The 122,119-nt window shown below is 40.7% G+C and overlaps 2 protein-coding genes across 9 annotated transcripts; one reads left to right on the forward strand and one right to left on the reverse strand.

Moving 5' to 3' along the window:
• Positions 1-4,830: 4,830 nt before the first annotated feature.
• Positions 4,831-22,306, forward strand: MLH1 (mutL homolog 1). 4 transcript variants are annotated; one of them, XM_051612836.1, is made up of 19 exons: positions 4,838-5,105; positions 6,113-6,203; positions 6,339-6,437; positions 7,501-7,574; positions 7,892-7,964; positions 8,994-9,085; positions 10,150-10,192; positions 10,790-10,878; positions 12,485-12,597; positions 13,224-13,317; positions 14,268-14,421; positions 15,147-15,505; positions 16,305-16,453; positions 18,208-18,316; positions 19,128-19,191; positions 19,713-19,877; positions 20,865-20,957; positions 21,339-21,452; positions 21,947-22,306. In XM_051612836.1, the coding sequence occupies exons 1-19, from the start codon at positions 4,999-5,001 to the stop codon at positions 22,112-22,114; spliced, it is 2,250 nt and encodes a 749-aa protein (XP_051468796.1). In that variant the 5' UTR covers positions 4,838-4,998; the 3' UTR covers positions 22,115-22,306. The 4 variants fall into 4 exon arrangements, with proteins under 4 accessions (XP_051468799.1, XP_051468798.1, XP_051468797.1 ...); XM_051612839.1 differs by lacking the exon at positions 21,339-21,452 and having other exon boundaries at positions 4,831-5,105; positions 20,846-20,957; positions 21,947-22,121; XM_051612838.1 differs by lacking the exon at positions 21,947-22,306 and having other exon boundaries at positions 4,833-5,105; positions 20,846-20,957; positions 21,339-21,440.
• Positions 22,307-24,263: 1,957 nt separating this feature from the next.
• Positions 24,264-72,774, reverse strand: STARD3NL (STARD3 N-terminal like). Of its 5 annotated transcripts, XM_051612840.1 has the most exons (10): positions 72,698-72,766; positions 68,278-68,339; positions 36,795-37,094; positions 33,937-34,014; positions 32,138-32,215; positions 30,400-30,453; positions 30,180-30,297; positions 28,517-28,615; positions 25,581-25,650; positions 24,264-24,750 (listed from the first exon to the last, which is right to left on the reverse strand). In XM_051612840.1, exons 3-9 carry the CDS (start codon positions 37,017-37,019, stop codon positions 25,598-25,600), a joined length of 705 nt encoding a protein of 234 aa, XP_051468800.1. In that variant the 5' UTR covers positions 37,020-37,094; positions 68,278-68,339; positions 72,698-72,766; the 3' UTR covers positions 24,264-24,750; positions 25,581-25,597. The 5 variants fall into 5 exon arrangements, with proteins under 5 accessions (XP_051468800.1, XP_051468801.1, XP_051468803.1 ...); XM_051612841.1 differs by lacking the exon at positions 68,278-68,339 and having other exon boundaries at positions 72,698-72,774; XM_051612843.1 differs by lacking the exon at positions 32,138-32,215.
• Between the last annotated feature and the right edge of the window lie 49,345 nt (positions 72,775-122,119).

Genomic DNA, 122,119 nt, shown 5'->3' on the forward strand with positions numbered 1-122,119 from the left:
TGAAAAGTGTCTTGAGTTATATATGGGATAATTTGATTTCACTGGAACACAAGTCTGATGTTTTTTTTTCTCTCTTGGGGTGGGGATTTCTGTATTGGGGTTTTATAGGTGGGCACTGCATTAACTTGAAGCAGCTCCCTCTCTGCAAATTGCTTTAGCAGTATATCAGTAGTAGAAGTGCTATTGGTTTTGGTATTTATAGAGAGCCAATCACTGCAGCACAAATTTTGTGTTAATGTTTCATGCTGTATCCTAAAGCTGCATGAAATTCCACTGCAAGATGAGTAGGTCTATTCAGCAACGGCAAGGGTTGAAAGAAGTGCCTGCACACTCTGGGCGCTTGTCAAGACGAGCTGAAAAGAAGTAGAGGTCTGTGAATCAAGGTTATGTGGTTTGCATTCTTTCAGTTATCTCTTTCTAGCCAACTGGAGACAATCTTAAGAAACTGTCATAAACTCTGCTGTTGTTTGGCAGGAAAAACTGTAAGAAGGGTGAAGGATACCATTTTCCATTAACATGCACATCAAGGGAAATTATTTAAGGGAAACTGAGAAGACATTTCCAGAGACTGGAATATCACCCATGTGCTGTTTCTTGCAAGCAATTTTATAAAAGTACTAGTGTAGAAAACAAATAAACAAAAAACCTGTTACTTACTGGAATGCTGCTCAACTTGCTTCTCTTAAAAAAAAAACACAAAAAAACCAAAAAAAAAAACAAACCCCAAAAAACCAAGCAACGCCCCCTCCCCAACAAAACAATCAGGCTTTTTTGCTCAAGCAATCCTCATCTTTTAACCTCCTGTTCTGCTTCAGCTGCAGTCTAAATCCCTAATAATTTTAACCTTCTAAATTGATTTAATCACTTTGCAGTCCTTTCTCCAGTGTAGCAGCTCTCTGCCTTTTTATAGCTTTGCCCCATGGTACAGGATGTAGTCTTGGGTTCTTGTTCTGTAAAGGAGAAGACAGTGTTGTGCCAACCAGGATTTACTTGTTTCTCCTATGCTACAATCCCATGCTCCAATTCTTTCTTAAACATAATTCGCTATTTCTTAATACTCTCTTCTTATTGCTTAAGACAAATAAAGCAATGCTGACCTTCAATGTATCACTAACAAATTACAAATAAGTTAAAAAATGTTTTCTGGGCTTCTTGATACATTTGAATAGGAATAGTAAGTAGAAGTTGCAGATAATAAGTGGGTAAGACTTGAAAATGAAAAACAATATAGTAGATTACGATTATCAGACCCAAGACTAGACAGATATTTGCATTTAAAAAAAAAACAAAACAAAAAAACCAAAATGAAAACAAAATAGGTTTTCTAACAAAAATCAAAGAATTCAAACTCAATATTGCTTACTGGTACTTGGGCGAGCTCTTCTCAGCAGTGAGAAAGATTTTGGTAAGATTACACTTCTTCCACTGCACTATTATTTTCATTTTAATGAAATGGTTCTCTTTGTCTCCAGGGGAAAAACTACATTGCTCTTGTGACTGTGGTGCTGTTTCAGTTTTGTGTTTTTCTAAGAAACTAATTCTTGCTTTCTTAGCATTCATTGCTAAATATATCAGCTTCCCGGTTTGGGATCTTAAAAGGCTTTAAGATCACAACAGGCTTGTTACATTCATTCTTCATCAATTCTGTTGCCCTGACACCACTTCTGAGCCTTGGCATCAAAATACACTGGTTAAACCTTCCTAAATTATTAACAATGAAATACAGATAATTTGATTTTTTTATTTGCTCTGAGAAAAACAAATGCATTCATTCTTTATCCTCTTAGTAAAAAATAAATAAAAAATAAGGCAGCTAGAAATCAAAGAGGTATTTTACCATGACACTTATGTCTCAGTCAGGCTTCTCTGGTAAACTATTTTTAGTGATTGATTTGTGAGCGTTGTTTCCCTTCTATAATGGATTGTCACAGAAAATAAAAGTTTTAAACTTGTCTGTATTGGAGCACAGCTGGTAGGGTACAAACAGGCAGGGCTGACCTCCAGTTGGGCCAGTTGTGATGCAAATATGAAAAAGTCTTCTGATGGCTACTTGCAGCCAAACAGAGGAACAGGCTTACTCACATCCTCTTCAGTATGAAAACTGGGAGTTTGGCACAGACCACACAAGATTTTAAAGCTTCATGCAAGCAACATGCAGTAAAATGGACTGCATCTGTATGACACAAACTGTAACATGGGTATAAATAATAAAAGGTAGGTATTTTCCTCCTGGCTGGTCTAGCGCAGATACGACAGTGCACAGCTGTCAGCAACAACACGGACCAGGAAGAGTCTGAGTTCTCTCTCAGATTGTGCACCAAGATCCAGCAGATGCCTTTTGCTTTCCCACTTCAGTTCCCAGCTGCTCTGTTTAAGGCTTGTGGCAGGCTGCCCAAGGCCACCGAAACCAAATTCCTCCCCTAGGTTCAGATCCTGGAGCAGAGCCAGGTTAATCTGCTCTGACGCTCAGTGCTTCCCAGGCTCCTGATGCTCCCCAGGTTGATGCATGGTCTAGGTTGGTCGATCACCCTCTCTTTTTATTAACCCTTTGCCACCTGCCCTGCTCATGCTGACAGGGGGGCTTGTGCCAAGGTCCCCAACCTTTTCCTGTGAAGCAAAGCAGAAGTGCCCCCTGGCCCAGGTAGTCATCTCTGCAGCCAGAAGGTTTAGGAAGCCACGGCCAGGGAGATGGCCAGGCAGGACCACTGGCCTCTGGCCAAGTAGCTTTGCCAAGGACAAGAAGAGGGGAACCTGAAGTCAGCCCCAAAAGTGGCTTTGTGGAGATCTGTCATGTCTGGGGGCACTGCGGGCACTTGACTGTATGGACAGAAATTGGACACTGTGGCACTTCACAGCAACCATCCTGGACAGTGCTGAGGTCAAAACTGTCCTCGCAAGGCAAAGCACCTTATAGTGAGGTACCACCAATCCATGTTTCACACACTTACTCCTTGACCAAAAAAAGGGTTTTGCTTCATGCTTCACACATTCCTTGCCGTACCTTTATCTTCTTCATGCCCTTGGACAGGGCACACCACAGGCATGGCCATGGCTCTTGTTTAAAGTGACATCAGTGAAGATGTACTTCTCAGGATGTTCTTTTTTTTTCCTTGTGCAAAGTGAAAACTGCTTTATTGGTTTCTGCCAATGTTGTATGATTCAAACCATGAAGTCAGGCACTTAGGAAGAGGGTGAGAAGTTGCTGAAGTTACATTACCTTAGATGAAGAGGTGCCAATTGAATATCTTCAACTGGAATGATTTCTGTTGCTCAGAATTGCAGCTACAAGCAACACATCAATGACACAACTGTACTGTGGTGTTTTACAGTGATGCACCCACTACACCACCCAGACAAAACACCGGAGTGACACTGCCCTCCTGGCAGAGCTTTTCCTTCTCTGAAGCTCCCTTTGCAGCTTTCCTCAGAGAAGTCGTGCTTTCTGTGCTGAGGGAAATGCTGTGAAGAGCACTTTTGCACCAGGAGGTGTGGGTCACGTACTATCCCAGGGCCATCTCCTGTAAGAAACAAAGAGATAAGAGTGCAAATAATCTTAAGTGACTTTTGATGCTGTGAACCTCGAGTTGTACAGCATTGCTCAGGCCTCCAGTGCACATGCAGCACGCCAGGCAGACCCCGTCCTTACAAAGGGCTACCTCATTTTGGTCATTCAAGATGCTGTAGGATTTTCTTGCATGAAAACAACTCCGTTCATAATTTCTACTGTCAAACAGAAAGGATGTTCCCATGAGAGAGTTTCTTGCTGCATTTTCTAGATCAGGGCAAGGCCAGGCAGGCAGTGTGGCTGCTGGTACGGAAGGGGAGCTCCTCCAGTAGGGTCAGCTGGGGTTGTCCTGCACAGAAAGGTGTGTGCAGCACAACACAGGCCCGAAGGCCACACTGGGTGTGCAGCCGCTTAACTCTGACATGGCCCACTAACTCCTTTGCATGCAAGGATCTCCGAGCCAGGACCACTGCAAGAGCCAGCAGGTTTCACTGCACGGCGGCCTCGGTCCCAGCCCCTGCTGCAGCCAGGGGAGAGGCCTCTTGTCTCTTGCTGTGCTCCAGCAACCAGACCCAGCGTTAACGCGTGGGGATGGACGTGCCAGCAGGGGAAGCCAGAGCTCTGCGGGACAAGTGTCTCACAGAATCCGAGGGGTTGGAAGGGACCTGGAAAGACCATCCAGTCCAACCCCCCTGCCAGAGCAGGGTCACCCAGAGCACATCACACAGGAACGTGTTCATGCAGGGTTTGAATGTCTCCAGCGAAGGAGGCTCCACAGCCTCTCTGGGCAGCCTGTCCCAGGGCTCTGTCACCCTCACAGCAAAGAAGTGTTTTCTGGTGTTTACGTGCAGCTGCCCGCGTTCCAGTTCGCACCCCCCGCATTGTCTCCAAAGCCCGGAAGACCCCGAAGCTCACAACCCGCTGCCAGGTTTCAGCCACGGCCAGGCCACAATTACCCGCTTCGCATCATCCGAGCGACTCTGGAGCCTGGCGCGCCCCGCACCGGGATGCACGCACCCCTCAGGTGCGCCCCGGAAAGCATCTCGTGACGGGAGGCCCGCACGCCGCGGCTGCGGGAGGCGCCCCGGGTGCGGGAGGCACCGCGGCTGCGCCCATGCCGCTCCCGCCTGACCCCGCCGCCGGGCGGCGCCGCATCCCGCCCCGCCCCGCCCCGCCCCCGAGCCTCCGCAGCCAATCGCAGCGGAGTCCCGCTGCTTCCCCCCTCCCCCCCCCCGCCCCCGCGTGATGGGCACTGGCGGCGCCCAATAGGAGAGCCGCTCGCGCCCGGCGGGGCAGGGGGCGGGAGCGGCTGTTTGGCGCGAGCCGCCGGGGCGGGCCCGCGCGGCCTTGTCTGGCTCCCCCGGCCCCCCCAGGGCCCCGCGGGTGCGGCCGCCCCCGCAGCCCGGCCCCCCGCCCCGGGCCCCTCGCCCCGGGCCCCCCGCTCCCCTCTCCCCTTGGGCGGCTGCCCGAGGCGGGCCCCGGTCCCGCCGCTGATGGCGGGCGTGATCCGGCGGCTGGACGAGGCCGTGGTGAACCGCATCGCGGCCGGCGAGGTGATCCAGAGGCCGGCCAACGCCATCAAGGAGATGATAGAGAACTGGTAACGCGGGGCCGGCCGCGCAGGGGGGCTGGGGGCGGCTCCGGGGCAGCCGCGAGGGGTCAACGTGAAAGCGCGGGGGCTGGGGGGGGAGTCAAACCGTGTGTGCCCGAGTGGCGCAGCTCCGTCCCAAAGGGCCGCCTGCGGTTGTGCTCGGGTTCGCTCTGTCTGGCGAGGAGCGGCTGAGGGAGCTGGGGTTGTTGAGCCTCGAGACAAGGAGGCTGAGGGGAGACCGTGTCACCCTGCCGTGCTGGCCCCTTCTCTCAAGTAACAGGTGATAACGACGAGAGGACGTGGCCTCAAGTTGCGCCAGCGCAAATTCAGATTGGATTTTAGGAAAAAAAAAAAAAAGTTCTTCGCTGCCAGGGTTGTCAGGCGCTGGGACAGGCTGCCCAGGGAAGCGGTGGAGCTGCCGTTCCTGGAGGTATCTGAGAAAATATGTGGATGTGGTGCTGAGGGACGTGGTTCAGTGGTGGGCTTGGCCGTGTGCTAGGTGAGCGGTTGGGCCTGGTGATCTTAAAGGTCTTCCCCAACCAAAACGATTCTGTGATTCTATGTTTGATAAGTTTATGAAGTCTTTAACTTTCAGTGTCAAGTTGATAAGTCAGTTATTTGTTTTGAAGGTGAAGCCTGTCTGGGATTAAAGTTGCTGCCTTTAGTCAGCGTGGTGAGCTGTGTCAGCTGTGTGAAAGCAAGCACCTCAGGCTGCCTTAGGTTTCATTAAGGGGGAGAGAAGGTCTGTGTCTCAGACTGAGCACCTTCTTATTTTTTAAATTTCTTTAAGTTCTTAATAATTTTTGTGGATGGTGATTTAGAATAATACATCACTAGTTAGAAGAAGAAGGAAGGAGACATTAAAATGTATCTGAAACTGAATGAACTGCAGTATTAGTCTCAAGTAGAAACAAACCTATCACTCATGTGAGAAAAGTAAATTTTTGAATCAAAGTAATGTAGTGCTTTATTCTCTAGAATTGCTGTTCTCAAGAATGCTTTCTTGGTTTCTGCAGTTTGGATGCTAAATCTACGAGTATCCAGGTAGTTGTTAAAGAAGGTGGTCTGAAGCTTATCCAGGTCCAAGATAATGGCTGCGGTATCAGAGTGAGTAAAAAAAGTTTCCAGCTGTATGCTGATGTGTAATACTACTTCTTAAAATCTATTTCAGTTTCTAAATGTTTCTGATCTTGAAAAAAACGTGGAAAAAGAAAGTGACTATTACTTGTCCCTTTCCCACAGAAAGAAGATCTGGACATTGTATGCGAGAGGTTTACTACAAGTAAACTGCAAAAATTTGAAGACTTGGCTAGTATTTCTACCTATGGCTTCAGGGGTGAGGTAGGGTCTTCATCAAGGTTTTGAAACTTTTTGTAGCTTGTTGTTAGCCTGTTGTAGTGGGGTTTACCCACTGTCCTTTTCCCCATAGTCTATACAAGATGTTTTCTGAGAGGTTTTCTGTTTTCTGAGGAGGTCAGCCATGTGAATATAGTTCAAAATATGTTTCTATGTCTTTCAAGATTAGATTAATACCTAGGGAGTCATGTATGTTCTTTTTGCTTCCTGGAGTAAGATTTTTGGTTTTTTTTCAAAGTAAAGCAAGTCCTGTCTTCTCAAATGCTGCTTTGGGAACCTATGGGTAAAAGACAATGAAATATTTTAGTGGAAGCTAAATCTCCGATGTCAGACATTTGTCTAAATACAATACTTTAAATGTTTGTCTTCCCTTGCTTTTGCTGTTAATCAAACCTAGTATCTCTGGTCCCTCAGATACACTAGTTCTCTAAATTCTCATAGGCTGTATTTAAACCTGCCTAGAAAGAGCAGTCCATGCCTTGTTCTGCATTCCCGTCCAGATGGGACAAAAAGATACATGTTGCCTGTGCTCAGATACACTGTTCAGGGTCTCTCAGGACCCAGGAAGTCCTCTCCTCAGCAGTGTGTGTTGGCACATTGAGCTTCCAGGAGAAACATTGTAACTTTCCAGGAAAACATAGTAACCTAACATTGCAATATCACCTACACTCAGGGGAAGAACTTGGGCAGGGATGAGAAAGCAATGGCTAAAACCTTCCTGCTGTTTTTTGTTAACATGAGAGAAAGAAAAGGGCACAGCTGCAATCACTTGGAAAATTTTTTAGCTATGCTACATGGTTATCTGCTTGCATTGTCAGAGGTAATGAAATGTTAGAGAAGTCAAAAGAAGGTTCTGGATAAATGTCAGTGTTATTGATACTACATTTTTAAAAATCTTTACTGAGCTGCAATTTTCTTGTAAGGTCTTTTGTTAATTACTTACAAGTGGTATATCAAATTGTAGTGATACTGTTTAAAGAGTGGACACTGCTTCAGCAATCAATGGTTTCCAGAGCAAGGTTTACAAAGATGCTGTCTCTTTTCCTAGGCGTTGGCTAGCATCAGTCATGTTGCCCATGTCACAGTAACATCTAAAACAGCTGATGCAAAGTGTGCATACAGGTATGCTCCCTGTTGTCCAAGTGACTTCTGCTGCATGTAATAATGAACAGATGTATTTAATTATCTTTTTGGTGTGCTTATTAAAGAATAGGGTGGGGCATGTGTTTCTAGGGTAGCTACAAAAAACACTAAGAATGTAAGAAAACATAGTTTGAGTGATTTTTTTAAATTTTTTTTTTTTAATTTTTAATTTCTAATTGTAAAGGTAAGCTTTTAGCTAAACCATATCTATGAAAAATATTGGGGAAAAGAGAATCTTAAAAGGAATTCTACTTCAGCAGCCAGTGTAGGGTAAACTCTTTTTATTTTCTGTCTAGAGCTACTTACAGTGATGGAAAAATTAAGGCTGCTCCAAAACCCTGTGCTGGCAACCAAGGAACTCAGATCACGGTAGGTTTCTGTGCCTGTTCTCTCTTGTCTGCTTTGTTCCCTGGTCCCCTTCTCTGTTCTCTGGTCCTGATGCTTGTACCAGGTATTGGTATGTCTTACATTGTAAGGTACATTACAGTATCACCTTGTAGAATATTTTCCAGATTATATTGTTGTGTGGTGTTTTGTTTTGCTTTCCCAGCAACATAAAATTCACCAGATCCTCTTTTTAAAAAATTTTTTATTCCCCTTTTCCTTATGAGAGATAGCATAGGCATATGCTATAAAAAATATTTCATCATCCTTCTGGACTGCTGAAAGCTTCAATGGACAGTTAGGGCTACTAGAAGCAAGAAGCTCAGAATATGGAGAAGTGGAAAGATGAGGGCTGGAAGCTGTGGAACTGCTGTTTGTCTTTAACTAATATATTTCTTACATCTACCAAGCTTTGAGTGTGGGTTTGGATTAGGATTGGAATTAGGATTATGAAGAATAATGGATGGGAAGGAGTCTGCATCTATGTGGAACATACAACCAAGGAGCTTCTCATGTCAATATTTAGGATAATGTACCTTTAAAAAGAAGCTGAGCTTTATATTTCTGTCTTTCTTACTATAGGAGAGGAAGGATTTGCATATTGTTTAAATAAACAATGGAAATTAACAACTTCAACTGTTGTTTTAACATCATTAATAGCTGTGTTTGCAGCAACTGTTTTAACATTTATTTGCATTTCATGAAAATCCAGTGTAATCAGGGAATCCATTGTTATCTGCAATGGAAAGCATATCACTTTCACTGCAAAGTGAGTTGTGGAGTTGTTATTGGTAAAAATAGTGATGTACCTGAAAACAGAAATTTCTCTGGAGTTGCCTTGGTTTAGATGAACTTAAGCAGCTAAGGAATAAAATGAATGTTGATCCTTCACAAATTAAAATGTCTTCAGAAAAATGTGTAGTATCTGTCTATTAAGAGGATGGATGTAGATTAATTACATGGTGAGAATTTTTTTTTTTAAATTATTTTAAATTGTGATCTTTTTCTCTGCAGGTTGAAGATCTTTTTTACAATGTAAATACAAGGAGGAAAGCTTTAAAAAATCCCAATGAAGAATATGCAAAAATACTTGAAGTTGTTAGCAGGTAAACTGAAATAGGAGGCTTAAATTTTTTCTGCTGCTGTCAAGTACTTTTCCAGAGAGCCTGGCATGTGTGTGTGTGGTGTCACTTTTGTTGCTCTTTTGAGGGTTTTTAACTATTTGTTAGTATACTGTGTCAGATAACAGTCCAGAAAGTCCAGAGGAGAAACACTGTAGTCTGTCTGTGACCATTATGAGAGAATTCCAACCAAAAAAATGGTGATAGACTTGAAGGAGTGAACTCTCAATGAACTTGGGCTGGATAGAATACAAGTAAAAACTGACTTCAGTTTGGCCTGAAGACTTCAGCCAGGAGACTGACTGGGAGATGAAAGACCAGGTTCTGCTGTTCCATGGAACAGGCTGATCTGAAGTCCTGCTGAGTTATGGGTTTCCAACTCATTGGGGTTTTTTTCCAGTAGGATTTTACATCTTTTAATTTTGCTTTTTTTTCCTCTTGAATTTTTGCGTTACTGTCCCAGTCACAGCAATCTAACCTCTGCACTTTTACGTTTCTCATCTTGCAAGGTTCTACTGTATGTTCTTTCCCATAACTTAGCAACTTCTCCAGAAGTTTGAGCCAGGGTTATGCAGCTGCAGTGTATCAGAACTTGGCCCTTGGGTGACAGACAGCTGAGCCATGCGGGCAGGGGAAGTTAGAAGGGCAAGCCAGCCATTTTTCACATCCTTCTCCATAGCAGCTGAGACTTGATTCTGTTACACTGAGAAGGTTTTACTGTTCTTCTAGTTAAACCTGTGCAATTAAACTGAACTAACCAGGTCTATAGAAGTCGATCAGTTTTGTTGTTGTTGTTGTGTTGGGTGTTTTTGTTTGTTTTGAGAAATAAGCTAAGCTGATCCTTGAATTTCATATGGTTACAGACAAATTATAAATAGAATACATTTATTTTTATAGCTTTTTAGTCTAAAAAAGCTCAATTTGGCTCAAACCACAATATGGTGTAATAGGAAATGAAATTGTTTGCCCGTTTGTAGTCACTTTTCAGCCCTCAGGGAAAGTAACCTTAGTTTTCACATCCTGCAGTCTTATGTTTACCTGTTTTTCAGGTATGCCATCCATAACTCAGGCATCAGCTTTTCAGTTAAAAAGGTACGCAAAAATTCTTTATAACTTCAATATGTGTATATAAAATAATGTGTATATATGAAAATGCCAGAAAATCTTCTCTGCATCTTTTGCAATGGGAATAATGTATAGAGCCTTCCTTTGTACTGAGATGTTAACTTGTATGTTGATGCAGTTTGGATAGAAAACACCTTAGTTAAAAACAAACAAGAGAAGAATATATTTGTCAGGAATTTGGAGTTTTCTGTGTGGCCAAAGTGTTATTTTATTTCAGCTTTGAGCTGTTTCACCTTCTTTTGAGAATCTGGTTACTAGTATCTCTAAGAAAGAGGATGGGGTGGAACACCTTCATTCTGTGGCATTCTGGAGAATTATTTACTGAAGTGCTTATGTTTCTCACTTTCCAAGAAGGAGTTACTAGCCTGACTGGGTCTGATGTGACCTAGCAAATCTTGTAACCCTGTGCCATTTATCGTCTGTTGCTTTTCAGAACACAAATGTGTAAATAATACAAAACATTATAATGATTGTATGTCTTCTGCGTTTGTGTTGGAAATGTTAAGTTTAATGTGTTTCTAAAACTTCAGCCAGAACTGTAAATCTCATTTCTACTCTCTTTAGCAAGGTGATACTGTGTCAGATGTTAGGACCTTATCAAATGCTTCAACAGTGGATAACATTAGGTCAATCTTTGGAAATGCTGTTAGCAGGTATGTTGATGTCAAGTTTCCTTTTGATATGAAGTTTTCTAGTGAATCTCCTTCTCTCTTTTTTAAAGTACATGGGTTGCTTTTCCTGCTTCTTTCAAGGTGTATTATAGAGGAGTGTTGCAAAAAGAGTTCCCTTGTCTTGCAGAATGTGACTTTTTTTTTTTTGTTACTATATCAATGGAAAGAGGGAAGTTGCAAAGTTGTTCTTCTAATGCATGAAGAGGAAACCACCTGCTTGTAACTTTCTGTGTGCTCATTTAAAAAGAGCAAACTGTACTTGTGTACTCTACAAGTTCTCAGTCTAATCTCACACCATGAAAGTCTTACACTTCTTACCACAGTCTATCTGATAAACTTTGAAGTCTCAAATTTGTTTTTCTGAAATCTTATGGTTTAATATTTTGACAAAACCTACATCAGCTGAAGCTGAGTAATCCAGGCAGAAGAATTGAAAACACATAAAACTAATAATCCTCTGAAAATTTATCTGCCACTATAGGAAAAAATTCTCTTTTTATAAGACATTCTGGTGTAAAGAATTAATTGAAGTAAGTTGTGGAATGGGTTTGTCCCATGAATACTTGGGTGTCAATTGGATTCAGTTATACATTGAAATAAAATCACACTTCACATATAAGGAATTTAACTTTTAGCACTTGTAAACATCTTTAAGAAACACAGCAAAATAGAGAGGCTGTTTAGTGATAAAGTTTGCAGTGCTGTTTGTATTTCTTGGTTATGTTTTTTTTTTGCATACTACTAATGCTTATTTAATGCAGTTTTTCCTTTGTGCAGTTCTGAATAAATTGTCCATTTTAACTTAAATATTTTGATTGGGTGATTTAAAGTGAAACTTTTATCCAATTTAAGATGTTTAGTCTAGCTTGTAGTTTTGACTTGAAAATGAATACGAATAAAAATGTCACTCTATTTATATTGAGGTTGAATCGGAAATAAGTAGCCCATAGGCCATTTCCATGTTAACTTTAGAAGTTGGCATAATGCCTTGCCAACTGCCCTGGTTGCCTTCCAAATACCAAAGTGGATTTCCTTAGCTAATGAATAATAAAAAATTATAAAAAATGTTATGAAAGTTGCTAATGCTAAGAGCTGTATGCATGAGCAAGAAAAAGGTGTTCACATTTTTATGACTTCTTAACAGCCCACCAATAAATATTAGGCTGGTAAAAGTGGACAAAGTAGTTCAAGAAAAGGAATATTCTTCCCTAGCTGCTGACAATTTTCAAGTGTCCTTCTCTATCTCTGTCAATGACTTACATGGTGAAATGCATATTTGAATTGTCAGTAGATGGTTATAATATTGTGGATACTGTGATATCTGTTAAAAAGATACTGTGGATAGTTTTACAGACTGCAATTATACTGTGTGACTATTTTACGTTTAGTTAGGAAGGTGAAACAATGCAGTTCAGGTTAAATAACTTTTGTGACTCAGCAATGACTGTTTGAACTCTCAGATAATTCCAATGTTTTCATTAACTGTCATATAAATAGCATATAGAACAATATGTCACTATGCTGTTTGAAATCTGTATCAACAGGAAAAAATATTTTGTGTGTGTGTTTCTGTCAAACCCATCAATAGGGAACTGATAGAAGTGGGTTGTGAAGATGCAGGTCTGGCCTTTAAAATGAAAGGCTACATCACAAATGCAAACTACTCCGTGAAGAAATGTGCATTTTTACTCTTCATAAATCGTAAGTTAAAAAAAACCCCAGCAGGTTGTACAGTCTTATGTTTCTTTTATAATAATGAGAACAAAACTTTCTGAAGAACCACAAAATGTAGGAACGTTCTTAAAAACATTGAAGAATAAGCATTACAGTGAATTGTAGAGCTTAAGGTGTTTTTCTATTTGTAATGTGCATCAAGTTTTGCACTCTTAATAGTGGAAAACTGCAAAGACTGGGCCTAAAGAGACAAAAGCTCATGAAGTATTGATGTTATGATTGTGTCCTACCAGCTTATGTAGCGTGGTCTCTCCATTCTGTAGCAACATAGGCATGGGATGCAACAAACCTTGAGCGCATGAAATAATGAAAAGGCAGTCTGGTTATTTAAGTATTTGGGGGGGCGGCAATACTTCTAAATACAAAACATAGTAAGAAGATTCTGCCTATTCCTGGTTTTATGTGAAGAATAAATAGGTCTCAGGAGAAAATGGGTGTAACAGATGCCATACAAAGCATGAAGATATTGGCCTGAAGGAGCAGTTGGACGCTGCGCAGTGTGTGTGTTTCAGTGTGTGTGTGTGCGTACGTGTGTTTCAGTGTGTGTGTGTCAGTGGGGCTGCTTGAAAACAGCACTTTGCTCTGTGTTTCAGATCGATTGGTAGAGTCGGCTGCTTTGCGGAAAGCCATAGAAACTGTGTATGCTGCTTATCTGCCAAAAAGCACACATCCTTTTCTATACTTAAGGTAAAGTAATAGGAAGAAGTAGCCTTTTCATACTATCTGGTAGGATCTAGCTTGGGTCAGTGGGTTTAGAGAGACATTTGTGTTTCTGATAGCAGAGTTAAGCATTGCACTGACGTACTTACCTGCCAGAAAGGAAATAATTCCATGATATTAAAGAAATCTTAAGAAGACTGGCCTTATTTTCAGAAGCAGTGAGTGTCTATAATTTCAGCTTAAGTCCTTTCATATTATAGATGCTCTTCACTTAGGATAATGAATTGTGCTGAGAATACAGCAGAGCATTTAGGACCATTCAGATCATTTATTCCAAATACATTAACAATTTACCTTGCTGGGATTGGTATTTAACAATTACTGTTCTTGGTAGGCTAATGCAATAAAAAGAAGTGAATTGCATTCTGCTTCTAGGAAACTAATAATTTTTTATAGATCAATTAATAGCTAAAGCTGAACAGAAACAGTCCTTTAAAAATTGGAGAATGTGACATAGAATGGAAAAACTGGCTTTGTAACTGGTAAGCAATTGGATCTTGCCATTCAACAGTGAAACTTATTGATACTCAGTGCTTCCTAACAATAAAGTTCTCCCATTGCAGCATTGCATTGAATGCTTGCTTGGGATCGTTGCAAAATGACAGGGGGCAGAAGTCGTAAACGCGGGAGACACTGCAAGTAGAAGTTATTTCTAAAAACTGTTTTGTAGTAGTACAATGGTTTAAGATCATGGATGTAAGCTGATTATAGTGAGTTTTGAATCGAGTCCTTCAGAGTAATTATTCTCAGTATGCTACAGTCAGATTTGTTTGGTTTGACTTTAGCAGGTTTCAGGGCCCTTTTGGCTTCTTTGCATGGAGTAGCAGTCTCAAGTCTGACAAATTCCATACAGAACCAATTTGCACCCTCTCCATAGGAAGTTTTTAGGTTAATTTCTTTTTAAAAATGTTTTCCAGCCTGGAAATAGCCCCCCAGAATGTAGATGTGAATGTGCACCCTACAAAACACGAGGTCCATTTCCTTCATGAAGACAGTATTCTTGAATGTGTGCAACAACATGTAGAGAGCAAGTTATTGGGCTCCAATTCTTCAAGGATGTACTTCACTCAGGTGAGAACACATGCTTCAAGTGGCCACAGCTCTGTAGTATTTTAACTGTTGTGTATATGTTTAATCAGTTCAATAGTACAATTTATGCAGTGGTTGATAATTACATTGGTAGCTTGAGAGCTTTGCTCAGTTTCAGGGATAAAATTGCCTTCATATACTTAAGTTAACAATGCGGCAGTGAACTTGCTGGAGAAAAAGTGCATGAAAATATTTCGCATACCTTCCTGTCAAGTATCTGTTGAAGTTTTTTTTTATTTTACAAGTATGTTAGTCTTAACATGTGGTAAGTTGTTTTTATTATGCCTTGGTGAATGTGAAATGCAAGCGACTGAGGAAATTGATTGACTCTTGTCTTTCACAACACTTAGAATTTAATCTAAATGAAAAAAGTCAGGAAAAATATTTCCTAATCTCTCATTATATAGAGCATAATATAAGAATGATAATAGTTTAAAAAACATTTTCCATGTGCTTTTTTACATTAAAGACTTATTCTGAGGCAAGGGAATGCTAACTAATGATTTCACTGACTGCCAAGATGATGGCATTCATGCTATGTGTACAGCAAGTGCAAAGCTAGCAGCATGTTTAAGAAGTTGACATGCTGTTTGTGGGGCTTGGAAGTTACTTGCCTCTGAGCAGTAAGATGCTGTGAGAAACGTGGCTGATCTTTGTGGGTTTTGTTATTGAATCTCTTCTCCTTACTTCCCCATGCCTGAACAAAGACATTGCTTCCGGGGGCCGATTGTTCTTCCAGTGAAGTTGTAAAATCAGCAGCAAACTCTTCTGCGGTTGCCAAAGGAACCAGTGATAAAGTTTATGCACATCAGATGGTCCGCACTGATTCCCGAGAGCAGAAATTGGATGCTTTTCTTCAGCCAGTGAACAACCCCCTAAGTACAGGCTGCACTGAAGCCACAACAGAGGCTAATGCAGGACCTCTGGAGAGTGTGGTCAGGCCACAGGAGTCTGAAATGGAAGATGTCAGTGATCTTGTGGAAATGGCTGATGTTGAGCAGGACACAGTGGTACCTGTGGAGATGAGTGAGAGTGGACGCTTGTCTCCTGAGGCAGTGCCTCCTCGGTAAGTCTCGTCTTTCCTGAGGTCATGCAAGGCTACCTATTTATTTCATGGTAGGGCCCTGAAACTGAAGATTTTTCTGATCTCTTTGTATTTCTGCTTTTTTGTAAGGAAAAATTTCCTTGGAATAACTTACTGTTGCATTTTAATGAGAAGTTGAACTTCATCTATGAAGTGTAAATTACAAAACTAGTGCTAAATTTTGTAACTGGAATGGGATTTCCATGAATACCAAAAGGCAGGAGACAGTATAAGTGATGACATTAACTTTAGTTGAGGGAGTTCATACTGGTCTGTCTCTATTTGGAGGCCCTCCTTTTGTGAGGGGATAGAAAGATTAAAAACTACATCAATGAATTCTGCAGGTGTTACCCTAGTACAGACAGAAGTGCTGTATTCTTTTTTCAGCTCCTCAAGGAGCTGTTATGAGAGGCCCATGTCTTCTGAGGGAATCTGATTTTTTTTTTTTTTTAATTCCCACTCTCTAGTATTACAGAAAAATTATAATGAAAAAAAATTAGAAATATCAACATTTTTTTATGAGTCCTTTAGACCCCAGTTGTCTTGGTGCTTAAACAACAGATGTCTGATGTGATTGGTATCAGAAAGCTGTCAGTTCTCTTATGAACTACCTTTTCCTAACAAATTAAAATGAAACAGTCTTTCTGGGAAGCTCTGGGAAACCTTCTGCATTTTCTGTGTTCATGTACAGCACATGAATTGAGCATCCCATCTGTTGCATGTGTGTTTTGCTTACATGACAGGAGAACTGAACAGAATTCCTTTTGTTTTGGTCTTGCAGAAAGAGACCACGGGAAGATGTGGATGTAGAAATGAAAAAAGATAACACAAGAAAGGACATGACTGCTGCCTGCACCCCTAGAAGAAGAATTATCAACTTGACCAGTGTATTGACTCTCCAAGAAGAAATCAGCAACCAGGCACATGCAAGTAGGAAAACTTTTTCCTTCTCACTATTGTTGTTATCCCACTAACTAAATATGATTGTTTGAACTGATGAGGAAAAAGATATTCAGAAGGTGGCTTAATTGGCTCACTGTGCTGCCAAGTGAGCCTTTAATAAAAGTGTTTGATAAATGTTGAGGGGACCAAACTTTGAAGAGGCAGCTGCCATAACGAGCCACACTGAGAACCATTGTAAAAACTACTGTGTACCTTGTTAGTGGATAGAGGTTTTATGCATTCTGAATATCTTGTGAACTTGAACTTGCATCATAATGAGGAACACTGTAACATCACAGCTTGAAAAGCGGAGTTATTTTGTAATATTCCAACAGAAATGGCAGCTACAATATATAGTCATTAGAAAAATTTTGCTTAGTTGAATAATGGTGATGTAGGGTGGGACATGCTTGATACTAGTTTTTTTATTTACTGCTTTTGCTTTTCATTTGTGTCTGTCCCACTTAGATGAAATGATAAGACTGGTGAAATATTATTCTCTTTTCTGGTAAACTCTAAAAACAACTCCGTTTTAGAAAAAAGGTGAGAGGTTTGCAGTTCTTCCTAGGCTTGCTTCTCTCTTGGCACTTTCACTTGCCTTCAGAGTCATACTGGGTCACACACCCATAATGCTCAGTTAGTCTAAACATTGGGAATCTTGTCTTCTGGGGGTTTTGTTGAATTTATTTTGATATTTCTGTTAGTAAAAATTGGGGATGTTCCGCAGATAAAGTGGCTAGACTAACAGACATCTGTAATAAGTAACTTTTTTTATAAATTACTGAAAATTTTTAGATTAAGTATATACTTACACTTCAGTTCTGCTCCAGGAAAAGTTTTGCATTAGGCTGGTAATTCCGTACCTGACTGTCACTGTTTAAATGCTGCAATTGAAGAGTTGTCCCTGAGCCATAAAATGTCCCCAAATTTATGGTAGAACTTGGGGAGCTGCATCAGGTTGTGTCTTGTCTTCACATGTGTAAGAAACACCTACAAGAGACCTTTGCAAGAATGAAATACTCTTCTCTCAATATTGTATTTCCTTGGAAAAGGTAACAGGGAATTTGGGTAGTGTAGTGCTTTGGATGTGCTGTGACTGCAGTGCCAAGCTCGTGGAACTAAGCTGCTCTGAAGGACTGCAACTAGTGGCATTTTTTTTTTGGTGGAATGCCTAAACTGAACTTGTATTATGGAATCTGACTCCTCTATTTTATTTTTTTTTAATGTATATAAATGAGAAGGCCAGAGATTTTTTTGGGGGAGAGGAAAATAAATGAATTATGGACCTATTCTGTCACACTTTCAGAGTTTAGTCTGACAATACTAGATTTTGTTGCAGTTATTTTACATCTGCAGCTTTCTTTGAAGCCTGTCTGTGCTCCCTTACTAACCTCCTGTGGCTGGAAATGAGTTTTGAAAAGCTATTCAAGTAAAATACAGAGGGGTTTTGTTCTGTGCTTGTTTTTTTTTTAATTTGTATTTTTAGTTTAACTGTTCTGTAACTATTCTCGCTTCTGCTTTCATATATAAATGTGTATGTATGCAAATAATGAATATTTAAAAATGTGGATGATTGACAGTACAAGCCTATAAAAAGTAGCAGGGGTACAGTACTGACTGCTGACTGCACTGAGACTTTAAAGCTAAAAAGACACAAACTACTCAGCTAAATAACTTAGGACAGGGCTGCAAATATGAAATTAAATCCTTTTGTTTCTTCCTCACCCCCTCAATTGTTTCAGATCTTCAGGAGATGCTACATGATCACTCATTTGTTGGCTGTGTCAGTCCTCAGTGGGCTCTGGCCCAGTATCAGACAAAACTGTATCTTCTCAATACAACAAGACTCAGGTAAAGAAATTGTTAAGACTTGTTAGCAGTTGAAATAAGTACCAGTTACTAAGCTAATCAAAAGAAGGAAGGAAATGACAGGAAAATCATCATTTTCTTGTTGCTTATCTGAAAAGTCATGAGGCTACAGATTAAGAAACCAGCTCAAGCACAGTGCAAACAAGTCTGGCATGCCTGAGAAAAGTTGCAGGGAGTCTGTAAGTAAGACGCCAGCTACTGTATTGTGTGCTCACAGACCAGAGGGAGGGAAAGCCATTTTATATGCTTCGTGATTGTCTACAGTAGCTACTGGCCTACGGCACACTGTACAAAGCTGAGCAAGCAGAGGCTTCAGAAAAGTCTTGTAAAACACTGTACCCACTGTTGGGTTAAGCTGCAGGACATGATCCTAACACAAAGTTTGTATTTCTGCACATGCAGCCTTACAGGGCCACGTACATACATTTTATAACAAGTAAGAGAATATACTTAAGACAGACATGTCTATCAGATTCCAAACTCCTATGCATTTCTTGCAGTGCAGCAAAGAGGCTGAAATATAAGGTATCTGGGAATAAACTGATATTAGCTGTATGCTTGAGTAAGTAACATTTCTGCACCAATTTGGCTGATGATGTCAGAAACCAAGAAACAGATTTAATTGTAAACATCTAGATAGTGTGTGTGAATCTTAAACAGCTCAAGTAGAATCTTTGATATGAATGGAAATATACACCTGGTGTTTCCAAGAAAACCCTTACCTTCCCCTCATAATTAAAACTTGGAGGTCCTTGATTCTGTCCATATAACTAACTTTTGTACTTCAATTTAGCCAAGAACTCTTCTACCAGATACTTATTTACGACTTTGCAAACTTCGGAGTCTTAAGGTTGTCTGTAAGTATAATTTTACATTATATCCTGTATGAAAAGGTATTTAAAAAATTCTTTAGAATAAGCCCATCCTTGCAAATAAATACAGTTTCACCTGTTCATTTTTGTCCATTACAGGAGCAATGTTTTGTTTCTTTTACAGTAAGAATGAATGTTGAAAGTAGAAAACACAGTGATTTTGTAGCTACTACTGTAAGTTGTCCCCCTAGCTGTTTATTAAGTAGTGTCACTCCTAGATTTTCACCAAATCTTGCTGTTGCTTGTTACATTGGGACAAATAATTAATTTGAATACACAGTATCAGAAATAGTGTTGATTGCTACTGTTTATCCTGTAAATATCACAGCACTTTGCAGCTGCACAGAATTACATCGGAAAGAAACTCATACTATTCAGACTGGTTATGAAAGACAGAACGGTTTGCTCTGCAGGCCAGAAACATTACAGTTAGTTTACAGGTGAAGGAAGAAGCTATAAAGTTCCAGTGGAACTTGTTGAACAGTTTTGCCTTCTCGTGTTTTCAGGAGCCAGCTCCTTTATATGAGCTTTCAATGCTTGCTTTAGAGGATCCTGAAAGTGGCTGGACAGAAGAAGATGGCCCGAAAGAAGAGCTTGCTGAATACATTGTGGAGTTTCTGAAAAAGAAGACTGACATGCTGAAAGATTATTTTTCTCTTGAAATTGATAAGGTGATTGCTTTATACTTCTGACAGAAAAAGAATGGTGGACTGGGCAGTGTTACATTTATTGTTGGACCTGATGATCTTAAAAGTTTCCCACCTAAATTGTTCTATGATTCTACATTTTGGTAAGAGATTAACTGCAATAGTTTGCTTGCAGTACTTATTTTCTCTAAGAGCTACCTCAGTAAGATGTAGGTGAGCTAGTACTTTCATTAAAAATGCTCAGGACTTATGCTGCTCTTAGAAGGGTGCTACACAAAGATGTTCAATTAGTTACCAAATAAAATAATTTAGTCACTGCTTCCATAAATAGGATGCAGATCTCTTACCCAACAAGGTGTGCAGTTTAACCAGCTCTCTAGCATCACCACTGCCCTCAGTGTCTTTTTTTTGGGTGTAGTTCGATGCTTCCCTTACTCTATACAAAACTGAGCAGCTTCTTCAAGGGTCATATAATCCAAACACTGCACTCTGATATTCTCCTGCAAAGTGGGATCTCTGTAGTCAGTGACTAGAGGTAGAGGAGGAGCTGAATTCAAGTCTTCCTGAGCCGAGTGGCTTAAATCCAGGCCTTGTGAAGTTAAACACCACCACTAACCCGCTTCCTGGACTGTCTGCCTGGCATGAGGCTTTAAAAGGCTCACTAAGTTTGGTAAGAATCAGTCTTACAATGTTGTCCTGGCTTGAGCTGTGGGAGTTGCTGGAGGCAATAGGGGTTTGCACATTCCTGAACACATTTGTATATAACTGTATATATTTTCTTTTATCATTCATGTTTAATTAAAGCTGTGTAGTTCAGTTTTCAATCCAGAGAGTCTCTCTCTCGTTCTCTCTTCCCTTCCCTACCTGGGTGGGAGGGGATCAAGAGAATTGTCACTGGTTTAATTGCTGATCCTGAGTCAAACTGTGACAACTATGTAATGGTTTTGGTGTGTTTACTTGCAAGAAAATACTTTTTTTTTTTTTAACTGAAGCAGCAGCATTGCCTTGCAGGAAGGAAACCTTACTGGGTTACCACTTCTGATAGAGAACTACGTTCCGCCACTGGAAGGACTGCCTATGTTTATCCTTCGCTTGGCCACAGAGGTAGAGTCTCACTTCTTTTATTCACTCACAAATGACTTTTTTCTACTTAGATAAGAATGAAGTGAATCAAATTAATTCGTCAGAACCTGCAAAGGAAAGGCTGGAGTTGGTTAAATGTACTGATACATGTTCTGGATACTTTTGCTATGGTTAGTGAACAGTTGTGCTTTGCCTCTGCATGCCTAACTACTGACTGAATGAGAATATATTTTGATTTGAAAGCTTGCTTTTCTACCCTTTTTGTTTGTTTTTGTTTTATCCCTTTACCTTTATCAGCACAAATAATGGCCAAAATGTTATTACGACTTTCCCACATTAACGAATCTGTCGTTTCTGACTGCTACCCAGATTCTAGTAACTGGCTTCTTTTTCTTGTAACAGGTAAACTGGGATGAAGAAAAGGAGTGTTTTGAAAGCCTAAGTAAAGAATTAGCCATGTTCTACTCCATTAGAAAGCAATACATAATAGATGAAGCCAACCTGACAATTTCTCAGGTACAAGAATATGTAACAACACACAGGAAACTTTCTCTTTCAACTGTTGACTTCTAGTCCCAACTCAGCAGTGTGGCAAGATCCTCAAAGAACGTGGCTTAAATTTTCTGAAGTATGATATGTAGTAACAGAACCTTTTAAGACCGGGCAATGGAGTGTACTTAATATTACAGCAGTTCTTGGCCTCTGAGTCTGGGTTGTATCTGCTGAGCTATGATAAATTACTATAGAAGAATAAGCATGTATAAAAATTAAAAATATAGTCTGCTTGTGTCTTAAGTATCTGCTTAATTATTCAGTCGAGATAGCCCATTCTGCAACTGACACCACTCAAATAGCTAAAAATTAACTTGACTGTATTGAATGAACTTCCTCTCTAATACTAGCAGAATGTTACACTCTGTAGTCTCACATAATCGTTTCTTAAGGAGCATTCTCCTTCAGTAAAAGAGAATTTCAGTTTAATTGTTTGTCCTTTTTCCTTTCTGTTTTAGAATGAAGATTCTGATTCTGGTTCAACTACATGGAAATGGACTGTGGAACATATACTTTACAAAGCTTTTAGGACTCATCTTTTACCTCCTAAGCACTTCACAGAAGATGGCAACATTTTGCAGCTTGCGAACCTGCCTGACCTGTATAAAGTTTTTGAGAGATGTTGAACAAGTAGTTAATTATATAGACTGTTTTTTGGATGTGCACCATTCACACAAACACTGTTTTATTTAGGAGGATAAAGCTGGAATAATGATTAGAGAAAGAGAGGATTTAATATCATACTAACATGATAGCAAATGGTCTATTTTCCTTCAGTTGATCAAAGAATAAAAAGAACTGGTTTAGCTATGTCTAAACCCAAGATGTTTGTTCTGTTTGACAAAGGTTCTGGTATAAGCTGAAGCACTACTGCTGTGGATTGCAAAGATAACAAAAGGGACAACTTTGAGAAATATTCCTGAAGGGCAGCAGTTTGCAGCAGGAAAGCATCTCATACAAGTCCAAAATGATAGGCATTTGCATAGGGGTGAACAGCACCACTGCAGGTGCTGTTCACTTCCCACTTGTGAGGCAGTAATTTCCTCAGTTAACACCCTATGTAAGAAAACAGGACATCTCATTTAACTCAATATACAGACTGAAAACCTCAACCACATGCCACAGAAAGTAAACGTGGTTTACAAAAGGTTTGCAAAATCTTTACCTCAAGTTTGCCAGATATTCATGTTTGGGTAACAAAATACATGCCCCTCCCGCCCCATCCCCCTGATTTTCCATCAGTAATGCATAAGGCTTATTAGTTGTAAAGCAGAACGATTTTATACTAATTCATCTTTCCTGCAGAAGAAGCAGGCACTGAGAATAAGGTAACATTTCTTAGATTTCCAGAGGAATTCCACATTACAGGTTGAGGAAGGTGTTCCAATGAAGTCATGCACATAAAGTTCACAGATTGAATGGAATTTTTGACCTCCTATCCCAGGTGTGTTTTTCTCATTGAGTTTACTGCTTGGTTCAGAACATTCCAGCATTGTTAAGTGACAGGTTTTGATTATTTTTTTTTTTTCTTCTAAGGCTTTATTTTTACCTGGATCCTCTGGACCTGCTGAAGGGACATAAGCAATAGACTTGATCCTGGCTTATTTTTTTAATCCAGCAGCCACAGAAGAGAATTTTAGAAATAGCACGCTGAAGCCAATGTAACAGCCACTTAACTACCTTTGGTGTGTATTGATCTTCAGTGTGAAGGAAGATCGGCTACCTATTCTTTTAGTCATAGTTATTTATAGAACTGTTATTTAAAGCAAAAAGGCAGATAATGATTTTACTGTTAAAGCTTCATAGCAACTAAATTGAATAAAATGGCTGTGAAGGTATTCTCAGAACATCTGCTTAAGTGTAGCTCTTGCAGCCTTCAATAGCATCACTTTCATACCCATCTCTTCCTCTCCTTTCCCCTTTACTGCTCCCAGAATGGTCTTCCTTTGGTCCTGTAGCCTCAACTCCAGCAGGACAACTAAGCAAGTATCATCTTAGTGACTCAAGATGCCTTTCAATAAATCATCTCCCAATCCCCTTGCAGCTTCTCATACCCAAAGCTGAAAAGAGAAACCAACTGCTGCATCCACATGGCCCTGAAAGGTTTGAACACATGCATCCATCTGCAGTTCCTGGGTCTCATCAGGTTCATGGCTCTGAGTTTCACAACTGCAGTGGCTTACAAGCCCCTGCTGCTAGTTCATTGATTTGTTGAGACTAAGGGGAAACCAAAATATGCTTTAATGCTTTGAGGACTGGCTTTTGCTTTGTGCTTTTAGTGGGAAAGTCATGTAACCTGAAACTGTCACTACTGCTTCAAAGAAAAGCTGATTGGAAGAGACAGACCACAGCCCCTCCTGTCTTCTACTCACTGTGCTTCTGCTCCACAGCAATGAAAATATTACAAAGCAATATTGTCCATAGAACAACTGACTACCTTCCTTTCACTGCTGGAGGGTCATTTACTCCAGTTCCTCTTTGAATCTGAAAAACATCCACCACCAGTACAAGAACGGGAACTAAGTTATTTCAAAAAAGCTCCTTGAATCCTTTAGATATCATCTGCAACAAAGAAATGATGTTCCACTACTACTGCCTCCCTGTAGGCAGCCATATAAATACAGAACAGCACTATAACACATATAAAACAGCACTATAACACATTCTGCACACAACCTATGCAAATTCACATCGTCATTACCCCACAAGAAATAAAGGAGTAGTAAATGAAGACTTTCAGTTGATAAAGCAACAAAATATCATCATGCATTACCTATGTTTTAACAGTTTTATTTTAGAAAGTGAACATATCTGTTAAAAAAGAAAATGCATGGAGTTACAAAAAGTAAACATAAAACTAATGACAAATTTGCAATAACATGAAATAATTTTACCTAGTGAGTCCCAACAATCATTAAATACACTTCCACCATAGAGAAGTTTTTACTTCATTATATTACAAGTCTCTTGATTAGATACACAAGACAACACTTTCCAGTAATTACCAAGTCATTAGAAGATGAACTTCAGGAATCACTGAATAATAAAATACATAATGGACAGTATTTTCATGCCACCTGGGAGGCAATTTAATATACAAATGTCAACATGGTACATCTTTGTGAGGTATTACAGTATACGGGAACCGTTCCCTTTGCTTTCTAATGAATAAATTATCCTGTCAGCAGCTCCACCAGCAAGTCAGCCACAGACTCTGTTGCCAGTTTCCAAAACCCAACAACTTCCCTCAGAAATTTTCTTTCTGTAACAGATTACATAAGTCAGGATGAATGAAGATGTGAGTGAAGAGAACAGATACTGAAAACAGGGAGGCTGAAAAGGAAAGGTCATCCCGCACTTCCAGAAAAGCACGAGAAGTTTTCAAATCAGAAGCTTGAGCCTCCCCTAGTTTGCGCTTTGTTTGCCATGTGTGGTGCAGTGAAAGCATGGGGCAAGATAATTCTGAAAGTAAATGAAGTCATTTCCAAAATAAGGAAATAATCTCTCACATTTAACCACAGTACACAAAAAAAAAATAAATCTTAAAACACAGCTGCTCCAGTGTAACCCATTTGAAGTATTAAGCAGACTGAAGAGGGGAAACACCCAAGTAGCTTTGCTCATGCAATCTTCAAGAGTAATATATTGGTCCTAGACCTAAACTAAAAGAAAACCTCTTCCTAGCACTCTTGCATTGCCACCTCGAACGAATTATCTCTCCCCACGTCCAAAAAAAGGAGCTTTTACACATCAGGTCCACCATTATCCTTTCCAGGAGAGCCAACAAATAAATGCTGGAGGTGTTCCATCCCGAGACTACCGGCTTTTACACTATTTTCCCAAACAGCTCTCAGACCCCTGGGCCCAGGTTAACCAGAACTCAGCAGCAGAGAGGACCCCAACTACAGACTCTCAAGAGCTCGGCGGGTAGGATTTCCTGCTCAAAGGTTGCTAAGATGCCTGTCTCAGAAGACTGGGTTCAAAGGTGATGAACTCCTGAGAGTTGGCCCACTGTTCAAATTAACTGGGGAGGAACTAAGAAGACAAAAAATATTTTTAGGAATATTCAGGTTCTAATGCAAAGGAACTTGCCTGCTCTCTCATATTTGCTATACAACTGGTTTTTCACTGTCTTGTTTTTCTTCAGAGTCTTCATCAGATCCTGAAAAGGAAGACAAGAATGCTGTTAGATCAGGTCAGCGAAGAAGAAAAAAAAGAAAGAAGCAGACCACCACTGGTAACGGCTTATCAAAAGGCAATTCAAAGCAACTATTTCCCATAAAAATATGTACCTTTTAATTTTAGATTTCTTGTCTTTTTTGGATGTTTCACAATGAAGACTGTTTTCTTTTTGCAGTTATCAAACACAAAACCCAGTACTGTGATAATTCTTGAAATACTTAGCTGTCAATAGATTCAGTTAGCAAGTGCTTCAAGTTTTCACTGTAACACATGCAGGATAATCAACTCCACATCTGCTCACTGATGAGCAGATTTTCCCACATGCTACATCCTGCGCTTTGGAAGACAATTTCATAAGACATCTTCAAAGCAGCCAGAAACCAAACAGTTCCCTTTGCCAGTCCCTGCCCAGTTCTCTTCTCCTTGTCCACCACCTGCTTTCAGCTCTCTGCTATGACAAAGCCCTGGAAGGTCCTGAAAACAAAGCTTAGCTGGTCACAGGGCTACATGCCCAGAGACACCTCCTGCTGAAGGCACTGCCTTGCAGGAAAAGTGGCTTGATGGATCAGTCATTTCAGGGAGAGCAAGAATATAGTAAGTAAAGAGGATGACCAGTGCTGGCTCGAAGTTCTCGAGATGCAACTCAAGCCGCAGATGTCTCTGCCCACTTCTGAGGTGGCAGTCAGTCCTTGCCAGGGATGAATGAGAAAATTCTCAGCCCAGGCATCTTGCCATACACATCTTGGGCAGTTTAAAATCAGAAAAAAACCCCAAAGAAACAGTATGTAGAGAACTGTCTTTGATAAAATGCTTGTGAGACTTACTTGGGTTTTCGCCATCAATTTAAAGCCAAACTGTGGGCACACATTCCCTCTCACAAGAAGTAAATAAAGACAGACAAAAGTGTTACATGGGATTTTTTTGGCCAAACTACTCTGAAGTCCTTTCCTTTCTCAGAATAGCATACCTGCCTTCCATTTTGAAGCTCAAATTGTACAGAAACTGTAGAAATTTACTCTTTCCAGACTGAATTTTCATTTGCTACCTCCCAGAATGATTTGGTTCCTGGCAACCAAGTCTAATGATGAAGGGTCAACTCATACAAAGAAGTGGATGGAAAAGGGTATGGCCCTGGACATGTGCATCTTCAAGGAAGACATAAAAAGATAAACATGCTGAAAATTCCAACAGAGCACCTTTTAAATGTCATTTGCTGACAGCAAAGATTTGTTTTCAGACCTGGTGCCATGTCAGCAGAGGGGTTTATTCCCCTTTGTTTGATCTTGGGAAACAGTTTATTTCCAAATGTTTTTCCAATCAATATGTAAGGTAAATTGATCAAAAATTGCTCTCTTAGAACAATCCATAGTTTGTCTTATCTGAAAGAAGAATTTTGAAGAAAATATTTAAAACTGTGAGCTACTTTTCCCCGTACATCATCTAACAGTTTCAGAATGCTATGTGACTACCAGTGTATTTCAGCTCAGATATGTTAATTTGACTGTTTCTTTTGCTTCGCACACCAATGAAGGGTGCTAAAGCTTGGCAGTTAGAGAAGGCTAGGAGAAGACACATGAGATGTTACTGAAACCCATTCAATAAGCTGAAAGTGGTGGCACAGACAGATCTGTAGTCACCACACACATGGTGATAGGTCACTGCACATGCAACACTGACCCAGCCAAGCTGCCAAGGAAAACATGTTGGGTCCACTTACACTTCCTCTCACACGGTAAATTCTACTGCAAAAAAAATCCCAGGCTGAATCCACTATAATACTTCCAACCACTATTCCTCAAGATAGACTCTCAGATTTAACTAAAATACGTTCTCACTGAATCATTAGTTATACTCGACACTGTGTTCAGGCTTTGTCATCCCTAGATGGAGCTCTAAGTCGTTCATTATGCCAAGATGCTCAGCAACCACAGAGACAGCCCTTAAAGTGAAAAATACCATGTATAACTCTATGATGTAGATGGGCAAATGTATCTGTAGCAACTAGCAGATATTAATATTTTGAATATATTGCATAATGCAGCACAGTTTTACAGAAGATATTTACATTTTATGGTAGGATTTGGGGGTTTACGCTGCATCCTCAAATAACTCAACCCATAATTCTTTCCTTGAAATGCCTGCAAACACATTCTTAAATCTTTCAGTATTGCCATTTAATTTTTGGCTTACTCAGCTCATACCTCACTTTGAACAAAGCACATGAAACGCAGAGTTAAGATGCAACTAACACTTGCCTTCAGCCCATCTACCCACACAGCCAGCCTTTTTACAGAGAGAGCACTTTTTCTTTTGGTATGAGAAAGGAAAGGAGCCTCTGATTGAAAATTCAGTTTGCCTTACAGCAGTTTCTGATTCCCTGTCTGTCCTAAAGTACTGTAAAGCTCCAAGTTGAGGCTGGAGTAAATCGTGCATCGCAGCATAAACACTACTGGTAGCAGTTAAGAGATCACTGAATCTTAGGAGTATCTCAAGTTGCAAGGGACCCATAGGGATCACTGATGGCAGAAACAAATAACCCCCTCCTTTCAGTTGTGGAACTATTTTCTTTCAGACTAAGCTTGTATTTAACACCTTTGTGTTTTGTGCATTTTATTATGCGTATTGTAATTATGTGTATTGTAATTCATCTGATAGGTAGTAACTAACTGAATTACGGGATACAAATAATATTTTATTTAAGGATTGTAAATTACACTTCTCATTTTAAAAAGTTATTTTTTTATCCTTAACCCTTACCCAGCCTAACCATGTGAAGGAGATGAAAAATGAAGGAATTTGATATCAATTAAAAAAATAATAATAATTCACTATGTGACCATAACTACCTGCTACAGATTCAGGAGGAGAATAGAACTGCCCATCAGAGAGGACTCCTGGGTGAAGAAGAGCTGCCCGTTCAGAAGCATCTTGTGCTATCAAAAATCCTATAAGGAAAAACAAAAGCCACAAATCCTCAATACTATCACATAATACCTTAAAGATCAAGTATTGATGAAGGCTCTTAAAGATGGATGTGTTATACTAGCATTCCTAACAAGTTACTTCTATTAATAAATATATCAGAAAAAAAAAATCAAACAAATGGTAATCCAACATTTATGTCTTCATATGTAACTTCAGACAGCAAAGGAAACACACTTAAGCAAAACAGAGGTACTGTACAAATGAATTATGGAATCCTTCCTTCCACTTCCATACTGCGATTGCATGATTAGGATGATATTTGTAAATTCATCAATATTCACTGGCTAACTAACATTCTGTAATATATTTTTAATGGTAAGTGAGCTGCCACGCATAACCAAATACAATATTTTCTCACTTTGTGACTGTAAGACTCCTCATTAATACCTTGCTTTCACCTCTCCGTCTCAATTCACCTAGTTACTTCAACCTTCAACTTCTTTTGGCTCAATTTGATCTAAAATCAGGAAAAATTATCTGGAAATTACATGGAGCTATTCTGGTGTGTTTAACTCAGCATAAAAATAAAGGGGGGGGGCGGGGGCGTGCAAAATAAGCTAATTAATCTTGTCCTTACTGCCATGTAAGGCAACTGAACTTCCTTTACTCCATCCTTTACTCTCTGCCACATGAAGACTGACGAAGAAAAAAAAGAAAACCTTGCTGTTTTACTGAATCAGAAGAGCTATCTGAGGTAGCCAGCAGTTATTAAAAAAATATCTTACCAACTCAAACTACTATTTCTACATACTTATTTATCTTATTAACCAGTCTGAAGTTTCCAAAGGAGACATCTATTTTACTTGTATTTCCGCACTGCCTGAAAGAGGAAGGTCAGCCTCCCTACTTATTAATAATAAGTCACAGGATACTAGAAGAGACATACTGGTTGGTTTTTAGCTTTAAATCCTGCTCACAGAAGGAAGTTTTAGAGCTGGAAATCCTCTTCAGTAGAAAGACAGTATTTCCCCGTTATTTCCCCTTTTTTCTTCTTTTTTTTTTTTTTTTTTTTTTTTAATTCTTTTAAAATAATTTAGAGAAAAACATCTCCAAATTATAAGCACTTTTGCATTAGACAGAATTTTTTTCTGGGTTTTGTTGTTGTTTGGTTGGGTTCTTTAAACATAAAACAGTAAGATGAAAAAAAATCAGCTTCCACTCCCATCAGAGGCAGGAGAGAAAAAATACCTGGTCAAAAGGCACAACCTATTAAAAATCTCTTTTCATTATCTGCCTCAGATTTGAAAGCAAATAAGGCACTACATAAGTACCACCACACAACACAATCCAAATATGCCTATCAGTTGTCTGACTTGATTGCTTAAAATCAGTATTTTCCAGTGAAATCCCATCTTCTTTGAAGGCCTGTGTTCTCTCCCAGAAAAAGAAAAATGATGCTGCATGATTTAAGTTTTCCTACAGCTCTTTACATTTTGAGAAGCTGAAAGAAACATTCTTCTGCCAGATAACATGGGATCAAATGTCACCAACTGCAGCAATTGAGGGGAAATATCAAAAACTCACTGTTTTCTTCTTCAGCTTCTTGTGGTAACACTTTGAAGTCCAAAAACCAAGTTTCAATCCAGGCAAGTATGAAGGATATGATGGGCAGCACATAGCCAAAAGCACCCTGTGAGAATAGCTTGAAGGAAACAAAACCGCACAACATTACAGAAATCACCCTGATGAATATTGCTTGCCAGAAAAAAATAAAGTTAAAAAATCATTTTATTAGAATATATACCTGTGAAATAATTACTTTTGCTAATAAAAAGGCACTGGTCACTGCTGTTGTAAACTGAAAGAGACAGGGTAAGAACAGTTAAGACTAATAAACGGATTTACTTTCTTATTTCTGCCATTATCTATCAGTTGCAACTTTAAATATTTACCAACAACTGCCCGACCATAGATTATTGAAATGGAACAATTATGACACGGTTAACTTAAAGTGTTATTAAAAGAACCTTCTTCATAAAGGTAACTTTTAATATGGACATCTCCAAGTGTTGATTTCCACGCAGTAGATAGGCAGTTTAGGTGCTACATTGATGCTGAGTTATAAAAATTGTGATCATACTGTTTAAAGAAGATGCAGTATCTAATTCAACAAGTCCCTTAAAAACACCCCCAAACTATCTGAGTTTTTAGGAAAAAGCAAATAGCAATTGCTCCAAATGCTTTCCACTACCACCAAAACAAGAAAAGATCTTTGTAGGAGTAGATTTTAATTAAAATTTTAATTCACATACTGACATTGTGACAAATTAATCACTTTGAAGACTTGATATTCCCTGACATGCTTTAAAAATGGCAGGCTGCATAAAATGTCTGGAAACCCCACAAACAAAAAAGCAGTGGACAAGTACTGCTCACTTAAGCAAGGTTTCTAACTCTATTGGTGCATTTGGATCCAGCAATTCCTTAAATAAGAGCAGAACCTAACTAGCTTCCCATAAGCACAGGTATGGTTTTAAGATTAATGGCTTCTGCAAAACCTTCAGTGAAGCTTTATGTACCTAATGGATGACTGCCGTGATGGGTTCACTCTCAACACCTCACAAACAACTGCATCAAGTTAGAGGATGTCACTGGAAGAAACACCCTAAAGCTACAAAACTAAGAGCAAGGGATTTGGAGAGGTGTGCACTTAAAACCAGACACAAACAGAGTAGCAGTTACTATTATGTATTTGTGCCACGCTACTAACACCATTTCAAAAAAATAACAGCATGTAATCTCAGACTACTGAACACACTGCATCCTACTCACTTGAAGAAACACATCCTACATGCACCTACAACAGTGTAAGGGGACAAAAGTCTTAAGATTTACAATGCACGAAGACAGCAACATGCCTATTGTATTGCAATCTATAGTACTGACTGGTGGAAGCATGAATTTTTTATCAAGTTTTGCATTCTTTCTCATCCACGCAGTACAGCTGCATTACAGGTATTTGCTCCAACCTATTGTGGTTGTGCACAGTTCTCAAGAACTCCTTTTCTAAGAAGGGATTCATATTCAGCATTTTGTATTGGAGCATGAAAGCAGTGTAGGTGCTAGTGCTCACCTAAAACTCTAAAAAGCTAAGAATGTGGGAGCTAATGGACAGCCAGATCTCTTGTACAATAATGCTAATTCTTCTTTTTGAATACAGTTCACTATTTCAAATGCAAATATATTTCAAACATTAATTAACAAGTCAGAGGTAACAAGCTGTTATGACTAGCCACCAATACTGGATTCAAAGTAAGTCTTTGATTTGTATTAACATGACACCTAATAACGACCATACCCACTGTGCTGTTAAAATTCTTTAGGCTGAAAATCTTCCAGAAGCTTTTAATCTGTTACTGTATAGTGAATTTCTTTATAGACCATAAAGATGATTCTTAACATACAAACGTTAAGAGGCATCTAAAATTTTGTCTGTTGGATCCATTCTAGTTAAAACTCCATTATGCTTGACTACTACTCACAGCTATTGCCCACCAATGGCGCAGTCTGCACATTGCATATGCAAGTATTAACACCTTAAATCGAAAGACTGCCAGTAGCTATAGAGAAAGGAAAAAAATACGTGTTGGTTAATTCAGAAGACATAAGAACCACAAGATTCTCAGCTCACTGAAAATACTAACTGCTTACAAAGCAACTTAAAACAGGATAATCAAAAGTTCTGTTCTGGAGAAACAAATTTGAACGTGTGCTTAGAAATAGAACGTAATTTCCTATTTGTAAAGAAAAGGGTACCACTCACATCCCTACAAAGGGTCAAACATGCAAGCATGTGCAATTCCACAATTAAGTTAGAAACATAACAAAGCTACACAAAGCATGTTCATGATAATTTTACTTGACTGGAACCTAAGCAATTAAACCTAGCAAATACCTTGAGTATCTCACTGATCTTGGTGGTGTGCTACTGTGCAAGAATATAATTAAAAACTGTAAAGACTTCACAAATGCAATCAGAAAATTGGAAGAATTTTTAAAAGCAATTTTAAACTTACTAGATTTTTAGTATTTACTGAAATATTTATGTTGCCACATTCAATTATTCTTCATGGAGATGCCTGCAATAGCAAGACATCCCAAATATCTTGCAGTAAAGAAAGGTAAATTATGGTATTTCTAGGCCAGACAATTGAATCAATAGCAGACAGATGAGATTTCTGAACTGGGGACCATAACCCTCATTTTGCCTGTTTATTCTTTGATATTAGACTGCCTCCAACTTGCTTTAAAATATGTGTTCAGATCGAAAAAATAAAGAGAAATCAAGTACAGTCAGCAAAATAGTGATGAGACAGAACAACAGAGTTCACTAACTTATGGAATTTTTGTATCTGGTATCTCATTCCATTTCACAGCAAATGGTCCAACGCAGAAGTAAGGACAGGTTTTTACACTGGTTTCAAAGAGAGATTCTGGATATAGTCATCAATATAAAATGACTGATACCATACCAATTCACCTCTGCCAGGCAAACAAGATCTGGTAGAATTAATGATCTTGCAAAACCATGGGGCCCTTTAGAAGAACTCTAAAGAAACAGCTTTTACTTAAGAAATCATTAGCTTGATTCATACAGTGCAAAATACATTGCAGCTACAGAGATACTGAAAGACATTTGCTAATGGAATAAAGAAATAATAAAGAAATTTGCTAATGGAGTAGAGAGCTCCCCCCATGTGCCTAAGTTGCTTATGCATAGTAGATTCATACTTCATGTATTCTGTTTTTAATATGATGTTAAAAATCCCTGTTTGAGTTAGAACACAGAAATCTGAAAAGAAAAATGAGCTACACAGGCCAAACTGCAAACAAATGTCCCCCCACTGCAACTGACTTATTTTCTGTGGCAGGACAAAAAGGTTGGTTTAAACAAAATGAATTTACAGCTGGAGGACTATTGGTCTTGTCCTTAATGAATTCTCTTTATGCTACATCAGACTCACATTCTTGACTGAATTTCTAATCACTTCTTCTCTGCCCCCCAAAGCAGAAGTTTCAATTCAAGTGTGCCTAAGCATCATTACCCACAGGCTCCACAAGCCTGCTGCCAAAGTAGGACTGGGCAACCTGTAGGCAGGTGAAATTTGGCACAAGCCCTTTGGGTTTAAATTACCAAGAAAAAATCAACCCTTTCATAAGACTCAAACTAGGGAACATCTGTGGAAGGACAAATGTGGGATAACTATACTTTTACTGCTTTTTCTCTTTATTTCTTTCAGGTTTGCTTTTGTTTGTTTTTTTTTTTCAAAAGACCACTTACAAATATATCAAAATATGAAGAAGAGTAGTCATATTGTAGGACTTCCTTCTCTAAGGTAGTCTCAATGCCTCCCTTTACCTACAAAGAAACAACACACATAGCTTTAGAACAGAAGTTACTGAAGGCAAAATACACACAAATCTGAAGGGTGAAATTAATAATTCCCCACTGATGTACAAAAAGATCATCAAACTAAGTACAGGGGACATATATGCTAAGAATGTCAATTTCAAGAGTGCTCTTGTTTGTGTTTGATTATTATATATAATTTTCAAAGTGTAATTTAGGATTATCACCTGGCCTCTATGCAAGCTATGTTTCTGACTGTCACAAAATAAAAGCAAACATGTTGTTAAGGGAACAAGAAATTATTAAAAAGAAGGTCTGTTACACAAATTCAGAGAGCATTTTAAGTCTCATAAGGAGGATCATATCAGCTGATCAAAAAGCCACCCAGAAACTAGCTCTAGTTAGTCACATGTTAGCAAATGGAAAACTGAATTCATACTCCAAATCTTTTCCTTACCAGCTACCATACTAAGAGAGATTAACAAAAAAAACTCCACACTGTAAAAAAAATAGAAGCTGCAAGTATTTGACCATTTTCCCACAATTAACTAACACCCGAGTTTAATTCCTTAATTTCCTTGAGGGGATGCAAAATTACATCTTCTTTAGCCACTGGGCTTCCTTCCAGTGAAAGGAGTCATAACTTTTCTGTTCTGACTGGATTAGTAAGCAACTCATTTAGGATGCATTGGGTCAGAGAGTGACAGAAGTATGTGTCTTAGTTGGGAGCAAAAAACCTTAGTGTCCATATCCTATTGTTTTTAATATTAAATTCAATAATTAGGAATTGCATGAAATAGTTATGTAAAGCACTGGGGAAAAAAAACACCAACAAAAGGCTTTAATACTGAGTTTGACTACTGTCATTCTTTTAAAGACAGGAGGTACCAAAGCACAACAACAACATATGCTCACCACCTCAAAGCAATACAGTTTAGACACTTCCAAATGTTTCACAACTCTACTGGTGGACAGTGTTTGTCCAAGACTATTCAGTCCAACATCAAATTCTTTCTATTTCTTCTCCTCTCCCTCTCTTCCTGGCTATCTGACAGATAACTTTCTAAATAAAGTTTCCCCTTGGATGCACTACAGCATCAGGTGTGATCATCTGTTTCCAATATAAATAAGGAAGAACAGTTTCCCCCACCATCAAGCTGTTCACTGCAGGGTTGCATGAGCACCATGTTAACATAAGGATGAACAGAGAACCATGGCAGCCTTGATTTACAGTTTGCTCAAACTGTTATGCAGCTTCTTCCTCTAATGTTTCAACACAAATTATGCCTAAACACACTGGATAATGGAGACAATGGGAAAACAATACTTACAGGAACTCTGTAATCCCATTACTTAGGTACCAAGTGACAGGCAGTCCTAACACAGCGCTATTTGACTTGCCAATGACCAAAACTTAACTTAAAAAGAGAACAAAAAAAACTTACTATATGTCTGACCCCAGGTATCAAAGGATGGCTTCTATATTACGATTTCTGAAGACCAAACATTTTTCATTCTTGCTGACATTTGACAGTGCAGGACTCCAGTTCATAATACACATTCCTTAAAACATAACTTTTCACAAAGAAAACTCGTCTTGAAGCCCCTCAATACTGCAGACTTCAAAATTAAACACCATGAGCTGGTAGCATTTTCTATGCAGTCTGAAATATCCTGAGAATGCCAATAGGAAAATCTGTACTCTGAATCCCCAACAAGAAGCACAAACCCAGACTCTGCTCCTCTCAGGCTGTTGAGAAACTGGCCTAAATACTGAAATGCATCCGAATGCTGCATATGTTGCTTTTCTGAGACAAGCTCATTTTATGCACTAGATACAACAGTCATTACACCTAGAGAAACAACAGGTATTTAGTCCCAAAATTGCAGCATTCAGGTAAGCAAAGTCTACTTTCTCAAATTAAATCAGAAAGTGTATTTTTCACTTTATCAATGAACTACCTGAGTGGTCAGCTCCTGAAATTTCAGGATCAGTAACACAGGTTATTTTTCTTGTGCAGGAATGCAGACAAAACACATTTACTCATGAGCTTTCTTGTCTAGAAAAGGGATTCTTCCCATTTTTCCTGTGTGTCCTTTCTTAACTGCATACTTTAGATTGTATCTTAGAACCTAGCTCAAGGACTAGGATGCTACTTAGGAAATAATAACAAATCAGCTACCCTATTGCATTCTGGAAAATTCAGAACTGCCTAGTTTTCCCAAAGACAAATGTTGGGAGTTAGACAGTGGCAACTGTGGGAGTTTGACCTGTTTAAATGCATACTGACATACACAATGTAGAGCATATTAAATTTGTTTCAAAGAAAACACATCACAGAATAAGAAAGCTTTTGGCCACTAAAGTCTTTCCAATGACTGGCACCTCAGTTAAATATCACTAACTTTGAGTTACTCAGAATCCGAACTCTCAAATCCTGTTCAAATTCAAACTTCTTGCCAAATTCAAAGCCATACAGTGAGACTTTTGCTTCCTTGCTGCCTGCAAAGTTCACTGGATTTTCAATGGTTTCCTCAGCATGGTTTATAGATTACAGGAACATCAAAAGGTTTAATGATAAGAAGATGATAAACCAGGTATCCTAATGCTTAAAACCATGTACAGTTGAAAGATACTATGTTCATGAAAGCTTCACAGCAAGAAGCTGCTTTAATTTCAATAGATACAAATAGCATATAACTCAGGATGAAACAGAGCAACTTCTTCACCACTCCTGCAGTGAATACATTAATTAATCAAGGAAAAGCGTACTGAAAAGACAACTCACGTTTAGTTCTATTATCCACAACAAGGTAATGAATAAGAGATCAAATGTAACAAACAAACAGAAAGTCCTTCTGACATCTGAGATGCCCTTCTTCTCTCTGCCTTCGTATGACTCAATCCTTGTCATCAGCTGTGCTGGGTTGATGGAGTGGACATCCCGTAAGGAAGGACAGGATTCCACACTGCTACTGTGAGCATTCTCTGCATCACCTGGCACTCGATTCATCCTGGGCTTGCTTAGAGTGGTCTTCTTCTTCCAGTCTCACCATTACTAGAAGGCTGATCCATATAGGAAGATTTTCTAAACAAACAAACCAAAAACACATTAGTCACCAAACCCCCTGAATTTCAGTGGATAATTTCATTTTACCATGTCAGTTCTCTCCTTGCTAAACTGACAACTACGAGAATTTGGCAAGCAGGCTTTAAAAATTGTTTCTACAATATAATATATCTAGGTTCTCTCCATCTCATCCATCTCTCAGAGGATTTGAGAAGCAAGAAGAATAATATTCAATTAGACTGGTGGGAATAAGGGAGCACTGTCTAGATTTAGAAGGCTCCATTCTCCATGTCCTTAAGAAATCATCCCATGGGAATGAAATAAAAGCATGATGCTGTGCATCTTTCAGGTTACTGATTTCAATGTTATCAAGCCAACTTACAGGAATTTCCACATACAATTCCTGAAAAATGGCAGCATTTGCTACTAGCACATCCAGGGCTAGCACAACCACCACAAGATTAGAAGTTCATTAAAAACCCTGAATACTGCAGTAATTATTCTATAAAGCAAATGCACTGCTATTTGCTCTAGAGAAAAATTCAGCTGCTGTGACAACTTACACTGCCAGACAGAGCAATGAAAAAACTATGCAACCCAGCGGTTCAAGGTGGTGCAATTACCCTCAGTCTCTTCTGACTAGAAGGCTTTTTAAAAAAATGTTTAAGTGACATTTCTTATGAAACTGGAGCAGTTTGACACACAATTCACCATGTTATTACTCCACAAGAAACTTTTTCCAATTAAAGCTTCTAAAACGAGTTGACTAAGAGTTGACTAATTTCAAGCAAATGCAGAGAAAATTTAATTTTATGCAAAATACTTAGAAGATTAAGATATACATCCTGCAATACAAGTCACATCAGTCAAGCTGTGGAATGCCTGTCGAAACACCAACATAGACTTACTCCACATTAAGAATGCCAGTGAACCTGCTTCTCTCTGACTATCCCATGTTGACAGACATTTTCAGTCAGAAGCTGTTTTGCAATTACATCTATTCCTCTGTTTCAAACAGCAGCCACTAAATCTTTTTCTACAAATCACGTTTATCCATTTCTTTGATAATATCCACATTATCTGCCTCCTCAAAACAAAGCATAGAATTATTCACTATGCAAATACATATTTCAGTACAGTGCACAGAAAAGATGAGCATAAACATGGTTATCTCATCCTCTAGTAACTACCAGGCCATACCCAAAGATTCACATTGCTTCTTTGAGGAAAAGAACATTCTGAAAAGTAAGTAAAAGTACTAAAGAACTGCCATTTATTCTGTCCTCTCTTCCCCAAACAGAAATAGTACTAACTGCCATTAATTTCACTAGGAGAATCAGACTCACAATTCTATAGAATGGAATGGTATGGCACGGAATGGAACAGTTCAGCTCCATTGGAAGAGACCCACAACAATCAGTTAGTCCAACTGCCTGACTGTTTAAGGGCAGATCAAAAGTTAAAACATGGCATTAAGGGTGATGTTCAAATGTCTCTTGAACAGACAGACACAGGGCATCACGTCTCCAGGAAGCCTTGACTGAAAAAGACCTTAATTTTGAACAGAATAGGGCCAGAAAAAATGAGTAATTTCTTAAAAGATCTCAAAGTGAAGCCCACATGGCTCTGTACACAAAAGGTGATGGCACTGCTCAGAAATGTCATTTAGCTTTACACTTGCAGAAGAGGAGGCAAATCCTAAATGAAAGGAGACACACTAACTGGGAGTATCCTTTAGGTTTCTGTGGTTATGGTGCATCCTAACCCTAGGTAGCTGCAGGCTGCCAAACAACAACAGTAGAGGAGATCAGCAACCATGTTACGCTCCTAATTGGTAAATAGATGTTTACTCAGCTGAGTTTCCACCCTACAGAAAAAAAGTGTGTTTATTTGCTGACCAGTTATCTGACTTACAGATGAACTTTCTCAGGATAGCAAATAGATGAGTCTGCAACAGCAATACTAAGAAGATTTTCTTAAATCATTGACAACAACACTTTTCAGAAGGATTGAACTCTGAATAAATACTCTCAGCTGGTATTCAGTTTTCAAAGATACTGCTTTTTTTGTGGGCTTAAACAGGGGCTCTTGCCTCAAGTTTGGTACCCTTTTCACTACACCAGTTGAGCTAATGACAGATAATGCCTCTTCCTACACACCCTGTCCTGTCAAAGGATGGGGCTTCTTTACTGGTGTGTACACTGGGCACTCTGCAGAGTTTCAAAGCAAGACAGAAAAAATAGTGAGATGAGGAAAATGGAACTATGAAACTACCATGAGTGGTAGCCCAGAAAGCAGTCGATCACACTCCAAATAAAGAAGGAAAAAAAAAAAATAGGATGACAAAGAACCACCTTTGCCTGCAACTTCTCAGACTGTTCTACGCGTTTGTAGAAAGGACATGGGGCATCAAATCCAAATTGAAAGGTTCCCAAACATCAGCATTTCTTCTGACATGGCCAGCCTGACAGAGCACCCCTGGACTTTGCTCACTCAGTGCCTGACAGCCCCATGAGAACCACCCAATAACTCTGTGCTTCTGGGTGCCCCATGGAGGGAAGGAGGCTTTGGGTGGATTTGACCTTTCAGGCTCACTCCTGCTGAAGTGGACAGATTGAGTGCAAAATCATCTCTAGCCAGTGGAAATCAACAGTCACATTTATGACCCTGTTCTTTCCTTTCCAAGAAAAGTGTTCTTAACTGAGCTGCTGAATTTGGACACTGAATGTGCCCAACTCCTTTCCATTTACTTTCCACCTTGAGCTAGATCGCACTGCCGGAACAATATTGTCCTTAGGATTGTCTGTTCCAACAGTCTCACTTGGAGATGTGCATGAAAAGGAGAGATGGTCCCCATGAGAAGCATCAGAAGAAATAATCAGAGGGAGAAGTCCAGAACCAGCAAGGCAGGACATGTTCCCGTGCACCTGCTGCCCCTCCCATCACATGAGCCACCCAGCCTAGACTTGCTAAATGGGCAAGTGCAAACCCTAAGCCACAGGAAGCATAAATACAGGAAGCAAAGCATTACTGCACTTCAAATATTGGTTCTGATATTGTCTTTATTAGAGCAGCGCTTGCATGATGTCAGACATGTTACTTGCACATGAAATCTCCCTCCCTGCAGGACATTTTCAGAGCAGAAGGAAATGCTGGCTATTGCCTGGGCGGCAGGTCGTGTCCCAGCCAGCCAAAAGCACCAGGCAAGGGTGGCCAAGCACAACACATCTTTACAGCTTCCTCCTTTATTCCTACAGCAGCTGCCCAAAACATGGCTGTCAAAGGGCTGTAGAGAAGGAAGACATATGTGGCATGTGTTTGGTCAGGTGTCTCCAGCGCTACGATGAACTTGAGGCCATCTGAACCTGAGGGTGTGAGCAGAACCGCTGCACCCGAGGGCTGTGAACAGCACTTGCTTTGTACTGAAAACCACCACACTGAAGTGCCTCCTGTGGGACTGGTGTGCATAGGAAAACATTTGGGATGAGAGAGAAGCCCCAGAGCAGGTCGTCAACAGCCGTATTTAAAAAAGGAAAGCCAAGAAATTGTTAAAGAAAAACACCAAGGAACCATGGTCCGTCTCATCACACTGAGCTTGCATCAGAATGTTGAGATTCTTGAACGGAACAGACAGTCTGGCAGCTTTCTGCACTCATTGCACCAGTTTTGCAAAGTGATTAATCACCAAGTGTGTGCTACAAGGTTGTTGGTTAATTGTTGGCTATTAGGGGTGGTCCCTGGGCTGCAGGGTTGGTTTCTGGCATGGCCAGAGAAGAGTAACAGAACCGGGTTCGTCCTTGGGAGCTGGTACAGAGGAGGCACCAGGGATGCCCAGTAGCTGTGCCCACTGCATGGCCACCAAGGGCAGGGACAAGCCCCCTGGGCCTCCCTGGCACAGGGACTGCCTTGGGGCCAGCACCCCACAGGCCTCCCTCCCAAGCGTGCTGGGCAAGGGGCAGTGGGTGGGGCTGTGCAGGGCAGACTGTGTCACCCCCATGTCACAATGTCACCCCCAGCAACGCAGCAGTCACAATGCCCCGGGACAGCATAAGAGGAGGCATCCTCCTGTGCTCTGGTGCCAGAGCTGGCCTGGGGGGCAGCCCAGACACATCCCAGAGGAAGCCCTGGAGGAGCTGGGCAAATTACTTGCAAGGGGGCGAGGGAGAGAGACCAGAGGCTGGACAAGGCTGCTGGAGATGAGAGCCCTAACACATGGAGGTGCCTAAAGCTATCAGGTTTTTTTTTAGCTGGACAGCTGTGAAGACCAAGGGTATGTTTTTTTGAGGAGTCCTGCAGAGCTCACCATCCTCTTCCCCTGTGGAGTGATTGGCATCAACTGTAAGAAAGATTCTTATCCCCAAGGTCAATCAGGTTGGGGACATTTGCCCATTCTTGGAAGCACCTGGCTTGCTTCCAGTTGAGGGAGAATAGGGCTTGGGTGTCTCCTGGGAGGCGTGACCAGCCCTTGGGAGGAGGAGGCAGGTCTTGCTCACATGCTCAGGGAGCAGCCGATCGCCAGCTCTGCTGGGGTCAGGAAGGAATTTTCCCCCGGAGCAGATTGGCCCTGGTCCCCGGGGGTTTTTTGCCTTCCTCTGCAGCATTGAGCTTGACCCCTTGGCAAGTCTCCTCTGGCCCACTGTGGCAGGTCACTGCCTGCTGCTCATGCACCACGAAGATGGCCCCTCGTGCCCTGCAGCTGGGGGGAGGAAGGCTTTTTTCCCCCCACAGTGGGCTAGTAAGTGTCCCCGGGGGTTTTTTGCCTTCCTCTGCAGCACTGAGCATGGCCCCTTGCCAGGGCTTCTTTGGGCCCTTTTGGCCAGGTGCCTGCTGCTGCTGCTCCACGAAGGTGGCCCTCGTGCCCCACATTTTGGGGGAGGAAGCTTTCTTAGACTCCCAGGGTGGGCCCCAAGGGTGGCCCCCAGGGGTTGCTTCTCATCCTCTGTAGCACTGAGCAGCGCCCCTTGTCAGGGCACGCAGGAGAAGGAGGCCAGGAACAGCCAAAGTAGAGTCAAAAAAGATTCCAAAAAGAGACAAATACCATCCAAAAGACTAAAATTGTATCTAAACAGATTTCAACTAGAGGAAGAAAAGAACAGAAAAAAGAGTAAAAGCGATACTAAATAAGAATACAGCTGGAAATGGCAGAGAGCACCCAGAGAAAGACAAAGAGATTATAAAGTAACATAAATTAAAGCAGAAGTTGTGTAGAGGCCAGGAAGGAGGACAGGTAGGAGGTGGCACCCAGGAAAGAAACCAGGAAGACTCAAAGTACAATTGAAAAGGAAGTAGAAAAAAACAGTAGATTATAAAAGGCAGAACAAAAAGCTAGACTAAAGAGCCAAGGGTGCGTCCCCGGGGTTGCTTCTTGTCCTCCATAGCATTGAGCAGCTCCCTTTGTCAGAGCTCCTCTGGGCCCCTTCAGCTTGGTTCTTACCTGCTGCCCTTGCACCTCAAAGGCACCACTCATGCCCTGGCTCTCTAGAGCTCTCTTGCCCAGTGCATTTTTCTAGGAGGAGTGAGCTCTGCTATTCCCTTGGCTCCATTTCCCCAGGACCAAACAGAGCTAAACAGAGTCCAAATAGAGCAAAACAACGCCCAACTAGAGCTAAAAATAGTATAAAATGGAAATACACAGAGTTCAAATGCAGCCCAAGAGTACCCAGAGAGCTCGAGAAAGAGCTTGGAGAGATACAAAGCAAGTAGGGAGTAAAATAGGAGGAGAGACTAGAGGAAGAGGGCATTGCAGAAGGAGGCCAGAACAGCCAAAGTAGAGTTATAAAAGAATCAAAAAGGAGACAAATACACAAATACACAAAGAAGTAATGAAAAAACAGAGTAAAAGAGAGACAAATTAGAGTGCAGCTGGAGCTAAAGGAAATGCCAGAGAGCATTGAGACAGAGAGAAGGAGAGTACAGAATAAAATGCAGTTAAACAGTGACGTAGAGTCCAAAGAGAGGCAAGAAATGAGAAAAGTCAGGTAGTGAGAGGAGACAGAGGAGAATCCAAGTACAGTAAAAAAAAATATGCAACAGGAGAAAAAAAACACTCCAGAGGAGTCCAAATACAGAAGAGAAGTCAAATTAAGTTAAATAGGGTCTAGAGAAAAATACAGTCAAGTAGAGTCAAAGAGGAGCCCAGTACAGGCCTACAGGCTACAATAATATCAATATAGAAGCTCAAGAAAGGCCTTACAGAGCCAAGTAGAGATAAATCAAGTTCCAAACAAATTCTCTAGAGTTCAGAAATTGTCATTAGAGTCAAAACCAGTCAAATCCAGTAACCAGGATTTGAAATAGGCAAAGACCAAAAAAAGGAGACTAATAAGCAGAGTAAAAAAGCAGAACAAAAAGCTGACCAAAAAGCAGACTAAAAAGCTGACCAAAAAGCCTGACTGAAAGCAGACTAAAAAGCCTGACTGAAAGCCAGGCAAAATGCAGAACAAAAGGCCAGACTAAAAAGTAATCTAAAAAGCCAGATTAGATAGCAGTCTAAAGGCCAGACCAGAGTTCAGATTTTAAAGCCAGAATTAAAATCCAGACAAAAAAACAGACGAGAAAGCAGACTAAAATGCTGGCCAAAAAGCCAGATAAACAGCAGACTAAAAAGCCAGAATAAAAATCCAGACTGCAAAGCCAGAATACACAGCCAGACTAAAAAGCAGATTTAAAAAAAACCCACAAAAGTAGACTGAATTTGACTCAAAGAGAGTTCACTTGAAATCCAAATGAACTCCAAATGAAACCTATCTGGACTCCAAATGGAATCCAACCTCAAGGGTGACCCACAGGGGTTGCTTCTCATCCTCTGTAGCACTGAGCAGTGTCCCTTGTCAGGGCACGCAGGAGGAGGCCAGGAACAGCCAAAGTAGAGTCAAAAAAGATTCCAAAAAGAGACAAATACTATCCAAAAGACTAAAATTCTATCTAAACAGATTTCAAATAGAGGAAGAAAAGAACAGAAAAAATATAGAGTAAAAGAGAAAAAATAGAGTACAAGTCTAGTCAAAGGAGATGGAAGAGAGCACCCTGAGAAAGACAGAGAGTAACATAAAATAAAGCAGAGTTGGGTAGAGGCCAGGAAGGAGGAGGACAGGTAGGAGAAGGCACCCAGGAAGGAGACCAGGAACGCTCAAAGTACAGTTCAAAAAAAGTAGACAAAAAAGTAGAGTATAAAGCTAGAGTATAAAGGCAGAACAAAAAAAGGCAGAACAAAATGGTATACTAAAGAGCCAGAGAGAAGGAAAAAGGCAGAAGAAATAAGCTAGACTAAAGAGCCACACTAAAGAGCCAGAACGAACTTGACTCAAAGTCAGTTCAAATGGAGTCCAAACGGACTCCAATGGGAGTCTTACTGGACTCCAAAGGGACTCTAAAGAGAGTCCAAAAATCTATTGAGAGAGAAATAGGGTCCAAGATAATAAAATACATGCAAAAAACAGCCCTAAGAATGCCCAGCAAGGAGAAGTCAGTGTAGAGTCAAATGAAGCAGAATAAAGTCAGGGAGAGTTCAAACAGAGTCAAGGAAGGAGGAGGCAAGGCAGGAGGAGAGGAGGCCAGGAAGGAGACAAGGAAGACTCAAAATACAGCCAAAAAGAGTCCAAAAAGAGAATCTGGAGAGTACCAAATAGAGCCCAAATGGAGTCAAATACAGTTAAATAGGATTTAGAGTCAAAGAGAGTACAAACAGAGCCCTAAGAGGCCAATAGACTACAATAATGTCCCTACAGTGGCTCAACACAGGCCTAATAGACCCAAGCAGAGATAAATCAAGTCCAAAGTCAGGACTTCAAAAACTATCATTAGAGTCAAAAGGAATCACATACAGTAATACAGATTTGAACTATGAAAAGACATAAAAAATAGACAAATGTAGAAAAAAAGGTAGATTATGAAGGTGGAGTGTAACGTAAGAGAGCTAACGTAGAGTGCAAAAGCTGAATGTAAAATTCTGTAATAAAGGTGAAGTATAAAGTTAGAAAAAAAAGGTAGACAAAAAAGACAAAGTATAAAGGTAGTCAAAAAAGGTAGGCAGATAAAAAAGGTTGCTAGACAAAAGAGACAAGAAGAGTATAAAGGTAGACAAAAAAAACAGCAGAGTATAAAATTAGGAAAAAAAGTAGAAAAAAAAGGTAGGAAGACAAAAGCGGCTGGTAGACAAACAAGGTGGAGTATAAAGCGAGACCAAAAAGGCGGAGTATAAAGGGAAAGTGTAAAGGGGAATGGTAAAGACAGTGTAACGCAAAGCATAAAGAGTGTAAAGGCAGAGCCTAAAGGTAGACACAAAAGGTGGAGAATACAGTTAGAATGAAATGCAGAGACAAAAGACAAACAAAAAAGGTAGAGTGTAAAGGCAGAGTGTAAGCTTCGAAAAAAAGATGCAGAGTAAAAATGCAGAGTAAAAATGCAGTGTAAAGGCAGAAAAAAAAGTTGGAAGAAACAGTAAGACAAAGTAAATGGAGTACAAAGTTGGAATAAACGGTGGAGGAAAAACTGAGAAAAAATGTAGACAAAAAAGGTAAAATATAAAGGTAGTAAAAAAGGTAGGTACATAAAAAATGTAGAGTGCAAAGGCAGAGTGCAAAGGCAGAGTGTAAAGGTAGAGTGTAAAGGTAGAGTGTAAAGATGCAGACTAAAGATGCAGACTAAAGATGCAATGACAAGGCAGAAAAAAAAGTTGGAAGAAAAAGTAAGGCAAAATACATAAAGTACAAAGTTGGAAAAAGAGGTGGAGGAAAAACTGAGAAAAAATGTAGACAAAAAAAGAGAAAGTATAAAGGTAGTCAAAAAAGGTAGGTACATAAAAAATGCAGAGTATATAGGTAGAGGGCAAACGTAGAGTGTAAAGGTAGTGTGTAAATGTAGATTTCTAAAGGTAGAGTGTAAAGGCAGAGTGTAAAGATGCAGAGTAAAGATGCAGAGTAAAGATACAGAGTAAAGATACAGAGTAAAGGAAAAAAAAAGTTGGAAGTAAGACAAAATACATGGCATACAAAATTGGAACAAATGGTGGAGGAAAAAATGAGAAAAAATGTAGGCAAAAAAGGTAAAGTATACAGGTAGTTAAAAAAGGTAGGTACATAAAAAATGCAGAGTGCAAAGGCAGAGTGCAAAGGTAGAGTGCAAAGATGCAGTGTAAAGATGTAGTCTAAAGATGCAGTGTAAAGATGGCAGTGTAAAGATGGCAGTGTGGCAGTGTAAAGACGGCAGTGTATAGACGGAGTATAAAGTTGCAGAGTAAAGATGCAGAGTAAAGGCAGAAAAAAAAGTTGGAAGAAAAAGCAAGAGAAAATACGTAGAGTACAAAGTGGGAAAAAAGGGTGGAGGAAAAAATGAGAAAAAAGGTAGACAAAAAAGGTAAAAAGGTAGTCAAAAAAGGTAGGTACATAAAAAATGTAAAGTGTAAAGCTAGAGTGCAAAGGTACGGTGTAAAGGTTGGGTGTAAAGGTAGAGTGTAAAGGTAGAGTGTAAACAGGCAGTGTAAACAGGCAGTGTAAAGATGGCACAGTAAAGATGGCAGCGTAAAGATGGCAGTGTAAAGATGCAGAGTAAAGATGGCAGTGTAAAGATGGCAGTGTAAAGATGCAGAGTAAAGATGGCAGTGTAAAGATGGCAGTGTAAAGATGCAGACTAAAGATGGCAGCGTAAAGATGCAGAGTAAAGATGGCAGCGTAAAGATGCAGAGTAAAGATGGCAGCGTAAAGATGCAGAGTAAAGATGGCCGCGTAAAGATGGCAGTGTAAAGATGGCAGTGTAAAGATGCAGAGTAAAGATTGCAGTGTAATGGTGGCAGTGTAAAGATGGCAGTGTAAAGATGGCAGTGTAAAGATGGCAGTGTAAAGATGCAGAGAAAAGAAGCAGTGTAAATATGCAGAGTAAAGGCAGAAAAAAAAGTTGGAAGAAAAAGTAAGACAAAATACTTGGAGTACAAAGTTGGAAAAAACGGTGGAAGAAAAACTGAGAAACAATGTGGACAAAAAAGGTAAAGTATAAAGGTAGTCAAAAACGGTAGGTACATAAAAAATGTAGAGTGCAAAAGTAGAATGTAAAGGTAGAGTGTAAAGATGCAGTGTAAAGATGCAGTGTAAACAGGCAGCGTAAACAGGCAGCGTAAAGACGGCACTGTAAAGATTCAGAGAAAAGATGCAGTGTAAAGACGGAGTGTAAAGATGCAGAGTAAAGATGCAGAGTAAAGATTGCAGTGTAAAGATGGTAGTATAAAGATGCAGTGTAAAGATGGCAGTATAAAGATGCAGTGTAAAGATGGCAGTATAAAGATGCAGTGTAAACATCCAGTGTAAACAGGCAGTGTAAAGATGCAGTGTAAAGATGACAGTGTAAAGATGGCAGTGTAAAGATGGCAGTGTAAAGATGGCAGAGTAAAGATGGCAGAGTAAAGATGGCAGAGTAAAGATGGCAGAGTAAAGATGGCAGAGTAAAGATGGCAGTGTAAAGATGGCAGTGTAAAGATGGCAGTGTAAAGATGGCAGTGTAAAGATGGCAGTGTAAAGATGGCAGTGTAAACAGGCAGTGTAAACAGGCACTGTAAAGATGGCACTGTAAAGATGGCAGTGTAAAGATGCAAAGTAAAGATGGGAAAGATGACAGTGTAAAGATGGCAGTGTAAAGATGGCAGAGTAAAGATGGCAGTGTAAAGATGGCAGTGTAAAGATGGCAGTGTAAAGATGGCAGTGTAAACAGGCAGTGTAAACAGGCAGTGTAAACAGGCACTGTAAAGATGGCACTGTAAAGATGGCACTGTAAAGATGGCACTGTAAAGATGCAGAGTAAAGATGGGAAAGATGACAGTGTAAAGATGGCAGTGTAAAGATGGCAGTGTAAAGATGGCAGTGTAAAGATGGCAGTGTAAATAGGCAGTGTAAACAGGCAGTGTAAAGATGCAGTGTAAAGATGCAGTGTAAAGACGGAGTGTAAAGACGGAGTGTAAAGATGCAGAGTAAAGATGCAGAGTAAAGGCAGAAAGAAAAAGAAAGAAAAAAAAAGAAAGAAAAAGACAAGATACATGGAGTACAAAGTTGGAAAAAACAGTGGAGGAAAAACTGAGAAAAAATGTGGACAAAAAAGGGAAAGTATAAAGGTAGTCAAAAAAGATAGGTACATAAAAAATGTAGAGTGCAAAGGTAGGATGTAAAAGTCGGGTGTAATGGTAGGCTGTAAAGATGCAGAGTAAAGATGCAGAGTAAAGATGCAGTGTAAACAGGCAGCGTAAGCAGGTAGCGTAAACAGGCAGTGTAAAGATGCAGAGTAAAGATGGTAGTGTAAAGATGGCAGTGTAAAGATGCAGAGTAAAGATGCAGCGTAGAGGAAAAAAAAAGTTGGAAGAAAAAGGAAGACAAAATACATGGATTACAAAGCTGGAAAAAACAGTGGAGGAAAAACTGAGAAAAAATGTAGACAAAAAAGGTAAAGTATAAAAGTACTCAAAAAAGGTAAGTACATAAAAAATGTAGACTGTAAAGGTAGGCTGTAAAGGTAGGCTGTAAAGATGCAGAGTAAAGATGCAGAGTAAAGATGCAGAGTAAAGATGCAGCGTAAAGATGCAGCGTAAAGATGCAGCGTAAAGATGCAGCGTAAAGATGCAGCGTAAAGATGCAGCGTAAAGATGCAGCGTAAAGATGCAGCGTAAAGATGCAGAGTAAAGATGCAGAGTAAAGAGGCAGAGTAAAGAGGCAGAGTAAAGAGGCAGTGTAAAGAGGCAGTGTAAAGAGGCAGTGTAAAGAGGCAGTGTAAAGAGGCAGAGAAAACAAGCAGTGTAAAGATGCAGAGTAAAGATGTAAAGATACATAGTAAAGATGCAGAGTAAAGATGCAGAGTAAAGATGCAGAGTAAAGATGCAGTGTAAAGATGCAGTGTAAAGATGCAGTGTAAACAGGCAGCATAAAGATGGCAGTGAAAAGATGGCAGTGAAAAGATGCAGAGTCAAGGAAAAAAAAACGTTGGAAGAAAAAGTAAGACAAAATAAATGAAGTAAAAAGTTGGAAAAAACGGTGGAGGAAAAAACTGAGAAAAAAATGTGGACAAAAAAGGTAAACTATAAAGGTAGTCAAGAAAGGTAGGTATATAAATGTAGAGTGTAAAGGTAGGGTGTACAGGTAGGGTGTAAAGATGGACAGTAAAGATGGCAGTGTAAAGATGGCAGAGTAAAGATGGCAGAGTAAAGATGGCAGAGTAAAGATGGCAGTGTAAAGATGGCACTGTAAAGATGGCACTGTAAAGATGGCACTGTAAAGATGCAGAGTAAAGATGGGAAAGATGACAGTGTAAAGATGGCAGTGTAAAGATGGCAGTGTAAAGATGGCAGTGTAAATAGGCAGTGTAAACAGGCAGTGTAAACAGGCAGTGTAAACAGGCAGTGTAAAGATGCAGTGTAAAGATGCAGTGTAAAGATGCAGAGTAAAGATGCAGAGTAAAGGCAGAAAGAAAAAGAAAGAAAAAAAAAGAAAGAAAAAGACAAGATACATGGAGTACAAAGTTGGAAAAAACAGTGGAGGAAAAACTGAGAAAAAATGTGGACAAAAAAGGTAAAGTATAAAGGTAGTCAAAAAAGATAGGTACATAAAAAATGTAGAGTGCAAAGGTAGGGTGTAAAAGTCGGGTGTAATGGTAGGCTGTAAAGATGCAGAGTAAAGATGCAGAGTAAAGATGCAGTGTAAACAGGCAGCGTAAGCAGGTAGCGTAAACAGGCAGTGTAAAGATGCAGAGTAAAGATGGTAGTGTAAAGATGGCAGTGTAAAGATGGCAGTATTAAGATGGCAGTGTAAAGATGCAGAGTAAAGATGCAGCGTAGAGGAAAAAAAAAGTTGGAAGAAAAAGGAAGACAAAATACATGGATTACAAAGTTGGAAAAAACAGTGGAGGAAAAACTGAGAAAAAATGTAGACAAAAAAGGTAAAGTATAAAAGTACTCAAAAAAGGTAGGTACATAAAAAATGTAGACTATAAAGGTAGCGTGTAAAGGTAGGCTGTAAAGATGCAGAGTAAAGATGCAGAGTAAAGATGCAGAGTAAAGATGCAGAGTAAAGATGCAGAGTAAAGATGCAGAGTAAAGATGCAGAGTAAAGATGCAGAGTAAAGATGCAGAGTAAAGATGCAGAGTAAAGATGCAGAGTAAAGATGCAGAGTAAAGATGCAGAGTAAAGAGGCAGTGTAAAGAGGCAGTGTAAAGAGGCAGTGTAAAGAGGCAGAGAAAACAAGCAGTGTAAAGATGCAGAGTAAAGATGTAAAGATACATAGTAAAGATGCAGAGTAAAGATGCAGAGTAAAGATGCAGTGTAAAGATGCAGTGTAAAGATGCAGTGTAAACAGGCAGCGTAAAGATGGCAGTGAAAAGATGGCAGTGAAAAGACGCAGAGTCAAGGAAAAAAAAACGTTGGAAGAAAAAGTAAGACAAAATAAATGAAGTAAAAAGTTGGAAAAAACGGTGGAGGAAAAAACTGAGAAAAAAATGTGGACAAAAAAGGTAAACTATAAAGGTAGTCAAGAAAGGTAGGTATATAAATGTAGAGTGTAAAGGTAGGGTGTACAGGTAGGGTGTAAAGATGGACAGTAAAGATGGCAGTGTAAAGATGGCAGAGTAAAGATGGCAGAGTAAAGATGGCAGAGTAAAGATGGCAGAGTAAAGATGGCAGAGTAAAGATGGCAGAGTAAAGATGGCAGAGTAAAGATGGCAGAGTAAAGATGGCAGAGTAAAGATGGCAGAGTAAAGATGGCAGAGTAAAGATGCAGAGTAAAGGAAAAAAAAAGTTGGAAGAAAAAGACAAAATATATGGAATACAAAGCTGGAAAAAACAGTGGAGGAAAAACTGAGAAAAAATGTGGACAAAAAAGGTAAAGTATAAAGGTAGTCAAAAAAGGTAGGTACATTAAAAAAGTAGAGTATAAAGGTAGGGTATAAAGGTAGGGTGTAAACGCAGGGAATAAACATGCAGAGTAAAGATGCAGAGTAAAGATGCAGAGCAAAGATGCAGAGTAAAGACGGAGTGTAAAGATGCAGTTTAAAGATGCAGAGTAAAGATGCGGTGTAAACAGGCAGCGTAAGCAGGTAGCGTAAACAGGCAGTGTAAAGATGCAGAGTAAAGATGCGGTGTAAACAGGCAGCGTAAGCAGGTAGCGTAAACAGGCAGTGTAAAGATGCAGAGTAAAGATGGCAGTGTAAAGATGGCAGTGTAAACAGGCAGCGTAAAGATGACAGTATTAAGATGGCAGTGTAAAGATGGCAGTGTAAAAATAGTGTAAAGATGGCAGTGTAAAGATGGCAGTGTAAAGATGGCAGTGTAAAGATGGCAGTGTAAAGATGGCAGTGTAAAGATGGCAGTGTAAAGATGGCAGTGTAAAGATGGCAGTGTAAAGATGGCAGTGTAAACAGGCAGTGTAAACAGGCAGTGTAAACAGGCAGTGTAAACAGGCAGCGTAAACAGGCAGCGTAAAGATGGCAGTGTAAAAATAGTGTAAAGATGGCAGTGTAAAGATGGCAGTGTAAAGATGGCAGTGTAAAGATGGCAGTGTAAAGATGGCAGTGTAAAGATGGCAGTGTAAAGATGGCAGTGTAAAGATGGCAGTGTAAAGATGGCAGTGTAAAGATGCAGCGTAGAGGAAAAAAAAAGTTGGAAGAAAAAGGAAGACAAAATACATGGATTACAAAGTTGGAAAAAACGGTGGAGGAAAAACAGAGAAAAAATGTAGACAAAAAAAGGTAAAGTATACAGGTAGTCCAAAAAGGTAGGTATATAAATGTAGAGTGTAAAGGTAGGGTGTAAAGATGTACAGTAAAGATGCAGAGTAAAGAAGGCAGAGTATAGATGCAGAGTAAAGACTGCAGTGTAAAGACGGCAGTGTAAAGATGGCAGTGTAAAGATGCAGAGAAAAGAAGCAGTGTAAAGATGCAGAGTAAAGATGCAGAGTAAAGGCAGAAAAAAAAGTTGGAAGAAAAAGTAAGACAAAATACATGGAGTACAAAGTTGGAAAAAACGGTGGAGGAAAAACAGAGAAAAAATGTAGACAAAAAAGGTAACATAAAGGTAGTCAAAAAAGGTAGGTACATAAAAGATGTAGACTGTAAAGGCAGACTGTAAAGGTAGGGTCTAAAGGTAGGGTGTAAAGATGCAGAGCAAAGATGCAGTGTAAAGATGGCAGTGTAAAGATGGCAGTGTAAAGATGGCAGTGTAAAGATGGCAGACTAAAGATGGCAGACTAAAGATGGCAGACTAAAGATGGCAGACTAAAGATGGCAGTGTAAAGATGGCAGTGTAAAGAGGCAGTGTAAAGAGGCAGTGTAAACAGGCACTATAAAGATGGCAGTGTAAAGATGGCAGTGTAAAGATGGCAGTGTAAAGATGGCAGTGTAAAGATGGCACTGTAAAGATGGCAGTGTAAAGATGGCAGTGTAAAGATGGCAGTGTAAAGATGGCAGTGTAAAGATGGCAGTGTAAAGATGGCAGTGTAAAGATGCAGTGTAAAGATGCAGTGTAAAGATGCAGTGTAAACAGGCAGTGTAAACAGGCAGTGTAAAGATGGCAGTGTAAAGATGGCAGTGTAAAGATGGCAGTGTAAAGATGGCAGTGTAAAGATGTAAAGATGGAGTATAAAGATACAGAGTAAAGATGCAGAGTAAAGGCAGAAAAAAAAAGAAAGAAAAAAAAAGAAAAAGACAAGATACATGGAGTACAAAGTTGGAAAAAACAGTGGAGGAAAAACTGAGAAAAAATGTGGACAAAAAAGGGAAAGTATAAAGGTAGTCAAAAAAGATAGGTACATAAAAAATGTAGAGTGCAAAGGTAGGGTGTAAAAGTCGGGTGTAATGGTAGGCTGTAAAGATGCAGAGTAAAGATGCAGAGTAAAGATGCAGTGTAAACAGGCAGCGTAAGCAGGTAGCGTAAACAGGCAGTGTAAAGATGCAGAGTAAAGATGGCAGTGTAAAGATGGCAGTATTAAGATGGCAGTATTAAGATGGCAGTATTAAGATGGCAGTGTAAAGATGCAGAGTAAAGATACAGAGTAAAGATGCAGCGTAGAGGAAAAAAAAAGTTGGAAGAAAAAGGAAGACAAAATACATGGATTACAAAGTTGGAAAAAACGGTGGAGGAAAAACTGAGAAAAAATGTAGACAAAAAAGGTAAAGTATAAAAGTACTCAAAAAAGGTAGGTACATAAAAAATGTAGACTAAAGGTAGCGTGTAAAGGTAGGCTGTAAAGATGCAGTGTAAAGATGCAGTGTAAAGATGCAGTGTAAACAGGCAGTGTAAACAGGCAGAGAAAACAAGCAGTGTAAAGATGCAGAGTAAAGATGTAAAGATACATAGTAAAGATGCAGAGTAAAGATGCAGAGTAAAGATGCAGAGTAAAGATGCAGAGTAAAGATGCAGAGTAAAGATGCAGAGTAAAGATGCAGAGTAAAGATGCAGAGTAAAGATGCAGAGTAAAGATGCAGAGTAAAGATGCAGAGTAAAGATGCAGAGTAAAGATGCAGAGTAAAGATGCAGTGTAAAGATGCAGTGTAAAGATGCAGTGTAAAGATGCAGTGTAAAGATGCAGTGTAAACAGGCAGCGTAAAGATGGCAGTGTAAAGATGGCAGTGAAAAGATGCAGAGTGAAGGAAAAAAAAATGTTGGAAGAAAAAGTAAGACAAAATACATGGAGTACAAAGTTGGAAAAAACGGTGGAGGAAAAAACTGAGAAAAAAATGTGGACAAAAAAGGTAAACTATAAAGGTAGTCAAAAAAGGTAGGTATATAAATGTAGAGTATAAAGGTAGGGTGTACAGGTAGGATGTAAAGATTGACAGTAAAGATGGCAGTGTAAAGATGGCAGTGTAAAGGTGGCAGTGTAAAGGTGGCAGTGTAAAGGTGGCAGTGTAAAGGTGGCAGTGTAAAGGTGGCAGTGTAAAGGTGGCAGTGTAAAGGTGGCAGTGTAAAGGTGGCAGTGTAAAGGTGGCAGAGTAAAGGAAAAAAAAAGTTGGAAGAAAAAGACAAAATACATGGAATACAAAGCTGGAAAAAACAGTGGAGGAAAAACTGAGAAAAAATGTGGACAAAAAAGGTAAAGTATAAAGGTAGTCAAAAAAGGTAGGTACGTAAAAAAAGTAGAGTGTAAAGGTAGGGTGTAAACGCAGGGGATAAACATGCAGAGTAAAGATGCAGAGTAAAGATGCAGAGTAAAGATGCAGAGTAAAGATGCAGAGTAAAGATGCAGAGTAAAGATGCAGAGTAAAGATGCAGAGTAAAGATGCAGAGTAAAGACGGAGTGTAAAGATGGCAGTGTAAAGATGGTAGAGTAAAGATGCAGAGTAAAGATTGCAGCGTAATGATGGCAGCGTAAAGATGGCAGTGTAAAAATGGAAGTGTAAAGATGGCAGTGTAAAGATGGCAGTGTAAAGATGGCAGTGTAAAGATGGCAGTGTAAAGATGCAGAGAAAAGAAGCTGTGTAAAGATGCGGTGTAAACAGGCAGCGTAAACAGGCAGCGTAAAGATTCAGAGAAAAGATGCAGTGTAAAGACGGAGTGTAAAGATGAAGAGTACAGATGCAGAGTAAAGATGCAGTGTAAAGATGCAGAGTAAAGATGCAGTGAAAAGATGCAGCGTAAAGATGCAGCGTAAAGATGCAGCGAAAAGATGCAGCGAAAAGATGCAGCGTAAAGATGGCAGTGAAAAGATGCAGATTAAAGGAAAAAAAAACTTGGAAGAAAAAGTAAGACAAAATACATGGAGTACAAAGTTGGAAAAAATGGTGGAGGAAAAACTAAGAAAAAATGTGGACAAAAAAGTTAAACTATAAAGGTAGTCAAAAAAGGTAGGTACATAAAAAATGTAGAGTGCAAAAGTAGGGTGTAAAAGTCAGGTGTAAAGGTAGGGTGTAAAGATGCAGAGTAAAGATGCAGTGTACAGATGGCAGTGTAAAGATGCAGAGAAAAGAAGCAGTGTAAAGATGCAGAGTAAAGATATAAAGATATATAGTAAAGATGCAGTGTAAAGATGGCAGTGTAAAGATGGCAGTGTAAAGATGGCAGTGTAAAGATGGCAGTGTAAAGATGGCAGTGTAAAGATGGCAGTGTAAAGATGGCAGTGTAAACAGGCAGTGTAAACAGCCAGTGTAAACAGGCAGTGTAAAGATGGCAGTGTAAAGATGCAGAGTAAAGATGCAGAGTAAAGGAAAAAAAAAAGTTGGAAGAAAAAGACAAACTACATGGAGTACAAAGTTGGAAAAAACGGTGGAGGAAAAACAGAGAAAAAATGTAGACAAAAAAGGTAACGTATAAAGGTAGTCAAAAAAGGTAGGTACATAAAAGATGTAGACTGTAAAGGCAGACTGTAAAGGTAGGGTCTAAAGGTAGGATGTAAAGATGCAGAGCAAAGATGGCAGTGTAAAGATGGCAGTGTAAAGATGGCAGTGTAAAGATGGCAGTGTAAAGATGGCAGAGTAAAGATGGCAGAGTAAAGATGGCAGAGTAAAGATGGCAGAGTAAAGATGGCAGAGTAAAGATGCAGAGTAAAGATGCACTGTAAACAGGCAGCGTAAGCACGTAGCATAAACAGGCAGTGTAAAGATGCAGAGTAAAGATGGTAGTGTAAAGATGGCAGTGTAAAGATGGCAGTATTAAGATGGCAGTATTAAGATGGCAGTATTAAGATGCAGAGTAAAGATACAGAGTAAAGATGCAGCGTAGAGGAAAAAAAAAGTTGGAAGAAAAAGGAAGACAAAATACATGGATTACAAAGTTGGAAAAAACGGTGGAGGAAAAACAGAGAAAAAATGTAGACAAAAAAGGTAACGTATAAAGGTAGTCAAAAAAGGTAGGTACATAAAAGATGTAGACTGTAAAGGCAGACTGTAAAGGTAGGGTCTAAAGGTAGGATGTAAAGATGCAGAGCAAAGATGGCAGTGTAAAGATGGCAGTGTAAAGATGGCAGTGTAAAGATGGCAGAGTAAAGATGGCAGAGTAAAGATGGCAGAGTAAAGATGGCAGAGTAAAGATGGCAGAGTAAAGATGGCAGAGTAAAGATGGCAGAGTAAAGATGGCAGAGTAAAGATGGCAGAGTAAAGATGGCAGAGTAAAGATGCAGAGTAAAGATGCAGAGTAAAGATGCACTGTAAACAGGCAGCGTAAGCACGTAGCATAAACAGGCAGTGTAAAGATGCAGAGTAAAGATGGTAGTGTAAAGATGGCAGTGTAAAGATGGCAGTATTAAGATGGCAGTATTAAGATGGCAGTATTAAGATGGCAGTATTAAGATGGCAGTATTAAGATGCAGAGTAAAGATACAGAGTAAAGATGCAGCGTAGAGGAAAAAAAAAGTTGGAAGAAAAAGGAAGACAAAATACATGGATTACAAAGTTGGAAAAAACGGTGGAGGAAAAACTGAGAAAAAATGTCGACAAAAAAGGTAAAGTATAAAAGTACTCAAAAAAGGTAGGTACATAAAAAATATAGACTGTAAAGGTAGCGTGTAAAGATGCAGAGAAAAGATGCAGAGAAAAGATGCAGAGAAAAGATGCAGTGTAAAGATGCAGTGTAAAGATGCAGTGTAAAGATGCAGTGTAAAGATGGCAGTGTAAAGATGGCAGTGTAAAGATGGCAGTGTAAAGATGGCAGTGTAAAGATGTAAAGATACATAGTAAAGATGCAGAGTAAAGATGGCAGAGTAAAGATGGCAGAGTAAAGATGGCAGAGTAAAGATGGCAGAGTAAAGATGGCAGAGTAAAGATGGCAGTGTAAAGATGTAAAGATACATAGTAAAGATGCAGAGTAAAGATGCAGAGTAAAGATGCAGAGTAAAGATGGCAGAGTAAAGATGGCAGAGTAAAGATGGCAGAGTAAAGATGGCAGTGTAAAGATGCAGAGTAAAGATGCAGAGTAAAGATGCAGAGTAAAGATGCAGAGTAAAGATGGTAGAGTAAAGATGGTAGAGTAAAGATGGTAGAGTAAAGATGCAGAGAAAAGAAGCAGTGTAAAGATGCAGTGTAAAGATGCAGCGGAAAGATGGCAGTGAAAAGATGCAGAGTGAAGGAAAAAAAAAAGTTGGAAGAAAAAGTAAGACAAAATACATGAAGTAAAAATTTGAAAAAAACGGTGGAGGAAAAACTGAGAAAAAAATGTGGACAAAAAAGGTAAACTATAAAGGTAGTCAAAAAAGGTAGGTATATAAATGTAGAGTGTAAAGGTAGGGTGTACAGGTAGGGTGTAAAGATGGACAGTAAAGATGCAGAGTAAAGATGGCAGTGCAAAGATGGCAGTGCAAAGATGGCAGTGCAAAGATGGCAGTGCAAAGATGGCAGTGCAAAGGAAAAAAAAAGTTGGAAGAAAAAGACAAAATACATGGAATACAAAGCTGGAAAAAACAGTGGAGGAAAAACTGAGAAAAAATGTGGACAAAAAAGGTAAAGTATACAGGTAGTCAAAAAACGTAGGTACATAAATGTAGAGTGTGAAGGTAGGGTGTAAAGGTAGGGTGTAAAGATGGCAGTGTAAAGATGGCAGTGTAAAGATGGCAGAGTAAAGATGCAGAGTAAAGGCAGAAAAAAAAGTTGGAAGAAAAAGTAAGACAAAATACATGGAGTACAAAGTTGGAAAAAACGGTGGAGGAAAAACGGAGAAAAAATGTAGAAAAAAAGGTAAAGTATAAAGGTAGTCAAAAAAGGTAGGTACATAAAAAATGTAGACTGTAAAGGCAGACTGTAAAGGTAGGATCTAAAGGCAGGGTGTAAAGATGCAGCGTAAAGATGGCAGCGTAAAGATGGCAGCGTAAAGATGGCAGCGTAAAGATGGCAGCGTAAACAGGCACTATAAAGATGGCAGTGTAAAGATGGCAGTGTAAAGATGGCAGTGTAAAGATGGCAGTGTAAAGATGGCAGTGTAAAGATGGCAGTGTAAAGATGGCAGTGTAAAGATGGCAGTGTAAAGATGGCAGTGTAAAGATGGCAGTGTAAATAGGCAGTGTAAACAGGCACTGTAAAGATGCAGAGTAAAGATGCAGCGTAGAGGAAAAAAAAAGTTGGAAGAAAAAGGAAGACAAAATACATGGAGTACAAAGTTGGAAAAAACAGTGGAGGAAAAACTGAGAAAAAATGTGGACAAAAAAGGTAAAGTATAAAGGTAGTCAAAAAAGATAGGTACATAAAAAATGTAGAGTGCAAAGGTAGGGTGTAGAAGTCGGCTGTAAAGTAGGCTGTAAAGATGCAAAGTAAAGATGCAGAGTAAAGATGCAGAGTAAAGACGCAGAGTAAAGACGCAGTGTAAACAGGCAGCGTAAGCAGGTAGCGTAAACAGGCAGTGTAAAGATGGCAGTGTAAAGATGGCAGTGTAAAGATGGCAGTGTAAACAGGCAGCGTAAACAGGCAGCGTAAAAATAGTGTAAAGATGGCAGTGTAAAGATGGCAGTGTAAAGATGGCAGTGTAAAGATGGCAGTGTAAAGATGGCAGTGTAAAGATGGCAGCGGAAACAGGCAGCGGAAACAGGCAGCGGAAACAGGCAGAAAAAAAAGTTGGAAGAAAAAGGAAGACAAAATACATGGATTACAAAGTTGAAAAACAGTGGAGGAAAAACTGAGACAAAATGTAGATAAAAAAGGTAAAGTATAAAAGTACTCAAAAAAGGTAGGTACATAAAAAATGTAGACTGTAAAGGTAGCGTGTAAAGGTAGGCTGTATAGATGCAGAGTAAAGATGCGGAGTAAAGATGCAGTGTAAAGATGCAGTGTAAAGATGGCAGTGTAAAGATGGCAGTGTAAACAGGCAGTGTAAAGATGGCAGTGTAAAGATGGCAGTGTAAAGATGGCAGTGTAGATGGCAGTGTAAACAGGCAGTGTAAACAGGCACTATAAAGATGGCAGTGTAAAGATGGCAGTGTAAAGATGGCAGTGTAAAGATGGCAGTGTAAAGATGGCAGTGTAAAGATGCAGAGTGAAGATGCAGAGTAAAGATGCAGAGTAAAGATGCAGAGTAAAGATGCAGAGTAAAGATGCAGAGTAAAGATGCAGAGTAAAGATGCAGAGTAAAGATGCAGAGTAAAGATGCAGAGTAAAGATGCAGAGTAAAGGAAAGAAAAAGTTGGAAGAAAAAGGAAGACAAACTACATGGAGTACAAAGTTGGAAAAAACGGTGGAGGAAAAAATGAGAAAAATGTAGACAAAAAAGGTGAAGTAAAAAGGTAGTAAAAAAAGGTAGGTACATAAAAAATGCAGAGTGTATAGGTAGAGTGCAAAGGTAGAGTGTAAAGATGCAGAGTAAAGATATAGAGTAAAGGAAAAAAAAAATTTGGAAGTAAGACAAAATACATGGCATACAAAATTGGAACAAATGGTGGAGGAAAATATGAGAAAAAATGTAGACAAAAAAGGTACAGTATAAAGGTAGTGAAAAAAGGTAGGTACATAAAAAACATAGTGTATATAGGTAGAGTGTAAAGGTAGAGTGTAAAGGTAGAGTGTAAAGGTAGAGTGTAATGATGCAGAGTAAAGATGCAGAGTAAAGATGCAGAGTAAAGATGCAGAGTAAAGATGCAGAAAAAAAAGTTGGAAGAAAAAGTAAGACAAAATACATGGAGTACAAAGTCGGAATAAACGGTGGAGGAAAAACTGAGAAAAAAATGTGGACAAAAAAGGGAAAGTATAAACGTAGTCAAAAAAGGAAGGTACATAAAAAATGTAGAGTACAAAGTTAGAGTGTAAAGGTAGGGTGTAAAGGTCGGATGTAAAGGTAGGGTGTAAAGATGCAGAGTAAAGATGCAGAGTAAAGATGGCAGTGTAAAGATGGCAGTGTAAAGATGGCAGTGTAAAGATGGCAGTGTAAAGATGGCAGTGTAGAGTGTAAAAATGCAGAGTAAAGGTGCAGAATAAAGGAAAAAAAAAAGTTGGAAGAAATATGTAAGACAAAATACATGGAGTACAAAGTTGGAACAAACGGTGGAGGAAAAACTGAGAAATAATGTAGACAAAAAAGGCGAAGTAAAAAGGTAGTCAAAAAAGGTAGGTACATAAAAAATGTAGAGTGTCAAGGTAGAGTGTCAAGGTAGAGTGTCAAGGTAGAGTGGAAAGATGCAGTTTAAGGTGCAGGGTAAAGATGGCAGGGTAAAGATGGCAGGGTAAAGATGGCAGTGTAAAGATGGCAGTGTAAACAGGCAGCGTAAACAGGCAGCGTAAAAATAGTGTAAAGATGGCAGTGTAAAGATGGCAGTGTAAAGATGGCAGTGTAAAGATGGCAGTGTAAAGATGGCAGTGTAAAGATGGCAGTGTAAAGATGGCAGCGGAAACAGGCAGCGGAAACAGGCAGCGGAAACAGGCAGAAAAAAAAGTTGGAAGAAAAAGGAAGACAAAATACATGGAGTACAAAGTTGAAAAACAGTGGAGGAAAAACTGAGACAAAATGTAGATAAAAAAGGTAAAGTATAAAAGTACTCAAAAAAGGTAGGTACATAAAAAATGTAGACTGTAAAGGTAGCGTGTAAAGGTAGGCTGTATAGATGCAGAGTAAAGATGCGGAGTAAAGATGCAGTGTAAAGATGCAGTGTAAAGATGGCAGTGTAAAGATGGCAGTGTAAAGATGGCAGTGTAAAGATGGCAGTGTAAAGATGGCAGTGTAAAGATGGCAGTGTAAAGATGGCAGTGTAAACAGGCAGTGTAAAGATGGCAGTGTAAAGATGGCAGTGTAAAGATGGCAGTGTAAAGATGGCAGTGTAGATGGCAGTGTAAACAGGCAGTGTAAACAGGCACTATAAAGATGGCAGTGTAAAGATGGCAGTGTAAAGATGGCAGTGTAAAGATGGCAGTGTAAAGATGGCAGTGTAAAGATGGCAGTGTAAAGATGCAGAGTGAAGATGCAGAGTAAAGATGCAGAGTAAAGATGCAGAGTAAAGATGCAGAGTAAAGATGCAGAGTAAAGGAAAGAAAAAGTTGGAAGAAAAAGGAAGACAAACTACATGGAGTACAAAGTTGGAAAAAACGGTGGAGGAAAAAATGAGAAAAATGTAGACAAAAAAGGTGAAGTAAAAAGGTAGTAAAAAAAGGTAGGTACATAAAAAATGCAGAGTGTATAGGTAGAGTGCAAAGGTAGAGTGTAAAGATGCAGAGTAAAGATATAGAGTAAAGGAAAAAAAAAATTTGGAAGTAAGACAAAATACATGGCATACAAAATTGGAACAAATGGTGGAGGAAAATATGAGAAAAAATGTAGACAAAAAAGGTACAGTATAAAGGTAGTGAAAAAAGGTAGGTACATAAAAAACATAGTGTATATAGGTAGAGTGTAAAGGTAGAGTGTAAAGGTAGAGTGTAAAGGTAGAGTGTAATGATGCAGAGTAAAGATGCAGAGTAAAGATGCAGAGTAAAGATGCAGAGTAAAGGCAGAAAAAAAAGTTGGAAGAAAAAGTAAGACAAAATACATGGAGTACAAAGTCGGAATAAACGGTGGAGGAAAAACTGAGAAAAAAATGTGGACAAAAAAGGGAAAGTATAAACGTAGTCAAAAAAGGAAGGTACATAAAAAATGTAGAGTACAAAGTTAGAGTGTAAAGGTAGGGTGTAAAGGTCGGATGTAAAGGTAGGGTGTAAAGATGCAGAGTAAAGATGCAGAGTAAAGATGGCAGTGTAAAGATGGCAGTGTAAAGATGGCAGTGTAAAGATGGCAGTGTAGAGTGTAAAAATGCAGAGTAAAGGTGCAGAATAAAGGAAAAAAAAAAGTTGGAAGAAATATGTAAGACAAAATACATGGAGTACAAAGTTGGAACAAACGGTGGAGGAAAAACTGAGAAATAATGTAGACAAAAAAGGCGAAGTAAAAAGGTAGTCAAAAAAGGTAGGTACATAAAAAATGTAGAGTGTCAAGGTAGAGTGTCAAGGTAGAGTGTCAAGGTAGAGTGGAAAGATGCAGTTTAAGGTGCAGGGTAAAGATGGCAGGGTAAAGATGGCAGGGTAAAGATGGCAGGGTAAAGATGGCAGGGTAAAGATGGCAGGGTAAAGATGGCAGGGTAAAGATGGCAGGGTAAACAGGCATTGTAAACAGGCAGTGTTAAGATGCAGAGTAAAGATTCAGAGAAAAGATGCAGAGTAAAGATGCAGTGTAAAGGCAGAAAAAAAAGTTGGAAGAATAAGTAAGACAAAGTACATGGAGCACAAAGTTGGAAAAAACGGTGGAGGAAAAACAGAGAAAAAATGTAGACAAAAAAGGTGAAGGAAAAAGGTAGTCAAAAAAGGTAGGTACATAAAAAGTGTAGAGTGCAAAGGTAGAGTGCAAAGGTAGAGTGTAAAGGTAGAGTGTAAAGGTAGAGTGTAAAGATGTAGAGTAAAGATGGCAGTGTAAAGATGGCACCGCAAAGATTCAGTGGAAAGATGCAGTGGAAAGATGCAGTTTAAGGGCAGAGAAAAAATCTGGAATGAAAAGTAAGACAAAATACATGTAGTATAAAGTTGGAAAAAACTGTGGAGGAAAAACTGAGAAAAAATGTAGACAAAAAAGGTAAAGTATAAAGGTAGTCAAAAAAGGTAGGTACATAAAAAATGTAGAGTATATAGATAGAGTATAAAGGTGGTAGAGTGTAAAAGTGGTAGAGTGTAAAGGTGGTAGAGTGTAAAGTTAGAAAAAAAAGCTGGAGTACCAAGGTAGAAAAAAAAGTGGAGTATAAAGGTAGACAATAGAAGGTAGACAAAAAAGAGAAAAAAGGCAAGAGTATAAAGGTAGTGTAAAGGTAGATTTAAAAAAGAGAAAAAAAAGAGTCCAACAGAGTTGAAAGAGTGTGAAATAGAGTCCAGCTTGAGTCAAATAAAGTAAAATAGGGTCTAGAGTCATACAGAGACAAATGCAATCAAAATGAGTCAAAAAGAGCCCAAGAGAGGTCAACAGACTACAATAATGTCACTACAGAGTTTCAGTAAAGGCCTAAATGCAGCCAGAGTTTAATCAAATCCAAATAATGTTGTATAGAGTTCAAATATGTGCCACTGGACCTCAAATACAGTAAAATGGATTTCAAATAGACAAAGACACAAAATCAAATATAGTAAAATTGAGTCAACCAGTGTCAGAATCAAATAAAGGAGTAAAATTTTTTTCTTAGCTCTATTTTTTGTGTTACAAACCCTTGAAAGTCTTGCCTGGTGAGGCTGAGTTCAGAGCAATCATGCTAGAAACTATCTGTGACACTAACTGCTTGTCTGAACAGACACGTGTATGAGCCAGAAACCAGTATTCCCCGTGCAGCCTCAAGAGTGCCTGGCTCTGCACAAGATGTAGGGGATTTTCTACTTTCTGTAGCTCTCTGACTTTTCTTTGCCAGAGACTCTACGTTTTTTCAGGCTAAACTAAGCATTGCATCAGCCTACTTCTGGCTACACTTGCACACTGTGTTAATGCTTGTGAACATCTGCCATGAGATTCAGAAAAATAAAATAAAAACCCATTTCTACATGTATCCTTTGTGTTATGTGTCTGTGAAAGTGTTCTTGAGCCAAAAAGCCCCTGGCATTTCAGGTAATTAACAATCTTGTCATTATTCGGACTCATCAATGCTGTAGCAGAGTGGAGCACTGGTAGGGACCTGTAACAATCATATAGTCCCAATTCCTGAAAGAAAGGGACTATTGCATGCTCCCAACTAATGCCACCAGCTGTCCGCCAGACACTTCTACACCACCAACCTTGAACAAATACAATTCAAAACCACCAAAACTCAGTTTTTAAAAATTGTGTTCAGGAACACATGACCTGAAATGAATTGATCACAGTGTGTTTGATTGAGTTGCCTTTATCTTACATTGTGAATTTTCTTTCTGTTCACGGAGCGGAACAAGCTCCATCTGCCAATCTGCCCACAGCTGGCCTGGCAGAGTCAGTGGTGTAGAAGTGTCTGCTGCAGAGCTGTTCATTGGAAAGTTGGCTTCAGTGGGTTGTTGTCCTAGACTACTACCTGACCACTTCAGGGCTGACCAAACGTGAAAACATGGTATTTAGGCTACTGTCCAAATGTGTCCTAAACACTGACAAACATGGGGCATTGACTACCTCTCAAGGAAGCCTGATTATGGTTTTGACCACCCTCTTGGTAAATAAATGTTTCCTTTTGTCAAGTCCGAACCTTCAGATGGAGGAGGACATAACTTCCAGACTGTTCCCTAGCTTTTGTGCCCTCCTCTGGACACATTCAAATACTTCAACATAATTTTTAAGTGGTGGGGCCCAGAACTGCACGCAATACTTAGGGTGAGGTAGCACCAGCACTAAACACAGACGGGTAATCACCCCTTTGGACTGGCTGGTTATGCTGGGTTCGATGCACCCCAGGATGCAGTTTGCCCATGTGACTGCTCGGGCACACGGTTGACTCCTGCTGAGCCTCCTGTCAACCAGCACCCCCAGAGGGGTTGCTCTCCAGCCACTCCTCTCCCAGTTTACACTTGTGTTTGGCGTTACTCTCTCCTAGGCGTAGAATCCGACATTTTGACTTGTTACATTTCATCCCATTAATCAAAGACCAGCGCTCTAACCTGTTTGGATCCCTCAGCAAGTCCTCTTGTCACTCAAGAGAGCCAACAGAACCTTCCAGTTTAGTATCATCAGCAAACTTACTAACTGTGCATTGAACTCCTGCATCCAGATCACAGATAAAAACACTGAAAGGAACTGACCCTAGAACTGAGCTGTGAGGAACGCTGCTGGTGACTGGTTGCCAGCCAGATGTAACCCTGTTCACAAAAGAAGTTTATTAAAAACAGTAAGCTCAGGACTGCACTCCTTCCCTGCCCTCAGAGTCTAATGAAGGCTTTAGTAATACATGGTAAGAGTTAGCCCATGATTTTCAGGTTACATTCACAAGTAATACCATTACTTTCACTTATACTGAGAGATGCAGATGGCATATACTGCACATCAGTACTTGTTTTAAATTGTTTTTGTGTTTATTATGCTAATGTATCACACATGAGCACCAGCACAACTTATCTTACATTTTTTTCTGTACAAGGAAAGAAAACACTCACCAGAATTAAACTGAGAAGTGATTATTTAAAAAAAAAAAACAACTATCAGCAGCTCAGCAAAACCAAAAGTGAAAGTGTTATCTGCAGGCAATTTTAGGAAATGGCAACACTGTTTCAGTTTAAAACATCATATAAACCATATTTGCATAAATTCACTGATGTCAAAAAACAGGTCAATGTGACCGATGGACAGGGGTGTTTACTGAGCTTATCTTAGTCCCAGAAGAGTTGAATGGAAGACGCCAACCACTAATGTCTTTAGCCTTGAGCACTAAGTAAAACAGATAACAGAATACAATGACTAATTAAACTTACTGTGAACTTTCCTCAGTAACACACTAAAAGACCCTCCCTCAGGCCCCTACTCACCCTCTGAGCACGCCCAGTGAAAAGCAGAAGCGCAACCATTTCAAGTGCAAGCAAAGAACTAGTTAACCAATCATGTAGATGAATGACATGGGTACTTAAGAGATAAGGTAATTTTGCATTGTATAAAAGAAACCCTGTATTACAGGGAAGGTGTACTCACTTTGTGGATTTACAACCTAGCACCCTTTCTAAGCAGTCCTGGAACAAGGAAATGCCTTGACACTGTGTGAAGACTGGATTACTGCACATCGGGGAAACAAACCCTGTTTTGGGACAACACAGCTACACACACAAAGTAACCTTGTGTCACAATTGCTGTTGAAACCTATTGAAAACCCAGAGTATATTTTATGGACACTTCTGACAAAAAGTAAACACTGCCTAAGAACTTCCACCATGAATACTTTTCTGTGAAGACTAAAAAAATAATCTGAATTTTTTTTCATTTTCAATGAGTAAAATAGGATGATACAACCAATACTATGGCCAAGAAGCCAAAATATTGTCAAAATTACTAGGTTTTCAGTATTAAAGTCAAGTTTTTCCTCATGAGAAAGCAGACACTGAAACAGTAGTAATATCCATTCATAACAAAAGAATCAAGCATTTCCTTGCCATTAAGTCATCTCATATAAATAAACCATGACAGTTCTTTACATCTCCTTCTCCTGACCAATGGAGATTTTATCTGATAAAAAAAGATTTGCATTACTTCTTTCACTATCTGTTTAGTCTGTAGGAACACACCACATGGCATAGTAAAAACAAAATTCCTTACAAGACCAGAGATTAAGATGGTAACTGCTACTATCATCCTCATGTTCAAGTATTTCAGTTATACTTAGAGACAATTTCAGATTATTTTACCATACATTCATGCAACATAAAACACAACCATGTGTAAGCAGAACAGGCAACATAATGCCTACAAGAAAATGGTCTTCAAGTCAGCAAGTTCCAAGTCAGCAGTTTTGTAAGCAAGGAGGACCCTGGGCAGTATCACACCCCAGATTCAGCTGCGGCAGTATCCACCACACAGTGAACAGCCTGTCACAAATACTCCAGGAGCTACCTAGTTACCACAGTAAACTATAAAAGAATATAAAAATAGTGAGACTAATTAGTATGAACCAACATGAAGGTACTAAAGACCACCTGAGGAAGTCTTAATACTAAAAAAAAATAAGTAATTGGGCCAGAGAAAACAATTCCAATTATCTCTTTGGTCTAACAAAAGGTTTCCCATGACCAAAATGTCTGTCCTTTTTTGTCCCAGACTTCCACTGAACTTTTTTCCTTTACATTTCATTTGTCTTCTGTGGCTTCCTCCTCTCCACCTTTATTCTCATTAAATTCCTGCCAACTAGTAAAGCACACTTGAATTGGCTCCACAATGCACACTCCAATGCTCACTCCAACAGAGATTTAATCTAATTACAGTTAAAGATACATCTTATCTTACAGTCTATCCTCTAGACTGAGTTTCTAGCTAATTATTTACTGGGTAAGAAAAACTTCCAAAGCATTTAGATAGTGTTGCCATCAACAGGTACCAGAGGCTTTAATCAAAGTAAGACAAAAATTCAAACAGATGCACACCCGTAAAATCCCCCAAAGGTGACTTCAAGATCCTGTGTAACTTCTTGGCAATACTCTAGACTTTCAATTAAGCAACACAGCAGGAATTACAAGTTACCAATATGCAACACACTTAAAGACTGGGAAGACTTCCCGTCAGAGTGGCAGGGTAAGACCTACCAGCATACAGGAGAGAACTCCTTACAAAGAGTACAGCTTTATTTAAGCATTCAGAATAAGAGCAGCTCTGCTTGATCCTAAAGTAGTAGCTCTTACCTACCCCTCAGGCCAAAAGAATGTTTTTCATCGAAAACACAAGATGAATACACAAAGTATAGTTGAGCACAACTCCTATGGCATACAAATTACTCCTGTATTTATAATGCACACCCGGTGTCATACAATCATAGAAATGTCTAAGTTGAAAGGGACCTTAAAGATCACCTAGTTTCAACCTCCCTGCCATGGGCAGGGACACCTTCCACTAGATCAGGTTGCTCAACACCCCATTCAAACTGGACTTGCATACTTCCAGGGAGCAGGCATCCACAGCTTCCCTGAGAAACCTGTGCCAGTGTCTCACCACCCTCATACTAAAGAATTTCTTCTTAATGTCTACCTTAAATCTATCCTCTTCCAGTTTAAAGCCTAGCTCTCTCAGCCTGTCTTCATAGAAGAGGTACTCCAGCCCTCTGATTATCTTCATGGCCCTCCTCTGGACTTGTTCCAGGAACTCCATGTTCTTCCTGTGCTGGGGGCTCCAGAACTGGACAGAGTACTTTAGGTGCGGTCTCATGAGAGCAGAGTAGAAGGGGACAATCACCTCCCTTGACCTGCTGGCCACGCTTCTTTTGATGCAGCCCAGCATACAGTCAGCTTTCTGGGCTGCAAGTGCACATTGCCAGCTCATGCTGAACTTCTCAATATGTGCTCAACATGTCTCATACCAATGAGCCCTGAAATAATAACTGATCACCAAGATCTTGAAAGAAATGCTACCAAGCAGATGGCAGTTTGTCAGACAAAAAAAAAAGGCAAGAAGCGCAATTAGCTTGCCTTGATTAGAAAGTCAGTAGAAATGAAACTATTTGTGCTATTTCACCCTGTAAAAAAACCAACCAACCAAACAAAAAACAACAAAAACCAAAACAAAATCAAAACAACCTATTATTAGTTTTAAAGTTTCCTTGAGAAAGATGTTTCCCCAATTTCCTGTGCTTTAGTGGTGACCTAAAAAAAGTAACAGGGCAGTTGCACGCATCCCATATTCATACTGACCAGTATTTTTTTCTCAGAATATTGGGAGAAGGTGCTAAAGAGTTCAGGACACCGTTTGCAAGCTAAAAGAAAGAAAAAAAGTAAGTCAATCTTTTGGGTCAGTAGGACATCTGAGGAAACAGCAATGTCATCTTCCCCCATCCCAAGAGTGAGACTCAAAGATTCAGAAAGTCAAATCAAAGTATTCCAGCCTTGGACTGATTTTTCACTGCAGCTGAAGATGCCCTGCAAAACACTGCTGTCCTTTCACAGTCACTTCACTTGCTCTACAAGAACTCAGAAAATGGCAGAGGAAACAGCTTGAAAATACAGTATTAGCACTGCCTTTTACCTCCACTGACACCTTCCCCTCTGCATTCCTTCTCAACAGCATATCCCAAACTTCTTATTTTTAAAATGAGTGAGGAAGACTTTCTGCCTGCATATGAGTATGCTCAAACCAGACATGGGAAACAGCATATGAAAGAACAGCTCTTTAGAGTTAAACCAAAGTGACTTTGATTAATACTGAATTAATACTCCACAATGAATTCATGACAAACTTGAAAACACACCAGCCAGAACTCAAAATGTGTGGAGTTCAGCTTCTGTTTAATCAAGAATGTGATCTTAAATATGCAACTTGATTTAAAGAAAAATACTAAAAACTAACATACAAAAAGGATGCACCATAACACATTCTGAAGGCATGTTTCAATCTCAGCTGCTCTCAAGATATTTAACCACTGCAAAACAGAAAACGGAAGCATGTATATTTTATCTCCGCTATGTCCTTAGAACATACAAAGAACAACTGCTTCAGTTAACGGAACTGAAGACACATCATCCTACTTGAGACCAATACATTCCGATTGATAGTATTCACTTAATAATTTAATTACCAAACCTAAGTTATTGTTTTCTTAGAAACAAAACATCACCAATTCTTTGATTTAGATGTTCCAAAGTAGTCTTGCCAAAGACCTGAAACTACGGCAGGATTTTACAGTTAAATGCAATCAGCTCTCCACAGTTATATTCACATATGTAAACAGTCATGCATACATGTATGTCATGTATACATACACATGCCAGTAACTTGCAACAGATGCATGCAATATATGTTTATTTAAAAATAAATACATAAAAAAGAAAAAAGAAGGCACTGATATCTTGCAAAGGCAGGGAGAGAGGAGAACTGGGCATAAAAGGAAAGTGGTATAAAGATAGAAAAAAGACAATTTAAAAAACTCCATCAAATCTGATCTTAATTCTTCTTCACAGCTATTGCCTGCTGTCTGAAGCTGAATTTGTAGGCCACCCAATATCAGTTCGCAGAAATAAAGATTTAACTGCAAATTTTACTCCCCTAAGCACTAGGTACTAAGCAACAAGGACTTATAACCCACTCAGTTTCCTGGAGTTAAAACCACTGTAGGCTAAAGATACCTTTTAGGTATCAAAAGCATACCTATTTTATCATGTCAGCATTTCTTTAAGTACAAATACAATTCTTTCAAGGGACCAAGCATCTTAATGATTGCCTGGAACATCAAGCGTGACACTGGTTTATTACTCAGCATACTCAGACAATTTTTTTTGTTTTAATTTATTTTCTCCAGTTCAACAACAAACATACATCCCACATATGCTAGTCAGATCTTGGCCAAGAAAAACTCTTCTGCTAGCACAGATTTGCAAGAAATTTCTTCCTGAAATACATCAGTCATTTGATGTATTAGTGGGAAACACTCAGGATTCAGTCACCCCCTCAAAACCTATGCAACAAAATGGTGCCAAAGTTTCCTCCAGGCAAATTCAAGACTTGGGAATTTCTCAGAGTTCTTAAGACAGCATTTTAAATATCTGACATCAATTTTAGAATACAAGGTAAACTTTTTAAGGTTTTCCACTCCAAACTCCTATTTTATAGCTCTTGATGATGCTTCAAATTTCCTTTCCTTCAAAAGGAAATACCAAATTTTAAATACTACCTCCATTTTTTCTCCTTACAAGGCCTAAAAGACATTGTAAGAAAATAATTACCCAGCCCAAGCAGCAGCAAATTCTAGCAAAGATCCACATCTGAATCTTCAGCATCAGATATTTATTCTAACACACCTCCATATAACTGATCTCATTTTTCTGTCAATGCTAGATAGAAGTTAACTCCTGATGTCTAAAGTAATGCTGTTTCAGAGCTTCAGGTGATGACCCTGCAGCTGATCTCTACATGAAAAGCATGATGTCATTACAAGATGTTGATTGGTTCTTTACTAAGATTTTCTTTCTTCTAACCTTTCATTTTCAATCTTACTCCAAGCTGAATGTAACACAGCAAGGCAGAAAGGCCTTCAACACAATCACCAAGGATTTCAAATTCAGAACAGCGTTTTAGCAGATATATTCAAAACAGAGAACACTGAACACGCATTACATCTGTGATCCTTTAAAGTGACTCAATCAGCTTGCTGAATGCTGCTGGCTAACCATGTGGAATCCCAGTTTCTGCTGTCACAAATGTGACCTACCACTACCATTTCATCAATCTCTTCTGCAAAAGCACTGATAGCATCATGCTTACTGCCTTAATTCACTGAATGAAATCCATTAATCCTGCTTACTAGATACTAAGTTTAGCCCTATAAAATATTTCAACTAATACAACTATTTAAATATATGTTTAACTGGGATGGTCTGACAAAGTTAAAAATGGTAAAGTCTGAATACATTCCTTCTCATAAATGAAGGCCTAGAACAACTGTGTGAAACTCATTTTTAAAAATTCATGTCTAAAGACTTGAGAATTTGTGAAAACTAGAATGCATCTCATAAAGAAAACCACATTCTAGCCCAAATGAACAAAAAATAATGCCTAATCAATGTGAAGTAAGAGGTTATTAATTCACAAATTTCAGTATCCTTAAAAAGGTCAAATATTTCTTTCTCCACAAACCAAGTCTATAAAGAAAAATATTAATCCTGAATAAGTCTAACAAATACTTAAAGGATCTGTGTCACAACAAGAGGACCACTGGTGCACTTTACCCAAAGCATCTGGCCCTGAACATTCTCAAACAAAACCCCAATCAGTCTGCATCTGCCCTACTTCAAACTGCAAAGCTGATGAAAAATGTGCACTAAAAATAATAGCAACTCTATTGGCTTATAAATAGAAATAAGCCTTCTCCCAAGAGCAGACTGACTAGTAATCCCCCAAAACACTACGATTTCCATAACAAAATTACTGCCCTCAAGGCAATTGATGCTCGACACAATCCTACATCACATTACAAAAGCCAAAATTACAAACATGCATAAAATAAAATGCACTGGCAACAATGTACAGAAATCCTGTGATGGCTTTATACCTCTGAGCACACTGACAATTTATTTATTTTTTTAAAAGAAAACCTCTTCAAGTTGAGTATTTGTGGTGAATACCTTCCACGTTGAAGTCAACCACTGCATCTACTTATACCTGACTACCATGAAATTGGAAACGGACTCAAAGTTAGCACTGCAGCCATGAGTAACTTCAACTGCTAGCGCAGATCAAACTGCTGCAAGCTTCACCTCTTTCCTCTGCAGACGTACAACTGTGACCCTTCAGCTACACGCAAAACGTTGCATTTCAAGAACGACTGATCTGCTTGGAATTCCAAGGCTGAAATCAGATAATGCATCTCCAAAGTTGCCCTAATTCAGTCCGATGCTAAAATTAAAACATGATGGATTCCAGAGGCTGGCACACCCTGCTTTCCTCACACCGTTATCAGCACGGCAAACAGGTCAGCGTATCTCCCTGAAGATGTACTGGCTGACCCAGGGTCTCAGGGGAGAAGCAATCCCTCTCCAGCCTTCAGGGCGGCCAGCAGAAGGAGGGGTGCCCGGCGTACAGCAGGCAGGAGAGGCAGCACAGGCAGCTCTGTCGCCGAGCAGCCGCCGAGCCGGCACCCCGCCTTCAAGAAGAGGGGGCCCCAGTCCCGCCCGGCCGCCTCCCGGCACATGACCTCCTTCTTCCTCCTCCTCTTCCTCCTCCTCTACCCCCCCCCTGCCAGCCGCCCTTTCTCTGCCTCTACGGCGCCAGCGGGACAGCGGGCGCCGTACCGGGGGGACAGAGCCGTCCCAGCGGCACCCCCTGTTCCACCAGGAGCCGCGGCACAGAAGGGGGAGGGAGGGAGGGGGAGGGAGAGGACAGGAGAGGGAAGGAAGGAAGGAAGGAGGAGGGTGAGGGAAGGAGGAGGAGGGAGAGGCAGGAAAGGCCGCAACGGCCGCCCTCGCGCCGCTCCCCTCAGCCGCGGCCTCCTCGCCGGGCCAGGCCGCCCCTCCGCCACCAGCGCGCTCCCTGCCCCTCTCGGCGTCTCCCCTCCCCTCGCCCCTTCCCACCCCCTCCTTCAGCTCCCCGCTGTCCGGCCATGGGGACGCCGGCGGCCCTTACCCCCGGCGCGCCGCTCCGGCCCGAGGGAGAGGCTCGGCACCGCTGTCAGGCAACGCCGCAGGCCCCGGAGAGCGGGGGGCGGGGCCTGCCAGGGGCGGGGCCTGCCGAGGGGGGGCGGGGCCTGCCGGGGGGCGGGGGCCTGCCGGGGGGCGGGGCTTCGCGCTCCGCCCCCGCGGCGCCGAGTGGTTTTCAACTTAATTAAGGGTGGGGGTATTAATTAAAGGCCCCGCCTGGTTGTGGTGCAAAGGGCTCAGCGCACAATGGGACCTGGGGCCGGGGGGGCGGGCAGGCAGGCCCACGTGTGGTCGCCTGACCGTCCGGGGGGGCTTCTCTTCTGAAACGTGCACGCTCTGGGATTGCGGTGCAGCAATTAAAACGGGCGGTGAGGCTGGTTATCTGCCCTTGGCCTAAGTTTCGCTTCAGCTCCTGCATCTTGTAAGAGCAGAGTGTGTATATTTACAGAGGTTAGCACCAGAAAATCCAAAACCTGCTTGGCATCGTTATGAAAATACGATGGTAACTCAATCAACCAGCCACTTATTAAAACCTAAGGTTCCTTTGGGTAAGTATGACCCCCATCCTTATTGAAGCCCAAAGCTTATCAAATGCTTGTATATCAGAATCAAGGAACCTTAAAGATCATCTAGTTCCAATCCCCCTGCCATGGGCAGGGACACCTCCCTCTACACCGGGTTCCTCAATGTCCCATCCAGTCTGGCCTTGAACGCTTCCAGGGAGGCGGCTTCCACAGCTTCCCTGGGCAGCCTGTGCCAGTGCCTCACCACCCTCATAGTGAAGAATTTCTTCCAAATATCTAACCTAAATCTACCCTCTTCTGGTTTGAAACCATCCCCCCTAGTCCTGTCACTATGTGCCTTTGTAAGAAGTCCCTCTCCAGCTTTTCTGCCGGCCCCCTTTAGGTACTGCAAGGCAGCTATAAGGTCTCCCCAGACCCTTTTCCAGGCTGAACAACCCCAGCTCTTTCAGCTTGTCTTCATAGGAGAGGTGCTACAGCCCTTGGGTCATCTTGGCAGCCCTCCTCTGGACTCACTCCAACAGTCCATGTCTTTCTTGTGTTGGGGGCTCCAGAGCTGGACACAGTAGTGGGTTCTCACAAGAGCCTGTACGTCTCACGCTTTGTCTGCAGTTCAGTGTTGCCTGTTAGATCCACAATGCATCTCTTCTAGCACAAAACAAACAGTGATCATCTGTTCTGCTGTACATAGAAAGTTTTACAGAGAAAATACCAGCAAAATAAAACTCATCACAACTATTGTATTAAAGCAGGAATAGGGAGGAAGAAGAATTAAAGGTGATGTTTAGAAAAAAAGGCTGCAGCTGTCCAGCCCGACCCCACACATCTTCAGGAGATCAGCGTCCAGCAGCTGCAGAGAGGTGATGCTGACTGCTGGGGTGTTCAACCTGGAGTTAGAGAAGTAGTACCCTAAGCAATTCATATAATAAAATGATAGTTGAGGTGATTATTCCACAGCCCCAGATCTTGCAATAACGTGCCCTGTCCACTACTGCCTCTCAGTGATGGGAAGGCAGAGAAATGCCATTAGCTGTCAGGAAAATCTTGCAAGATTATTTTTTTGTTAATATTTTTTTTCTTAATCACTTTATGCACTTTTATGCTTTTTACCCATGTTAGTTTGATTATCTTCTTTTAGTTTATCTGTGTCTGTGTGGGATTTTGTTGGTTTGTTGTTTTTAGTTATTGTACTAAAAACAACCTCAAGCTTATGCAAGGAAAAAGACTTAAATCTTGGTAGCACCCTGTATTTGAATTACCTGTCTCCAAATAATTTTGACACAAGTTGTTTAACACATTGCAAAACAAAAGCAGCAGCCCTCTGTCACTGTGTGCCATGAAATAATAGATCTTGGAGTGTGGTTGACATTTAGCTGAACAGATTAGGAGCATAACTTGTGAAAACATGTGAAAAACCACGCTTATTCAGGCCTTATGAGTGGTCATCAACTTATAAAAAACCCCAGTATTGTATCTTGAAAATACAGCCAAGCTCAATAAAGAGAGGCTGGCTTTCAGCTGGCTGAAGCCTATGCAGGCTGTGTGTAACCATTAACATCAAAAGTAAAGCAGAACTCTCAGGGTTCCTGCACTTTCTGATAGAATAAATGGGTATAAACAAACATAGAAACATGACAGCTGAAAAGAAACATCAGGAAGAAACATAAAGAGACATAAAAAAACATAGCCAGCTGAGACTCAGGCCTGACAGCCACACAGATTCACAGAAACAGGCAGTTGCTGGGTTAATGGCAAACAGGAGATCTGGCTGTAAGGACAGGACTAAGTAGATGATGATTAGATCATAGCTCCACAATGGCTGTTCTGTTTTGTAGTTACCCCCAAACCTAAATTCCCGAAAATGTAGAAGGAATGTAAAGTAGCTCTGAGACCAACAGAGAAAGCATCTCCTTTAAACTAGCTGTATGAGCTGCTGCAACTTGTCTCTCTCCTCAAGCTTCTTGTTCCATTGGCTCGTGAGGACTTGGAGAGGATAAGCTATTGAGAGGTGGAGAGCTAGAGAAAGGGGTGGTTGGCCTTAAGGGAAAGGCATAAAGCAACTATGGAAAGGAGAGGAAAATGGGATCCTGGGTCAGATCTAGAAGAGCGGAGGAATCTCTGTCTTAAGATAACAAATTGATGTCTGAGGACCTGTTGGATTAATGTTGGAGTCTCTTCCTCCTTTTAGGTGACCTATCTCCTCTCTTGTGCTAGCTTTGTCAAAATACTACCTTAGATAAGGTCACTGGGGAGAAAACAGTGTTTGTTCTGCTTTTCTTGTTCTCAGGGTGCCTGGAGGCGATGCTGGTGGGTGAAGAACTGCTTCAGTTCGTAGTGCAAGGAGTTAAAGACATCACATCTTGCATTGCTCAAGGAAATTCAAGTCAGATTTGCTGAGAAAACTTTACTAAGCTTTACTAAAAATAGTTAGCAAATAAAGTGCTTGGCACAATGTGCTAAGTCTCTGTCTTCAAATCTACTGAAATTCTGAGAACCAGAATACCTTCTTGTGTAACACACACACAATATTATTACATGATGCCCTAATTTCAGATCATCTTAGTGAGGTAAACGACGCCATAATTCTGGGAGCTGATAATCAACTTCTGCTTTTGGATAAGAATTTGAGAGATGTATGGATTTACATTCAGTAACCACTCAAGTAACTTTAGATAGATTAAATTATATCAAAGTTGGCTTTGAAAGTCCTTCTTTATTTACAAATTTAACCAAGCAACCTTGCGCTTGCAATGCTGACGTTTAGCAGTGCAGACCTGGAAAAAATGAGCTGAGTATGGGCTACTGGGCTAGTTTTTCCAGGCTGTCTTTTCCTAGCTTTTGGTGGATCAGAGTGTAGGGACAGACAAACAATGTTAGTTGGCAGTTTGTTCAATAGTGCTTTATAAACAGAAGCATGTCTCACTGTCCTGACCCTGAAGTTTGAATGTGAGCAACTGGGTTTTTTGTGCAGGTAATGGCCTGCCTGCTCCACCTTCCAAAGGAATGGAGCAAGTCGCATATAGGTTTCAGACAACATTCCACTTAAATTGTCACCTTGCACTTTGTTCATGTGTGTGTAGTACAAGGCATTAAGGTAGGAGTGTCTGTAATCTTCTGGAGCAAGATAAAGGGAAAGGGAAGCACAAGGTCAGGACTCATAATTTGCATCCTAAAGCCTGCCTCATTTAGTTTTCCTCTGCTTCTATGTAAGTCCCTGTTTTCAGTCTGTAGGTCAGCTCCCACTGTAAAAAGTGTGTAGCAATAATTGCTTCCTTGGCGGAATAAGCAGCCAGCAACCAGGATGGGTTTGTATTTGTCTGTTGTTCTTAATATGCTTATTCTCAGCTTTCTATTCTTTCTTCCTTTCTGGGAAAAGACCTTAGGGTTCACTACTTCCCTGAGGGCTGAAGGGATCCTAATTCTTATCCTAAGTCATATTCAAAAGTGCTGTTGATATGACAGATAGTAAATGAAATCTAGTCAAAGCCACTGGATGTAAATTGCTATCCAAAGATTTCTCATCCTTAAGTCGTGGTGAGGGTAGGGAAAGAGGGATACTAAATGGAGGCAAATATGCCTGAGCTATTCCTAGTGCTTTAGAATGCCATGAACACAGTGAAGGAAACAAAAGAGGCAAGGCTGGGCGAGTCACATACTCGTGGTAATATGACTAATTTTAATCACTGATCAGTGTTTCTTATATAGGATACAAATAGTATGACATCATGGTAAACTTGATCATGCAAAACAAGATATAATAGACCATAATTATACAAAAGCACATTAAATGATTATTATCACTTGTTTTTACCAACCTCAAATATTATTTACAAGATTTACTACTCTCTTAAATGTCCACTAATTCATTACACAAGTATCCCAGATAGATTTATTATTCTCCAAGTATCCATTAGTTCGTTATACTAGAATCATGAATAGATGTGTTGTTCTCCAAGTATCTATTAATTCATTATATAAGTATCCGGGGCAGAGTCAGAAGTTAGTAGAGTACATTATCCAAGAGCTGATAGAATAATCGTCCCGTTATCTAAGGTATATATCATCCAGCTCCCTCAGCATCTGTCTGATGATGGGCTTTGCCACATCACTTGTCCTTTGGATGACCTTGCCCTGCAAAGGTCCCAAGATGCTGAGCTGGTTCTCCACATTAGAGAGAAATTACGTTACTCTGTGGCAATGGTGGAGGGGAGTTTGGGAGAGAGAAAGAGGTCTTCTTGTCACTTGGCTTTACCAAGGGATGGGCTGTGGTACAGAGCTTCCTAGCCTGTGCCAGAACTGGAATGCAGGCCATCTTTTCAGTGTGATCCCTCCTCCAGGGCCATTAGCAGGTGTAACGGCAGGGGGTATCAGTTAAGGCACAGTACTGCTCTTTGCTGTCCATGCTGGCTTTGGGGCATCAGTTAATTGTTCTCACAGCAGATAATGATTTAAGGTGAAGCCTGGCACTGCAACAGTTATCTCTAGTATGTCTTATTACATCAAGTAGATGGATGTAAGATGATCCATTTTCTGATGTAAGAGTCTCAAGTGTTACTTCCTGCCCTCACGTGCTGTGGTAAGAGCCAAAATGAGTCTGTTAGTTCCTGTAACAGAACATAGACAATTAAACCTATAGTTAAACATATAGTGTTTGAAGACAGACACTAAGATGTGCACCCTCAAATCTTATTTGAAATTGAAGGAACTGATCTGCTTAAATACATTTAAGCATGTGATGGGAGGTTCATATTCCTATTACTGGTTCTCAAAACCCAAGCTGCAACCCTGTGACCAAGCTGCAACCCCCTGGCTAGCTGGGGGTTAACACCTCTGCTTCTTTAGCTGGTAAGCTCTTAATGTGTGTTTCTTCTTTAAGAAAAGTGAAGTAGGTTACACTGGGAGTGATCAGATTGCCTCCTCAATAGATAATACGGGTAGGATGTGATTAAGTATTTCTACAATGTCTAGTGATAGGACCAGGGCCAATGGGTACAAACTGGAAGACAGGAGGTTCCACGTAAACATCAGAAAAAACTTCTTTACTGTGAGAGTGACAGAGCACTGGAACAGGCTGCCCAGAGAGGCTGTGGAGTCTCCTTCACTGGAGACATTCAAAATCCTCCTGGACACATTCCTGTGTGATGTGCTCTGGGTGATCCTGCTCTGGCAGGGGTTTGGACTTGATGATCTTTCTTTCAAGGTCCCTTCCAACCCCTAAGATTCTGTGATTCTGTGATACAATAGAGCAGGAAGAAAAACAATCTTTTGACTAAGAAATTACTAAGTGAGTATAGAGTTATTATTCCCACACATCTTAACTATTATACTTCAATGTTAAAGCTGATGCCAATGCTTTTTTCCATTACGTTGTTCAATTTAATTGAACAAAGCACCAGTGGAGGAGCTGTAGGCTCACCCCATGTAAAGAAAATGACTAAGTGAAACCAAGAGCCAAACTCCAACCGTTTGTCAGGCCTCAAAGTAAAACAAATCCCTTTTTACATCTTTTTTTAGGATGACATGATGGTATTAGTGTGAGCAGTAATTGCTACTTAATATTCAGCACAGTAGATAAGCAGCACTGTTCAGCATATTGCATAAAAATACCATATTAAAAGGCTGATGTGCCACTTTTGCAGGCATCTTTAGCATGCCATGGAATTAGATACTTCCCACTCACACTTGTTTTCTCAAATGCTAAAAGCCCTCAAAATTTATAACATGCACACGAATCAAACTTTATAGCCCTGTGCTCTAAAAGGAGCCTTCCCTGGGAAAGCAAAAACCCCCAAATCCCACTCTCTCTGCTATTAATGGGAGCTTTATCGGGCTGAAGCCCACAGCAGTTTGCTAGTCAGCTCTGACAGAAATGTTCTTCTCTGAGCTCTTGCTCATCATCAAAGCAAGACAAATCCTGTCTTAAAGAGAAGAGCTTATTCACTCTGCAGAAAGAAAGAAATGCTTGTATTTTAGTTTCTAACAAAAGAACACTGAATTTTTGTTGGCTTTTGGAAAGTGCTCTGAGCCTGCAGAATGCTGAAAAGCCAGGCTATTTCACCACTGGTTTTTCAGTTTTTGGCTGTGCACACTCATATTCTATCACTTTGCAAACTCTTTGTCTTTTTGCGCTTCAATTGCCTAATCTTTCTAATGCATATTATTAGTTTCTATCCATTTTTCCTCATCAATTCCTCTCTGTTCCATCTACAGAGGCCCTGTTTCTGTACATGACTTTTTCAGATTGTGCTTCCTTTTTCTTTCGTATCGAGCCTCTGCCCCAGGAAAAATGCTCTGACCCACAGTTAGAATTTATGAGTGTCATGAGAGAAAAAATGAGCAGTTTCAAACATTTAATGGAGTTTTTACAGCTTCTTTCCCCTAGAAACTGATGACAAACCCTTTGCCTGTAGCCAAAACTATCTTGCAATCTTTATCAAAAATCTTCTATGTACAATCCTTACAGATATCAACAATTACCCCATTTTTAACTATGTTTTTGTGCATAAACTACTATGTATACATCTACTCTTGACCTGCTTTATTCTATCAGTTTCTATGTACTTACGGGTTTAACTCTTCTTGGATTCCACCTAAACATGTTCCTTTATGCATAGAAATACGTTACCCTTAGGAATATGCACATATGCTTGTAGGACCAAATAAACATCTGATAGTTTCATGAAGTTTAAAAAGGAAGACATTATTTTTGTCATTCTTGTGACCAGACTTACTGAAAAAAAATGTTTAAATAGAAAAGAGAAGTAATTAGAAAATTACAAAAAAAACCCTCCAACACTCTAAGCTGGAAGTTTTAAGTATGACCCTTTGATATGCTTTATTCTACTAAAAGAGGAAATATGTCCAGATTACTGTACAGAAACTGCCCTGTAAGCAAGAGGGGTTTTTTTCACCAAACTGGACTTTACCAGTATAAGAAGTATTTCTAATGCTCATTCTGCAAAGCCTGAGAGTGCACACCAACAGAGTTAAATACAGTTGCAGCCTTCAATACACAAATGTACAATCATGGCATTATCAGTATGACTATCATCACCTCAGCAGACAGTCAATACCTCTCAAATTTTAGACCTACGTGGTTAACAACCTAGTACTAAGAAGAGAGGAAATGATTCTTAGATCCTTTGCCCCCAGTTATGTTCAGTAACATTTTCTCACTATAAGATCCAGACCATGTCAGTCCTGACATGTTGCTTCAGCAGAAGGGTTACTTAAAAGGATGTTTTGACAAAAGCTGTTCAAAACAAGTAGAGAGGAGTGCTGAAACAGCTGCTGCCCTTTGTTTTCATCTTAAATGGCTGATAGAATGAGCAGGTGCCTCTACTCCTTGTTTCCTTCCCCCTCTTCCTACTCTCTAATTTGCTTTTAGGATGTCCTAATAGGAACACCACTTAGGTCCAATGTGTTACTCCTCTCTGAATGACAAACAGTTTTTAGAGCAAAATATTTGTGGGGAATTCTGAGTAAGTTGATGAAAAAGTACTAAGTCACACAAATAAAAAAACAAGACAAGCAGAATTATGAAGGTGACAAGGAAATCTGAAAATGCTGAATTACTAAACCTTGTACTTTTTTTTTCCTCCATGCTTCAGCACATGACCATATAAGCGGGTAGCAAATTTTAAATTATCTACAGTCCTTTCTCCCTAAACAACATACACAAACCCAGCAGAATAAATTGCAGAATCCACCTTGGAATTTTCTGCCATCAACTTTAATGAAGCTTGTGCATCATGAAGCTCTTTCAAGTCACTCCAGTCTGAAATATGTCATGTACTCCTTTCCATCTCTTTCACCGTTCCCATGACTCAGTTCCTTGTGAAACTCCCCATGCCGTTTAGGTTGGTTTTCTAAAATAGTATCCATGGACCTCGTGCAATAGATAGGATGCATTTTCAGTTGAGGTTAGTGAGGTGAGTCACTCTAACCTGAGAGGCTCTTTTTGAAGCTACTGTTCAGGACCTGTGCTGGCAGAGCACCTGCTCCTTCCAAGGGGTCCCTTGCAAAGCCCCTTCGGGCTCGAAGGGGATCTAAAAGCTACCAGAGCCACACTCAAGGTGCGCAGTAAGGACCTCCCAAGCTGCCCAGAAATGTAACGACCTCTGGCTGTGGGGAGGTACGAGAGGGACCCTTTTGCAATCGTCCTCCCAGCAAACCCCAGGGAGCTGCTTTGCCGCGCCTGTGGCTGCCAGCAGCGTTCCCCCGACCGCCGCCCCGGGGCCAGAGGCGGGTGAGGGGCGGGCGGCAGCGGCTCCTCGGCAGGGGCGGGGGCTGGCGGGTCCCCAGCGCTTTTTTTGGGGGGTCGGGAAGCCAGCCCCCTCTTCTGGGCAAGCGGGATGCTGCAGCCTCTGCTCCTGCAAGCAGAGCCGCCGTGTTTCCGCTGGGTCCAGAGTCACGGCAGCCGGCGGCTCCTCCCAACAGGCCAGCCCGGGGCTTGGATCATCGCCCCCCCCCCAGCCAAGGCGTTTCCAGAGTCCGTGGATGGAATGGGCTGCGAAAGTCGCCTGCGGCTCTGTAAGGCAAGAAACGCTAGCTTGCAAGAAAATACTGCCTCTCTCAACCAGCAAAAGATCTCCTGGAAAGGATGAAAGTCAGAAGTTCATTTGCCCTTGAAAATGCAGAAGCTGGATGCTGGAAAGCATAGGAAATCATAGAAATAGAATAGAATATAATATAGAAAATATAATAGAAATAGAAATAAGAAAATAAATAGAAATATAATAGAACTATAATAGAAATCATAGAAACATTCTGAAACAGAATCATAGGTTCAGCTTGGTTGGAAAAGACCTCTGAAGTCCTCAAGTCCAACCATTAACCTAGCACACAGCCAAGTCCACCACTAAACTATGTCCCTGAGCCCCACATCTATGTTTCAGTACCTCCAGGGATGGTGATTCCAGTACTATCCTGGGCAGCCTGTTCCGGTGCCTGACAACCCTTTCAGTGAAGAATTTTTCCCTCCTATACAATCTAAAACCCCTGGCACGACTTGAGGCCACTTCCTCTGGTTCTAAAAAGGTGATCTTGTGATCCCTTCCAACCTGGCATTCTATGATTCGATGACATTGCTCGTTCTTTGGGAGAAGAGGATGAGGTGAAGATAACATAAGAACAGCGTAAGAGCAAAGACAGATGAAGATACAGAAGAAGAGCATACGCTGACAAAAAGCCTTCAGATGTGTGAAATCTTTTGTCAGCATTCATTTGATGGCCAGCCAAGTTAAACACTGCTCTGTTCTCGTTCTTAGAGCTCAGTCTAGCAATCTGGAACCATTGCACTATAGAGAGAAGGAAAAAGACATCTATGAAAGTGAAAAAATAGCATCTGACCCACTACAGCTGTATTTGAACTGCCTCTCATACAGGCTTTTCAAAATAAAAAGAAACATGATTTCCAGGTTTTTGTCCAGGAGTGTTTCTGTCTTTCCAGGAAGTAACAGGCTGCAGGGGAAAATGGGAAGGTTTTGTGCAGCCACCTTTTTATCAGAGAAGAGTTTCCTCATCTGTATCACAGTGAACTGCAACTTTCTAAAAGCAGAGCTGGATGCAACAGACCAAGTTTGTGGGCATTACAGAGATGCAAGGATTTTTTAGTTAGCGAAATGTAGATATGAAGCATATGGCTTTTTATAATAATTTGTACCTGTACAGATAAATTTGGATAAAGAAATTAATTCAGCAGGCAGCAAGAGCATTATTTTTTCTTCATATATTTATTAGAGAAAGATACTTCATATGTAAGAGTAGAGACCACGTTTTCTCCCCTTTTATGCTGAGGTTGCATTAATCTGTAATTTATTTGCAAAAAATGGTCCTGCAATTTTAAAATCATACAGATTTTGATGGTGGTGTATTTTGTGTAATCTTATACTGGTGCATAGTAATACAAGTGAGAGAACACTGTTTGTATAGGTAGTAAATGCAAAAGAGGATACCAGTTATAGATGAGGTAATAAAATCATCAGCTTCAAAAATCTAAACTTAGCTTTAGAAAATGAAGCTTTCCTGAAGATTAAGCAAATATTCGTAATAATTTGGGTTTTTAAAAATTAAGATTTCTTACATTGGACTAATTCCTAAATTCCTAAAATAAACTACTTCAAGTTCAAAGAGACTGTAAGCATAAAGTGCTGATAGTTTGAGAAACTTCATGATTAAGCTAATTATTTCTGTTGTAAAATGATGTGTATAGCTGCTTAAAAAGGAAGAGAGGCTGCTGTTCTAATGCTGTATTGAACTCTGCCCTGCCCTGCCTGAGGAAGGAATTGCTCATGTTTTTCGGTCTGTGGTATGTAAGCCTAAAACCATCCCTCATGCTGGTGGGAAATCCCATCCATTAGGTAGAGAGAGTTGAGCAGTGCAGGCAGCAGTGGGCTGCCACCTCTGTCACCAACTCTGTGGGAGCTGGATTTGTTTTTTTGAGATATGTTTTGACCAGTAGTTCATTTAGGTAACACAGCCAATTCCCTTCCCAGCACACGGGAGAAACTCTTGAATCGTCATCTCGTGGCACTGAGCCCACAAACTTGTGTCCCCCGTGGGGACAGGCTTTGATTTTGAACTTGCACCTTATTAATGATTGGCGTTGTTGCCAGGGTCATGACTTCATTGCACAACCTTTGTTTGCTCAGGAATACCTCATCGGACTTCTCTTGAAACTCTCCTGCCCTGGGCAGTGTTAGGTCTTGCTGCACGTCTGGCAGCCAGGGGAGATGTGGTGGCTGTGTTGCTCCCATTGTGAGGGGTGATGGAAAAGATCTATTCCTCCTGGCTCTGCTGATGTCTTTCCTCTTGTTTATGGCACATCACACTGCAGTTATCACATACTTCCCAAGTGTGTTCACAGGTTCATGTTGTTGCTTCCTTGATGGGAAATATTGTCTTGCTCTTTCTGTGATTGCCCTCAAGAGAGAGAAACACGCACACAAATAATGGGTGGTTATTTGGCTCCAAGCTGGCACCTGTTGCTGCACAACAGCACTGACAGCATAAGCCTTTCCCACACCAGGCAGCAGCTCTGCCAAAAGCTGATATCTGACCACATGTGGCAGCAGATGCTGTCTGTAAGCACAGTGGACATCTGGACACGTTACCCCCAAGCCTTCAGGGTTCTGCAGATGGATTGGCCAGCAAAGGGATGCAGAGAGTCATTCATCCCAGGCTCGTTTCAGGCCTTGGGAAGCCTTGGAAACCATCTGCACCTCTGTTTTGTCAAGCAGTGTGTTGGCAGGGAACACTCCTTGAACCTTCTTCAGTGTACAGGATTTAAAAGGCACTCAGTTGAGCTGTTACAGGTGCAAAGTTGCTATGTTTGAGGTTGGTAGCTAGATTTCAGGAGGGCTGGAACAGGAACTCCCAAAGGTGGATTTTGCCTGGAAGGACAATTTAGAAAGTGAGGCATCAGATGAGAAGCAGAATAGTTAACTTACTCTGATACCAGATAAAATACTCCATTTGAAGTCTACATATGAAGGCTGCATAGTTAATAGGCCATGCTTTACACAGCTCTGGGACAGAGGCTGAGAGGCAGAGACAGAAGAGCAGGTCAAGGAGACTAATGCAAAAAGGGGGTTAGGCAAATTAATAGACAACAATACAAATGCAAACAGTAAATACGTAGACCATAGAAACCAAATTTTATTCCATGTTATGCTGAAGTTGCATTCAGCTGTAATTTCTTTGCAATAAATGGTACTGCAACTAGAAATATCTTGCACAGTTTCACAGTGAGGATAGATATGGATATATTAGTGGAGAGGTGCAGAAATGTACATACGCATCTGAAACGTACATACGCATCTGCCAGAAAATGCTTTCAGAAGTATATATAGATGTGCTCCCATTCAGAAGGTGGCAAAGAGCTCATAAGTGCTGCCAGAAGCTGCAGGTCATGTCCCAAGCACCAGGTTACAGCCTTCAAATGGAACATCTCAACTTCCAAAAAAGAAAGCCTTTCTCAGACAAATATTTAAGCACATTATCTGCCTGAGCCTTTATGAAGAAGAACTAGGGTTGGTTGGTTGGTTTTCCTCTGAGACTTTGGGATCTAACCCTTTTTTCAGCATGGTGCAGGGAATAATAACAGTTCTGCTCTGGTTAAAGTCAGTGTTTGCCTTTAGAAAGATATTTCAAATAAAGCACAGAGTAACAAGCACTAAAATGGAGAGATGTATCAGGGCCAAGTAGCTTGCTCAGTGTTCCTGTGACCCAAACCATAAATGTAACCAGAAACTTTCCTCTTCCTAATTTTTAATGACATAACTTATGATACATTTAGGACTAATTAAATACATATTTTAAAATCTTGAACTGGTAGTGAAGTGTGAACTAGTTACCTGACATTTTGAATTAAGTTAGTTAATTCTGAAGGCTGGTCAGAACAGCTCATGACATAAATACAGTAATGCTGCTGCTTTTTGAAGGGGCATCAGGCTGCATCAGGATGTGTGGCAACACACTTGGAAGAGGAGAATGGTAACTAAAAATTGCAGGTGAGGTACCAAGTACCAAAACCAAAATGAGTCTGCAAGGACTGTGGCTACTGCAAGAGCAAGATACTAACTCAGTGCCTCAAAATCAGTTAATAACTGACTTACAAACTTTTGACCTATGTGCAGCTATCCCTGAGATTGTTGTTGGGATCATTCTGATAATAAAAATGAAAGCATTACAGCAAATTTGTTATCTGTGCCCTAAATTCACAAGGTTAACAAAAACAGTTGAGGGACTCTTGAAGGAAGGCAAGGGTGCCAGAAGTACAGATAATGAAGCAGCAAATCAGTGGAGAAAAAAATGTCAGTGTGGGTAAATGGAAATGTTAAAGAAATTTTCTTTTTTATAGAAAATTCTAATTGTATGGAAATATGTTTTAAGTTCTTTAGTGAAGAGGAATTCAGCTAAGAATGTTTCATCAGACTGGTGCCATACAAAAAGACCATCAGGAAAGAAAGCTTTTAAAGAGATGGCCAATTCAGGAAAGTGTGTTCTGTTGCTGTATTAGTAGCATCTACTAACAAAGCAGCCTAAGCTAAGCAAGCCATGTGTCAGTAAAATTATGGCAGTGGTTTTATAGACGGTTCTGCTTACAACCTAAAAAAAAAAAAGAAAAAAAAAAAGAAAAAAAATGCAATAAGAACTTGAAAATATTTGGTTTTACTGGTCAAAACCCTGTGTATTGGGCACTAATGCAGAGTTACAGTAAGCCTGAACTTTTCACATCTCATTCACAATTGATGGGATAGAAAGCTGATGTTTCAGCTGTGGCTTGATTCCACTCTATTGTATTTTATTGTAATTACACTGGTTTGAGAGTGAAATTACTGATGAAGTGGTGCATGATTCCCATGTCAACATAAAACCTCTACAAACAAGGATTTGGTCTCTAAAATACACACATCACAACATACTATCCTATCATTTACATCTGACAAGACATATCCAGTGTTTTGGTTGGCCACCAAATACAAGGGGATGGCCAAGTTTCCAATAGCTTCACTTTCCAAACTTTAAATGGGACTTCAAAAGCTGTAGACATGCAATACAGAACTAAGAAGTCCTATACATACAATATCAAATATTTTGAGAAAGAAGTACTGTGGGTGCAATTATTGTTACGCTAACTGACATAGTTCTTGGAAATTGCATGGGATTTGTTGTGAAGGCTTTAAAAATCTTTTCCATCTGTTCTTTCTCTGGGTTATTTTAGGGTGCCTTTCTAGAAATACATCCACAGAATATCATGGCCACAATACACAGATAACATTTGAAATATGCATTTCCACTATAAAGCTATGTTTAAAGTAATATGAGTACTGTTTTCCCTAAAGAGAGATTCAAAGTTATGCTAGGACTGAGAGAGACAGAAGACTCATACTGATAGTCTTGGCTAAAGAGTAGTCTGAGGGAAAAAAATTCACTTGGTCTTTAGTTTTAGAAGAGTGAACGTTGTGTTCCTGTTCAATGCAGATCTCAAGTCTGAGAAAGAACTGAGAGTTTCTTCACATGGGCATAATGCAGCAAAACAGGATCCAATCCATAGAAATACCCATCCTGTGAAAACTGATAATCCATGCCACAAAAATTAGGATGTTGCACATCCTGTGGTAAGAACTGGATAGCTGTTACAGGTTAGGTATTAGCTAGCCAAGATGCTGACACTATGCAAAACACTCACTGCAGTAAGTCTTCAGCTGTCTACCAGTTAAGTGTATACATTCCTCATACTGACGTGGATATCTGAAAGGCCAGGTGCACCAGACCTTTTCTTCAGGTGCTTTTCAGGACAGAAGTGCTTATAATACTAATACGTAAGTGAGATGTAGTGGTTCAAGTTGCAGATGAAAAAATATCCCCAGAGGACCAGGTTCAGACAGCAGGAGCATGAGACTCCTGGGCTGCAACCAAAGATGTCTTCTTTAAGGGGAAGCAGTAGACCTCTTTCTGAAACAGCTATTGCATGTTAGGCACTGAATTTTGCAAGCATTACTAACCCCATTCTCAAAAAAACTGCACAGTGGGCTGAGGACTGATAGAGCCTCTAAAGTGCTATGGCCTCATCAGCAGGAAATTAAACTTGTGAGATGAAGGAGTCAAAAGTAACAACACTCAGCTGACAATTCTGGATAAATTACTTGTTTGTTTGCTTGTATGCTGTCCTTAAATAACTGCCAAGTTTCCATTGCAGAAGAAGGGAAAGTGGAGGAGCTTGTAGCTGTTTTATTGTGTTTTGCTTTGTTGTTGTTTTTTTCATTGTTAAGGGCATATGTGTACTTCTGAGGAGAGAAATTATTTTCTCCTCCTGGGTGTGCCTAAAGTCTTAAAGAACCTTTCTGTTCCCCTGCACTGCTGAAGCTCCTGCAGAGCTGTGCTGCCAAAAGACTGTATCTATACTCTCAAGAAACTTTCTGATTAGGAGTGGCAAACTGGCACAAATATTCCTAAATCTGTAGGGGATGAACATTGCTCCACCTGACTGGAAAGCCTCTACAAGCAAGGTGATTGTACAATATAATTAGAAGCTGGTGGGATTTTGAAAAAAAATCCCATTCTAGTCCATCATAGTTTGCTTTTACAAGGATGGGTATACAAGGAAGAAGTTGCATACCCTGGTCCTTGCTCTTAAGCCCAGGGCTAACATCTTCAAGCTTCACACAGGATGTGTGTGGCTGCTCAGTTCCGTGACAATGGCTCAGTTTCTCAGCCCCAGCTCCTTCTTGTCCTCTGTCATCTCCAAATACAGTGCTGAAGAAAATTGTTATTTTTCTTTTTAGACAGCAGATGCAAATCTAGGCATGCAGCCAACTTCATTTATCCTTGGACAAAAATAGTAAGATAGATCTTCTGGGAAGAGAAAGCAAGGAGTTCAAAGGGCAGATATGCTTCCAGCTGCATTTATATTATGCTTACACAAGCTCATTGCCCACAGCAAAACTAAAGAAAACATTGGAAAGTAAAGCTAAGCCCAACTGCAGGTAGTTATAGACTGTCATCACAGAGAAGCAAACTGTTATCAGCACATTAGTTACCAAAGAAATGCCAGCAACCATAATTTTTTGCCAGTCAGGCTAATCCCAGCGTGAATGACATGTCATCCCCAGGGTGTGCAAGGAGCATCCAGGCCCAACAAATGGCCCGTGGGCTACTGAATTCACTCCACCTTACTGAACTGTGAATAAATATCAGATGTGGAGGGAAGGAAATTAAGAGGAGAGCTTTATTTGCTCATGTGTGGATTAAGAAGAAAAGCAGACATCTCCTCTCTCCTCTTGTGAGAGAAGCCCTGTGGGACAGATGAGGACTGGAGACTACTGCTACCAGTCTCTCTGAGGAAAGGAGGTGCACAGACTGTTGTTGATAAATTGCTGCTTATTGCTGAAAAGGATGGTAGTAAAACTGGTTTATCTGAAGAATGTAGCAACCAAAATAAAATCTTCTTTCTTTTTATGCAAGCCTGGGAACTTACTAGTGGAATTTCCTAATGCGTTTCCTAATCCTTATTTATTCATCCTTCTGGCACATCCATCAGGGAGGATGGTAGAACTTAGCAACATAGTGAAATCTGTGGGTGCTGAAAGGGTTGAAACAGATGTTTCTTAATGTGACTGTGAGTGCTAAAAAGGAAATGCCTAGAAAAGAAAGCTGGAAACCAAACTTGACCCCCCAGGTCCAAATCAAGAATGTTTGTCCCTAACATAAGCAACTTTATAAAAGAGTGTCCATTGGCAATTAATACTGAAGACTTCAATCCTTTCAACTCTTATTCTTCTTGTTACATCTCTGGGACTAAAGAATCGGAACTACTTAATTCTAGCAGCCACTTCTGACTAGCCTTTAGAAACACCCCAGTTCATATGTGTCAATATTTAGACAGCATGGTTGTCTTCAGGAAGTTCTCCTGGCACCCATCCATTTGGCAGACATTGATCAAACTGTATCAATATTTTTCAGGGTGTTCTGTGCTTTATTTATGCCTAGATATATTTTGTAAGCAGTCAGATATGTGAGATTTTAATTCTGATGTGGAGTTTCACTTTTGTCTCTAAATCCTGCTCACATCCTTTCACTGCTGAAGCTTTTAAGTCAGGTCTCCAGATAGAGCTTTGTATGCCCTTCCAGCCTAAGGGTGCGGAACTTGTCTGCTGCCTCCACAATTTGTTTGCTCTCTTGAACGTCTTGTCTTGGTGGTTTGAGCAGGGAAATGGAGTTTTCCTCTTTGCTCAAGAAACCCGTAGGTTAAGGCCTACTGTCACATCTGAAGCTCATTGGTGCTCTTTTAAGATTTTTCCTGGATGAAGTGGACTTAGTCAGTTTTGGATATTTTATATTTTAAATTCAAACCTATTTTTTGTTCTTTTTTTTCAAGGCATGTCCTGAAGAATCTCAAGTACTTTCATTCAGGAGAATGTAAAGGATAAAGACCATGGCTATAAACACGGGAAAGGTTGCAGTAAGGGCAACAGGGTTTTTCTTTGGGTTTTTAAATAAGGGGTTTGGAGTTATGTGTCTCGACTACATGCTTATAACTCTCATGAAGTCTAACTAACCAGCCACTTGTAAACTTAAACCCTGTCTAGGTTAACTGTGCTTCATCCCATCCTTTGCTGTGGAGGAAATCAGAACAAAATGTCACAGTATGGGCACAGGGTCTTGCTACAATGATTAGACATAAAATAAATGAATTTGTTTTCCATTGGTCAACGTGGGGTTTGAAGCCTTATGTTACTCATGGCCAAAGCATATTTCAGACAGGACTTTAGGTCGCAAAGGGAGATTATGTACTCACATGGTTGGTATGGCCTTTATATGTAAAAGTGTGTGCAAGACAAGCTTTTCCTTAGCTTATTCAAATTCTCATGCATAAAATGCATTTATGTATTTTAGCTTCATAAAATTTAAAAAAATGTAATGTAGCTAATAATTACATAGCCATGTTCTTGTTAAGTGACTTCTAATATATTCTAAAGTACATTTTTCTCTACAAAGAATATTCCAGCAATTAAATACAATATTATGGGATAAATATAAAAGAGTTGTTTAACATTACCAAAACAATAAGAATTATTCTGATGTTATACTAAACCTTTTATAACAGATTTTTTTTTGTGTAATTGAATGCAGAAATAACAAAGGTCTGTGACTGGTTTACAAATGACACCTGTGTGATTGACCCAATGAAATATGTGATCTGTTTGTTTGACAGACAGCATTAGCACAGGCAGCTGCTCCCTTAGTTAGACATAAATCAGTACACCAGAAAACAGCAGGGGAATTTTCCGACATGACTCACTGGGAGAGCATGATGCTGAAGGATGAGGTGGGAAGACAGACAGCAGAGTCATCATTAAGTTTGAAGGAAAACACAGATAAAATCCATTAAATTGCTGGTCTTCAGAAAAAATTGTTAACTCAGACCATAGAATTATTTGTTTTAATTAAAATAGGCATCTCCATTTTCCCTGGAGTCAGCAATGTGAGTTGTCAGGCCAGGATTTTAGACTAAATTTTAGCATAAACTGAAGAGCAACTTGAAACTCAATGAAGTAAAACTAAAGACAAGCACAGCTCAAATGTAAATTCTGAAAAAATAAAACCATTAAACTACCTGGTTAATTGTGACTAATTTTTTTTTTTTTAAAAGTCTCTATTATGTATCTTGATGAGATTTGTTCAGTGGGCTGGCTATTGGGCTTTGTAACTTTTGACCATCCTTTGCCAAGGGGACAGTTGCTCAGATCCCATGAAATGAGACTTCAGAGCCAATGGTCTGACAAACGGCTTTGCTAACATGGAATTTTAAAGGGATGTTCAAGAACCTACTTGGGTAGTTTTGTAATCAGTGCGTGGCATATGGTGTTTATGTCACTCAGTGAATTTGTCATGTTTTCTTTGCTGCCAAGAGTTCTCATAATAATTAAACCCTTGCAATTTGAAAAAATAAGTACTGCCACTGGAAAGCACCAGGGATGCCAATTATGAGATTCAGATTTGAACCATAATACCACTGCTGAAGGACCTGACAACCAAGAAGGAGAAAAAAAAAGAAGATAGGAGAATTCATAGCCTGTAACCACCAGAAGTTAAAAAATAAAACAGCACAACGTATGGATGGACATGGAATTAAACTTGGGTTTCTTTCTGCTGATCACAGGAATAACCCATATCAAGTTCTTGGTGTAGAAAATGGAGAGAAAATATATTCTCCCCACCTTGCTGAGATGCATCAGCTGAGCCTGCAAGGCTTACCCAGCCTACATGGAGGGAGGTCACCAAAGGTGAGGGACTGTGTCAGGCAGTGCTAGTGTGTTAGAAGCAGGAAACCAGAGGGGCTGGCTCCAAGGAGAGCAGTGCTTTCTTTTCCTTGGTGCCAAGATACAGCTGGAGAAGCAGCGGCTGCTAAGCCAAGCCCCACTGTGATGATGCAGAGCTATCTTAATGGCAAGCAACACACTGGAGCATGGGAAGGAGCTCAAGAAACAAAACACAAGCCCTTCCAAAGCCACCAGAGCAGCATTAATGAGTGCCCCAACAGTAATGCCTGTCTGCATGTTTCCCACCAGTAAAGCTTTTGGTGACAACTGACCTACCCAGTGACTGTTGTCCAGCAGGATACATCCTGCTCTGTTTGTTATCCCACACAGTGAGGATTGGTTGTAGAGGACATATAGCTGTAGAATACATACATTTTTTTAACTCTAGGGTACTGAGGTGGGGTAAGAAAGTGACCTGCTGCTGATAAGCTTTCCTGGGCAAGTTTCCCCACCTGCTACGGCATTTCACCATGAATACCCCTTTTTCATGTTGAGCTCCTTTGCAGCTGGCTGGCTTGCTTGCTCTGCCCTCCTGTAGTCATTTCCTCTAGCTGTGTTGGCTGAGGTGGACCTCATAGCCACCTGTTTGAGTAACAGATTGGTTTAAAGAGGGTGCAGTGACATTCAGGATCCACACAGAGTCCTTGCCACATAAAAAATGAATGCTTCCTCAAAGGAATGTTTTCCCTTCTTAAAAAAACCCTCTTTCCCAATGTTTTGCTAGTCTATGGCTTTAGCCTCTAATTAGGGTGGCCATTCACTCCAGGCATGTCATGTACAGTGGAGCTGCCTGTGGTTTTCCCCACATGGTAGGAAATGTTCAAGTTTTCCCCCCCTTTAGGAACTCAATGTTTTTTAACTGAAATATCCCAAAATATGGTATCAAGGGACATGAATTAGATCTCTGTAGTGCTGCCCACCAGTCCCTTTGCATCAGGTCCCTGAAGGTTGCCCCCAGCAGTCAGCCAGGGGTCAGATAGAGGCAGCTGCCCGTCACCTTGGACTCTTGGAGGGAAGCTACTGGTGCCTGAAGCCATCAGTCAGACCTCTGTGAGGCAAGGGGAGATTGCTTAAAGCAGCTGGTCTGAAAATTAGGTGCTCGTATTAAACACAAAGAGTTTAAAATACATATCTGAACATGTATTTTTGCAAAATTTACAACAATTTTGGTCAAGCTTAATTTCAGGTAATAAAAGTAACAACTCACTTCACTGCACATTAGTTAAGAGCAATAGTAATTTCACCTTTTGCTATGTTAGGGGAAATTTCCAAACAACACTAACACGTGGTATCTAAGCCTCCCTATTTTTCTTCTGGTGTTTCTGGGATTTGCATGAGAACCATCCGTAAAGTTTTCGACGCGTTGCTTTTCTTTAATGAGTATCATCATGACACTTTTAGTGGGTATTTTCACTGTGTGGGCCTGCACAGTGCTTTGCCATCCCCCCAGAGACCTCAGGGCTGCTTTTAAGCATACCCAGAGGTTATGAAAGAATGTTTTTCCAGTCTTCCATTGTTACATTTTGGCCCTGCTGTTCATACTCAGAAACCTTAGATATACACACATATATAAGCATATCTATATGCAGACACACAAAGGCATAAATATTACCCCAAATAAAGCATATCCAGGATTTTCTTGGTTTTATTATTCTCTACTTTTTCTCTTGCATATTGTTTTTCAATAGAAGTCTGAAGGCAAAGCCCCTTTATGGTAAAGGCAGAGGAAAGGGGAGAGCAATGCACACCTCGAGCAACTGTCTGAGCTATAGGAGTTGCTCTCGTGAAGACAACAACAGGGTGCAAAGGCTGCAGAAGAATCAATATCCCCACTTACTGTGTTTTTGGAAAATACCATAAGGACAGGGAAATCAGAGGATCCATTAGCTCACTCTGCTAAATATGCAGTCACAGAAAATAGCCATACAAATCATTGTTTTGGGAGTAAAGAGGAGCAAACCCACTCCTTTTGCATAAGAGAATGAAAAGAAAAAACTTCAGCCTTTAATCTAAAGCTTTGTTTTATGAGCTTTAGTCATGAACGCAGACACTCTAATGGTTATTATTCTTTTCCTTTGGGGAGTTTGAGGGGGGTGGGGTGGTTGCATGTATTTAGAGAATTTTGAGACTAATCTTAGCAGTGCTTCTTGTCTTAGTGACTAGTGTGGCTGCTTTTTTACTGTGTTTTTTGTTTTTGTAGAAGCTAAAAATAATGTAATTGGTTTGTGCTAGCAAGAAATGCTTGTGTTTTCTTCTGTGCTGCCCTGTGGCATAGTCTGGGATGTGGGTTTTTGATGGCCCAAGTAGTTTGTGCTTTGTCCCCACAATATCATCAACACCACACGCTCCAATGTACCCTTATGTTTGTACAAGAGAACGAAACCACCAGGCACCACAGCCTTTCCTTTAATAACTCTTCCACCTGCCGGACCTGAGTCAAAGTTAGACTATACAGCTTTCTAGTGTTGTATAATGCCTTGGCAGAAGGCAGAGTTTAAAAACAACAAGGGTTGCTCACAGATGTCTTTGGTACTTGCAATCCCCTTTTGTGATTCTGGTTTTTATTAATATTTCAATATTCCTCATACTGGACCTCATAGGTACCAGCTTCGCATATTAAAAGAAAAAGCCATGCAGCTGGAGGACAAGACTTCCCATGTCTGAGTTTAAGCAGATTTATGGACAAAAGCAGCTGTGTGACTCTGGTAATGAGTTATTACACATTGCAAATAATGAGGCTGAGCAATTGAACAAGAGTTGCTGGCTTACACCACTATTTGTAAATTTTTTCACTTCTTGTAGTAGTAGTAGTTGAAATTACATGTTTGATGCTACAGGTCTCTAATCAGCTAACCTCTTGGCTCTGAGAGGGAAGAAAGACAGAGATGAGGAGGAAAGAGGAAAGATCACTCATCTGGTAGTCGTATATGACCTGGCATTTTTATTCTAGTTACCATGATCCACCCTGCAACACAACCTCAAAGTCTGGAAGATAAGGCAGGATGTGTAGTGTCCCAAAATATATAAAGACCCTTATGCTATGCCCCTGATTACTGCTTCTCTTGATCAAGCCAAACAGTGCTTTTATGTTCTAGTCTGAAAAACTCTGGCTTTCAGCTTTGTTCAGCAAGAAGATTTCAGTTCAGGAGTCTGCAGGCAGGCAGAGTGTCAGAGAGTTGTGTCACTCAGCTCAGAGTCTGACAATCTCTAGTATCAGGGCACTGCAGAAAAGTACCTCTTGCAAGAAAAGCAGAGTTACTGATATATAACAAAAAAATCCTCCTTCAGCTCTTAGCGTTTGCTCTGTTTTTTGGGGGAAATGTCTACAGTAACTGTGAGCTGGCACAGAGCTGGCAAGGTAGAGAACAGCTAGAGGAAACATTTATGTACCGTGATAAGACAAGAACTATGGATCTTACTCAGGGATTAAATGTATGAGTGAATGTTAGAACCAGGGCATAAAATCCACTGTAACCAGCCAGTTAATGCCACTGAATGATGAAAACGATTATAATTGCATGGTTATATTTGCCTTTACAGCCATAGGAAATCTGTGGTAAAGCACAAACTGAAAAGCCAGCATAAAACACTATCAGGATCTCCAAATGGGTGTCAGGTTTTTGCCAAGAACATAAAGAAGTAATTTTTTTAAACTTTTTTTTTTTTTTTTTAATCTACTTTGGTGTCCTAAAGAATAAGAAGCCCCAAATCTGTACTTTATAAGTTCATGAGCAGCCCCTACAATGCAATCCATATTGCCCTGTCCCAGGAGGAGATGGGGAAGTGCTCACTGAGCTGCTAATAGGGACCAAATATTCCCTGAAGGTGCAGAGTAAGGGACTCCTTGTGACTCCTGCTGAGACTTGAAGTTCATCTGTATCAGGACTAGAAGAAGAGGGCAGTGGACACAAGTCCTGCAGGTAGACCCCAAAGCAGGAGTTCTCCTGCTTGGCCATCAAGGCAGGGTGCTAAAGCACAGCATGGTCTTTGACTTGTCCTAAAACCTTGACTCATCCTCCAGAGTTTCTCAAGTTAGATACTTTTCCAGGTTTAGGCAGCAAGAAGATGAGTTATGTAGTGCTTCTTGAATTCTTTACAACCTTGCAGCTATACTCTCAGCTCCATTATGGTTTCTAGGGAAGCCAGGGAAGATTTTGCTAAATAACCTGGGCTTTATCTGGAGATTGTTTTGAGTGTAGTCTTTGGCCATTTGCCTAGACATCAGTCCTTTTGAACAAATTACCAAAGGCTTGGGACACATTAATGCCTGCTTTCTTAAAATCCCAAACTTGATGTGAGCCCCATTGTTTCAGAAGGTCCACTTTAGGAAGAAGGTGCAACTAGAGCGGGAGATGGTGAAAGGCAACCAGCACTTGTTCTGCTGCCTGTCAGCCCCGGCTGTGTGAATCCCAAAGGAGCTGTTGTAGTGAGAAGAAAAAGATCTTAAGATACCAGTGGCTTTTAGGGACAGACTGCTACCTTTCCAGCAGGCTGGGATCCTTCCCATAACATCTTAGGATGCTTTGATAGGACCTGTCTCCCTTCAGCACACTGGGCTTAAAGTTGATGTCTCGTGAAGCTCCTCACAGTGTTTTGTTTTGCTACTGGGACTTTGAACCTCAGGGCGTGAAGACTGTGACCAGTGGCCCAAGGGAATCCCTGGGCTGCAGCCGCAGCAGCAACCATTTGTTTTCTTTTGACAGCCTGTGGGGGCCCTGAAAGCAGCTCAAATCCACCAGTAGACTAAAACTACCACAACCACAACCCCTCTCCACTGTTTTATACATGTACCTGATGGGAATATAAGCCCTGGAGGCCCTAACTGTGCTTCCCAAACTGTTCTTTCACATTTCATAGTAGTTGTTTTTTACCCAGGATTTACTCAAAGGCGTTTGTTTGTCTTTTGGCATCCCTAGAGGTGACGGCAGCAGCACCAGCTGCAGCCTTCCCCTCAGGGGGTTACCCAGAGGGAGAGGTTTTCAGAGGTGTGGGAGGTCTTTTGTGCTCCTTTCAAGTAACTTGGGTACCAGAAGAGGTCTGCAGAAAATATGTTGTCCCACCCTACAAAAATCAAGAAAGAATGCATGAACCAGGTAAGGAAATTATACAAAGGAAGTTTCATCCCTGAAGATGTCTGTGAGGTCCCTGTTTTCATGTCTGAGAGCACTTTGTAAAAAGCACTGCTAGAAGGAATTTTAGATAAATGTGAACTGGAAGAAAAAGTTTTTTTCACTTTGTTCATTGAAAAATGTAGACCCTGATGGCCTGTTCTGTGATCCCAGTAGAATCACAGAATACTTTTATTTGGAAAAGACCTTAAGATCATGAAGTTCAACCCTTAACCTAACACTGTTATGTCCACCACTAAACCATGTCCCTAAGCACCACATCTACACATGTTTTAAATACTTCCACAGATGATGACTCCACCACTTCCCTAGGCAGCCTGTTCCAGTGCTTGACAAATGTTTTGGTAAAGAAATTTTTCCTAAAATCCAATCTAAACCTCCCCTGGTGCAGCTTTAGGCCATTTCCTCTTGTAGTATTGCTTGTTATTTGGGAGAAGAGACCAACCCCCACCTCACTACAACCTCCTTTCAGGTACTTACAGAGAGCAATAAAGTCTCCCCTCAGCCATCTTTTGTCCTTGTTAAACAACCCCAGTTCCCTCAGATGCTTCTCATAAGACTTGTTCTCTAGACCTTTCACCAGCTTTGTTGCTCTTGTTTGGACATGCATCAGCACCCCAATGTCCTTCTTGTAGTGAGGGGCCCAAAACTGAACACAACATTCAAGATGCAGCCTCACCAGCACCAAGTACAGGGGGACAATAATTTCCCTGGTCCTGCAGGCTACACTGTTTCTGATACTAGTCAGGATGCTGTTGGCCTTCTTGGCCACCTAGGCACACTGCTGGCTCATATTCAGTTGGCTGTCAGCCAGCACCGCCAGTTCCTTTTCCTCCAGGCAGCTTTCCAGTAGGTTCAAGGAGAGCAAGGCTGAGCAGGTTGCTAGCACAGAACCCATTGCCACACTACTGCTAAAAACTCCTTTTTCCAAAACAGGCAGGAAAAGTTTTGAAGCTCCTACAAGAGGCAGACAACTTCTAGTCAGGATGTGTTTTAATGGATAAATGCTGTAAGTGAAGGATGCTCTTTCTCCCACTCCCAAGCTTTGGATAGATTCAAACCTTGTTGAAGAACAAATAGAAATAATAATACAAAAAAACCCAACCATACGCACCACATATGAAGGTGGTTTGTAAAGCCAACACTTATTTATGGGTACAGTCAGACACCATGGATCCGGCCACATCTGATGTCTGACCTCTCAATCTCTGTGGAAGATTGGGAGTTTTCTGTAGGCTGCCTGTTAGACATTAATCTCCACCAAACTCAGCATTCCAAGACCGGGGTTAGCAACAGTTGGCCTGCTCTACCAAAAGCTCTACTTAGCCTACACAACCAGGCTAGAAGGATAGTTATTATTGCACTGTGGTGGCACGTAGGATGATATTTTCAATCTGCTCCATGAAAATTTTACACAGGGGACAGATGATCTCTCGCTTCAACTGTGGTATATGGTGTATTTTACTCTAAACCCCTTACAAAACTACTGAACAGATGCAAACACAGCCAAACATCTCAGATGAATGTTGGGTGACCACAGTAAGGCTTAAGTATAACATGTTGCAGTCCATCTATAGATGGACTATAGAACACCTATCCTGCAAGGGAGCAGAGGGGCAAAATGTGATAGAGTCCTTACTGAGGGATTAAGCATGCCAGTTTCAGCAGGAGAAGAGAAAAAGACAGCTGCATATTGCTGGGGGCTTTATCATAGACAGGTAGGTCTGAAAACCATTTTCTGGCAGTGCACAGCGACAAACACAGTATTATTTCTAGAAACCACCCATGGCCTCAGCGCTGGAAGATACAGGGGGCCTCAGCACAAAGAACATCGAGTTCTTGTGTTCCAGACTGCGGTTTCCTTACACCTTTCCATTTTGGCATAAGTTTGCAAAGCCACTCTCCATTTTTAAGAGTTAAAGGTTAGCTGACGCACCAAGCATATTCTTGGGAAATGGTGCAGCTGCAATGCCAACAGGCATAGCTGAAAGTGGGCAAACTGAAGCGGGTGTGTATCTTACAACAAATGGGGCGACGAGCTGCATGAGCCAGGAAATCCATTTTTGCTTCGCCTAGGGAGTAAGTCTTACTTTTCGCTTCAAACTATAGAGATGCTGGTTAAAATTAGAGGACTCATGTTGATTCACTACAGGTTTAAAAACAAAAAGCCTCTCTGACCAAATTATTTAGTGGGCAGGAGAGTCTTCTTTGTTAAAAACAAAAAAACCTAAAAACAAAAAGCACAACACACATGCACATTCACACACACTTAAAAGTTACTGTTTTTTCCCTGGAAAATGTGGTTTCTCTAATTGAGGGTTGTAAAAAAGAAAAAAAAAAACCTTTTCAAGCATCCCACTGGATTAGTCATTCCAGGGTGGGTCAGTCTTATCATATCACGTGATGTCCAGTAACGGTGATGCAATAAAACAGATGCTGTCCGAATTTCATGCCGCCAGTCAGCAGCAAAACAATGCAAATCAAACCACCATCCTCTTCTTGAAATTCAAAAACATCCCATCTCTTCCAGGCCCTGTGCTTAATAGTCTTTGCCTTCCCAGACAAACTAAAGACATGGTCATTTCTTCTCCAGCAGCACATGACAAGAGTGAAGGGCAGATTACTGGGAAAACAGCTGGGTTGAAAACCTCCTTGAGTTCAGAGGCGTAACCCACCCTCTTGGAAGAAGAGGTGGGAAATACCCCATATTTCCATAAATCTATTACAGTCTGGCAACCAGTACTGTATGTAAAATCTCCTACTGAGGCAGTCTGTCCTTCCCAGACACCATATTATCCTTGGAAGTTTTTACCCAAGGAAAGAAGGATGATGACAAAGTGGTATTAATTCTGTTTCTATTTTGTGTATTTCTCATATAACTGGTATGTGGATACAGCAAAAGAAAAGTAATGTCAAAGGAACTGTCAGAGCTAGTAGCTTATTTATTTATACACATTTCTATTAAGTTTGCCCCCTTGATAGAGAACGTGACTTTGAATGACTAGCCATAATCAGCATTTACCCACTAAATGAGAGAAAACCTAATAAAAGTGTTACAGCCCAAGATTTTATTGTCACAAAGCTAGACAGTGTTAACAACACATGAAAAAGTACAAGGATGCAATCAGCATGACTAGCACCAAACACAGCAATCCCTATAAATCAGACTGTCTGGAGAAGTGATAAGCTAGGATTTTTATGTTGAATCTGGTTTGACTTGAAAAAGTGGCAATATTTCTGCTGGAACATGGAGCCTGAAAGTTATTTATGATGGAAACTTCATTCTCCAGCTGCCAACAACAAATCTATAGCAACACTATCATCTCCATTTAAACACTTTCTTGAGGCACATCCTGTCAGGTTGTGGATGAGGTTTCTACCTCTTCTGTGAAGCTCACAAAAAACTTCTGAAGCTGCTTTGGGTATGTAAGTAAACTGCAATGGGATTTTCCATTGTGGGAAAATGTGCTCCATCTCCAGTTGAACTTCTAAGTTTACTAGACATTTTTATAGCTAAAGAAGGGGTATCAGAGATTGATTGGACTGTGCAATTAATACCTGAAGAATGACAAGCAGGGTTTTCAAAATATGAGCCCAGCTGTTGTGAAAAGACAGGATATGATGGCAGTGGCCACGTGGCAAGCGCAATTGAGTGAAAAGCCCATTACCATTGGCTTGCTGCTGATCAGAAATGGCCAGAGCACCCTGAGAAGAGACAAAGAAGGACATTAGGTGCCTTCCTAAATAAAGCTTCAGAAGGTTACATAGCTACTAACTCCAGAAGTTTGCTCAGCCGCCATAGGGCATACACGTTGGAGAAATCAACTGAGCTAAACACACAGCGATGGCAGAGCTGAGTTGTCCCACGACTTACCCTCCACACTTGAGTAGCTTCATAGTCTTCTTGCTGTGGGCAACAATGGTGACCGTGTGAGGCTGAGGCATCAGAAGATGACTGCCAGACAGCTCTCTGCCCTCCAGCATCCAATGAAACCAGTATGTGGTTTGTGGGAAACAATTTAGGAATACAAGACATTTTGAAGTGTCTCCAAGTGCTGGCCCAGGAGGAGAGCTGGGGACTTAGACTGAAAAAGGCTTGGGGGCAAATCCAGCAGCGACTGGTGAAGTTAACTCCTTGGACAAGTAGAGATTGGGGCAATATAGTGCTTGGTCTGACTAAAAGAAATAGGGAAACAGGCTGCTGGCAGGTTTTCTGTGAAGAAGTAGTTGAAAAAGCCTAATTTGCAATAGACTGACAGAGAAGTGTGTTTAAGGACAGAGGGCCAGTGAGGGAAACTGTAACAAAACCATTGCTTTTCACAGGACAACACCTTTCCTAAGTGTGCAAGTTTTCCCAGAATCAAATATTCACAAAAGCTTCAGCAAGGCTTGCAAAAGACCTACAATGCTGTGCTTTGTACCGTTGCCCTGCTGCTGGATTTAATGCTCAAACCTTTATTGACCAGCACGATGTAGAGCAGCTGATGTGTGAAGGCTGAGTATGGCCTACTTACAGCCTTGAGGGACTTTGAGGGGCCTGCCCAAACTGGATACCTGGGAAAGGGCTGCCAGTATTGGGTCTCTTTGGCCAATACCTCAGAAATGAAAATGTCCTTCAGTCTCTGCACCTAGGTTCTCCTTAAAAGAGATTGGCCCATCCCCTGTGTGATGCATGATGCTCTAGCATGGCAACTTGGAGCAGCTGAGCTAGGTGGCTTTCTGAGCTAGAACTAAGCTAGGTTTTGGAGGGATGCAAATGGCATTTGGAAGAGGAAGAAGAGGAACTGAAACGTCAAATTAAGGCTGAGAATGGAAATTTCAAGATAATTTCCCTGCAAACAAGAACTTTGCACCAAATATTTCAATACCCCTTGTACAACAAATTCAGGTAACTTATTGCAGTCTTTATGCCTTGACAGGAATGTGAGAGACTTGAAAGCTCCATATACTTGAAAGTACTGGGACCAGTGTTGCTTAATCTCTTCATTAACCATATTGACAGTGGCATTGAGAGCACCTTCAGCAAGTTTGCCAGTGACACCAAGCTAGGTGGTGCAGTCGATATGCCAGAGGGATGGGATGCCATCCAGAGGGACCTGGACAAGCTGGAGAAGTGGGCCCAGGTGAACCTCATGAGATTCAAAAAGGCCAAGTGCAGGGTCCTGCACCTGGGCTGGGGCAACCAGCGATATCAATGTAGGCTGGGGGAAGACATGCTAGAGAGCAGCCCTGTGCAAAAAGGGTTGGGGGTACCAGTGGATGGAAAGCTGGACATGAGCCATCAATGTACAGTTGCAGCCCAGAAGGCCAGCTCCATCCTGGGCTGCATCAAAAGAAGTGTGGCCAGCAGACTGAGAGAGGTGATTCTGGCCGTCTACTCTGCCCTGGTGAGGCCTCACCTGGAGTACTGCATCCAGCTCTGATGCCCCCAGCACAAGAAGGATGTGGATCTGTTGGAAAGTGTCCAGAGCAGGGCAACAAAAATAGTCAGAGGACTGGAGCACCTCTCTTATGAAGACAAGCTGAGGCAGCTGGGCTTGTTCATCCTGAAGAAGAGAAGACTCCAGGAGGACCTTATAGTGACGTTCCAATACTTGGAAGGGCCCTATAAGAAGGCTGGGGAAGACCTGTTCACAAGGGCACGTAACAATAGGACAAGTGGTAATGTTTTCAAGCTAGAGAAGGGTAGATTTGGGCTGGACATTAGGAAAATTTCTTTAATATGAAGGTGGTGGATCACTGGAAGGGGTTGCCTAGAGAGGTGGTGGAGGCCCCATCACTGGAGTCATTCAAGGTCAGGCTTGATGGGGCACTGAGTAATCTATTCTAGTTGGAGATGTTCCTTATTGTAGGGGCATTGGACTAGATGAAGTTTAGAGGTCAGTTCCAACCCAAGACATTCTATAATTCTGTGATATTATAGTCTACAGACTTTACTGGAGACAGCAAAGACATGCAATGCTGTGATATTTACTCTGGGATGGAAACACGTTTTCTGGATCTTTTTTGGTTTTTACTTTCATCTTATTTGAGAGAAATAGTCTTGCCTCGTTAAATATTTTTGCCTTGTGCATTTACCCAGGTGAATTGTATGAAACCAACACAGAACAGGAGACCACCCATTCTGCTTGGAAAAGGAATTAGCACAAACCGGCACAATCTGAAGGAGTGCTGCAAATGCCCTGTATTGCAGTGATGTGCACTGTCTTTTGCTAATATGCTGCATATTTAAGCGGGGACCACTAGACGTGGACCCTGTGAGGCTTAGCTTCCTGATGGCAAGACTGAATGCAATGAAGGAATAATTCTGGAATAATTTATTTTAAATGCTTCTGTGTCAAAATGCTTAAATAACTTATCAGCTTCAGAGCTGGCCATGTGAGTTCAGCAATGGCAACATGGATTTTACTTATTTCTCTGTGATATTTAGTAATTTTTGAACTTTTCTGCCTGGAAGATTGTGAGTGCAAAGGCTTTTTGGAGAAGTCCTGGAATCAAGAACATTCTCTTGAGTCATTTAGCAGGGAACAATTGTACTGCAAGTAAAAAAAAATGCTCTTCCACGCTTAAAAATAACCAGTGTTAACAGGTCTCTAATCTTGTACAGATCTGTCACTTGGGCAATATAGTCATAAAATTGAGCACTGAACACTCACATTCTGATCTTTCCATTTCTTAATAATTCAGCGTGCTTGCCAAACATAAGGAAATTTGAATTCCAAAGATGCTCTGATGCTGTGTCAAAAAGGAATCAATCATTTTCCAATAGGTGGTGTCCAGGAATTATGCCTTCCAGAATCTCAGTGGGAGGCTCTGAAGGCATATTTTCTATAACTGAAGGCAGAGGCCAACTTACTTCATCCAGCTCTTCAGCATGATTAAGTTTTCCAGTGCCCGGTATCTACTTTGAAGTAACCATGGCTGTTCTATCTTGCTTTTTTATTTCCAGTGTTGCATTAGATACCATCCTTCATCTCCAGCTTTCAGGTGCAGGGCTTGCTAATGGCTGACACTTGGCAATTTCTGTATATGAAGGATGTTAGCTACTGAGCTGGTCATGGATTAGATGGCCCATCTGTGCCTTTTGTGTGAGTGGGCTCACAGAGTCCCTCAGGCAGAAAGGGGCCTCAAGAGGTCTCTGGTCCAAGAAGGGTCAGAGCTGTGTTCAGACCATGTTGCATAGGGCTGTGTCCAGTCTGGTCTTAAAAGCCTTCAAGCTGATGATCTCCTCTTGGTAACTTGCTCCTGCACCACAGGAGGCTATTCTAAGATCCCACACCTGGTGACCCTGCCAGGTTAGTTTGGCCTGAGAGGCCAAGACAGACAGTGCCATGTAACTGAGACACTGGGCAGTGTTACAGCACAAACAAAGACTTCCTCTACCTTTGGGTCATGCCTTCCCCATGTCATTCCTACTCCTCACTGCCCTGGGGAAAAGTGTCTTATGGAGGGTTAATGGAGATGGATGGATTTTCCCTATTGAACTAAGGAGTTGTATTTAAGTTGTGAAAGGCATAGGAGGCTGCCAACATATCTTGGTCACAATAGTAGCATAGCACAAATGTGAGAGAAGAAAAGATTTTGCAGAGCCAGAAATAAATACAACTTCTAATATCCATCTGCTAAAAGTGACTATTCTGTATGTTTTCCACTCCTAGAGCTGTGGACTTGGACAGGCAAATCTTCCCTTCCCAGAAAGTTTAACCAAGCTGGATGAATTTCTGGGAGAGAGCTTAAGTGGCTGACACTGATGGGAAAGATAATCAGTACTAGGGTGACTACTTTGCTTCACTGACTCAGACATTGTTCAGTTAATGTTACATCTGTACTTTCAAGATCCCAGCACAGCCCTTGTGGCTTTCCCCACTGGTTTACTTCACTGAATATATGTTCCAGGAGAAGAGAGGCATGCACCAGCAGAAGCAAGTAATACGGGCTCCTACAACCAAGCTAGTGCTCTGTGGTAAAATACAGCAAAGGAGTATAAAGTGGGCAGGGATAAATTCAAGAAGATCAAAAGGAAGAGGTATCTAATGATCAGAGTAGGGAGATCTGGCAGGGAGATCTCCTATTCACAGGAGCAGCAGGAGGCAAAACAAAACTATTATTTTTGAGATGGAGCAACCCTATGCTTTTGGAAGGGAAGTGCTGTAAGAAAGGATCCAGCCTTGGTGCCCCAAGAAATCCTAGTGCTCCCTTGATCTATAGGAAAGCTGAGGTTAAGAAAGCTGCTTATTCCAATAGGGCAAAACAAATTCATTTTTCTGTATTCTGGAGATGTGTTATAATGGAATCCTGTAATGTGAGTGAGGAAACACTCATAGCTTCAAATGCAGAGTACTGCATCAAAAAAGGAGAATGCAGCCTCTATATTTTTGGACTTGTAGTTAATGAAGCCCTGGGAACATTTTCCTTGCCCAGTTAAGCATCAGTTGAATGTAAGTGTAATGTTTCTGGGTTCTTTGTTTTTTACAAAAATTGCAACAACAAAACTTTAAAAATCAGATGTGTCACCCTTACCTGTTATTAGGTAAATAAGTTTTGGATTTGGAGGTTTGGAGTTTCATGACCTGTTTGTGCCACAATAGCTACCAGCATCTAAGACATATCAGGTGGTTTCATTTTGACTCATGCAAATTTCTAAAATCCACAAATGCTAAAAATGTGACTGCTAGTGCACTGACCCTACCCTCTCTCACTGCCAGCCCTGGGACACTTTAAGATATGCTGCAATAACCTCCCTGTATTTTCTTTATGCCTGGCTGTCCTTCTACTGAGGATGTTTTTTTTGCAGCTGCTGAGATAAAAATAATTGATATGCTACTTACTGTCAGGATACATTGTTGGGAGTTCAATCTTTTCCAACCTGAAACACTGGTTCAGATAGCCTTTCTATGGAAGGTCTAACTTGTTACTGTTCACTATAGATACTGGTTGCCTTTCTCTGCTCTTAGTTGTCTGTGCAGCCAATAACATTTTCACTCTGTCACAGATTTTATGAGCAAAGCAAAAGCAATAGGTGCCTTATATCTTGACCACTCATAAAAAACCTGGGAAAGCATGGTCAAGATGAAACGAGTATTCCAGGAGCGGAGGGTAAAGCTTCTAGAAAACCATTATCATCTGCAAATGGGGCTTAATCTCAGTCTGATAATATGCAATATTTTCATGAGGGACCTGATGATAAAGTATTGTATTAAATTTGCAGATGACACTAAGCTAGGAAGGAGGGTAAGGTTAGAATTCAAATAAATCTTTCAAAATCTTAAATCTATGACAGAAACAAAATAAAACAAATACTTTTCAACAGGGACGAGTGTGGGGTGGGCAAACACAGAGGAGTAACCACTGGCTAGGCAGCGTGTGAGTAGGAAAAGGATTATAAGCTTCATGTGAGTCAACAAAGTTGTAGAGCTACAAGCAAAGCAAGAACTGGGCTGCACAAACAAGAGGAAGACCTGTAAGACACTCAGATGGAAAAACGCAACCATTGTGTTACAGCACTGCCACACCTGAAGCTCTGTGTCTAGCTGGGGGCACTGCACCTTAAGGAGGATAGAACTACTTGGAAAGAGTCCATAGAAGAGTAATGTCAGAGAACAGAAGCCTAAAAAATACAATCTTTGAAGAAAGATTGAATTTACTTGTGTTTCTCCTGAAGAAGGAATAGCTAAGCAGGAACATCATAGACTGGGTACCTGTTGGTCAGGAATTATTGATGCAGATAGATCTGACCCAGCTGTGGGGCAGTAGAGATGGTTTAGACAGCCTGCCAAGGTACCATCCAGCCCTGCAAGCTAGAAATCACTGACCTGGTACAACAACACTGGGAAATATGGATGAGGGCTCAAAGCTATTTTAAAAATGAGCCCTTACCACTTCAAAGAAGCTACAGCTCTTTTTCATGCCTTCCTGGAAATGCTGGCCAGTTGTGCTGTGGAGAGAGGGAGCTGCACAATACCACTTGAAAGCAATTACCAGAAAGCAAAGGTTTTATGCTCAATGGCTGCAATAAAAAGTCTTTGTGTTAGTTTCTAGTGTAGTTTCTCTCTTTTCACCATTGCAACATAACCAGGAAAGCTCTTATCCCACATGCCTTAGGTTGCAGCATTTGACAGTAACATGAAGAGAGAGGCAGTAAAAAGGAGGTATGGAGTTTAGTTTGGGTCTCTTTATGTCTCAGAGTACATACAAAATAAGGTATCAATGCCAAAAGGGCCCTGAACTACCCAGAAATCAGGTCCTTAGTTAAATTCAGAGGCTGTTCTCAAGCATTACCACCACAACAGGTATGTTTAGTGTGTTTGAACTCCTTTCAGGTACCATTCAGGCCCCTTCTGACAACCGTGTCAATCTGGGGTTTATTGGGAAAAAAGATGCAGGATCAAAACCAGCCCTGTGAATAATGTGGTCAACTGAACCAGATACCCATAGCTAGAGCTGGTCCCAGCACCACTTTCAGAAGTGGAGATCTGTTGTTCCCTAAGGTTTTGATAAGACAGGCTCCTCTCATGGTGTGAAAGGACTGAGAGGGGGCAATTTTCACGAGTAAGCTCCAGTAATACACTTTCTGGGCCATGTTTATGCGACATGTGATGTGTGACATGTAGTGAAACACTGTCTCTCAAAAAAGCAAGTGGGCACAAGCACATTAACAGTGCCAGTGCTTATGGTGAAACAGTTTTGATAATGCCTTGTGATAAAGGGTGGTGTCTAAAAACTGGGGAGCTGATATGAAGTACAACATGTCTAAGAGCTCTTGGTTAAAAGTACTCTGATGCTGCAAATACCTGTTCTTTTTTATACTATTTGGATGATTTGATACACAGGAGATTTTTCCCTGAGGACTGGAATTGTGTCTTTGTTGAAAATTTACTATGAACATTTACTTATCAAGGTTTTACAAGGAGTAGCTCTGGAGTTTATCCTCCATAATACCTGTGAAAGGTCCTGAAAACACAGAACCCAATGTGAGTGTCATCAAAAGTTGCCTGAAGATACAGCAACATGGAAGGGCAGAAGCTAATCACAGAATTATGTTGTCTCAAGGTCTTCCTCATTCATTAAACCACAGCAGGCTGCTACAACAGGGATTCCTATTTGGTACTAGTTTCAGTCTTAGCAGAATCAGCAAACAAAGTCCTGCAGGGGAAGGTATTGCTGAAGTGGTCAAGATACTAAAGATCTAACAGATTTATAGAGCTGCATAAGCAGGTTTTCACATAAGATTTCTGGCCTGAGAAGGCATGCAAACCCCTGGAATGCTTTCATTGCAACCAGATGGTACACAGGAGAGGGGAAATGTCAAGTGGGAAACCATCAAGCAAAGGAGGTCAAATATCAGCCACTGAGGTGGTAACATCTGGATGTTTAGCAAGCTCGTGTAGGAGGAAATTCAGAGATCTCCCAGAGGGAGGGCTTAATTCTCATGTTAAAGAAACGCATGGATAATGGAAAAACTTCACTTCTTGCAATAGTAAAATCAAGTAAGTTTTTGTTGTCTGAATAACAGTTCTTGTAATGATCAGCAGCTTCTGCTTTTGCGTGTTGAAATTTTCCATCTGTTTGATGATTAACAGAGGATGACAAGCCTGTCTTTCAGCTCCAAAACACACTGTGTCTCCTAGGCCTTACTGTGGTGATCTCTTCCATGCTCTGCTTCCTTTTAGGGTATGAAAGCAGAAAACAGGGCTTGCTGTAATGCCGGCACTGAATGTAATGAATTTACAACTGCTAATGGAAAGAAACCTTGTTCACAGGTTTCTGTGATCAGAAACATGAGGTGATGTGAACCATTCTGTTTGTCCATTTGCCCTAGCTTACGCTGCTGCTGACAGTAATAACACCTTGACAGCCCTCACTCAGTGCTTGGATCTTGAGAATGTTTTCAGCTTGAAGTTTGACAGTGATTGTCCCGAGTGTCAGACCAACAAAAACTGGAAATGTGATGATCAGAATTGTGTAGTTATCCATGTACATCTGGCACACTTCTATTTCACGTAATTTTTTTAACTTGCTGCAGTGCAGTTCCTCCGGGGAGCTCTTCATCTATCAAAGACCTTTGTTTTATTATTATTATTTCTTTTATCTTGAAAATAATAAAACAAAAATCACTACAAAGAATGTTGTCTGTTTTACAAATGAGATGCTAAGCCAGACATCACTCACCTAATATGTCATGAAAGACTTGGAAAGCCAAGAGGAGCCTGAGTCACCCAGGTCTCTGAGGTCCCAAATTTTATTGAGTTTCCTAACTTCATGCTGAGCTCAATAGGAAATTAGTTGCCTAAATAATCATTCTTCATTTTTTGGGGTAAAATCTCCACACTTTTAAACAACCACTTTCTAAATAATGGAAGGATTACAAAAGCATCCTTTTATATTAACAAGTAAAACCACCTGCAGATGGGCTGCTGCTAATTGTTTGGAGAGTGGTAACACTATTGGAAAACAAATCTTTTGTTGCAATCTCAGTTAAAATAACCCTTCTCCCAACCAATGCAAATGGCCTGTTCAAAAGAAAGAAATATATCTCTGAGGAAAAATCGTAATGCCTCACTTGAATATGCTACATTTCTCGATAGGTATCTGAAAGTGAAGCCTTTACATGTAATAGATAAAAACGAATACAGACAGAGAGCGAGACAGAATGATAGAAACAGGCAAGTTTCTCTAAGTAACTGGGAAGAGAAGGGTCAAGGGAGGCAATACTTTGCTGTCTTGAAGTTGGTTTGAAGCAGTTTTTGCCATGTTTTATGCCTTAATAATATGGCTGGGGGAGTGGGGAGTTTTTGCCTAGAATAAAACTGGAAGAATGATTCACTGCGTGTCTGCAGCTGTTCCTTGATCCCAGTTAAGTTTGACACCACTAACACCTATGAGTCAGCAGAGGCTCCTTGGGATGGGCTTTGCCTGCCCTGTTTTGCGTTTGTTGCAGAAGGATCTTTACCCAAGGCTGGAAATTGGCTTCCAGCATTGCCTGTGTCAGTTTTTCCTACCCACTATCAAATACCACCAGCCTCCACAAAGAGCAGGGATGTATTACAACATCCCATGAGCTCTGCAATGCAGTTGTAATAGTCTATAGTTTACCATTTACATCCAGCAACACAATACTGTTCATCATCTCTTTGTAGCCAAGATAAAAGATGTTCCCATAGGGACTTTGAGGCTTAATGTTGAAGATGAACATCTGGGCTGGTCAACATAGCCTAAAAAAGGATGGCTCTCTCCAACAGCAGCCAAGCCATGGGAAGGATTTGCGTGTCATGGTTGAGGATCTCCTGCTCTCCTTGAATTTTCATGTGCTCTGTGCTTAGGTTTAGAAAACAATTCTGCTTCTAAAAAGATATGATGTAATTTTGGGATTTGACTAAGCAGAAAATAAAGGAGGTCTTTCATATATGATGCCACTTTTTTCACATCTTATGTCTTTGTCTTGTTTGGCTCCAAGATTGCTCAACCTCTGAGATGCTTCAGCTTTTTATCCTAATTTGCCCCCCAACTTCCTAGACAACTGTTAAAGCATTTTAATTTTTGACTAATGAACAGGCCTCTATCTTCTGCGGCCATTTTCCAAAAAATGTGATGAGAAAATGGCAATGGGAATACTTGGAAGCATATTTGAATTATGAACTTGCTGCATTTATCCAGAATTAGAATATTTTACAGTAGTTCTCATTTTTTTTCTTTTAGTTCTATACCTAAACCTAGTTGTTTGTTGTTGGGGTTTTTTTTTTGAGAGGGTGAGGTGGTGTTGTTAATGAACATCTTACTAAGCAGTCTTCTCTGTTCTGCAGTAGGAGACACTGCTGGTGGTTCCACAAAACAAAATAATTTCTGAGAACCATTTTTCTCCAGAGTTAAGCATCAGCCACCACCTCCCATCACAAATATTCTATATGCACAGCATATGGGTTCCTTCTTAAAAGATAAATATTAGTGAACGATAGTAACAAATAATTCAATAAATGTAGAAGAAAGATCAGTTTAAACTATTTGCCAATAGTCAAAGCAAGTCAGCAACAGGTATGGAATAGAAGACATACCTTTAATGTGGAAGATAAGTGTGGATGCATCTTCCAGATTTCACTTCAAAGTATTAATTGCAATGTGAGCTGTGGGACACTGTTAATGGGCAGCCCAGATAAGAAAACCAACAAGTTTTCAAATAAATCCCTGTGTCTGTAATGCTCGCTCTGCACATATTAATTGTAACAAATTGACATCTAATCTTAGACCAGTTTTAGGAATACAGAGTAAGATGTTTGGAGGCATTTGCCATATTAAACAACTCTGCAGAGCTCTTCATGGGGAAGATTAGCTGCTACATTTTTTACTTGGCAAAAGGTGGTAAGTACTTTTTCATGTCAGTCAGTCTGAGTGAGCAGCGATACCACCAGGAAAATAAATGATTAAGGGGGTAGGAAACATCCATATCAATCATATAAAGTCATAATTGGTGTTGGTGATCACAGTTTTTTGGTGTGGAGGAATGGTTTTGATTCTCTCCTATTAGCTTTATTCACACCTGATGCTTTTCCCAAAGTAGAAGACAGCACAGGATTCAGGGCACAGCTCAGTCACCGAAGGCTACGGCTTTCCATGGTACATTGTGCCCATGCGCCAGGAACCAAAACACTTGTCTGTTGAACGCTGAGTAGAGTTTTGTCTTAGTGGGATTTGTTCATAAAGCCTTTAGCGGGGTTGTAATTATTTATCTTGGGCTCGGTCTTTTCCTGTGCCGTGTGGTTTACAGTCATGGTCAGAGCTGGATTCCTGTTCACTGACAAATGATACAGTTTTAGAGACAGGAAAAAGTCTACTATCATTTGGCTTTCTGGCTTTCAGGTACAGAATAATTCTGTTGCATCTAACTTCAGGGTAGGCACTAAATTTTAGCTACGATTTCTTTAATTTATTATTGACTGGACAAAAACTGTTTATAGAATGCTTCTTCAGGCATCTTCTTCAAGCCTTGCTACCCATTTCTCTACTCCTCTAGAGCTTCAAGAGGAAAAGATTGGAGCACACTTTGGGATAAAGTCTTTTAACCTTTGAGGTGACTTTGCCAGTGCTGTAATTATTCTTCTTTAAGGTTGCACTATGTGATAATTTATTTGCAGAAGTTTTGGATGTTTCCACATTAAAATACTGGTTTTGTTACAATAAAAGACCTCATGTGATTGTTAAATGTGCAGGGGAAAGAAGATTCAACAAACTGGTTTGTTTTCAGCGTACATTGAAATAAGGTTAAAATATTATCAAAGGGCTCTTTGGGAGGAATTTAAAAATATTTCTGCCAAGAAAAATAATTTTGGAATCTGATGGCAAGGGTAATGTTCAGAGTTTTTATTCTTTAAGTTTCTTAACAAAGTCTTTTCAGTACAAAGATACCCTGTCATTAGCCATCCACTAATTTTCTCCCTCACAGTCCTGAAGAATGGTCATAAGTCTTCACGACGGAAGGCAAAATTTTAATATGCCAAAAATGATACAAGTGAGTTGGAGGTGAAACGTTTATTCCATTAGGGGGGCCTGTATTTTAAAAATAAATGGCCTTTAAAATGACGCACAAGAATTTCCCTCCAGACTGGTCTTGTGAAATGTGGTAGCTTTGTCTCTGTCGTGGTTTGGGTTGGAGGCCTTTTGGTAAATAATAGGGGTTTTTTTCAGTTCTCATCCAATTATTCCTTCAGATGCAGCCTAATATCTGTCTAGGGTTCTTCTGGGGCAATGATAGTGTTACAGTAAGTGCTCTATCTTCAGTGCAGAAGAAATGCAATTTAAGAAAGGATACTCAGCCACACCTAACTTTTGCTGTCAGCTGACCCACAGCTGTTTTTCCCTACAGAGTGGGCCAGCAAAAGGACTTGTATTTTATCACCCAGTAAAATCTCCTTTTAATTCTGTTGACAGGTACAGTCCTTGAAGGCATCTCCAGAGGCCTGAGGGTACACACCTCACTGCCAGCCCTTTGTGGCCAGGATGAAGACCAGCAGAGGACAGGAAAAAGCAAACCTTCACAGGGTCACTGGAAAGTGCACATCATCAGGGCTGCTCAGCACCTCCCTTTCCTTTCAAAATGGTGTGTTAATGAAATAGCGGTGTTACTGGTGGAGGGGACACTTTCTGCAAGGACCAGTATCAATCCTTCTTCCTGTCTGGTATGGCCTTTATCTGTCTTTTACAGGGATGCAAAATACCCAAAACTTTTATTGCAAAGCTGTAAAAAACTATATGCAGCACAAAGTACAAAGCTACATAAATAAGGCTTCTGTACTGAAGGATTTTATAAGTGCTTATTAGAAAATAATCATAGAATCATATAAAGGTTTGGGTTGGAAGGGACCTTAAAGATCATCTAGTTCCAACCCCCCTGCATGGGCAGGGACACCTCCCACTAGACCAGTTTGCTCAAAGCCCCATCCAATATCACTGTTTCTTTTAAACACAAGGACAAAGATTGAGAGGAAGAGTGAGCCTTTAGATGCTGATAAATAGTTCCTGGTTTCTTGCTTGCCTGGGAATGGCTGAGCTACCCAGGCCTGGCAGGTTAGGGCTAGAGTTTATTTCCTTGTATTGTACAGTATGGCAATTTGTGTCTGGAAACTTCTTAGGTAGCTGAAGGAAGTGAAAAATAAATTTGAGGAGAATGCCTGGTCTCCCTAATTATATACCCAGGTGCTTTACTTAGTTCAGAGGTGGGTGAATGCTCCACTTCAGTTAGAGCAAAATACTTCCATATTAAATTATTGGTTATGGATTCAGGATGTGAATTTACATCAGCCACTGCTGTTATGTTTGGAGAAAATGCTTAGGTTTAAAACTAAAATTTGCTTGACTTTTCCAAGTCTCTGTTCTCTATATTCCTAGGATTTATACCTGAATCTCTTTTATTTTTATTTTTTTTAAAGTTATCCGTCAACTTTGAGTGTTTGAATTATAAGTTAATAGCAGCTTTTACAGCTTTGATTTAGACAATGTGCTCAATTGACTGGAGAGAAGTGACAGAGGCACTGAGAAGTAGAGCAATTCGTGCCCAACCTCAACGATTCTATGACTCCATGCCTGTGTATCCACCTTGGTATTATTTTTTCTGTAACTGCTCTTGTCGTTAAAGAATTAAATTACTTTCTCCACTCTAAGCCACAAACTCTACTGCCTCACTGCATCAGAAATTGGAGCATTTGCCACAGAAAGTTGAAGTTCCAGAGGATGTTTCTCAGTCTGAAGGGCAGGGAAAACAAGTCAACTAAATTGAATTTATTTTCCTCTTTTATCTGAAGATGATCAAACTCTTATGACTGCATTTGTGTTTTGTGATATTTCAAAAAAAATGTCATTTGAAAGTAGAAGGCCTGGCTTTTTAGCAGTATTTCTAAAATTGTTGCTGGTGCTATTGAAATTTTTGAAATTTGTTTCCAGGATAGTACTATTAACAAAGATACTCTGATAGCAGACCATAAATTCCTCTTCATTTCACAAGTCTGTTTACATATGTGGCTTACCATGCCATGTCTGGGGACTTCATCTATTGCATCTTCACTCTCTTTTGTGTCAAAACAGTGGTTCCCTTCAGTACTAGATCAGTATTTTATTTCCAAATTCACTAGAAAATTAGAAAGCTTGACTTCAGATTTTCTGGAATTAATTTGCCATCTCCTCCCTTCTTCCTCCTGTCTGCTTACACACACCTAGGGTTGGACCAAGGTACAGGATTTGTAACTTTGTAAACTTTTGCAGATCACATTTTGGTACCCAAATACCCTTGGAGTCAGGAATGGAAGGTGCTTCCCAGGATATTTAGCTCTAGGAGTTTTTTGTGTGTACCAGAACCAGAGGGCTCCTTAGGGTGCCTAAGATGGAGAGGGAACTGGTGGGGAAACTGGTACCACAGACCCACCAAAGTAATGAGATCACAGAGCAGGCAAAGAACAGTTGTTGCCCTTTACCTCCTGAGATCTGGGTAGAGATTGGACAGAGCCAGGCTCCCTGAGGTGCCCAGGGAAAGGCCAGGAGACAATGCCTGAGATTTGCAGCAAGGGAAATGCTGGTTGGATGTAAGGGGGGAAAATATCCACTGGGAGAGTGGTGCAGCCCTGCGAGAGGGGAAGCTCCATCCTTGGATATGCATTCTTTGGAGAAGTTCAAGACACAGCTAAGCATGGTCCCGAGCAACCTGACTTCTCTTTGGAGATAGTCCTGCATTGAGCCAAGTTGGGCTTGAGGGCCACCAGCAGTCACTTCCAGCCTCAGCTACCTACAGATCAATGACTCTCACATAAGATACTCAGATAGGGTAGAGATGTAAAGACCAAATAAAACGTTCTCACACTCTTCAGAGAGTCAGGGTGGAAGAAGGGAAATGGCTCCAGAGAAAGGTTTAGAACAAAAATCTGGTTCAGATTCTCAGGCTGTAGAAAATACTCTGTAAAGTTCTCTTGTGGATTCACTTTTTGCAATATACAGTGAGAAACCAGTTGTCTTCTGAAAGGATTTTGTTCAAATCCTCAGTCGGCAGCATGGGTAATAGTCAGTGTTAAGCAGCTGGAAGCTGCTTCTGTCTGGGCAATACAGATTCTGGAAGCTCTCTCCTATTCCAATTGCTTATGGTATTGTGGGTTTCATTTTCATTTAAGAGAAAGTTCTTGCTATAAAACATTCACTGTGTCTGTAATGATGATATTATAATAAGTTTAAATGAGTGCAATTTTCTAAAATCCTCAGAAATGTTCTACCATATTTTTTCTCTGTGAACGTTTTCCACAAGTAGCTCTGCCTTTACTGCCTTTGTGTGTTCTCTCCCTGAGAAAGAAGTAATTGTAGTGAGACAGGAGGAAATAAAGCCATTCACAATTCAAGTGATGAACTTCCTAAAGCTGAAAATACTCTGAAAAGAAGGCAGATAAATCTTTTCCTAAACTGTTGTACAAACAAAACTACCCCAGTCTTTAAATCTCATGTTAACATAAGGCTGAGGCATTCTAGTCCTCTGCAGATATGCAAACACAAAGTGTCAGTTTTCTGAATGTCAAGTCCCACTTAGAAAGAAAGGTTACCCTTGGTAAAATGATGATTCAAACATAAATTAAAAACTTGATTTTATGAAGGAGTCCATGAATAATTACATTTTATACTGCTTCAAAATTCCTCAGTAATGGTGGTTAAAATGTTTTAAGTGCGAAATTACAAGTTAGCTTCCCAAACTAATTGAATGGATGGTGCAGTAGATTGTAAACCAAAGTTTGCATCTTTTCCTTGAGAGATTGGGCCAAAGTCAGTTGAAGCTAACTGGAATCTTTCCAGTGAACTCACTTCTGACTTTGGAAGATAACCAGAATTAGCACAGTAAGTCCTAATGTCCTACTGCTCCCAGGCAGGATATGCAAAGAAAGGGGAAACCAGTGAGCGGGTGCAAGCTTCTGAGCATTGGGTCTGTGGTGTATTGGTGACATGTGCTAAATATCCTATTTCAGTGCCATGGCAAATAGTTCACACAGCCTGCAAACAGACTGACAGCCACTTCTGTTCCTGGGTGCTCTGTCCACCATTTCAGGCCTCAGATCTTAAAGGGCCATTGGGTCATCCTCCCCAAGCGCATTAGCATTTTTATTACATGACCCTAAGATACCTGCAGAAGACATCTGTGATGCACCCAGATCCTACTCTTACTTCTTTTCCTTAGCTCTAGGTCTCCATGTACTGAGTTTGAGCTCTTTTGGCTGTGATCCCACTGCTAAGCCTGATCTCAGTATTTCCAACTGCATAACATATAGTCTTACATCTTACTGTGGAGCATGAGATTTTCAGGTCAATCTAATTTGGCCACCTGCAATGGGCTTTGAAGTCAAAATGCTACCTGAAGCTAAGAGATATTTTTGATGCTCACAGACACTGGTATCATATGGCAATCGGTCAGTTTTGCAATTCTTTTATTTTTGCATTAATGCGAATAAATTTGCACTTGCAAAAACTCAAAGCACAAAGGGAAGCAGGACAGAAGCTCTGGAGAAGCTAGCTTATTCATCCTGCCCCTGCTCCATTTCTGGAGAGGCAGGAAAGGGATCTGTCATTACCAGGAGGCATCATCCCCATCCGCAGCCCAGCCACTGTAACCCTCTCCTGTTCAGCCCTTTCTATTTACACAGCATTTTACATCTGCCTGGAGCAGGGCTGTGTGTGCTTTAGGTGGCAGGGGCTGAACTTGGTGGAGAATTTGTATTATCTCCTGCCAAAACTGCTGTCTTCTCTAATTGCTACTGCCCCGTAGTGTTTAAAAATGCATTGTATTTGTAAATGGTTTTGCAGGGCTGGAGGCTACCAGATCCCAAGCATTTTAGAATTTAAAAAAAACCCACGAACAAACAAACAAGACAAGAAAAAATGTTCTGAAATTCTGGACATCTGCATCCTATAATGACAAAAAGGAATGCTGAAAGCTGCACTCCTGTCTGCTCAAGCTCTAAGCAATGATCATAGGATCATAGAATGGTTTGGGTTGGAAGGGACCTTAAAGATCATCTAGTTCCAACCCCTTGCATGGGCAGGGACACGTCCCACTAGACCAGGTTGCTCCGAGCCCCCCATCCCCTCTGGCCTTGAACTCTTTCAGGAATGGGGCCTTCACAACTTCCCTGGGCAACCTGTGCCAGTGTCTCACCATCCTCATAGTGAAGAATGTCCTCCTAATGTCTTTTGTTTTGTTATCTTAGTTAGCATTTCATTGTAGGAAGCCTGAGCCTCATACCTCAGCTGCAACACAATGTTTATGGTAAATTTCTCTTCCCCAGCCCTCAAAATTACACACTCCTTAAAAAGCCCAGGCACTCACAGACTACTGCTTATAGACAGACCATGGCAAAAACTGCCTGTGAGCAGAGAGAGACATTTACAATGAAAATATGGAGCTTACAGGGGGGAAATCATAAAGACATTGTTTCAATCAACTCTTTTCTATCTTGGCTGCTGGAGAGGTGGAGGTGCTCAAACTAGCTACAGCCCAGTTTTGCCTAACATAATGGGTTAAGGTGTTGGACAGACATGAGGCTGATGTGGAAAAGAGGGGCTGTAACTTTACTGGGACTGGAAACCTGGTCATAACCAAGATGCTCTCTGGGCAAACACCTCTTGGAAATTTCCTGTCTTTGGGCAAAACACCATATTTAGGCAAAAGGCTCCTCTTTACTTTGGGAAGATGTTTGGTTTTTTCCCCCAAAGGTTAGGCTGGGTGTTTGGACCTACTCCCAGCTGCTCAAGCTGCTCAAGGGAGCCACGTGGCAAATGTCCTTCTGTTGCAAGGCAGGATCCAGACCTTGCTGTGCTGATCCTTGACAGCGCTTCCTTGCTTCAGTATCAGCTACCTGACAGTCATAGCCTTGGGAGCTGGCTTTCCAGGGAGATGAAGGCTCTGTATGCACCAAAGAAAAATCTACAATCATTGACACTGGGCACATGTACCAAGGAATGCTGCTTGGGCAAAACACAAGAGGCACCAATAAAACGTCCTGCTGCTGTGGAGCGTTCCCATCCAGGCTCATGGAAACCAGCCTAGAGCCAGAGTAGTCTGTCTGCGAAGGATGTGGAAACTTTCATAAAATGAGAAAAGCTTAAATCTCTGCAAGGAATCTGTGGTCATCCTTCTGAGCACTGCAATAGGTGATAGCCCTTTTCACAGCATGGGGCCTCATCTTGTCTCAGTGGTAGGGACTGAAGCATCTTTGCCTCCTCACTGCACTAAGGCAAAGCAAAGTCCCTTCGGGAAACTTCATCCCTATTGGCATGCAGGAGTGTCTGACCGTGCAAAGAAACAATTGCCCATCCACTGGGCAAGCTCATGCACTTTGATTTTAGAGGCTTTAAGCCACTCTCATCATACCTGGGAGCATTTTTCTTGACATCTGAATGCTTGGGACTGATAAAACAGTGTCAAATGGATGACATTTGGCGCTTCATTTGTTTTCCATACAAGGTGAGCCAACAAGCCTTAGGTGGCAGGGGTGGCCAAGTCCTCCTCCCTGTCGTGTAGACACTTGATGTGCCAGGAAAGCCCCATGAGTGGCTGCACGAATGTGGGAATGCAGTGGGGGGAAGAGAAAACCTTGGCTGCCCATTTCACCACTCTTCAAATGGTTCCTAACATCCAGGTGGAGAAACTACAGAGGAAATCTCCCCCCTTTATCCACAGCCTGGCTAACAGAAGACCTTTCTAATCCTATGTCGTTTATCTTCCACCTCCTTGCTGTCGGTGATGAAAACCCCCAGATTTGTCCCAGAAGCAGTGTAATTGACTGTGTGAAAGGACAACTGTCTCCTATAGAAAGAACAGCAGATTGGGCTGTGGTTACTGACCCTGTCTGCAGCTGAGGGCTCTGCCGATGGAGGAGCCTATGTCCAGCTCTTGGCAATGCTCCTGCCTTCCAGAGGTGGCTGGCAGATGTTGCTGATGTCTTTGGCTGTCCCTTGTTCAAGGCTCTGCACAGAATTCTTTCCTCTGCCAAGAGGTTTAAAGAAAAAAGAAAAAAAAAAGAAAAAGAATTAGACTCACATTTTAAAAAGTAGTTTGGAAAATATGTTGCTTAAAACGAACCCCCATTTATAAAAATTATTTCAAGATGTTGTCACTTCCCAAGCCAGAAGACATTGGAAGCATAATGCAGGAAGCCTGTCCAGGCCCTGCACTCCTCTCGGACAGGGGGAAGTTATAATAGTGTGTGGGGGCAGAGATTAAATAGGTTTTAAGTACCCAGACAAATTTTTCCTTCGACTCTGTGCAGTGTGTGTGTAACCCAGTGTGTGACACATGCTGACTAGGGAGATGGAACAGTTATTAATGGTCCTTTTTTCAGTTACCTTTGACTCCCCTGTTTTGGACAAATTACAAACAGCAGCACATACCCATGTTGTGGGAAAGCCTATTTCTGCCGTGTTGCCAGTGGGATGTGGCTAAAGACGGCTGACACAAACCCCCTTCACTTGCTCCCAGGCCACCCTCAGCTTAGGGCTGGGCAAGCTCCAGGCCAATCCCTGATGGACCAGCAGCAGGGAAAACCATGCAGCAGCATCACACCTACCTGCATGACAAAGCAAGTGCTGCAAAAGAGCTGTCTGTGTTTGAGGCTCCATGTTTGAGGCTCCTGTCGGTGTCTGAAAGTGACAAAAAATAACTGAGAAAGTCAGTGGAGCAACACAACAGCACAGTGCAAAGAGCAGACCCAATGGTAGGACTGCCAGGTAGAGATACAGCAGAATGCTCAAGTAATGCAAGACATGGAAGTAACTAATTCTTCTAAGTGTGTGTGTGTTAGCTTGTGGTAGGCACTAAGAGCACTGAGACAAAGATGCTTGTTTGCCCTCTCATCCTGTTACCACAATATCTATCTGCCAGCATGACAGTCCAATCACATTCAGGATTTATTTTAGAAGGGAGAGAGGAGATATAGCTGTTTTTCTTTACTACTCCAGGACCAGATGCAAATGTCTTTAATGTCAACAGGCTTTAAAGTCAACAGGTATCTTACCAGTGGTTTCATTAGGTTTCATCAAATATCCTGATTGCAGTAGAACAAACTGGCATTATTTATACAGAGAGACAGATCTTCCATCACCTTGAATTAGAAGTTACAGTTTCAGTGTGAGAGAGACAAAACTCATATTTGGGAGTCAATCTATTATGAAATAACTCTCTGGCAACACTGTGACATACATGATTTTGGATGACTCTGTAGAACTGAACAACCCAAAGACAGGAGAAATGTAAACTGGCATCTGCTGTGCCTGATGTTGGTTGCAAGAGCTCCTTTATCTTCTTTCAGTGAGCCAATGCTCAGTGTGCAGAATATGGAGCCCAAGGTGAATTTTTTGGTAGCACAATTTTAAAACAACTCAAATTTGATCCTTCTCCATTGCAGCTCTTTTCAGTGTCTTGTAAGATAAAATATATAAACCTACACTTCACACTACAGTACTATAAGACATAAAATCAAGTGCAAGCTCATTCTCAACACGTTTTAGGAGACATAGTCACCTATTCATTAACTTAGGGAATTGTATAATTTAATAAGAAATTGTAATTCTTTGTATCTGTAAGTAGAATTTACAGAATTATTTTTTCTCAATATTATCTGCATACGTTTCTGAAGAATAACAAAAATGCATTGTCACAGTTTTAGCCAATACCCAGGTGACAGATGCTCTCTCTTATCCCCCCACTACCCTCCCAGGGGAAGATAAAAAGAGGAATAAGAGAGAAACACTATAGGGCTGGGAAACAAAACAAACTCTAATAGGTTTAATGAAGTAGCAATAATAATAACCATGGCAAATTACAAGTATATACAAATATGTAAATATGGATCTCATCCTCCTCAGTTGGTAGCTACTTCCCAACCAGAAAATTCCCAAACTGGACTCAGCAACAGACAGGGATGCTGAGTCCAGGGTCCCAGTGACAGTCTGCAACAGCCTTGGATTGGCCATGGCAGCCATACTTGGGGAGGCAGGGGAAGGTGACCCATCTTGATGAACCATTTTTTTTTTCTGGCAAGAAAATAGGCTGCAGGAGTTGCAGAGGGAGAGATGACAAGCTGCCCAGGGAGGCTGTGAGATGTCCATCCCTAGTGACATTGAAAACCTGCCTGGCTGTGTTCCTGTGTAATCTGCTCTGGGGGATCCTGCTCTAGCAGGGGTGTAGGGCTAAATGATCTCCAGAGGTCTCTTCCAACTCCTCCCATTCTGTGATTCTGTGATTCTGTGGTTCTGTGATTCTGTGACTGTATTTCCTGCTGTTAAAGTTATGGAAGTCTTGACTCTGATTTTTGAAAGTGAATGTCAGAAGTTAGGTTTCAAGAGGATTTGCTGGCATTTGAAATATAAGTGTTCTGGTTTTTTTTCAGAGGTGAACATTTAAGAAACCAGAGTCTTTGATATTATC

Source organism: Apus apus, chromosome 2 (assembly GCF_020740795.1).
Source record: "Apus apus isolate bApuApu2 chromosome 2, bApuApu2.pri.cur, whole genome shotgun sequence".
Taxonomy (NCBI): domain Eukaryota; kingdom Metazoa; phylum Chordata; class Aves; order Apodiformes; family Apodidae; genus Apus; species Apus apus.

Coding starts and splice junctions, on each gene's coding strand:
- MLH1 (XM_051612836.1), top strand. CDS start 4,999: ATGGCGGGCGTGATCCGGCGGCTGGACGAGGCCGTGGTGAACCGCATC. Junction 16,454..18,207: donor CAGCAACCAGGCACATGCAA/GTAGGAAAACTT, acceptor CAATTGTTTCAG/ATCTTCAGGAGATGCTACAT. Junction 21,453..21,946: donor CCAACCTGACAATTTCTCAG/GTACAAGAATAT, acceptor TTTCTGTTTTAG/AATGAAGATTCTGATTCTGG.
- STARD3NL (XM_051612841.1), bottom strand. CDS start 37,019: ATGAATCGAGTGCCAGGTGATGCAGAGAATGCTCACAGTAGCAGTGTG. Junction 30,454..32,137: donor GCCATTGGTGGGCAATAGCT/GTGAGTAGTAGT, acceptor TGTCTCTTTCAG/TTTACAACAGCAGTGACCAG. Junction 28,616..30,179: donor AGAAGCTGAAGAAGAAAACA/GTGAGTTTTTGA, acceptor TTTTCCTTATAG/GATTTTTGATAGCACAAGAT.